Raw genomic sequence first — 121,896 nt, 5'->3', positions numbered from 1 at the left:
TTAATTCTAACATTTTTAAAACATTGATAATCCAAGTATTCTTTTTTAATTTTTTTTCATTTCACATACCAATGACAGTTCCCTCTTCCTCCCCTCCTCCCACTTACCCTCTACCTTCCCCCCACCCCACTCCCTATCCACTCCTCAGAGAGGGTAAGGCCTCCCATGGGGAGTCAACGAAGTCTGGCATATCAAGTTGAGGTAGGACCAAGCCCCTCTCCCCTGTATCAAGGCTGAGCAATGTATCCCTCCATAGGGAATGGGTTCCAAAAATCCAGTTCATGAACTAGGGATAAATTCTGGTTCCACTACCAGTGGCCCCACAAATTGCCCAAGCCACACAACTGTCACTCACATTCAGAGGGTCTATTTTGGTCCCATGCAGGTTCCCCAGCTGTCATCCAGAGTCAGTGAGCTCCCATTAGCTCGGGCCAGCTGTCTCTGTGGGTTTCCCCATCATGATCATGACCCCTTTGCTCATATAATCCCTCCTCCCTCTCTTCTCACTCATAAGTGGATATTAGACATAAAGCAAAGGATAACCAGGCTATAATCCACAACCCAAGTATTCTTAATAATTTGGATGAATGGGGGCACTGAAATTAATTATCTAGATAGAACATTAAGCTTCTTCAGTACTGAGGCCAGGCATAGCTCTTCACATCCACCCACCAACCTACCCTTATCCACCAGAAAGATTCTTCAGTTCAGTCTGTTGCTCTACTGAAAAAAGGTACATGTTCAAGAATGTTTTTGTGTGTGTGTGTGTGTGTGTGTGTGTGTGTGTGTGTGTGTGCATGTGTGAGAAATTATAGCAAGCTATAAGCCCATTAAAAAAGGATTAATAAATCATAGTACATGCTTATAATGTTTTTACATGTTAAATGAATGTCATAAAGCTATAATATTGCAATGGACACTTAATAATTTCAAAACTCCTCTAGTTAGAGTGACCATGTCACATGTTTTGAGCAATAAAATGTGAAAGAAATCTTATGGGTGACTTTGTAGCCAAAAATGACTAAATATCTAGCATAAACCCCCCTTCTTTAAGTTTTTCTTCTCCTTCTATAAGGCACAAAGGAAGGGCAGAGGAACCATAGGATGAGAGAAGCTTAGATTTGTATGTCACTACCAGCATAAAAGCTATTCAGACTTCTGTTTGGGTACATAACCTTAATTAGAAAGAACAAATTCTTCTTTCATTTACCTGTATTGTTAGTTATAGAAACTAGAATTACCATGAAAATTAACAAAACAAATGGGCTCAAAATGTAGTATTAATAAAAAAGCAAATTTCCAATAACAATATATATTCAATATGAAAAAAATGAAACAACTTTATATGTTATTTATTTTTGTAAACATATGTAAAAATGACATAAATGTCCATGGAGTGATGTATAACAAATCAACATGATAGTTACTTTCAAAGAGGAAATCACAGGTGTGGTGCAATTCTTGGAAGCCCCTCTTTATGCTTGTACTGTTTTTTTTTTAATTCAGAGTAAATTTTGACAAAATGGTAGAATTTATAGTGTCTCTAGATGGTTGTTATCTCATTCTATGCTGTGAGAATAGCTTTTCATCTAAAAATAGTTTAGGGACGTCAGAGATAACTCAAGTGCTTAAGACTGTTGTTCAACCATGAGGGTGAGAGTTTGGGTTCCCGCATCCATATTACAAGATGGAATCTAGCAGAGACAGCCGAGTGGTGATGGCACATGCCTTTCATCTCAGCACTCAGGAGGTAGAGGCAGACAGATCTCTGTGAGGCCAGCCTGGGCTACAGAGTGAGTTCCAGAACAGGCTCTAAAGCTACACAGAGAAACCCTGTCTTGAAAAAAAACAAGAAAGAAAGGAAAAGAAGACAGAGACAAGACCATCTGTGTCTGCTTGCTTCTAGCCTTGCAGAGAACATGTGAGCCTCAGTTTAGACAGTGACCCTAACTCAAAGGAATGGGTATAAAGTGACAGAGGACATCCAACACCCCCTTCTGGCTTCCACATTATGTCTACAGCCATACACACATGTGCACATACATAAAAACAAGGACCCTTTGAAGAGGTAATATGGAAAGCTATTAAAGTAGAAACTTCTAAACACACATATATGTGCACACACAGTCACATACACATGTGCGTGTGTGTGTTTGTTTATGTAAAATGGAGATACCCTACAACAGGATGACAAACCTGTTAGATACCATAGGGTAATACATAGAAAAAGAACAATACAGTGCCAAGAATAGGCTACTTCTATTGGAGCTGTTGGCCAGCAAGTTCCCACAGACCCTCAAACACTGTAGGCTATTGCCAATGATTTTGGTTACATCCTAGAATTTGTCAGTAAGACGTCACTGTTGAAGACACCGTATGTTTGATTATAGAACATAAGCAAACCAATCCAATACTTATTTGGGAGTTTCATCCCTTCTGGATAGCTTCCATAATGTTGGAAATATGATCATCAACCTTGCCCAGGTGTGAACAATGAGAGCTAAAATGATGCCTGGCATGGCAAAATACGGCCACTAGTTTAGTGGGGGCATGAATATTATGGGAGTAACCAACTACTTCCTGATTAGATATAAGACCTGTTCCTCGCTTCATTTCTAAGGCCAAGAACCTGTGGTTAAACAGTTCATAGTCCCTAGAGGAGAATCTATTAAAATTATTCTGCTAAAATGACAGTATTAAATTTACTCTTATTGACTTCTCATTATACTCATAGATTAGTGTATCTTTCAACTCTTGTCTAGAAACCTCTTTCTTCAATAGATGGTGATTAACCCAGAAATCCACAATTGGGCAAGGTGCAGAAAATATGAGACTGGGGAATGCTCAGTTCTAATTGGGACATCTCTATAACATTACCTCCTTCAAAGACTCAGGGATTATTGCAGAAGAGGAAGGAGAAAGAGTGTAAGTGCCAGAGGCAGTGAGTGACTACCAATAAGCAATATTTTTGGGACACAAAGGGACATTTAGACATATAAACTTATAGAACAGTTGTTTTCAACCTTCCTAATGCCGAGACCCTTTAATATAGTTTGTCATGCTGTGGTGATGCCCAACCATAAAATTATTTTCATTGCTACTTCATAACTGCAATTTTGCTGTTGTTACGAATTGTAATCTAAATTATCTGAGCTTTTCAACAGTCTTAGGCAACCCCTGTCAAAGAGTTGTTCAACCCCCAAGGGGTCATCACTCACAAGTTGAGTACCACTGTTTTAGACACTGTAACAGCATGCACCAGACCTGTACAAGCTCGAGCTACATGAATTTCCAAGAGGTCTGGAGAGGTTGGCAGGATATCCCACTCCTATTTGAGATGCTATGGGCAATTGATAGAGGCTGGGAGAGGGAGAGTCTGTTTTCTTTAAAGGTGTAGTCTTTGGTAAGTCAATCATACTCCAGTGGAAGTTCACACATACAAGAACATATGGGAAACATAAATGGGACTTGATAGGCTTTTGTTGTTGCTGTTATTGTTTTGAATTTTTTTAAAAAGATACAAAGTTGGGTGGATAAAGAAGAGGCTTTGAATGTGGGAGAAGTTGGTGGGGGGAGTGAATGTTGTCAAAATACTCAAAGAACAGCTTTTTAATTGCAAAAGTTAAAACAACTAAACCTAAAAATATGTTTAAAGATCATCTACAAATAACTAGAAGTTTTTATTGATGTCTACACACTGCAAATACTTGGTGGAAGATTTAAGAACTATTCATTCAACAAGTATATAAAATTTGACCTAAGGTTCAATCTTCAAGTTTAGAAAAAGCCACCTTTCTCCCTGTCACTGAGAAAATGTATCCTGCTAACAGAGTATGAACACATGAGCTGCTTTGATATTGGAATCCCCTGAAAAATGCAATTAAATACAAAGTTTAGATAAATCATTCACAAGTCCCCCAACCCCTGGAAGGAGTTTTGAGACATACCCACCACAAAGAGCAGGTGTGTCTACGTCCAAACCATTTACCTGGGAACACCATGATCCTAAGGTCTGGTGGTTCTCAGTTTCCTAGTCAAGCATGGCCATTTTGCCTCACCTTGGACCTTACCCTCGTGATTTCCTGTCTAGTTTTTAGCTCCAGGCAAGCAGTATATGAGTACAAAGTTCTTGGATCAGGCCCATGAGCTTCTTGCTGCCAGTTTTTCACAGTAACTGCTATCCAGACAGTTCACAGCTGGGCTAGGTGCCTACTGGAGGCCATGCATCCTGAAGCAGGATCACAGATCGAGGGCCAGCTAGACTGCTGGGCTCATTTCTGCAGCAGCAATAATTGGAGGCCTCAAGCAAAATCAGAGTCTTTGAAGTTTGTCTCCAGGCTTCTACCTCCCTTGTGGTTAATTTTTCTCATTCGGGTACATTAATGCCCATCTTTTAGGTACCGTGACCTCTCAACTATCTACCATAGAAATGACATGCTTTTATGCTCTCATTTTCACTTTAACTAAAACTTATTTACACCACTGTGTTAATTTCCTAATGTTTTAACATACTTAAGAATTTTACCTCTAACTGATGAAAGACATTCTCTCCAACAGTGGCAATGAGTTAAAAAAAAAAGTGTTAGGTTTAACAAAACAACAATCCAATGTGTTAGTTATTAATATGACTAACACTGTTAGTATTTGATATATTATGGATACTCATCAAACTGTCTTAACATGCATTAGCACATCTCATCCTTGTTAATAATCTTAAAAAATAGGTGCTTATCATTGTCCTTATTTTGCCAATGATGACACTGAGTCCCACAGTGACAAAGCATCACACTCCTAGGGTTCCTAAGATTGTAAGTAGGTTAGAATATGTGAAAGGCATCAATTTCCCTGCTTTAGGAGAGATTTTGTGGGGAAATTGGCTGCATAAATGCAATATAGAGTGATGACCTGATTCCCTAACAATAAATGGTAGCAAGGAAATGTGACAAGATTTCAATTGATCCTATTTATTTGCACTAATGGAATAAGGAAATCTCTGCTTCTCTTACCAAATTTCCTTCATTAGCATGTAACAGAATAATCATTGTGTAGTCATCCCTCAAACAACCTTGGAGCAGGAGTTAGGAACTCTCTCTGCTGCTGTTCACTGGCTACAGGTATGATTTTCCACCTTTCTATTTAACCACTTGGCTTTGTTTTGTTTTCCTTGTGTGTAAATCAAGGCAGAAAATTCATATCATCCTTTGTGATAAGCTTACTATATCAGAAACACACACCACCATGTTTGAGATTTTTCACAATGTCAGAATTTATTAAATAACAAATTCACAACAGGTACAACAGGCTTCAGCTTTCCAGATAGTCATGCTTTCCTTGATAACCCTAGCAAGGCAAATAAAGATCTTAATTGCTAATACTAACTCTCAGATCATCCATTACATATCATGGATTAAATCTATTTTTATCTATCATCTTTCTATATCTATCTATCTATCTATCTATCTATCTATCTATCTATCTATCTATCTATCTATCATCTATCTATCTATATCTATCTATCTATCTATCTATCTATCTAATCTATCTATCTATCTATCTATCTATCTATATCTATCCAGCTATCTGTCCATCATCTATCTATCGTGTGTGTGTGTGTGTGTGTGTGTGTGTGTGTGTGTGTGTGTGTGAATGGCCTTAAGGGAGCTTAAGAAGTAAGGAGTTTCAGAGAGGCCTGAATGGTCAAAACTGTTAAAATGGTGATGATACAAGGTCCTAATGCAATGTTGCACTGATGGCAAACAGCTGAACAGGAAGTCAGACCGTATCTGATGTGGCTGTTGGCCTTAGAGTCAGGCTGCTGCAGCATGGGTTGGCGCAGAGCTGCTGGGTAGAGTCTAATTGCAAAGGAGAAAGGACAGAAATGATTGGGTCAAGAAAAACAAATAAGCAAAGGACAAATGACAGGTCCAGATGGATGTGTAGAAAATGGGAAGACTACAACTCATGTAGAAAGCAAGGAGACACATGAGAATTGGTATAGGGAACTGCAACCTAAGATGTTATGTTTGGAGGGATGACACTTTCTGGGCATCCAGAACTAGGGCAAGATTCAGGTTCAAATCTTGGTCATAAGTGAGATTCTGAATCATAGTGTATAAAGTTGAACTGGAGACCAAGGTCTTTCTGAGTGTTCTATTGGAGCAAGGTCATTGATTCTTCCTTCAGATAGTCTTACGTGTGAAATTTTTGACCTTGCCAACATTTACAGACCCAAACTCTTCATTTTATTCTGGTTAATCATAAGAGAGAACAGCAAAATTTGATTGTGAAGGATACAGGTGCTCATTTCATGATTGTGAGATTTCATGGGGCAGGGGGTTGATCATTACAGTTCCTGCCACACTGCTTCCTTCCTTATTAAAGGGAGGTCACGACAGTGTGGGCCACTAATTATAAGCTTGTCCTTGAATATTCACCAAAGCTAATACTGGGTCAGTGTTTGTAGTTCAACAGCCAAATTCACTTAGAGGCCAGCAGGAACCAGATGAAAATGCCAGCTGTTGTAGGTGAAGAATTCATTTACCTGCAGGAATGTGCACAGCCCATCCAAATGTCTTGTGTGAACTGCTTGGCAATGCTATTGGAGCTTCCAAAGCATAAACATACATTTGTTTTCAAAATCTACTAAATTTAATGAAACTTAAAATTACTTATCAAATAGTGACCATTCCACTATTCTTTCCGCCATTTTTTCCCCTGTCTAGCCCATTCATAGTACTGCTCACCACGCTCTGTAGATCTGTCTGGACAATACACATGTTCTTTGTTCTATTTTTCTCATTGAATGAAATTTGAAATCCTCCAACTGAAATTACAACCTCTCTGCTTTTATGGTGAAGATCTAAAACATGTAATCTCATGAGTTAACCTCTAGACACAATCTGAACTCTAAGGGCCCTTTGGCAGCTGCCTCAACCATGCTGCCTGTAATTAGGCTCACTATCAAGATCATGTGCTTTTCGCCGGGCGGTGGTGGCACACGCCTTTAATCCCAGCACTCGGGAGGCAGAGCCAGGAGGATCTCTGTGAGTTTGAGGCCAGCCTGGACTACCAAGTGAGTTCCAGGAAAGGCACAAAGCTACACAAAGAAACCCTGTCTCAAAAAAAACAAAAAACAAAACAAAACAAAGATCATGTGCTTTTCGACTTGCTTTTGAGACAAGATCATACCATGTAGATTAGACTGGTCTTTAACTGGTGGAAATTCTCTTGCCTCAGTCTCCCAAGTGCTGGGATGATAGGTATACCTGAGTTTTTCTTTTCCAAAAAATATTAAAATTGATTCTGTTTTGAGCATAGACATGCTAAATTTAGTAGATGCTATTTGCTATTAATATTGGAGGCATTAATACTGTATTCATTTAAATTGTATGAATTAAATTGTGGAATAAATATGTCATAATGGTGGTATTTTTAAAAATATGAGTCATATTATATAGGCTGAGCAGGTTATAGTTAGGAAAATATCTGTATATATATATATATATATATATATATATATATATATATATATATGCATGTGTAATAATTAGTGAAAAGAAGAGGCCAAGCATTTGAAAGATAACAAGTAAGGGTATATGGGAAAAAAATTTGAGGGAAGAAAGGAAGGGGTAAATTATGAAATTATATTTTAATCTCAAAGAGATAAGAAAAAACACCTCTTCAAAAAAATCCCTCTGTATCTAGTGGGGCAGTCACCATGCACCAAAACTACTATGTGCAGCACTTTAATGAATAAAACATTTAGACAATTGGGAAAAGTTCAATTATAAAGTAATAAGGGAAAACATTTATTTTTTCTCAAGTGATAAGGCTTATAACTTGGCATTCATTTTATTCTCTCTCTGTGTGTATCTGTGTCTTTGTGTGTGTGCATGTGCACACACGTGCATGCACTATGGGCACTGGGCTAGGAGCCTACATATGCCAGACAAGCACTGTATCACGGAGCTACATCCTCAGGCCCCTTTTAATTTTTCTTTGTTGTTCATTTGTTTTTTGAGACAGAGCTTCATGTATCTCAGGCTGACTTAAAATTGGTTATGCACCCAAGAGGAGTATGATCCTGTGTCTACTTCCCAAGTTCTGAGATTATAAATGAGTACCAACACCCCTCCCTGTTACTAGCATTCAGCTAATGCAAAAAACAACCAACCAAACAAACCAGGTAGTCGTTTTGTTGTACCGAGTTCTAGCCTTTCCTGTCATGTTGCATGAATACTCTTCTAAGGTTTCCACTGACGTCTGCTCCTACTGTCATCTTTGTAGTGTAGGCAGCCATTACTATCAACGAGAACTAACTGGGCTCCTGGTTGCCATGGTTTCTTCACTTAAATAAAAATGCATTCTTTATCTAGTTTCAGCATTCTTGCCTTCATCATCACAACTGCAACAGCTTAAATTTGTACATCTTATTTATATGATATATATTATATATGAGTATATAACATATATTACACACATATAAGCAACATATAGTTATATAGGATATATGTGATATATATTCTACATCATACACACCCACCCCCTCACACACAAATACACCCATATATATTTATATATATATGATACCTAGTTTTATTAGGACATAAATTTCTTCAGTTTTAAGCCTCCTGAAACTTGGATCACACCTCTCTTACGCCTGGCTTCTTGCTCCAAATTTTCTCCTGAGAAAATTTCTCCAAGAAATTTTGTTCTAATTTATTTACTATTGACTTCAAGCTTGATTTCATAGTGGTAAAAGAACAGGGTTAGTATGATCTCAAGCTCTTGATGCTGGTTTGGTTTGCTTTGTATCCTAGCTTGCGATCGGCTTGGTCGTGTTTCATGTTAGTTGAGAACATTATGTGCCATGCAGTTATGAGATCCAGCATCCCTCTGTGTCAGTAACCTCCAGTTTGTTACCGGGGCTGTTGATTATTTTCTATATGTTCACAACAGCTTTGATCTATTTGTTCATTAGATACTGACCGAGGTGTATTAAGACCTCCCATCGCTATGATTAAGGGTCTTAATTTTGTCCATGCTGTGACGTGATTATGGCTGTCATACCCAGAGGTTCATGTGCTAGGAAGTCTGTTCTCCATTTGGCATTGTAGAAACTGCACAGACATTTTAAAGGTGACATCTTATGGGAGGTCCTTAGTACAAAGGGGAACTGGTGGGCATTGAAGAAGTGGAGAAGAACGGAGGTAATGATGCAATTATTTTTTAATTAAGTAAAAAGTCTAATACTGTCATGTCCTTCTGTGGTTATTCTTCTTGATTGTCACCTGGAGATATTAAGTATACATCTCAATACGTGGGTGAGCATACTCTCAGAGACAGTGGAGACTGAACTATGTAGCAGTTTCTTCCAAATTGAAACATTACTTATTGAAGGGACAGAGGCAGTTCATTAAGCTCAGGCAATAAATGAAATCCACAAGTCTCTGCATAGGTAACTTGAAAGATTCACAAGAGCTATTCTCAGGTTTCACAATCAGCAAACAGCTACTGAGTAGAGGAAAATCTCCCACCAGACAGCCTCCTGAGAGTCTTGCATGGAGCTCTGGATTAACCATCCAGGCTGAGTTGAACTTTATGGTGTTGTTGCAACCCTTTGCATATGCTACAGTCTTATAAATGCCTGTCAATAACACCTGTGTAAGTAACCCTAAAAAAGTGATCGGTTCTCCAAACTGCAGTATTGTGGGATCATTACTTTGGTCTGCCACTGGTTCCCTATCTGGAGGGAGTAGACATTTGTTCTACATGTCCACTAAGGAAATGTCACTCAAAAATTACCACACTAAATATGGGTAGTGCCATCCAATACACTGGGGCCCAAATTAAATAAAAAGGGAAAAGGAGACCATCTACTCAAATGGACATTCTCTCCTTTTGCTTCCTGACCTCATCAGCTGACAGGCTCTGCCGTTCCCTTCCAGCCATGATGGATTGAAACCCCTGAAACTGTGAACTGAAGTATATCTTTCGCCATTCTCACTTGTTCTGCCAGGAAATTTGTACAAGAACAAGTCCAACTAACACATGTTAGCTTAAAAACCCTAAATACAAATTTTTTTTAACAATTTAAAGGTGAATATGCTCAAATTTATAATTATATTCTCTGGTGAGTGTATATCTTTATCAGTATGAAACATTCTCTATCTCTATTTCTTACAGCTAAAGTACTACCTAATGCTAATACAAGGATAATATGGGAGATGCTCTACTTTAAAGTGCTCTGTCTTTATATTTAAAGTAGATCTCTTGTTAGTGACATATACTTGGACTTTGTTTTGTTACTCAATGCAGCCACGTTTTGCTTTCAATTGCACTATTTATATCTATATGCAATGCAAGAGTTGATGTATTTGGGTTAAACCTGCCATCTTGTTAAACTTTTTAGTTATCCCACTTATTCTATGTTCTTATTTGGGTTTGTGAATTGTAGAATTCTGATTTTTCAAGCTGAACCAAAAAGTGCAAGCAACGTGTTTTTGTAGAACCTTTTGCTAACTTATATTTAATGCTTTGTGATAGATATAATTCTAAATTTAAAAAGTAAGACTATTGGACAATCACCTTTCATAGCTCAAATCAATGCATTAAAAATGAGTGAAGCAATCTGATTTTGTAGTGGTCTTATATTCATGACACGAGACATATTACTGGGCTCACAAAAGAGTTCTATCTTTATAATTCTATATAGAAAATTTAACACATTTTCAATATTTATTGCTGTGGTTTTGTGTGGTTATGCAGTCTAGCAAAATTAAATGGCAATATAACATGTCAAATACCTTCCTCAAGAACCGGAACAACAGCTTTACAAAACCTCTCCAGAATGATCCCAACTGAAAATCAATATCTATACTCTTAATTTGGTATGCCAGAAAAAAAAGAAAAACACTCTTCATTGTAAGTGTCTTGTAAACAATCCAACTGAAGGAATTCCATTCTCAAAAGATGTTGAAATGAGTTGGAAAAATGACATCTCATTTCAGCAGTCTAGGCAAAACTAAAAGATGTTATTTTTTTTATTGGTAAATTTGAAAACACATGATAACACTCCAAATCAGAAATGTGCAGTTTTGCAATACATTATTTAAATAGAAGGATTAAAAGAGAGCTTCTACATTCTAGGAAAGAGTGAAAGTACTGGAAGTCATCTGTCAACAAATCAGAGTAGATGGGAATTCAAATTATAGGATGATGTGGTTAGGACTCCATAACTTGCAGCTCACCTACTTGGAGATTTAGTTACAGAGTTTTGGGAGTGATTGCAGAAGTAATGGTTCCTAACTGAGACCTAGCAGAGGGAAACATAGGCATTCTGTGTTCTGTGATTGATTATGAGTTCCCCAGCCACGGGCTCCTGACTATGTGGTGGGACACAATTCTAATTAAAAAGCTGTTGATACTTTCATGTTGCACTAGTGGGCACCTCTTCCCTGGTAGGTCATTATTATAGCTCAAACGATTTGCACTGGGTAAAATTGTTGCTGACATTTCTACCCAGCACCCTACACAGAATCTCTGGTACTATAGGTTAGCCATTACTGAGGAGGCTTCCAGTACTTTTCCAACTTGAATATTTGTGTTGTGTGGCCAAAGTGTACAGCAGTAGGATCTAGAACTTGAAAGGAAGACGTTATTGCTGAATTAAAATCTTTTCATGGGCAAATAATTTTAAGGACAAACATCCTCAGAACTGAGTTCATTTTTAAATCAGAGATCAAAACAGTAGAATAAAACCTTTAAAATTAATTTTACATTTATTTTGGTGGTTGTGTGTCTATGTTTATGTGTGCGGGGTCACACCACTGTGCATATATAGAGGCCAAAAGACAACTTGTGGGATTCGATTCTCTACTTCCACTGTGTGAGATCCAGGCATGAAACTCAGGTCTCCTCAGGCTTGGTAGCAAGCACCTTTTCCTGCTAAGCCATTTCTCCAGCTTTAAAACAAAAAATCTTAAAGTTAGTTAGAGTGGCATATACCTGTAATCCCAGCACCTGAGTGGCTGAAACAGGAGAATTGCTGTAAGTGTGAGGCAAGACCCTCTCTGAAAAAAAAGAATATTGTGTAAAGAGTTTAAAACTGAAATTCAAAGCTTCAAATTGTTTATTAATTACAGAAACTGGGGGAAGTTGGGTCTTCCATCACAGCTTCAGTCTCCCCCTTTAAAAATGTGGTACAACGGGTGGTTTCTATGGTTACATTTGGCTTTGAAGTTGTAAGATATCAGTGAATCTGATATATGCAAGATCAATATGGATTTTTTAAAAATATTTTTCCTCTCCCAAATCAAATTGTATAGTTGCTTTAGTATTTGTGGGGCCAGCAACATGTTTCCTGTAGTTTAAATTCTCCAAGTAATAGTGCGCTTCCTCCTGGATTCATTCTTTACATAAACAGATGTTAGATGTTTAGGACTCAAGTCCTGTGAGAATAAATAAAACACCATCCCCACTGCTGGAAATCTCAATTATGATAGGAAATTATTATGTAAATGATTGACAGATGTTCAACAACTGTCAATAGCCACTGAAAACAGAACCCTTACCTGGTGGTCATAGATTCTCAAGAGAAGTGCTATTTAAAGTAAATTTTAAAAATAGATGATATTTTACAGATAGATAAAACAGGAGGACAGCTAGGTGGTGGTGGTGCACGCCTTTAATTCCAGCACTTGGGAGGCAGAGGCAGGTGGATCTCTGTGAGTTTGAGGCCAGACTGGTCTACAGAGCGAGATCCAGGACAGGCACCAAAACTACACAGAGAAACTCTGTCTTGAAAAACCAAAACAAACAAGAAAATAGAAGGACATTTCTGGGGCAAATGACACATGAGACTGTGTGATGACTGAAAGATTTAGGATTCTGAACATTGTCACTAAGGAAAAATTCGGTCTTATCTTTTTTCTGTTATAAAACAAATAAAAGTGATTTCATACAGTTTCATGCTCTTCATGCATCCTATTTATCAGACATGAAACTTTTACCCATTGTGTATTGCTTCCAGTGACTTAGATTTTCCAACACTGAATTTTTATGGTAAGGGAAGCCTCTCAATCCTTGTATGCCCATCCTACCATATTTTTAATATTGTCAATTGTGTTGATGTTACTTCTCTTCCCAGGCATAACAGTCAATCCCTTTAACTCTGTTTTAAAATTATGGTAATGCCACTCCATGCAGTAGCCACCAGATGGTAATGAAGAGCAGTCTGGCTGCACGCATTACCACTGAGTTGTGTTCAGGCTTTATGGGTTTGTGTAGAGAATTAGTTTTTGATAACTCTGTCCAATTGATGCCAGCTGAGGTACACCTGTGACAATACCCAGATTGTTTAGTTTATGTGCCTCTGACTTGTGTGGCATGTTCTGTATTCCCTGCCCCCCCATCAAAAAAGTGAAAATAGAGGAAAAAGGCATAAAAGTACCTACAGTTATGCTTTTTCTTGTTACTTAAACATTTGAAAAGCCAAAAACGTTTGTGTATAGAATGGTGAGTGAAAATACATGCACACTTCAGAATGATTTGCTATGTTACTCTAATTATGAATATTTCTGAAGTATTGCTCCTTTCATGCCACTCTTAAGCCAATAGAATAAGCATATTCTATGCAAATGCTTATAGTATAATTGCAGAACATACAGAGCAAGTTCTATGATTTTGCTTTTTGGACCTATTTAATTGCCAAATATATTCCATCACTGTTGATTTCCTAAAGATTTTAAGGTGGGGTTCTGAGATTTATATGGATATCTCCATGCTAGAATGTGTATGTGTGAATTTGGGTGTTCACCAATGTCCTTGATTTGGAGTCACACATTTGGCTGTGAGCCACCTGCGTAGGTGGTGGGCACCAAGCTCAGGTCCTCTGCAAGAGCAGCAAGCACTCTTAGCCAGTGAGCCATCTCCCCAGTCCCTAAGGTAGTATTTTCTTTTTTTTGCAAAAGCTTAAACCATTGGTTATACTTAAAATGTACATTTTAAAATTTGCATTAAGTAATTATGTTAAAATAATTTGCTTCCATTTCCTAGTAGTTTTTATTTCCCAAGATTTTATAATGCAGGTACAGTATCAGACAAAAATATTAAAGGGACCAAATTAAAATATGGTGACTAATTTAGAATCTAAACTGTAGTTCATGTACGTTTAATATTTATATTTGCTCCCATATCATGAGAGCTTGTCTATTTCACAAAATTCATCATTGTAAGACAAATAAGAGGATAATCTTTTATAAGTTTCAAGTTTCTATAGAAATTTAGCATCATCTTTGGAGCAAATCATTGGAATTCAAAAACAGGAAAAATATAATTTAATTAAAACATCAAATTTTAGCAAAACCTAAAAGGTTAGATGAATATTTAATCTATTAATCCTGTATTATTTATGGCACTGAAATAGAAACAGTAAGATATAATCTCTCTATTATCTGTCGACTTCCGTTTTTCCACCCACATTTAAAAATGCTTATTTATTTATTTATTTATTTATTTACTTATTTATTTACTTATTTACTTATTTATTTATGTGTGGGTTCCTGAGCATGCAGATGCCTAAACAGTTCAGAAGACAGTGTTGGAACCTTAGAATTGGAGTTTCAAGGAGTTGTGAGCCACCCAATGTGGGTACTGGGAACAGATTCCAGGTTCTCTGCAGGAGCAATAAGTGCTCCTAACTATTGAGCCATCTACCCAGCCCCATGTATCCACACTTTAAAAACCTGGAGCTAGGGAAATTCCCAGGAATCCACAAGGATGACCCCAGCTTAGACTACTAGTAGTAGTGGAGAGGGTGCCTGCACTGGCCTTCCCTGGTTATCAGATTGGTGAATACATTAACTGCCATCATAGAACCTTCATCCAGTAACTGATGGAAGCAGATGCAGAAATCCACAACCAAGCACCAGGCTGAGCTCCAGGAGTCCAGTTGAAGAGAGGGAAGAGGAATTAAATGAGCAAAGGGGTGGGGGTCAAGATCACGATGAATCATGATAGTGAAATCTACAGAGACAACTGAACCAAGCTCTTAGGAACTCAGGAACTTTAGACCAAGAGCTGTGGAACCTGCATGGGACCAGATCCTCTGCGTATGGGAGAGAGTTGTGTAGCTGGGTCTGTTTGAGGGGCCCCTGGCAGTGTGCTCAGGATCTATCCCTGGTGCATGAACTGACTTTCTGGATCCCACTACTTATGGTGACACCTTGCTCACCCTTGATGCAGGGGGGAGGGGCTAGGTCCTGCCTCAACTGCATGTACCAGGCTTTGCTGTCTCCCGCATAGGAGAACTTACCCTTCTGGAGGAGGGAATGAGGCATCAGAATGGGGTGGAGGTTAGGCCTGGGTGGAAGGAACAGAAGGAGGGATGAGAGGAGGATCTGTGGTTGGTATGTAAAATGAAGAAAATTTTTTTAATTAAAAAAAAAAGACTCACGTCAGACATGGTGCTACACATCTTTTATTTCAGCACTAAGGAGACAGAAGCATGTGGGTCTCTAAGAATCCAAGGTCAGCTGGTTTGTACATTGAGTTCTAGTCCAGCAAAGGCTACACAGGGAGATCCTGTCTCAACAATAACATAACTAACTCATGAGCTGGAAAATCGAAACCTAAGCTGGATATATTGCCTGTTTGGGCATCCCTCCCCCTCAACAAACATAATACTGCAACTCAAGACCACAGTGGGATCCCTCTTCCAGGGCAGTTGGTCACTGTCTGCCAAGGTCTCCAATCCATTGGATGAGGAAGAGCCTCAGCATGGACAGCCATCTGCTTTATTCAGTGACTTTAGTTTTAGTATTATCAGATGAGATTGGGCTCTTTCAAAGTGGATGGCTGTAGAGTAATTTTAATTTTGCCCATAAAAACAACTTTTGTAGAGACATCTAGAGTATTTTACCAAACATATGTGTACTGTGATTTTTCCCAGCTCACCCAAAATTAACCATCACAATACTCACTAAATGGTATTTAGTTTTTGTTTTTTACTTTCCTGTGGAATGAGGCATCTAAAAATTGTATAGAGTCATAGCTACTCTTCAATATCCTCAGTATCCTTCAATATATTCAGTATCCTTCAGTATTTATATCTTTGTGAATCGTCTTTGCACAAACCTATTAGACCCTATAATCTGCTTTGACCAATACAAAGATGCTCTGTATTTTGAAGGTTTTGTTCAGAAGTGGTCAGCTTCATATTGACTGTTGGGGAGGACACACAGTATTTAAGGAGTTTCATCATCTTTATACCATCACCTTGTGAGGAAGCCTAATCTAACTAAGACAGGAGAGAACGATGGGGGAGGAAGTGCAACTAGTAACCTATGCCTCCCCAGGTGTTCCAGGTTGCCCAGCTAGGTGTCCATCGTGCAAAATTCTAAAGCAGTGTCTAATACCTTGAATGGGCACAGATAAATGTGCCACTGTTTAACTATGGTAGTATTATGGACCTCTATGAATAATTGCCATAGCCACATGATAAATGCTCTGAGAAACCACCATAAATCATTGTTTTAACACAGCAAGTTTTATATTGCTTTGTTGCACACCAACAGTTGTTCAAAAACAACAACAATAATAAAAAAAAACAGGAAATAGTGAACATTCAAGTCCTTACTACTGCATTTGAAAAAAGTTAACATTTTCCACATTTCCTTCAGACATTTTTTTCCATTGAAACAAGGCATTACACAGTTGAAGCAGGCATTGATCCTCACCTTTACTATATTTATTCTTCCTTTTCCCAGATATTTACTATATAAAGTTTTGTGGTTTTTCTTTCCACTCATATTTGCTCAAGTGGCTATATTTATGCCCATGAACAATTTACAATGTCATTTTTCACTTTATTCATTTTTTTATTTTTAAAATTTTATTCAGTTTATATACCAACCACAGATCCCCCTCTCATCCCTCCTCCTGCTCTCTCCACCCATGCCTAACCTCCACCTCCTTCCAACTCCTCATTCCCTCCTCCAGAAGGGTAAGTTCTCCCATGGGGGAGACAGCAAAGCCTGGTACATGCAGTTGAGGCAGGACACAGCTCCTAACCCTGCATCAAGGGTGAGCTAGGTGTCACCATAGGTAATGGGATTCAGAAAGCCAGCTCATGCACCAGGGATAGATCCTGAGCACACTGCCAGGGGCCCCTCAAACAGACCCAGCTACACAACTGTCTCCCATATGCAGAGGGTCTAGTCTGGTTCCATGCAGGTTCCACAGCTGTTGGTCTAAAGTTCCTGAGTTTCTACAAGCTTGGTTCAGTTATCTTTGTAGATTTCCCCATCATGATCTTGACACCCCCCCCCCCTCATTTAATTCCTCTTACCTCTCTTTGCCTGGACTCGTGGAGCTCAGTCTGGTGCATGGCTGTGTATCTCTGCATCTGCTTCCATCAGTTATTGGATGAAGGTTCTATGATAACAATTAGGATATTGACCAATCTGATTACCAGGGAAGGCCAGTGCAGGCACCCTCTCCACTACTACTAGTAGTCTAAGCTGGGGTCATCCTTGTGGATTCCTGGGAATTTCCCTAGCACCAGGTTTCTCCCTTACCCCACATTGTCTCCCTCTATTAAGATATCTCTTTCACTGCTCTCCCACCCCGTCCCTCCCCTAGCTTGACCATCTTTATTAAATTTAATTGAATATTTTGCTGAAAATATTTTTCTGCCTTTTATTTTGTGTATCTCTAAGTAGATGGATGGATAGGTAGATGGATCTTATTTTCTTCATTTTAAATGCTACAGAAACATAATCTTTGTGTGTTCAAAATGTGGTCCCCAGTGTTGTGAGAGTGGCAGGACCTTTAAAGGTGAGTGCCTACCCCAAGACACAGGTTATTTGAGGCATCATCTTTCAAAGAGATTAAAGTAGTTCTTGTGGGAACCTGGTTAGTTCCTATGATAGGGTGGTGAAAAAAAAAGAGCAAGTCTGACTTGTCCTCAGTTTGTTTTGGCTTCCTGTCTCAACAGCTGACTGCCCCCCTCATAAGATCCTACCAGGATACCATTCACCATGTTGTGATGTAGCTAGCAGGATCCTTACAAGAGCCAAGACTATGCTACCTGAATTTTAAGCCTCCAAAACTATGAGCTGCATTACTCAGCCTCAGTTATTTTGGTATAGCTAGATTATAACTGAAACAATGTGTTATGTCATAGCTCTCCGTGTCTCCTACAATCTCTGTTCCTCATTCCCATCTCCATTAAATACTGATTTGTTTACAATTTTCTACTATTAGCTATTAAAAACACTCTGCATGCTTCTTTATGAATACACTGGGGTATGTTAATAGTCTGTAAAATAGACATGAGATTTCATAATACAAGACACAGCACTGTATTTATTATATGGCCACTTGAGAACAACTTAATTTTTTTTCCAGTACCTGTGGATGATGCTTAAATTTTTTCCTAGTAGCTACTGCCACTTTACACTGAGTTATACACAACTTAATTATTGGTTTCTTCAGAAACTTGGACATACACATCTATACCACATGAATTCACTAACACAATTAAGAGAATATTTATTCTAACAGTACTTTCTGTGAACTGTATAGAACACACAAAAAAATTATGACTTTGGGGGTTACTTCTGTGGTGGTTTCAATTAGTATGTCCTCCATATCCTCTAGCATTTGAGCACTTGGCTCACAGTTGGTGGTGTTTGGGATGTTTAGAAGGAAGTATATCACTAGAGGTAGGTTTAAGAGTCCAGAGACATGCCATTTTCATTTTTTTTAATCTCTCTCTGCTTCCTACTTGAGGTTCAATAGGTGAGCTCTCAACTTCTGGCTCCATCTGCCCTGCCAAGTCTCTACTTTGCCCTCATGGACTCTAAGCCCCTGGAATCATAGTGCAGATAAACTCAATCTTCTGTAAGTGGCCCTGGTTTTAGAAAAGTGACCAATACAACTTCTAAACTTACTATGAACCCATTTAATTACTCAAGATGTAATATAATAATTGTTTCCTGTTATTAACGATTTACTAACTGTAGCAGACTATCTGGTGACTCTGCTCCTAAGTACACTGGTCTTGAAAGGGTATTCTTCCTATTCCCCAGAAAACACTGGATTTTCAAATACACCAAAAGTTTGTATTGGAAGTAGAGCATTTCTTACTAAGTTATTGTGGGATTTTAGAGGCCACTCAGTATAAAAGCAATGTGTCAGTGCCAAACTCAATTACAGATAAATATACAATATATTTCGTAATTTAAAATCCCTAAAAATGTTGACTTTGTGAATTCATGTACAGATGTTATTCAGGTAAAATGCAAACATTGCTCAAATTTTGTTTTTTTTTTCAAATATTTACACTAAAACAATTAAGTTTGTGACAAATACAGCACAAAAATAGTGCCTTAGACAATAGTATCCACTGATAACCATGAAATTCTTATGGGTGTAGTCTCTGTCAAAGTCCACGGATTAGGGGAAAGTTATATGTTGTAGCGGAGACTGTATGTTGATACAACCATATGGAAATCACTAGGAATTGGACCACCATGTGATATAGCAGTCCCACTGCTGGTCAATAGATAATATAGTACTAACACAGTCTTCTATGAGCATTGTATTTGTTATATACAATGTATGTGTGTGTGTGTGTGTGTGTGTGTGTGTGTGTGTGTGTGTGTGTGTGTATAATGCCTTCACCGCATGCTTGCAGGATACAGGCATTCTTCTATTGTTGTCCTAAAAGAAAGAGGTTACATTTCACCACAATCAGTAAGATAGATCTCCGACTAAGGAAGTAACTGATTTATTTGTCCAATCATATTACTGATAGGCTACATGCCCTGCGCTGTAACAAGAGATAAACACAGAGGGATGTCAAACACCCAGCATGAGATTACAGTCCACAGGAGGAGAATGTCAGAGATGGAACGATGGGAGTCTAACAAATTCCACAAGGCAGCAATTCAGAATGCACACCCCCATGGGAGCTCATAACTCTTCACGCTACACTATTTGCTTTCCTTTGGAAAGAAAAAATATATTATTAGGAGATTGAATTAATTAAGAAAAACAAAAACAAAACCCAAAACTCTTTTCTAATTTTTCCGTATGCTAGCAGCCCACCAGTCATAAACATTTGAACAAGTCAGTAACTCTCTAAACAGAACCCAGCGGTGTCTGGTTCCAAGGACCCAATATTATGGAAATTGCTTATGCCATTGACACCAATTGTATGGAATAGTCGTGTGCATCATATTAATGTAAAAGACATCCCCCTCAACTAATAATTAGTGGGCTTTTTATAGGCCTGTTTGAAATATTTATCTTTATTTCATAAAGCATTAAAGGTATCCTGCTTAAGGTTCTCTCTCAAGTTGTGAAGGAAACAACCCCTTCCCTCCCTGGTCCATCTCTCTCCCTCCCACCCTCTTTTCCTCCATCTTTCCACCCATCCTCCCTTTCCTCTCTCTCTCTCTCTCTCTCTCTCTCTCTCTCTCTCTCTCTCTCTCTCTCTCTCTCTCTCTCTCCCCTGCCTAGCCACCTTTGCCTCCTTCACAAAGCTAAAGCTGTCAACTTCTGGAATCCAATCAATTCCATTCTGAAAGAGAAGGTTTCACAAAGTCGCAGGTCTCTATCCCCATGGCTCCTGGGTGGAGTGGCAAGCGGGGAGGGCATGAGTGTGTGTAGAGTGGGATGGGGCAAAGTAAGAAAACCTGTTCTCTTTAGAGCAATATCTTGACAGATGCCTTGGCTGTGTTCTCCAATAACTTCCCAACAGTTTGGCAGAAGTCCACCCAGGTTACTAGGAAGAATCTCTTCCTTCCCTTACTCACTAGGCAGCCCGGTGTCCTGGCCCTTGAAGGCGAGGTCCCAAAGGCTGTGGTACCCGACACAGGTTCGCCTCTCTCCCTCACTACCTCCCACCGCCACGCCCCGCAAACCCTGTCATCCCGCCCTTTCTCTCCACCTACATCCTCCACAGTGGGCACAGACAAGTCCTCATACAACCTATGAGAAAGGAGCTTTTTGTTTCCAGCCAAAACGCTGGTGAAGGGAATGGGATTAGGGAGAGAAGTTCGCCCGGTCCTGTGGCAAGGGACCCACTTGGGGTTGTGGGATCGCTGACCCGGAGCAGGGACCTACGACCGTGGGTCGTGTCCCCCGAGTTACAGGTTGGAACAAACTTGCCTAGCTTCGCGTGGCAGGAGCTCCCAAGTTCACGGGTGAGCAGGGCTTGCAGGAGCGACAAGGTGCGGCGCTGAGCCCAGGCTCGGCTCGAACTGGGCGAGGGAGGGGGGCGGGCGCGCAGGTCCCGCCTCCCCTGGCCGCGTGCACACACACGCCCACCGCGGCTGGGCTGGCGGAGCGCGGGCGAGTGTGAGCGCGAGTGTGCGCACGCCGCGGGAGCCTCTCTGCCCTCTCCTCGCACCCTGCACAGGGCATCTCGAGAGCCTGGAAACGTGAACAGGCTTAAAGTATGGCATGTTGCGAAGATGATTTCTGTCCAGAAGGTACCCGCGATCGCGCTGTGCTCCGGGGTCAGCCTTGCCCTCCTGCACTTCCTGTGCCTGGCGGCTTGGTGAGTTCGGGGGGTGGGTGGGTGGGAGGGTGTTGTAGGGTAAGGGTGCATGGGAAAGGTGGACAAGTGCCCAGATCCACAGCACCGCTCTGGCCACTCATCCTTCCCTTAGCGAAGCAGATCTTCCCGTCTTCAGTGTCATATGGGCTGAAGCCAAGCTTTGACGAGTGGACTCAGAAAGCACTTGGGCAGTCGGGTGCAGGAAGCGCGGGTGCTGGGGTTCATGCTACCTGAGGGTACTTGCAGTCTGGGGGTGCGTGCTGCCTACGGGTGCGCTTTTCCTGACCATTTTGGATGTGGTTCTCCACATCCCAACCCCCAACCCTCCTTTAGCTTAAGGCCAGCGACTCTTTCCCTAGAAGGCAACCCTTTTTCCACCTGTTCTCAGATTCATTCTTAAAATAGTCTTTTCCACCCCCGTTATTTTTGCACTTGCAGTTTAAACGAATCCCCAGGACAGAACTCAAAGGACGAGAAAATGTGCCCGGAAAATTTTACCCGTATCCTGGACAGTTTGCTGGATGGTTATGACAACAGGCTGCGTCCTGGATTTGGGGGTACGGAATGTTTCAAAACACGCAAGTGTGCTCTGTGTGTCCGTCTCTGGTCTGCTTGTCTATTTGTGGAAATATCATTAGGTACGCCTCACGTGCAAAAATGAAAACCAGTCATTCTCTCGAGCGCCTCCCCCCTCCCCTTTCTCTCTTCCTCTCCTCAGTGAGACCTATGACAAGAAGACCGCCTCCACCCGTACTTTCCCATCTCCCCGCCCCCTCAGGAGCTTGGCCTCCCCCACACTAATTACCTCCTGAGACCTGACTGCAGGGTGGGGGAGACTGGGAATTCAAAAATGAACTCAGAGCTGCTGCACTGTGGCTGCCTGGCTTCCCTGAGCCTGAGCATGGAGTTTGTTTCCTTGGATCTGTCGCTCTGCAAAGCAGGTACATTGTTGCACCAAAGGCAGCTGGCCTCAGGTCTTCTGTCCTCCCACGTGTCCCTCCCTCTGCCAAAGGTTCACCCTGTGTTCCACCTGGGACAGGAATCTAGGGCACAAAGCTGAAGTTGGCTGCTCTGCAGGGGAACCCAGTCCTTTTCCTACTCTGTTCTTACTTTCTTGGGGTGCTGGTCTTTCACATATCTCCTGGAATGCTTGAGAAGTGTTTGGCTTAATTTCCTCCTTCAATCAGTATCTGCAAAGTGCTTAATAGAGAGACATATTCACAGCACTTTGTTCTCTTAACATATTTCCTTTGTATTTTCAATAGGCATCTATGGCAAGCATGGTTCTAAGCACTGGGTGCACCGAAATCTGATAGAATTCACCTCAGACAGCCCAGCAGTCCAGTTCATCAGGGAAAAGGGACTTGCTAAGATCCTGCTTGGCTTGGCTCACCTTTCTGAATGCAAAGTCCCTCTCTTTCTACTGTAAATGAGTTAAACAAGATGGCCTCAGATGTAAAGTAGCCAACATTCTTGCAATGATAGGAATGGTAACAACATTTCAACTACAACTGCATTTTATATACATTATTCTTAACTCTCACAGCAACTCCAAGAAGCTGTGGATATCCCCATCAGACAGATTTGGAAAGTTAGACTGACTCAAGTTGAGTTTATGGATTTGAATCCAGGTGGCATTTTGTCTTTACAGGACAAAGCCAGTAGATTGGGGTGATGTCCTACACTGAGTGGTGTGATGAGTAAAAGGTGAACTTAAAGCATGGAGGGGAGGCGGTGCTCTCTGCCTTCCATTGAGGCTGTGGAGGAGGGAAAGAGTGGGAGAAGAGATAAAATAGATCCTGGAGTGGAGAACACATGGGATATGAGGTAGAAGGACTGTGGACCGAGTGAGCAAGAATTCTGGGATAAAGAGGACTTGGATAGACTAGGGAGATGAGTCTCTGGAGGACAAGGAAAACCAGGGCACTAAAGACAAGGAGGATTTGATGGAGCACATAGCACATTAGTGATGAGCTGTGATCTGGTCTCCTACATTCCAATCCATTTCTTTTCTGGATTTAATGGCATACATTCGGTCAAGGAGTGAGAGGATTCCTTTGGTGTCTGCATATTGACAGTGATAAAGGTAGGCGGCTACGATGGAAGTTTCTCCTGCTTTTTTTCCCACCTGGTCTCTCCAGGTATAGGGTGTTGTGCCAACACTACCTTCACCTTCATGCAAATCTGAAAAGAGGTTTCATTAGAGAAGTGAATCATTTGTCAACATATGAGCTCTCATAAGTGATGAGGACATTATCATTTTAGGTCAAAAAATAGTTTTGTGGAGAATGTTCTAGATGATGTGATACCACTTGAAACTGTATTATGTCAATAAAAGAGGCTTCATCTTCCCAGAAGGGTTTTAAACTTCACATTTCAAATATAAAAGCAAGGAAAATATAACTCACATGTAGTTTAAATATTCATAAATGAAAGCACAATTTATAGCTGGATTTATATGACTTTATTAGTAAGTGTTGAAAGTAAAAATATGTTCTCTTGGCTGTAAGACAACTTAAAAGAAGAAGAAAGGAACCTGCTGTTATAGGAGCATTTTTACCATGTACTGTCTCCCATAACACTCTGTAGACCATAACAAGAGTGCTAGATTTGGGTCAACTAAAATGCTGCCAAGCGTCTTAAGGCACCTCACTTGCATTGCTGAGTGATCTGTATCACTCACCTGGCTCTTTTTTTTAAAACTTTGTGGGGCAGGGTTGTAGTTATCCTACATTGAGTGTTAGCAGGTAATTAATTAACAATGAAATTACCACAAAGCTCTATATTAGTGATGTTTTTCACTCTGCTCATGCGTACTTGTGGTCAGATGACTGACTTTTCAGAACTGGGCCATTCTCTGTAAACATGTAGCATTCCAAATGTGACAGAAGGCTGATCATTATCACTTGCAGTATGTGGATTATCTGTTTACATGAAATTTTAATTGTGAACTAATTAAAATAAATAAAAACATTACTGTTATCACATAGCTCTATATGCCACAACTTTCACCTCTTCTATGACATGACACTTTATACTTTGGGGAAAGTTTGGCATTTTAAAAATAAGATGAAAACCCATTCATATTTTGACCAAGGTACACTGTAAATATGGATTGACTTCCTGCTTCCTTTAATCCCATTTCTGCTCTTTGTGGGACACTTACTTTTTATCTGTTTATACAACTTAGCTCTGTTCCATTTAAAATAAAGCTAAAAGCAAAGATGTGAATTGAAATTGGATGGTTTGTGACTACTCAGTAGGCCAGGCAGAGGTTGAAATAGATTTGGAAACCAAATTATGTATTTTTAACTCAGCAGCACAGCTTGCCGTGGGGAGATAAAGGGAACTGAAATGGTTCTCTTCTCTTCATCCCTCCAGGAACTCCTCTCTCTTGTCTCCACATTCTCCCATTGGGGAAGGAAAGGGGAAAGGTAAGAAGAGCAGGGCAGTTGAGAGAAGCTGGAATGGACTTCTGAAGGGCAGGAGTCTTTCATCTTCTCATGAGTCAGTTCCTAGCATGCTGACGCAGTTGCTCCTACTTCGAAGTGGCACCACATTGACTTTGTCACAAAGGAAGTAGAAAGTCATTCCTTCTATCTCTTGTCCACTTTGAACACAGATGTATGGCTTTAAAAGACTAAATAGCTGGCCATGGGAAGACAGTTTAGGAATCCTGTCCCTCCCCATTTTTCACTGTTCTAAGGGACACATACCAGTCTGGGGGCACATGATCTCAAATAATCAATACTTTAATATAGGTGGCTGCTTTACATCCTCTTCCATAACCTTTCTGATATGGAAACAGAAGCCTGTCATCCGTTTTGCAAGCTTGCTCACTAGTGTAGTAGGACTTCATATTACTGGTATTCTTTGTGGTCTTAAAAATATTTTAATGTATAAAACTTAATAAGATTATTATAGAAACAGAGATGTTCAGGGCAGGTGTCATCCCTCTGCTAGAGAAGAGGCTGAGAGAAGTTCTATTGAATTGTCCAAAATAACTAAAACTAATAAGTGACAAAGTCACTCATACCACATCTTCAAATCTTTAGTCAGACAGCTAATGGGTATGTCCATTTCTGAGGCTTCCTTGCATAATACTGTGCATTAAGAGTCAGGTTGTCCTGAACATGTCTTGTTACTTGATTAAGGATAAATAAGAGGTTATAACACCCAAAAGAGAAAAAATAAGAACTTTTTGTCAATATTTTTTAATAATATTTAAAATGAAGAGGAAAACATGAAAACTCATATTTATTTAGGTGAACATGGTGTATTTCCTGGACAGTGATGTTTTCAGATGCTCTATATCTTAGTCTGAAAGTTTCTGTGTCATGTGCTAGCATTATTAATTGAATGGCAAATTGTAATTAACAATCATAGATCAAATGGATATTTCAAATAGAGGAACAGAGAGATAAAACTTCATTTCCAGCATCATTCATTTATTCGTTTGTTATACCAGTGTGCAAATACAGTGTTGTGTAGAAGGAGTAATGTGGTGTTGTGTAAGAGGAGTAATATGTAGTCCTTAAGACAGGATTTGGAAACAAAATTATCCCCTCATTGACCTTATCTCTAAGCAATATAAAGAGATAAGAGGAGCAAAGATAAAATAAGTAAATGATAATACTGGAGGACAATTTAGTAGCATCAAGAGAGAAAATAAAATGGGAGAGGAGTCTAGTCTGCATAGACATAATGGCCAAGAAAGTCAAGTTGACAGCAAAGGGTGCCTGGAGGGAAGGGGTAAGAGAAAAGTTATTGTTGGGCAAGCAAACCACCAAGAAAACCAAACCAACTCAATAAACAAAGGAAGTAAAAGGTGAAAAAGTGGACACTAGATTGGTATGATTTTAAGAATGAAAAGATTTCTGGTATACTTCTTGTTCGAAAGTAGGGCCAGGAATATTAGAGTATTGGGTTAGGATGGTAAGCAGAAGCCAGGTTATGAAAGGTCTTTCTATAAAGGGGCCTGAATGAATCTCTTAGTGAACTTGGATGTGACTGGAGTTCTTTAGTAAGGCATTGACTTACCATGACCTAGGCTGTGAAAGGACCTGTCTGTTTGATAGGTAAAGAATGGTTTAGAAACAGAGCAAAACATGAGGCGTATGATGAAACTTTTTGTGTTTTGAGGTTTTATTGTTATTGTCGTCATTATGAAGATGGCTGCGTGGAATGAAGTAGATATAGGAAGGATGGACATAAATGGACAAAGAAGATATTTTGGGGGATTTTAATCCAACAAAAATGATGATCTGTTTAATATGAATGATCAAGGAAAGTAAAAATAGCTTCATGGTTTCTATTCGGAGAAACTGAACAAGTATTACTTCAAGTAATGGGGGAGTGTCCAAGTTTTCCTCCCATGCTCACTTGCTAGTAGAAGAGGCAGGAAATGAAGCCACAAAACAAGTGAACTGTTCAGTGTGCAGTGTGTCTGGTGTCAGTGAACATAAAGCATGGGGTCATGGCTTTAACTAAACAGTTGGGAAGGTTTGTTGATAAAGTGATACCTGAATATTGATCATAGAGGGATAAGAGCATAAAGCACAGTTTTCTGGGGAGCAAGAAATCTAGGTGCAATTCTGTGAAGGTTGGAAATTGGGTCCGGCGCAGCACAGATGAAACTGCTGAGGACAAAGGGGCAATAACAAAAAAGAGGTTGTATAAAGCTTTATAAGCATGCTTGTAGACTTTGCTATTATTCTAAGTTAGACCAGACAAGACTAGAGGGGATAGTATCAGGGGCATATGCTGGATTAATGAACTTTTAAAAGGCTCACTAGGAATGTTGTGTTAAGAATAGAAAGAAGCAGAAATGGTTTGGAGTTTTTCCACATTCAATCAGGCAAGAGATGATTAACACTTTGTCCAAGCAAGTGGCAGAAGAATCTGTCAATTTCTTAGATTTGGTTGTCTTTTGCCTATATATTTTTTTTTAAGATGAAGGATGACAGGTATAATGCAAGGTTTGTGAGAAATAGAAGAAAGGAGGCTGAGTAAAGTTTTGACTTAAATGTCTAAAAGTAACACAATCATCAGGGTAATAGTAGAAGCCATGTAGAGGCATGGGTGAATGATTTGCATGTGTATATAATAAATTCGCAGTTTCTAGACATTAAGTAGAGAGGAGCCCGGAATTGATGGGTAGTGGCATGTCAACACAAATGGTATTTGAAGTCTTCAGGCCAAAGAGATTCCAGGCAGAGAAAAGGTGCAAATAGTCATGGAAAGGGGAAGAGCCAATTATCCCCAGGAAGTCTGAGCAAGAGTGTTCTATGATATCTTAGCAGGAGAATAAGAGGGCTAATGTGCATTAGGAAAAATGATAGTTTCCAACAAATAGATCAATACGGACATGGGCTTAAATTGACCACAACGTTTAGTGGTATGCATGGCTTAGATAACTTTGACAAAAACAGTTTTTTGGCAAGGTGGGCATGGGGGGAGGAAGAGAGAAAGAGAGAGGGGGAGGTTTATGTGGAGGCATTTGTACAAATGGGTAGAGAAATGGAAGAGGTAGAATCAAGTAACCATTTTTTGAAATAATTCTATTTATAGTTATTGTTGGCAAAAGACATACTCACTTTGAGAATGCAGGCTAAATATTTAACATAAGATATTAGTGTGTCTCATGAAATAGAACTTTGTTTTAAAAATGGGGGACAAAACAGTTTTAAAAGTTAGTGAGAACAATAGAATTGCTAGTGGGGAAGCTCATGGTACAAACAAAAATTTCAGTGAATCAAAATACAGCAGAGGATGGAGGGGACAGGAAGGAAGATTTGGAGCAGTGTGTACTGATTTTTCTAGAAATTTAAATATGGAAAGGATATTTTTAAGTAATGTGGAAATACACATTTGGAATATATGAAAATAAATATTTTTAAGATTAGAAATGTCATAAATTGTTTGTGTACTATTGGTAATGACTGAGTGCAATATAGATACATATTGGAATGGAGAGAAGGAGTGTATAGAAGAAAGATCACTTTACTCAAGTTTATAAGAAAACAAACATCTTGTGCTTTCAGATATTTAAATTTTCTTAGGAATAAGGACATACAAGTGCATTTGGTATGTCCTGAAACAGACCATGTTAAATATAGATAAAAGGATATTAGTAAATTGTTGTGGTTTTGGGTAAAGCTTCAGCTGGGCTTCAGATTTTATATAAAAGCATTTTAACTTATATTTGTATATCATTAACTATTACTGTTTTATATTTCATGCCTTTTTGAATATATTTGTTTTAAGGCTCCTTGAGTGCATGTGATGATGTTTGGTTAGTAATACATTTCCACTATAACCACATATAACCTTCCTTTCATCTATCCATTCATTTATTTATTAAAATATAATAACCATAGAATTAACCCACATCCAGCCCAAAGAGCAGACCCTAATATGAACTTGCAGTGTGTTATACATTTCTTCAGTCTTATCCTCCTGTTTATTCTCTCCTCTCCCTATCAGTCCATTGTTTTATTCCACAGATAGTCTCTAATGGGTATTTTAGGTGATCCCCATTTTTAAAGAATTTAAAACATTTAATTGTCTTTAACTGCTGTACATCAACTTTTGCTATGCTTTCAACTTAATGATACATTGTTAAGAGGCATTCTTTTTGTTGCATAGTGCTATTGATCCTTCATTTGCTTGTTATGCGATGTTCCCATTGCATAAGAACCGACTCGTTCGTCTGCTCTGTTGGCAGTAGGGTTTTTTTTGCTTGTTTCCCAGATTGTATTGCTGTGAATATTCTGGCCCAAATTTCCTGCTGTAAATGTGCAAGAGTTTCTTTTGCATATATATCAAGGAGTGGATTTTTCTGGATCTTAGTGTAAGTAGGAGTTCAGCTTGAAGAGATAATGCCAAACTGTTTTTCCATGGTGAGTTTACAAAATTAAACTCCCTTTTACAATGAGCATAAATTCTGGATCTGCATATACTTTAGCAGCAGGAAAGTGTGTGTGTGTGTGTGTGTGTGTGTGTGTGTGTGTGTGTGTGTGTGTGTGTGTGTTTATGGTAATGTTTGAAATGGCATTTTATTTTAAAAGCATTTTAATATTTATTGTTTCCATCATGTTCTAATATCACTGAACGTCTTTTAAAATCTTTATTGACTGCAGGAATTTTTATTTGATACATTCCTTGTTTTCATGTTTTATTCATACTGCATTGAGATTTTTGCTTCTGTTATTGAAGACTTTTACTGTTTATGAAGTAAGAGAATATTGATAGAAGAATCATGAAATGTAGAAGGCAGCAATTTTCAATGTCTTCTAAGACAAGCTTCTAGAACTCTGAGCTATTTCCTGCTTTGTTGATGAAATCAGAGGGTATTTGTTGTCTTTGTTTAATATCCAGTAAGTGTAGTAGTTCTATATCTTGCTGATGTCAAGCAAAATTAGAAATTTCTTTATAAATTTTCCTGAGAATTATGTGTTATTGCTGTTGTTTTATGACTATGTTCTTGAAGTCTCTTTAGTTCTGCATTCTACTGGCACTTTGTAAGATGTAGGTTTGTGTTTAATGTGAGTGGCTGGAGAGCAGGAATGTTTCCTAAGAAGAGTATCTGGGAGACAAATTGGAGAGCTATGATTGACTAGTCTTCAGATCAGTCAAATGGGTTTTTATTTTATGATATGACAGCAAATCATATACCATCATTGGAGATGAAATTAGGAATTGATGTCCTGTAACCAGGTCTTTGACTGTTGAATAAACAGTGGAGGATTATCTGATACTTTCTTAATTGCCTTTCCAGCAAGTTAATTAGATAGGACCATTTCCTTGAACTTAATATTAACAGTCCTGTGTGGCTGATTCTTGATGGAGATCATTCTCTTTGCCTAACAGACTCTCAGGGTCAAAAATGTCACCTCACAGAAAGATTTTAAAATAACATTTTAAAAATTCCCCATTACCGAAGAAGTAGAATTTTTTGTTTTTAAAAAAAGTGTCATTGATGCACCCCAAATATATCTACAGTTATGGGAAGAAATCTTTCCAAGCTCAAATTGTCTAGTTTCTACGCAATTATGCACTTTGCAAGGTTGATTTGAACATCCTAAACAGTAGCATTAGAGGAAGTATCTCTAAGAATTATTCTTAATTGCATAGCTACCATTATTCATTGACAAATGATTTATCAGGGACCTATTGCATTTCTGGTGGCAGATTAGTTCTATGGGAGAATACAAATATAAATCATACAGTTTCTGCTTTAATTGGGAAATATTTTTAGCTTAACTCATGTAGCACTTAAGTCTCACATTTGAAAAATTGTGAGAAGCATTGAAAAAATCATGATTGATGATATTAGAAACACAGGGAAACAATTTTTAGCACCTCATATTTACAAAGCACTGTGCTAGTTTGGGACTTGAAAGGGACTGAAATTTCATCTCACAGATTCTAGTAGTCTGAAGGAAGACACAAAGGGCCACAAGAACAGAATTTAGAACCCATTGTTGAGCAAAGAGAATGTAGGCATAGCTGGATGCATAATCAAGACAGTGTCATAAAGTTCCATGTTTAGCTAAATGGCAACTGGTTAATTATTTTATGACATAATGTAATGCAGTGCAACTAGAACACATCTTGGAGTCCCAGAGGAAGAGTTAGAATCCTGCGTTAGCCTCTGTGAACCCAGTTTCCAGATATATAAAATTCTCATCATAGTGATAACAGCACCTTCTAAGGGTGTGATGGAGATGAAATGTCACATGGAATGAATGTAGCATCTTGTCTGGCATAAAACTAGAACTTAAATATATAATAATTATTTTTTTGCTCATGGTACCTTGGTTCAAAAAGCCATTCCCTGTAAGCTACTGTACACAATACTTGCCACTTGGTATGTCCACTTTCTTTTCCCATTCCCTACTCTGGTCTCGTCAGCTTGAGTAGGTTAATGAACTCTTATTAGACCTTTTCTGTTCTTTGCCTCTTATAACTTATTCCCACACACCAAAAGGATGTATGATCTTTTTTAAAAATGTATAATTCAATTGTATATCTCCTTATTTCAAGTCTTTGATGGTCTGTCAGTATTTATGGGGTACAAGTCAAACTCCTCACTGCAGCCTACATTCATGTCAGAGCTAAACTTAATATCAAAAAGGGGGGCAGAATATAAGGAAAATGCTCTCTTATAAGCTCATTTTTAAAGGGCTATCTTAAAGTACTATGGATTAGTAGCTTAAACAGCAGAGATGATTTTTTTTCACAATTCTGGAGGCATCAAAGCATCAGTAAGCTTGGTTTGTTGGCCTAGAGAAGGCATCTCTTCTGTGTCTGCATATAGTTCTCTCTCAGTGGGTGTCTGTGTTCTGATCTCTTTTTGTAAAGCCATCAATCACTCATATTGGATTAAGTACTATTAAAAAAATCTCATTTTAATGCAATTACATTTTTAGAGCACTCTCTCTAAAAATAATCATTAGGACTTCAACATGTGAATGTGAGGGGAGTATAACTTAGTCCAAGGAAATCTTTTCCATTTCTGGGCCATCCCTTGTCATTCTGCAAGTCCTATTGGTTGTAGTTTAAACTGTATTCATGGCAGCATGTGTTATAAATCTGTTACTTAAAAGATGCTGTTGGAATAAAAAAATGGGCTGAGGAGTAGGTAGATGCTCTGTCCATGGTACCTTGGTTTTATTTCTCTTTGTGGCTTCAATTTCTTCTCAGTATCCTCCTTTGCTTTGTCCCACTGGTCTCTTTTCTTGTCCTTGAAAACAGACCTATTCCCACTGTCACCCTTGTCACTTGCTGTGTTCCAGCATTTCCAGTTCATGTATATGCTCAGGACTAGTTTGAAAGTCTACACTTTGAAGAAGTGGTTCTGAACACAACCCCGAAATGGCTCTCACAGCCTCTTCTTTTCCCACCTGCCTCCATCCTGAAATAACAGCAGTCTGTCATTTCATTTGTTTCTTTTCTGCTTATTCTCTGATTCTCCCAGTATCATGGTGACTTTTTAGGCAGGGAACTCCTCTAGAACCTGGCATGCAGCTGGTGCACATGCAAATATTTATTGAATGGATGTCCTAAAAAAAAAATCCCTCTACTAGTCAGGTGCATTTAGATTCTCACTCAATCTTAAAGTACAGTTTAATCTTATAAGCAAATGCCAGATAATGTCACACACGGAGACTGAGATTATAATTCTGAACATAGAACAGTATTTTAGAACTACTGCAAAGGTAGTAGACTTTTATTATCATGGGGTGATTACAGCCACAGAATAAGCATAAATTCACACAGTTTACAATGTGTTAATAAGGAAAAAAAAACATTGTTCCCAATCTTTTCCTGAATCCCCCCTCCATGCTCACTCTCTTGGCCCACCTATGGTGTCAGTATTTCATAGGAACCTATTGTAAATACAGTATAGAAAACAGCTTGAGTGGATGTTTGTAAACAACAGTGAACTGGACAGTCTCTTTTTGGAACTTTCTAGAGAATTTCAAATCATCAGGTCCAACCTTGTTCCTACTAAGTCTGCAGATCTGAAGGTTTGTCCAACACAATCTGTGCATCACCAGCCTGTCCAGCTGATTCTCCTATAACATTTAAGCAACACTACCTTACACCTATCTTCAAAACAATATTTGCTTTGCCAAGAATCTGGCAACGTAGCTCATTTGTCAGGACACTGTCAGCCTTCATTGTTTATATGAGCTCATCTTCCCTAGTGCTCACTTGTAAAGACAGCGTTTCTGCTTTCTGATACCTTTGCAATTGTTGCTAAGGAAATAACAGTGGTTCCAAGCCAATTTGAGTAAAAGTGCTGTCTCCTAGGGTTCAAAAAGTTAGCAATTACTTGCTTCCTAGATTACCTATTTCTGTACTAATTTGGTTTTAATGAGCTTATTATTACCATTTGTTGTTGTTGATTCTAGTTTCTCATTCAAACCAAAACTTAATTAACTTGTACCCTTTCAAAGAGGCACATTTTAAGTGGTGTAAAAATAAAAGCATGTGCTATAATGTTGTTCTTATTATACTTCCAAAACTTATGTTTCTTAGGATACTTATTCCATAAATAATTTCTCATTCTTTCCCTCATTTTCTCTGTCTTTGTGTGGCCTTGTCTTCAGCCTGTAGAGGGAGAAATGTTTAGATTCATTTTCTTGAGACTGAATTCAGACGTACAGTCTTAAGTGATACCAATTGCACTTTGCCATTTTTGTCATAAATCTAATTTCCCAACCTGTATCCAAGTGATATTCTATTTTAATATTAGATGCCATAGTATTCAGTTGTCGAGTATGTAGCCTCTGGCCATGCAGCATTATAAAGCATCTTTTGAGGAAACAGTGTTCAGGAGGATAACAACTTTTATATTTTTATGGATGGTAAAATGCTGACTTATCTATAAAATCTACTGTTGCAACTGAACACATTATGAACACGTTATGTCCTTGGAAAGTGATTTACAGTTAACGGATTTAATACTTGTTAAAATTGTTGCATTTGAAGATATATTACTGGACTAAAGTTTGTACAACTAGAAAGGATTATGAGTTAAATCTGAACTACAAAAATTCCCAGGTTTAAAGCATATTGCTAAACCTCGAGAGTGGTGGTATTTTTTTTTTGTCTGTTTTCTGTGTCAGCAATATTTGTCTCATGCCCCTCACTTTTCTTGTGGGTGAAACATGCACATACTTACTCGTGATCAAGACTTATTTAGATGGCGGAGAATCTCAGTAGCAACTGAGGGAAACTAATATGGAATGAGCTTTTGCATGAGGGAGCCTCTGTGCTCAGCATGCCATTTGATTGCTATAAAAATTCTGTGAGACAGGTGTGGGTGCTGCAATCAAGTGGTTAAGTAACTTGCTGAAGATCTCACCGCCAAGAGGTGGTGCGGGATGAATGGTTGTAGCTGACAGAAGACCTTGTCTTGGATCCCAGTCACCAGTGGATGGTGTGCCTATTGCTAAAGGTGACAGTAGTCATTTTGGAAGTTATTTACAAGCATCCTCAACTCCACAAAGAGTCACTCCTTACCGCTTTGGTCCTCTTCACTCCTGCATCCTCTCGTTTCTTCCACTGAACAGCTTCACTTCTTTCCAGAGGCCAATCAGAGAATGGACTCTTAAAAAAAAAAAAAATCACTAAGGCTAAAAGCTTGTGTGTGTCCGCACTGCCTGTTATCACAGTGCCCAGGGATGATGTATCTTCGTAGAAGTAACTGGGGTGTCTATTTGCCTGTTGAGCAAACACCACTTTTCTTTCTCTAGTTTTTACTTTCAGCTTGATTTGGATGCACTTGAAACTGAACTTTACACTTTTTTTTTTTTGAGAGCTTCATTATGTCACTGAAACGTTAAGATGCATGTAGAAACATGACATTTCATATCTGTATTTGTTTATGAATTCTCTAATCCTCCAAGGCTGTAATGTTGGTAATTATTTTTTCACACCTATCTACTTCATACTTGCTAGGTCCTGTTACAGAAGTGAAAACTGACATATATGTCACCAGCTTTGGACCCGTTTCTGATGTCGAAATGGTAGGTATCTGGGAAACATTGGAGGTTTGGAGAAAATAAGCCAGAAAAGAGTCGATCAGCATTTATTATATTGTCAATCACACAAAGCCAATGCTTAATTAAACTTAAACGTCTCCAAGAGCAAGATCTTTCATCTGCATCCCAGAACTATCATTTTTAGTATTTATTGACTTCTTGTACTGCTTCCACAGCATGGCCTTCTATGGAAACTGCCGAGGAGAAGGAAATGAGAGATCGTCAGTAGTTTTGAAATGAATTAATTGTGTGCCCGATATTCCATTTCTAACAGTCTTTTGTTCCCTCACTGGCTCAGTTGCTTGCTTCCCGTCCTCTGATTCTATCCTTCCTTCCTATGCTTAAAGAGACCAAGAGGGCCAACATTTGTCAGGAAGTCTACATCCCTTCAGCTATGCTCTCGTATATTAAATATACTTAGTAAACATAATGACCAGTCTACTTTACTTTTTTTCTTGACCCAAGGCTCCTCATGGTTTGAAGCCCTGGATTCTTTAGGTAATTTTTAATACACTTTTGAAAGCAAAATTTGTCTCTTTTTTTTTTTTTTTAAATTAGCGTCATCTTAAAGAAATGCCTGGAATTTTATGATCAATTATGTAGTGATACCTGTTACACATTAACTGATTTTTGCTCTCTTCAATAAAGTAATGTACAGCCCAAATTACCTGATGTTGGCAAGCTTTTGTTTAATTACAGTAATTAGTCCTCGGTGACTAACATATGTGGTTATTTACTTCTTATGGATGCAGAAGCTGAAGGGACCAAGATGGACATTACAGTGCATATTCACTCTGAATCTTTTTGTCCTGGTGGTTTACGATCATCTCTGCTGCTATCAATTTCCACTGGGGTAGTCTTTTATGATTGGGAGAGGTTAGAATTTATTACTTTCTGCATATATATGTATGTCGTCACCTGTGACTTGACTATGTCACAAACCACCTTCCCTAGGAATATACAATGGATGTGTTCTTCAGACAGACGTGGATTGACCAAAGACTAAAATATGACGGCCCCATTGAAATTTTGAGGTTGAACAATATGATGGTCACCAAAGTTTGGACCCCTGATACTTTCTTCAGGAATGGAAAGAAATCTGTCTCACATAACATGACAGCTCCCAATAAGCTCTTTAGAATTATGAGAAATGGCACTATTTTATACACAATGAGGTAATGGATTTTTCTTTCATTTTTTAAAATTCCTTATCCACTTTTCTCTCCCACACTATCCTCTTCTTTCCCCTCCTTCTTGCTTTCTATCTCTCCATTTTAGGAATTTGTAATACTAATCTAAAAAGAGGTTAATTTTACCTACTTGCATTTTTTTCCATGATAGACTCACCATAAGTGCGGAGTGTCCCATGAGACTGGTGGATTTTCCTATGGATGGTCATGCCTGCCCTTTGAAATTTGGGAGTTGTAAGTTACATTAAAAGTATTGTTCAAATTTCTGATTATCTTCTTCAAGCTCATAGTTACGTATTTGTGAAATTTTAATTATCCAGTATTCAAACCCTTAATCTGTGAGGGAAAAAATGTGCAAGTTTTAGGAAACTATTAATTTCTGAAATATAAGTGATACCTCAAACAAAATCCTATTTTTACAGATGGTTATAGAAGACTGAGTCATAACTAATAAGTTCATGGATGCTTATGAAACTACGGGATTCAGGAAGAGTTTGTGTCAGAGATGTAGCATAGAAAGTGCATTGTGAAGGGGGAGTGATTTAATAGTTTCAGCTGCAAATAAAATCCTTTAAAGGTGGCTTGGGGAAAGGTAAGGGAAAGTTTTATACTTTCCTGGAATAAACTGAGTTAAAATTTCATGGGTAGCTGTTAGTGATCACAGCTCAACTTCCACAAAGTTCTAGCTGAGGTGGCATGTGAGAAAATTTAGTGGCCGATATACTGTTGACTACATTAAGAAGTGCGATTCCGCCTGAAAGCTAGGGAAGGTTTTGGAAGTTTTCACAAAGGGACATGGCCTCCTTTGACATCTTTTTCTGTGGCGATGGGCTGAAGAGAGGCTGGAGGGGAAGCGCAGGAGAGATGGGGTCTGCTGTTTTTGTACAAAGATGGCAGTTGGTTAGAATGGCATGGGCACAAAAGGAACAAATGCGAAGTGGACGTGTTTGGAAAATTTAGTAGAGACGGAGGCAAGAGGAACACATGAGTGGGTAGTAAAGAGGACGAGGCTTCTTTCCTCAAGCTCCTTCCTCTGAGATGGCAACAAAATGTGATTGCTCTCGTAAGGTCTGCTTCCAACATTCGATTCAATCAGAACCTACCAAAAATAGATGCTGGCTTTTACTATTGCCTCAGCCTCTTCGTTTCACTGATTGTGAAACTGGTGCCTGCTGTTCCCCTTGCTCATTGCTTGACTTAATGAGAATCGGCAGTCACCACTCTTTTTATAACCCTAGTAATCACAATACTCAGTGGGCTGACTTGAGACTAGAGAAAGTCATTTGCTCCCTGACCAATGATTTAATAAAGACAAGATAAAAACAGAAGAACACACAGAGAGGGTGGTCTTACTGGGCCAGAATTAAAATTACATATTTTTCCTGTAATAATTTGAATTTTTTAAAAGATAATTCCCATCTGAAAAAGTCTTCTGCTCCCAAGACCTCTCTAGTTCTCCCTTGAAATATTCTTCCAGTGACTAGAGCCAACTTGCTGCTATCTCAGGCTTCATATGTGAATAAGGACTCATATTTTAGAAAGAATTTTGGTTTACCTATACCATACCAGCAAGCAGTTTCTGCTGAGTAAATGAAAGCACAGGGACAAATAGCCAAACGAATGGAAACACATGAACTATGAACCAATGGCTGAGGGGCCCCAAACTGGATCAGGCCCTCTGAATGGGTGAGACAGTTGATTGGCTTGATCTGTTTGGGAGGCATCCAGGCAGTGGGACCAGGTCCTGTGCTCACTACATGAGTTGGCTATTTGAAACCTGGGGCTTATATAGGGTCCCTTGGCTCAGCCTGGGAGGAGGGGATTAGACCTGCCTGGACTGAGTCTACCAGGTTGATCTCAGTCCTCCGGGGAGGCTTTGCCCTGGAGGAGGTGGGAATGGGGGGTGGGCTGGTGGGAAGGTGAGGGGGCGGGAGGGGGGAAAACAAGGGAATCCGTGGCTGCTATGTAGAACTGAATTGTATTGTAAAATAAAATTAAATTAAATTTAAAAAAAAATAAAAAGGAAACCACTGTTTAATTATGCTTACAATAAGAGGAACGTGAAAGATAATGCAAGAAAAAGATTGATCTATTAATGGAGGGTATCCAAGAGATGATTCCTGAAGTAAAAAAAAAAAAATCATAGATAAGAATATATTATGCAAGTGTTTAAATATATAACACTGTGAATACACTTCCAGAGATAAATGCTGATGTGAAGCTGTGTCATGTTGGATAATAACTCAAGCCTCATAGTGTGTTTTCCAAGGTCATCTGTAAGGAAAACCTCTCTGGATATGGACTCCTTTAGTAGGATTAAACAAGTTCACCGGGGACCTCCTGCATTCCAGCCATTTTAGGGATGTTTGTAGGGGAGGATGACACATAATTCATTCCGGTTCCTTTGAACTTATTTGTGCATGAGCCAAGCTATCTGTTCTGGGTAGAGTGGTAAGCAAGCAGCTGGTCTCCATTTGCACTGAACAAGGAATAACCGAAAATGTACTCCAATTGCCACTGGGGAGGATTCTTTGAAGATAGAAGGGCAAGTGTCCTAATTGCAAGATTCTAAAGGCACTGGGACTGGCTGTGTAATTCCCTTGAGAGCTTTGCAGCCAGCCTAGTCAGAACCCCACAGAATGGTTTCCAAAAGGCATGGGCATTAGCCAGAGGCAAAGGCTAGGGCAGGTGACCCCTGGAGAGCTCCATCACAAGGAGAATTTGTTTCAGTTTGTTTGTGTTACTAGAGGCAGCATCTGGTACATGGCTAGATGGCAAAGCTGTATGGGATTGTTCAAATAAGGATAGACAAAAAGTGAAAGAATTAGGAGTCTCACAACTATTTAGGAGGTTTGTACTATCTGCTTCTCAAGCTACCCACCTTGTTGGAATGGCAATGTGACCACCTGCACTGATACGAATGGAGCGTTGTTGTCTGTCGTTACAGCTTTATTCTTCACTGCATTCCATCTTTCAACATAAAATAATAAAACCTATCATTTGTTTAGTACCTTAATTTTTCTAAATTACAAACATGTTTGAAAACGACATAATGAGTATTGTTTTCCCCTTTTTCTGTGGTTGTTGAACATTCATCACATTAAGTGTTGATTTTTAAGATTGGCAAAGGAGGAGACCTGACTGTAAGCCCACTCTGCTCTTATCCAGATGCGTATCCCAAGAGTGAGATGATCTATACCTGGACCAAAGGCCCCGAGAAGTCAGTGGAGGTGCCAAAGGAGTCTTCTAGCTTAGTTCAGTATGACCTAATTGGGCAGACTGTATCAAGTGAAACTATCAAATCTATTACAGGTGAGAGTGCATACACACAAATTCTCTCTCTCTCTCTCTCTCCCTCCCTCCCTCTCTCTCTCTCTCTCTCTCTCTCTCTCTCTCTCTCTCCCTCTCTCTCTCTCTCTCCTTCTCTCTCTGTATATTATTTTTGTTCATATATGTGTGTGTATGCATGGGTGTATGTAGGCATATGTGTGAGGATATTGGAGTGTATATGTGACCAGTCAAAGGGGGTCATTCCTCAGGGTCCATCCACCTTATTTTTTGGTCTCTTAATGTCCTGGAGCTTGATGAGAAACCTAGGCAGTCAGGTCCCTTAGCCTCAGGACCCCCCAATCTCTGCTTCCCCACTGTCCTGAGATTACAAGCCTAGGCTATCTCATCATGCTTTTTTATGCGACTTTAACTTAGGTCTTTATGCTTTTATGGCAAGAACCTTGCCAACTGAGATATCTCCCTGGCTCCCTCTTGGTCAGAGTTTTAACCTCAAAAGTCAATGTGCTACTTGGCATCAGTAATGGAGTTTTGTCCTATCCCTTTCATTGAAATCTTCAGTGTTTTCAGGGGAAATATTTTTTTCCCATAAGTAGAGCTGATATGTTTATAATCTTATTTCAGTTTAAAATAAATTCTGAGGCCAGGGGGTGGTGGCACAGGTCTTCAATCCCAGCACTCAGGAGGCAGAGCCAGGCGGATCTTGGTGAGTTCGAGACCCATCTGGTCTACAGAGCGAAATTCAGGACAGGCACCAAAACTACACAGAGAAACCCTGTCTCGAAAAACCAAAAATAAATAAATAAGTAAATAAATAAATAAATAAATAGATTCTGAGTTGGTGAAATAAGAGAAATGAATAGACTTTTCTTACATAGAAACAAAAGCTAATCCTTGAATATATTAAAACCATTTTCAACAAAATATTAGGAAAAAGTCTGGCTCTGATTTTGTGGTACTTTTCAAATTTTTTTAAATATTTCTCAATTTTATGGTGTCATTTCCACTCTTTGTTCCAAAATAAAAGCAAAATCAAAAGCATGCTTGCAAAGTATATTTAGAGTACACGTAAAATTGTCATACAAGCAGATGGATGGCTATCACTAGTGATTCTTGGATTTTCAAATATGAAGAGAAATAATCTTAAGCTTTAGCTTCTATCACATCTAATGTGAAAACTGGCTACTTATGGGTTGATCCAAAATAGTGTTTTTCCATACACGTTTTTACCAGGAGTAATTAATGATAGTTACCTTAATGTGCTTATACTGCTATACCAAAATATCACAAACTTGGTATTAATATAAAGATCAGACCTGCTTTTCAGGCCTAGCATCTGGAAATATCAAAGTTAGGGTTCCAGCAGACTTAATGTTTGCTGAGAGCTTATTTCCTGGTCCAGGGAATAGTCCTGTCTCCAAGAGGCCTCACACTGGGCGGGGGGGTGGGGGGGGGGTGGGGGGTGGGGTGGGGTGGGGTGGGGGGGGTGGTGTACAGAGAAGGATTACCAAGTTAGAGTGTGCGATGCAAATGCTAATGCTGCCTTGAGTACTCCTTCCTCATATGCTAATCACCTATCAAAAACTAGTTAGTGATACTACCACATTGGAGGGTAGGTTTCAATATGTGATTTCCCACCCCTCTTTTTGATGCAGGATCTCACACAGCCTAGGATGGCATGAAACTTACTGTGTAGCCCAGGATAGCCATACAATGGAGTTTCTTCAGCCTCAGCCTCTGGAGTGCTGGAATTCATGGTGTGCCATTGTTCCAGGCACGGTGTGTGATTTTTTTTTAAAGACCAGTATTTAGACAATAGTGATAGTTAAAATGTAGTCAGCAGTTATCATCTTACAGGGATCATTCCCAAGTCCTTCCTTGTATTGAATTCTCATAAACAACCTCGGGGATAAGGATACTATTACCATGTATAATTTTCTAATGAGAACTATGTAAGTATAATGTACTTAAGTGACTTGCCTGGCTCATACAGCTGTTAAATGTCAAGGCCCCAAATTCATAGACATTCTGTGTTCCGTAAACTTTCTTAACAGGCCTTGGGATGTCACGGTGTGGTGGTATTTTAAATAAAGTTGCCTGGGGGTCAGAGCTATTAGAGCCATAGCAAGTGCGTGGCAGTGGTGGTGTACGCCTTTAAGGACCTGGAGGGCGGTACATACAGGCAGTGATGAGGCAGTCACATGATTGGGTTTACAACCAATCAGAAGCCAGAACAAGGAGATATAGAGACAGAGACACAGGAAGGAGGGCTCCTCTTTCGGAGAGCTCTCTTGGCTGAGGAGGATCCCTGAATCAGAAAGGGTGAGGCTCTTGGCTCTGACCTCTTGACTTTCTTCTCTGAATCGGCTTTGTGTTTCTTGTCTGATAAAACCGTTGGCTACATCTACACTGAATTACATCTACATCACGGTATTAGTAAAACAAAACAAAAGCAGAGTAGTTATTGCAAGATCTTGAACAATGGTATGAAATGAGAAAGAATACTTTTTGCTGTTTTAAGAAATATATTGATAAAGCACTGATCTGATGGGGAAGGAGTCTAAAAAAGGCAAGCTCATGGGAGCAGAGTAGAATGATGCTTTCCAGACTTCAGAAGGGTCTAAGGAGAAATAAGAATTCCTAGGCACACAACTCACAATTTCAGCTGTGCAAAATAAGTAATCCCAGGGAGTTACTGACCACCTAGTGCATATTGTTAACAATTTGTAAAGAGGAAGAATATTAGATGTTTCTATCACAAAAAGACAGTAAGCAAGATGTTGGGAAGAAACTTCTGGAGATGATGGATCCTTTAGGACAGGCTGTGGTCTGTCATTTTTACTGGTGAATACATACCTCCAAACTAATCAAGAAGCATATATATTAAATATGGGCAGTATTTTAACATACATTATACCTCAAAAAGTGGCTTAAGAATTAGAAGCAAGTGACAAGAAATTATGAGAATTTAATTCTTTTTTTTTTTTTGGTTTTTCGAGACAGGGTTTCTCTGTGTAGCTTTGCGCCTTTCCTGGTACTCGCTTAGGAGACCAAGCTGGCCTCGAACTCACAGAGATCCGCCTGCCTCTGCCTCCCGAGTGCTGGGATTAAAGGCGTGCGCCACCACCGCCCGGCGAGAATTTAATTCTTAAAAGTTGAAATTAGTTCATGAGACTGCTAATTGTGAAATATTTTAGCTTACTGCATCTTCACTTAAAACTGCTTTGTATGAATCCAAACATCCTGTTATGAAATTGCTGGCACTGTTTCTATCCCCAATCCCATGAATTTTTTTAAAAATTTTTCAATTTTGAGATCATAACTACAACATTTTCCCTGTGTCTTTTCCCCCTCCAAAATCCTCCCATATACCCGTCCACATTTTCCTTCAAATTTAGGACCTCTTCTTTCACTAATTGGTATTGTGTGTATTTATGAATACATTACTGTTAATTCCTAAATATGACATTTTCAGTTCATATAATGTTGTGTGTGTGTGTGTGTGTGTGTGTGTATGTGTGTTTGTGTGTGTTTTCAGGACTATTTGGCACTGGACAACCAATTGGTGTAGCACGAATCTTAAAAGGTCTTACTTATAAAATCAAACCTCGTGCCAGTTATTGGGGTGAATGCTGGAAGATCAGAGAAGCAGAACAATCCACAGCCACTTCACCTTGCCAGTTCCTCAGCTGATCCTGTTTCCTCAGACTGGAAGCCTCTGAGTCCTTATCCAAAATGGATCTCAGCTGAACTGTGCTGCTCAAAAGCCTAAAACCTTAACTAGCTCCAGTTCCTGGTCCTCACACCTTATCTACCTTTCTGCTTTCTGCCATCACTTCCTGGGATTAAAGGCGTGAGTCGTCATGCCTGGCTGTTTCCAGTGTGGCTTTGAACTCACAGAGATCCAGATGGATCTCTGTCTCTGGAATGCTAGGATTAAAGGCATGTGCTACCACTGCCTAACCTCTATGTTTAATATTGTGGCTGTTCTGTTCTCTGACCCCAGATAAGTTTATTAGGGTGCACAATATTTTTGGCAACACAATGTCACCACAAATTGGTGTGCTCTTTCATGAGGAAGACCACCTCTCCCACTCTTAGCTTTCCTCGGATATATAGATCTCCGTGTGTGGTTGAGGCCCTGTGGGGTTTCCCGTTTCCAGTGTGACATGTCCGTTGGTACCGTTAGGCAGTCATGGTGGTGAGACATTATGGGTGTAGCTTTGGTTATTACAGGAGACACAAACTAGGACACATACAGTCTTGAAGCAAACCTCCTGATCCTCTGGGTCTTAAAGTCGTTCTGCTGCCTCAGTCACGTGTTTGCAAATTCCAGTGTCTTGTGCCTTTCCGATGCTGTCATGCGCATCATCATTTTGGGCGTATCCTCTTTACATTAATTATAAAACAATGCAATGGCCTCCTAACAGGATACCTCTGCTGCTCATGATATTCTGAATTATGTTGATTTTCCCATATGTGTGTTTGAAAAAACATCTAGAAGTAGAGATTTATAAATCTTTGGCTTAATTTGTGAATGTTCACTGGATCTTAAATAACATTCTCCATATATGCCTTCTTGTAAGACTGGTTATCAACAGCTACCAGAAAGTTTATTGTTTATTTACTTACTGGATTTTTAAAGTTCTATCTCTATTTATTTGTACCTTTGCTTATGTATGCTGTACTTAGAAATACAATTAATCAGCTTCTTGTGTACATGTACAGGTATGAAATATGTTTGAGTAAAATATATCCATATTTACATAATTTTATAGAAATTCCTGTATTTCATGTCTTTCCAAAATTAAGCTTTTCATTTTGCATGTGTGTATGCTTATGTGTTTACATTTTTTTCATTTGCTTTTCTATAAATCATAAGCATAAATTCTGCTTTTGAAAATGCTGGTGAGCCGGGCGGTGGTGGCGCACGCCTTTAATCCCAGCACTCGGGAGGCAGAGCCAGGCAGATCGCTGTGAGTTCGAGGCCAGCCTGGGCTACCAAGTGAGTCCCAGGAAAGGCGCAAAGCTACACAGAGAAACCCTGTCTCGAAAAAAACCAAAAAAAAAAAAAAAAAAGAAAATGCTGGTGATTGTGATTGGATAGATTGCTCAGTGGGTAATGTGCTCACTGTGAAAGCATAAGAACCCGAGTTCAGATACCTGGGACTCATGTTGAAAGCCAGTTGGGATGGCATGTGTCTGCAATCTTAGCACTGTGTAGGCAGACACAGAAAGATCCCGAGGGTGTGTTGGCCAACAGTCTTAAGAATTATTTATCTCGCCGGGCGGTGGTGGCGCACGCCTTTAATCCCAGCACTCGGGAGGCAGAGCCAGGCGGATCTCTGTGAGTTCGAGGCCAGCCTGGGCTACAGAGTGAGTTCCAGGAGAGGCGCAAAGCTACACAGAGAAACCCTGTCTCGAAAAACCAAAAAAAAAAAAAAAAAAAAAAAAAAGAATTATTTATCGCAGTATTCATTGGCAGACTGGGTCACAAATAAATAAATAAATAAATAAACAGATAGATAAATAGATAAGTAAATAAATAAGACAGCTACAGAATAAGTCATATAATGTCCAGCATTGACCTCTGGCTTCCACATGAAAGTGAACATACAGTGTGTACACACATACATCCAAATATTGAAAATTAAAGCTAATTACTTTAGCATATTAGACCTTTAAAACAAAAAACACTGTCATATTTTGAAGTCACAGCCCATTATTACATTGCTTAAGCTATAAGCAGAAAATATCACTTTTCTGAATAAAAATGATGTTCGGTGTCACCCTCTCTTTCGCTCTCCTACCCACAGTAGGGAACTATGCATTTCTCATTGAAATATGCAGAGAAAAGAATTTATTTGCTATGAATGCTTATGTTAGTCTAACATACAATCATGAAGTGATTGTCTAATTTCCTACAGGATCAATAATGCATTTTCTTCATTTTCCTGGCAGGTGAATACATTGTTATGACAGTTTACTTCCACCTCAGACGGAAGATGGGCTATTTTATGATTCAGACATATATCCCATGCATTATGACAGTGATCCTTTCTCAAGTTTCCTTCTGGATAAATAAGGAGTCTGTTCCAGCTAGAACTGTATTTGGTAATTTCAATTTATTTCTTGGGTACTTTTGTTCACATTACATTTTTGATGGTGACTCACGGGAAGAACCGTTTGATATTTCTTAGAAAATATTACACACAAGTACACCAAACCACATTGAAAAAGGAACTATTTAAGCTTTCACTTCTAACTGGTCACTATAACGTACTGCTGCTTGGGGAGATGAGGATGGCATGTCCCTTCTGAGGTCCTGTCAGATTTCCTTTTTTGAGAACCAGTCAGGTGAAAACCAAATGGAAATGTGGATACAATTTCACTGTCAGTGACAGTCTTGAGCTGCTAGCCTAATGCCATGTAATTGAATTAAAATTATGTCTAGGTGTTAAAATGAAATGCATAGACAGCCTAAAATAAAACAAATAAAAGTCATGGCTGACTGCACATGAAAGCCTTAGAATAATCTGGTTTTTAGTGAAAAGGAACAAAATGCAAACACTTAAATGCATTGAATGGGAAGGTATTCTGTGCCTAGTCTCTCAGTTCATTATTGTGTTCTATGAGCATAACTTCCTTTTTTTTCTAAACTAGTATTTTTTCTTTGTATTCTTGTTATGGTTTCTCTATATTATTCTAAATGGTAAGCCTCTGGGGACATATAGGTTTAACATTTTTTGTGTGTTAAATAAATCTTTTCTACATCTGGGAAGCTTTTATATTATAACATTACTTATAATTAAATCTATTTATTGTAGCATAGTTATTTATTCTTTATTCTTTTCAACTTTATCATTCAGTGTTGGGAAAAGAAAGAAAATGATTAGACTTCTTGCAAAATGGAGTCAGAGGTCTCCAAAGATATGCCAATTTCTCCTTTTTGCCTTTCAGTTTGTTTGGATTTAACTGTGGGTATAACATTTTATATCACACAACAGCTGCAGGAAGGCTGGTGAGGAATTCATGGAGCCTTCCATCTTACTTTGCTCTAGCTGCAGTCCCTAACAAAAACAGCTCAGGGAGTAGAGGTTTATTTTGGCTCATGATTTCAGACAGATTACAAAGCAGACCTTGGTAGCACTGACCCTGGCAGGAGCACCAGACACCTGCTGTCACAGTGGTGGAGAGGAAGTAGCAAGTACAAGCTGTTACCAGGACCGGAGTAACCTCCAGAGGCCATCTAATGACATACATCTGTCAGTCAGGCCCTGCCTCTGAATGGTTCTACAACCTTCAACATAGTGTTACGAGCCGGGGATAGAGAATTCAAAACACGACCCTCTGAGAACACTGTGGGTTCAAACTCTAGCACTCCCCATCTTCAGAGACAAGAGTGTCTTGTTGTCCTCAACAAACTTGAAATACTCCTACCAAGGTATTTCTTCCACATATAACCAGTGTCTCTGTAATGCTGATGGTATTTGAATCATTGTCGAAACTCGTACAGGGAGCCAGTGACAGACAAGGTTTGATCTAAGGCAGAGAGTGAGCAGGAAGGATGGTTCAAGCTACTTCATAAAGTTATGAAAGTTTAATTAAATAACTGCAACATTGCAGCTGTAGAACAAATGCTAGCTGCTAAACATACATGTGAAAATGAAATATAGAAAATATATCTAGGGTTTAGATACTAACATTGAAAGGTTAGGGTTTAAAACTCAATTATATCACTTACTTTCTCCATCCACTAATTGAGTTATATGTGGGCATCTTGATCACCTTCTCACTAGAATGTTTTGTGCCTTGATCTTGTACTGGTCTCATGCAAGCAACCACAATTGCTCTGAGTTCTTAGTGTATCAGTCCTGTCATGTCCCGAAGATACTATTTTGGACCAGTACTCAACCACTCAACCTACTATTTTATGTTTCCTTCCTATCTATTATCTATCTATCTATCATCTATCTATCTATCTATCTATCTATCTATCTATCTATCTTCTATCTTCTATCTACCCATCATCTATTCTCTATCTATCTATCTATCTATCTATCTATCTATCTATCTATCTATCTATCTATCTTCTATCTTCTATCTTCTATCTACCCATCATCTATTCTCTATCTATCAATCTATCTATCTATCTATCTATCCATCCATCCATCCATCTATCTTATCTATTATCTATCTTCATATAATAATATTTAATAGGCATTAACCCACATGGGGACAATACTCTTCCAAGAAGTCGAAGCCATAGATTATCAAATAAAAAGTCCTGTGCCAGATGTGGGATACCACCACTTAAGTTGTTGGTTAGGTATGTTTCAGAGACCCCCCCTAAATAATACAGGGTATTGATCCTACTCTTAGTTGCCAATGAGAACATGGTAGTAAGACCCTATTGCTAAAGACAAAGCACATTTTAATCATGGAACATGGAGAAATCAAGGACTGACCAGGAAGTTTTCTCCCTGCTGTCTAACTTTCATAGTACTGGAGGGCTAGCTGTGAAGTGTGTGAATTACAACAGTGACCAAAATGACAATAGATGTCCATGGGTATGATATTGGCATGAATATTGTGGGAGCAACAAACTATTTTCTGGTTGCATTTAAGGACTGTTCCACAGTTGAAAATCCTAAGAGTGACTCTACTACTACTACTGTTATTACACTAACTGAATGCAGTATTAAACTGCCTCTAAATTTGTATTTCTGTGTCCATAGATTAGTGCAGCTCTCAGAGCTTAGCAGAGTGATTTCTTTGTGCAGTGGACAGTGTAGAAACTCACAATTGATCAAAGTGCAGACAATAAATACAGGTGAAGTTCTCATTCAGGGACCATCACAGAAGTAGAGGTTGAAATATTTTAAGAACTTGTGAAGGTTAAAGAGTGCTTAATACAGGAAACAGATTGTATATTCTACACTTTCTCCCATACATACCTAGCAAAAAGACTAATTCTATTCTCAGTTTTCTTGGTTTTTGAAGAAAATGTTTTTCTGGTGTGTACTCCAGTAGAGTTAAGTTCTTGGCATTCTTTGTCCTATTTAGCACTCATAATGATTTTAAAGTCAACCTATCATGTTCAGGACTTTTTATTTGACAGGGCAAGAGGGAGCTGCTGAGGCTGAGAGTGAAATTCACATCATTAAGCTTGTCCTAGCATAGAGTAATCAAGGATAAGGGGAAATCGTTGTGTTGGTAAAGTGCTTGCTGTATAAGCATGGGTAACTGAGCTTGGACTCTTAGCATCCATGTAAAAGCTATGGGCAGTGGAAATTGTCTGTAACTATATATATAGAGAGATACATGAATATACAGTGTTCAGTGAGATACTTTTGTTTGTTAACTCACATGTTAAAAGAAGCTGAATTACTTACCTCTTTGGATTGTTAGGAGGATTTAATGCATTAATCTCAGTAAAACATTTGAAGAAAATCCTTAGCACACATTGTATATAATTTTATTATTGTTGGTTGATGAACTTACTTGTCCATGGATAAGAGAAATATTCAATAGTGAGGAAAGAGGTAGCATCCATTACAGCTGATCTCAGCTGATGTTTCCTATACAAACAAAACAGTGCAAAGAAATTAAGCAGTGTAGCAAAATGCTAGTATTACTACTTCCAATAGTGAGTAAATGAACACTGTGGGGTCCTATTACTTAACATTCACAGTAGTTCAGCAAGATAGACATTCTCAATTTTTATAGTAAGGAAAACAGCACAAAGATATTAAAAACATTTATCAAGTCATTTAATTATAAGTGATACACCCGAGACAATATATATAACATTGAGAACTCAGTCATGTAATCCTCACAGCAGGTATGGGGATGTAGAAGCAGGGAAGGGGCTTGTGAAGAATTCCAGAGCTTCTGATTGAGAATATGTTGCCAGTAGGATGTTTTCATTGAGAATATGAAATTTGCCTGCCTGTGTCTATGCCTAGATCAATATTAGTTTTGATCAACCAGGAAAATCACAGCTATAATTAAGTCTTCAAAAATGTAAGCTATTTCAGAATTGTAATTATTAGACTATTCATCAAGGGTCTAGAATAATATTTTCTTTAGGGCAGTAAAGCCCTATGTGGTTGGGGTCATTGGCTATTTACTCCATATGAGATTTAGGTGAATGTGAACTCGAGACTAGTACGGCTCTTGCTCAGCTCTCACCTCCCCTTTCACTTGCAAAGCCACAGTGTGCTGGGTCACAGATAACACCAGGGTGAGCAAAACCCTGCAGCAGCACAAGTCTGAGAAACAGGATATGTGGAATTCTTTCCAAAGGCCTTCTATCTTGAAATTTGTCTGACTCTAAGGGTTTTTTTTTTAATTATTCCAATATGGTTAAACATTAAACGCAAGTAGATGCCAGCTGGCATATTGAAATCATTGCTATTTCATTTTCTAGGAATGGCCAGCCAAAAATTCACTCTTGTGTACAGTCTTAGCCTATTCCTTAATTTCCTCTCTCGGCTCCTGGGCCAGCCAATATGATGCATATTCAGCAGTCTAAAGGCACGGGCTGGCATCAATACTTGAACATACAAAAAAAAAATATGTCTTTGAAATGTTTTCAGGGTGAGATTATTATTGAAAGACTTGACTTCTGTTTTCTGTTACATCAGTGCTTATTCTTTCAAGTGCTATACCTGAAATTAAAAGGAACAAGTATATGCCTACCTTCCTACCACTTTCTCCAAATTTGAACACAAGACAGAGAACTTTTAATGTCTAAAGATAGGGCAAATTTTAAACCAACTTTGAGCCAATCATTCTTGTCCGCCAACAGCTACAACATAGCAATCATACTGTCTAGAGGGTCATTCCATAAATAGAATAACAAAGAAAGAGAAATGGGAGACAGCCATGTGCTTTTGTGTTGGTATAAGTAGTGTGATTTAAGGCAAGCCATCAGCCTGATTCTGAACAATTGGATGTCATTACTCAATTTATAACTCAGTAATGACCTTAGTTTTTGTTTGTCGAATATCATCTAAGAATTTTTTTCACATAACAGTAGGCAAGATAAAAACACTTCTGTTTATTGGCAGAAAAAAATCACTGAACCACCCGCAACAAGAACCAAGTTTACAGTAGCAAGGGGACTATTAAGCTCCTTGTATTCAAATTTGATTTTCCCTTTCTTGGTTAGCACAGAAGGGTCTCTGGAGGCTTTTCTGAACACTGACTAGTCTTCTCATTTAGAACACACTCTTAGGTTTTTTACTTGCAAGTACTTTCAGCGTCATATCTTTGGCATTACCAGAAATGCACCGCTTACACATCGCAGAACTTGTGCAACACTTTTGAATTCTTAATAGTCCATTACAGAGAAATTGCTGTGAGCAAGAGGAAATGTAATTTACCTCCAAACTTTATAGCTAAAGTTTCTGAAGTTACTTTAGTATTTATTTATTTATTTATTTAATTTATTTTACAGTCTTTGAGAGAATTGTGCCTTCTCTCTGACATTTAAAATGCTTGAAGCTCTCTTTCAGGAAAAAGCTGGACAAATTCACTGTGTTCCAATGAGCCATTGGTGTAGATATGCATCGACCTATTTAATGGAATAAGGTTTTTTTTTTTTTTTAAGATTTATTTATTTATTATGTGTAATGTTTACAGAGTTCTGCCTGCCTGCATGCCTGCCCGCCAGAAGAGGGCACCATATCTATTGTGAGCCACCAGGTGGTTGCTGGGAATTGAACTCAGGACCTCTGGAAGAGCAGTCAGTGCTCTTAACCGCTGAGCCATCTCTCCAGCAGAATAAGGTTTTTAAAAATCTACTTCAGGGGGCTGAAGAGATGTCTTAGGGGTTAAGAATACTTCAAAGACCCATATGGCTTCCAGTGTCCACATCAATAGGCTTATAATGGCTTGTTCCTCCAGTTCCAGGGGATCCAATGAGTTTTCTGGCATCTGGCCAGCTGCACTCATGGCCAGAGACATATCATACATACATATTCATATACATATGCATACACACATATAAACATATATATATGTATGTATATATATATACATACATATATATATATAATCTCAAAACTTTAGGCTAAGAAAATGCTTAAGATTATTATTAAACAACTTATGTAATACATATTGATGCATAGTTTTAGAATGTTCTCTAAAAATTTGTAGCTCATGTGATACACAGATGCTCCAAATTTCCATCTTCTAGGAACTAATAGCTTAGGGAGGGATTGGAATTGGAGAAAAAAAAACTGAGTACGACCAAACAATGACTTGTTGTTTACTGGACATTTATGATGCATCTGGGACCACATGACTGGTGATCCCTAAAGCAATGTTCAACACGGTGGCTCTTAAGGAAACTCTGCTCAATCAAACTGGAAGCAGGGTATGCTGATTTTTTTTCCCCAAAGACCTTCTATCTTGAAATTTCTCTCATTCTAAGCTATCTAATTATTCCATTATGGCTAAACTTTACACATGAATAGATGTCAGTTGGCATATTGAAATATTGCTTTTGTTTTTTTTAGGAATGATCTTAGGCTACTCTTGCATTCCTCTCTAGGCTCACATATGTGGAACAATAAAGGAATAGTACCAGGTAGAATATAATCAGAGTCTAAGTTGAAGATAACAGTATTGTTTCTTCAAGACAAAGTATGACTATTCCTTTATGGTTGTGAAATTTTCCTTTATTTTCAGTTGAACATGGATTAAATGCCTTTAAGCTGGAAGTTGGCATGGATTGACATATACAGTTAGGATATTTTCATTACTGTCATCATCACCATAATTTATGCCACCACCATCACCATTATCTACAGATACCTGAGTGTACCTGCTTCAGGACCTATCCTAGCAGTTATGTAGAATGAGTACAAATGGGTATAGTAAGTCCCCCAGGAATTTCCCAGATAATCTAGATAATATTGACTCAATAAATATATATAAATGGAAACAGGGGAAATTATGCAAATATTAGCACCTTCAAATAATGCGTTGTTCTGTAGTTCTAGGGACAAGCAGAATTTCTCTAAGAATGGAGGCCAACCTTTTCTCTGGATTATGAAGCCACTCTTCCTGGAAGTGTTATTTCAGAAAATGATTGATGGAGAAAGGGCTCTATTCTTGTTGCAAGTGTTCTGCTTCAACTTGTACACTTATGTGTAGTAAACATCCATATTTCAAAGGCCAAATTGTTGCAGAAGTACATTTAGCCAGAACATATTCATAGTTTTGGTAAACAATGAGTGCATTAATTTTATTCAGTGTATTATAGTAATTTAATTATAAGAACTTATATATGACGGTGGCTTTGCTGACAATAATTATCAGTGGTAACAGCCCTTGCTTACCTAGTATATTCATGCTCCCACTTAGATGGCTAAAGTGCCCGGCTTCCCATTAATGTCTGAGAGTCACTGTTTCAATGAATCATCTTTTTTTTTTGGGAGGTCTATATATTAAATCTGCAGGGGTCTTGTTTCACTTCCGATATAAATTCAATATATTCTATGTGTTTTACATATTTTTATTTTTATCGTAAACTTAGAATGTACAAGAAAATCCCAATGAACTTCACAATCACTGAGCTGATGATTACAGGGGCCAGGGAACTGAGCCTATCTATTTCTTACTCCAAAACCTTTGCTGGTTTCAGTGAAGCAGAAGGATCCCATCCTCTATCAAAGGTGGTGGGTTTTACCTAGCAGTAACTTCACCAACCTCATCCCACCTCCTCCTTTTGGGTTAGCTTGTCTTCTTGTAGAAATAGTAGTAGAATGTTTTATCTCTTTGCTCTTTTGCATTGAAGGAATAACCACAGTCCTCACGATGACCACCCTAAGCATCAGTGCCCGACATTCGTTGCCCAAAGTATCCTATGCGACTGCCATGGATTGGTTCATAGCTGTCTGCTTTGCTTTTGTATTTTCGGCTCTTATTGAGTTTGCTGCTGTCAACTATTTCACCAACATTCAAATGCAGAAAGCCAAAAAGAAGGTATCGAAGCCTCCTCCAGAAATTCCAGCTGCTCCAGTGCAGAGAGAAAATCATCCAGAAGCCTCTCTCCAGGTATTTGACTTCATCTCCTTCTTTCTAAGGTTTTAGCTGTTTGGTCAAATTTTTATTGTAGGTAGAAAACAGAGACTATGAAAATATCAATGACAATTTGTGAGAATGGCAGAAGTCTAGGAGAATGTAAAATGATAACATGTGTATTGATATTTTGGTTTTGCAATTTTTTTAGTTATTTGATAATATCATATACTATGCTTTGATATTTACCCCCATTGTAACTTCTCCCAAGTCCAACCTACTTTCCCCACCCACCCAACTTTGTATCATTTTCTATTTCTTTTCTCAAAGCTATCATGTACAATATGGGTTGCTTATGTGTTCTTTGATGTGTGGCTTTTATTGGAACTTGTTGTACTTAGCAGGGTATACATTTTAAAAAGAAAACCAACTCTTCCTCTCCCAGAGACTATGACTTACCAATACCCTTTCCCATGCTGGAGTTTGGTCTAATTTGAGCTTGTACAGGTCTTGGGAGTTCGTTCATATGTGCTGCCTGTACTGCTGCATCCAGGAGACAGTGTTACCTGGTAGTCATTCATCACCTCGGGCTTTTAAACTCTTTTCATTCCCTTAACCAGAATGACTCCTTGGTCTTGGGAAGAAGGGGTTGTTGATAATAAATGTTCCATTTAGGGCTGAGCATTCCACAGTCTCTTATTCTCTGCAGCTTGGCCGGTTGTGTGTCTTGGTGTTAATGACCATGTGCTAAAGAAAACTGTCAGATGAAGTTTGAGGGATATACTGTGGATTTAACAAGTCATAAGGAGTCAGTTTAAGACTGTGCACATTTAGCAGAACATAGGGATTATGACCTATCTTGTTACAGGTTCTTGGTCCCAATAATAGTGCCAAGTATGACTTTAAAGCATTGCATATTGACTTAAAGCTAAACAATCCATACATGATCTTGATACATGACATAAGGCTATGTTTGTCTGAAAGTTCCTTTCAATAGTAAAGGTCTTTTTTCACAAAAATGGATAAATTGTAACATATACTGGTGAGAGGAACCTGTTAATGGTGTTGAGAGAGCTGCAAAGGCCATTTTTATAGAATTCGTTGACCAAAGTAAAATGATAGGTCTTAACATGGCCCTGTGTTTCCTATGGGACCGCTGCCTTGTATTAAAGAAGAAAATAATCCTAGCAACAAAATGATCCATAATTATAGCTGATGTACATCCAAATGAACAGTTCATTCTCTAAAGGACATATCTAAGAGAAAGTTGAAAACATAATAAAAACAACTGTGATTTTTTTCGTATAACTTATCAAAGGTTCTTTTTTTAATATTAAGCTTCTTTTCCACACATATTCTTATTGTATAAAAAGCAGCAAGAGGTACAAGGACACGGATAATTAAGCAGGCAGACTTTTTCTTAATCTTCTTCTTCCTCTTCCACTGTTCTGCTATGTCCCTAGGACTCTCTTTCATTTTGTTCATCTTCTTTTTTGTAGACATAGACAGATTTCTGTGGTTTTGTAACCTAGCCAACTGTAATTTCCATGAATGACATGATAAAACTGCTTGGTCTGCATTTACCCAAACCAAAATGTATAGACATCATCAACTGGTTTTCCCTCTACTAAGTGGTATCTCAGTCCTTCGTTTATTCATTTATTCATTTAACAAATATATATTTAATGCTAACTATGGGTCAGACATTGCACAGAAGCTAAGAATCAATAATGTACATTTTTAAAAGCCAGTAAATATCCTACACTATATAAATTGCATTTATTTCCACATGGCAAGGGAGTGGAGGCAGACAGTTTCTTTTAATGTAAGTAATGAAACACCTAGAGCATAAAATGGGGATGCTATCAAGGGTCTGGAAGCTATTAGAGATTAGAAGTCTACCTTTACAGGGTTAACCCATTCTGTGCCATCAGTCTTGGTTCTGCTCCCACAGTCTCCAGATGCTACCAGGGTAGCTAAGTAATGAATACTTGTCATCAAGAAGTTTAAATAGCTTATATTTTCTTCTAAGTGAATTCATCAAGATTTTCAAATTGGTTAGAATGCATTTTGCATACTGTTTTCAGTTTATAAAATTACTGTTCAAGCTTTACTCTTTTTCCCACTTTCCATAGGTAAACTTACATCTTCTGTCTTTTGTTGTTGTCCTATTATGTTTTGTTTTGACATATTGAAACTATATAATCTATTTCTTGATTCTTTTAAGACACCGAATCTTGGGTTTATTTTACTGTTTATTGTTTTCTGGTGATTGATACATGAGTTAATTTAATTATATATTTCTACAGGTTAAATTTGTTACATTTTTCAAGATACTTGAGTATACTTTATATTTTTTTATTTTCATGCTTTCTTATTTAAGAATAAAGCTTCTCTTACTGAACTCAGATCTCTTCTGTATAGAGTTCTATGATGCATAATTTTGAGATTAATATTATCAGAATTATTTGCTATGTGTTCTGGAGTAATAGTTTCCCTTTTGAGATGAGAATATAGAGATAATATTATAATTTCTACGTGTGTTTTTTTATTTAACTCTGATAATTATTTTATTCCCTCCTTCCCTTCCTCCCTCCCTCCTTTTCTTCCTTCCTTCCTTCCTTCCTTCCTTCCTTCCTTCCTTCCTTCCTTCCTTCCTTCCTTCCTGTGATCTGAGTATCAAATCCAGGCCTTCTGCGTGCTAGGCAAGTGCTACTACTGAGCTATACTCCTCGACCTTATTTTAACATTAGTAATAGTATTTTCTTTCTCGATATTAACTTTCCTAAAGTTTTCTGGTGTTAAAAATCATCCTTGTCTTCTTTTTCTTACGCACTCTGGAAGCTTTATATCATGCTTTTAAGGCTTCAAAAACTTGTCTCAACATATTTTTCTAATAACATTGATAAATGTCCGAGTAAACATTAACTCACCCTAACTCCAAAAATGGCTTTATTCTAAAGTTTCTAGCTTTGAAATCGATTTTATGCAAGTCAGGTTTAGTGCTATATACCTATAATTCATGCAACTTGGAAGGCTGAGGGCAAATCTCAAGTTTGAGGTGAACACAGGCTATATAGTAAAATTCTCAAAAATCCATTTATAATGAATTTATTCTGTTCTCTTGTGATGTATTGCATGGATATAATGATGAAATATTATAAATACATTAAAGTATCACAAACTCAGAATAAAATTTTCATGTCCGGTTTCCAAAGATGGGGAGATAGCTGATAATCTTCCATTTGCTCTCTGAAATATTCCCTTGACTACAGCAGCTGTAAAGGTTGGCTGAACTCATCTGCTTGGCTAAGTGATTCAGAAGCTTCTCTGCAGCACTGTACACATGTCCTGTGCTTATGACATATCTAGGGAGCGAGAAGAAGAAACATATTTGCAAAATGATGAAGAGTCATACCATATCAGCCTTGTGGATGATTTTAAAATAAAACTGGTCAAAGTATTCATCACATGCTTTATGTCTACTATCACGAGTGCCTGTGCAAGGACCTTGATCTTTCTGGCAATTTATATCAAAGTACCCGTGTTCTAAAAACAGCGACACAGGACTCCAGCAAACTGGAGTTCAGCTCCCTGCTTGGCCTCAGTGACAAGTACAACTTCATAGGCAGAGAAGAAATCAAATGGGAAGTAAATTGGGAGACAGATGAAGAGGGAGGAGAGGGTACAGAAATGGAGAGAATGTGTTAAGAACAAACAATTGTAACTTATCCCTGAAATGAAATGTTCTTAGAATCCACAGTTTGGAGTGTCAGTAGAGGATCTAACCAGACAGCCAAGGTTTATTCAAAGGTGTGTTCTAAAATATGCCATCAATTACTATTTTGAGTAATACTGGCTTGGCTTAAAACGTGTTTGAGCACCTCATTTGTAAAAGACCTTTGAGCTTAATGATATTTAGTTCAAAGGTCCTTTGGGAGTTCATTAGCAGTTTGATTTGTTTGACCCATGGACTGTTAGTGACTAGGGGGAGGCTTATGGTGACTATTTCTGTTCTTGGGAAATTGAAAAGATTATAGCTTAATGGAATATTCATGGAAAAGCCAATTGCTGGAATGTAAGAGTGGCTATAAGTAGTTTAAGTATACCTTTGGATATTTTAAGAGGCACAAAACTTCTGTTCTGCTTCTGCTCATCATTACCTTAATTCTGCCCTTGACTCTATCCTAATATGTGAGTTGGACACCGTCCTTGTGATTTTGTTCTCCCATATTCTTACTGCTTCTTTTGAACATACCCACTTTCTCATGGATGCAGACAATTTTGTTTGAAAGATAAGTAACTATAGAATCAAATCCAAGAATGCTTTTAAACAATGTCATATATACGTTTTAAAAGTCAGGGTGGAGACATAGCCTATAGGTTAAAAGCATGTACTGCTCCTATGGAGCATCTCAGGTCAGTTCCTAGCATCCACACCAGGCGGTTTACAATTGTCTGTAACTCCAGATCCAGGGGATCTATCCCCTCATCTGGCTTCTTTGGGCATCTGCACTCACGTGCACATACATATACTCATACACACATGTATGCATGTATTTTCTTAAATGTTATTTGATTATAAACTTTAGTCATTTTCATCCAAAAACAATGCATTAATGTAGACATGCTATGTCTTCTGAAAAACTAACCAGTGATGTAATAACAGTGGCTGATACAAACTAAGCTTGTAAGTCAGGTCTTACATGATGTCCTTTACATATGCTACAGAGTTGCAAGCTCACAAGAGCTATTTTACAAAAGAAGAAATAGGTTTTCAGCAACTAAGTTATACGGTCATGATAATGCAGATCCAACATGGTAAACCCAATAATAAAATTGTTTCAAATGTGCTTTAGTGAAGACCTTGCTTTTTTAAAGTCTCTGTGTAGCATTTATTAAATATAGGCATTAGAATGTGGGCATGTGCATATATACATATATGGATACAAATGTTTTTATAGAGAGAGAACATGTACACACAGGAAAAGACCCTGATAGCCCATGTTAGTCTTTCGTTTATAATTGTAAAATGCTTATCATTATTTGACACTTTTATAATATATATAATGTATTTTGATATTTTTTTTTACCTCCTTTTACCATCTCTCATCACCTTCCTACTCACATAGAACCTGTTCTTCTTTCCAACAAATTACTCTCCATTTCATGACTATTTAAAATTGTTTTGTCTTCAGGTATTTGTGATCCACTGAAGTAAATGAGAGTTGCCTGCAGAGGCATGGGTGGGGTTTTATTTATTACAGCATGGCTAACTTATCAGCACTGAGGAAACGAGAGCCCACCCTAACAACGGAGTGTTGAGGACATCAACTTGTGTGGGCCTTATACAAGTAATTACACAGCAGTGACTCCATGCATGCAACAACCCTGTTTGGTTTGCAGTTTTTTATGCAGACTTGATTAATTGCATAGTATTACAAATTCTTTCTTGTGATAATAAAAGAAACTTTTATAGATATCCTATCAGATTATTGCTTCCAATAATTTATAAAATGTTTGCTAATTTTATCCATGTTTCATTAAAAAGGAAGTGATTTCTAAGACTCAGTTACTCTGCCACAGTCTTCTATCTGGTAGGTGGCAAGGTTGAGATCATGAGCTTTAGTCATCGGCTGGATGTGTTGGATAAGGGACACTGAGGATGAGAGGGACAGTGTTGGCACTTACTAGGAAACTGAAGCACATTTGATGAACAAACTAATTAGCTCAGATTTCCACAGCAGAACATCACTTTACCACAACAGTGATGAGATTTTTCTCAATTCATTAATCCATACCTCTCCCCTACCTACATATGCTTTTCATCTACCTAATTTATTTTTCTCTTTATTTTCATTTCACTTTTCTGGTATACTGTATGTGTTTTTCAGTTTTAAAGTATGCATAGATTCTAGCAAAGCTGTTTGGAAAACCAAAGAATTATTTTCTCTGCTTAGAGTCTTAAATAGAAAGGTGGCATAAAAAAAGATATATAAATGATCCAAGACATACTTTGCATGCCCTTATGACAATCTCCACTTACTACTCATTCTTCAGAATCAAGCTCTAATCTTATTTCCCATATGGAATTCATTCCGAGTCAGCAGCTGAATCTCAAAGATAAGGTCTCAAATGTCTTTATCTATGAAATGGGGGCAATAAAGGGGCCTACTAGAAAGGCAAATACTGAGGATCACATTACATTATGCAGGTAAAATATACAACATGGTGCTCAGCCTAGCAGACCACACCAAGTTAAGGAGGATCAGTTCCTCCTTAAATTCCTCAAGCACTTACAAGTTTGAAGCATGAATGACCTCATTTATCACTTTATAATGTTCTGGGAAAGTTTACTTCAGTTGATTCCTATGTGATTGTTGTTTACATTGGTAGATGTAAACTTATTTATAAAATAGAGTATGGTTTCATTGTATTTTCCAGAGTAGTTGATAGATTTATTTTTAATTTTTTTATTATTTTATTTTATTTTACAATATAATTTAGTTCTACATATCAGCCACGGATTCTCTTGTTCTCCCCCCTCCCACCCCCCCATTCCCACTTCCTCCAGGGCAAAGCCTCCCCCGAGGATTGAGATCAACCTCGTAGACTCAGTCCAGGCAGGTCCAGTCCCCTCCTCCCAGGCTGAGCCAAGCCTCCCTGCATAAGCCCCAGGTTTCAAACAGCCAACTCATGCACTGAGCACAGGACCCGGTCCCACTGACTGGATGCCTCCCAAACAGATCAAGCCAATCAACTGTCTCACCCATTCAGAGGGTCTGATCCAGTTGGGGGCCCCTCAGCCATTGGTTCATAGTTCATGTGTTTCCATTCATTTGGCTATTTGTCCCTGTGCTTTATCCAACCTTGGTCTCAACAATTCTCTCTCATATAAAGCCCCCTCTTTCTCGCTAATTGGACTCCTATCCATGAGCATGGGAGATCTTTCCATTTTCTGACATCTTCTTCAATTTCTTTTTTCAGGGACTTCAAGTTCTTGTCATATAGGTCCTTCACTTGCTTGGTTAGTGTTACCCTGAGGTATTTTATGTCATTTGTGGCTATTGTAAAGGATGATGTATCTCTGATTTCCTTCTCAGCCTGTTTGTCAATTGTATATAGGAGGGCTACTGATTTTTTTGAGTTGATCTTGTATCCTGCTATGTTGCTGAAGGTGTTTATAAGCTGTATCAGTTCCTTGGTTGAATCCTTGGGGTCACTCAAGTATACTATCATGTCATCTGCAAATAGGGAAAGCTTGACTTCTTCCTTTCCAATTTGTACCCCCTTAATCTCCTTATGTTGTCTTATTGCTCTGGCTAGAACTTCAAGTATTATATTGAATAAGTATGGGGAGAGTGGGCAGCCTTGCCTCGTTCCTGATTTTAGTGGAATTGCTTTGAGTTTCTCTGCATTTAATTTGATGTTGGCTGTTGGCTTGCTGTAAATTGCCTTTATTATGTTTAGGTATGTTCCCTGTATTCCTGATCGCTCCAAGACCTTTATCATGAAGGGGTTGGACTTTGTCAAATGCCTTTTCTGCATCTAGTGAGATGATCATGTGGTTTTTTTCTTTGAGTTTGTTTATATGGTGTATTACATTGATGGACTTTCATATATTGAACCACCTTTGCATCCCTGGGATGAAGCCTACTTGATCATGGTGGATAATTGTTTTGATGTGTTCTTGGAGTTTGTTTGCCAGTATCTTATTGAGTATTTTTGCATCAATGTTCATGAGGGAGATCGGTCTGTAGTTCTCTTTCTTTGTTGTATCCTTGTTTGGTTTAGGAATCAGGGTAATTGTAGCCTCATAGAAGGAGTTTGGTAATGTTCCTTCTGTTTCTATTGTGTGGAACAATTTAGAGAGAATTGGTATTAACTCTTCTTTGAAGATCTGGTAGAATTCTACGCTGAAACCATCTGGTCCTGGGCTTTTTTTGGTTGGGAGACTTTTAATGACTGTTTCTAAAGTTGATAGATTTTAAAAGTTGTCGTTGTCTATTGATTGAACTATATGAATTGGTGTTTCTATGAAGAAAAACCATTGTATTCATCACTGATTTTGAACCTGTGTCTTTTATATGAAATTCATTTTGTTATGAATAAATGTGAACAAAAGGCAGTAGTGAGTTTCAGCATTGTTTTTGTAAGCTTCTAAGACAATAGAAACATATTCTTCATCTTCCTTTTGTCCTTCTTTGTTTTTTAAACATGTAATTTTTTTAAGATTTACTTTCTTATTATTTTTAAAATTGTGTGTATTTGTGTGTGAAAATATGCACGTAACTGAAGGTGATGGCAGAGATTGGAGGTGGCTGGTTCTACTGGACCTGTAGTTATGGATGATTGTGAGCTGCCTGTCCTTGGTGCTGGGATCCGAACTTGTGTACTCTACAAGAGCAGTACGTATCTAAAGTTATGAGTTATCTCTTTATTCCTTTCCTTATGACCACCCATAATGATTGTACATATTTGTGTACCACACCACGACACTCTAGTTCATGTTTATACTGTGTAATGATCAAATCTGAGGCACATTTGTCAGCACTTGGGGTTAGCCAATGAATGGCAATGTAGTCCTGAAAAGGACACTTAGAAAAGAAACCAAAGAAATAACATTCACACACAGCCATTCAGGACAAGAAAAGGAATAGGCAAGTGACTTTTGATCATTTTAGTCATTTCACTTTCACAGATATCAGAGTCTGTGATGTGCTAAATGCAGTGATTTTCTGGTGGTTGGTAATATGCAAGCTTCATTCCATTCCTAAATGGTGCAGAAATGGGTCAGTTTCAAATTTTAACTTCAATCATCTTCAAAGAAAAGCTGTTTAAAAGCCCCTCTTAGAAATGATGTTCTTTAAATAGTTTAGACTTAATGCCACAAAATAGTGCACCTATTTTTTCTTTTTTTTCTTACTCCTTTCATATTTTAACTTCTTTTAAAATCTCCTACCTTGGCAGCTTGAAAAAGGACCTAGATTAGTGCTGTCATTTCATCTGACATTTCGGCATGTTTGAGACAAGAGTTTAATGACATTCTTTAAGTCTTATTTAGTTAAGTACTTTCCCAAACTCATAGCATCTTAAGTACAAAATGTTCTGTAATTGGCAATATTCTTCAGGTCATGAGTGATTGTTCAATTGTATATGTATTAAACTCGGTGATTGATATAGCAAGAAAACCAGAATTATGTTTCATGTTTTGCCCTATTTTCTGTGTTAATTTTGTTATTTTTTCATATGCAGACATGGCTCCCTAAAGTATGAATGAGAATCTTAGTTAATGAGTTACAAGCATATATCAGGCACCTATTACAGTCAGTCACTGAGGACTCAAAGACTAAAATCCACAGTGTTAGCCCAGTAAGAGTCATGCTGTTCATCTTGAGAATGACTTATAATTAATTTACAATAAATCAAGAACACTGATAGTAGTGTAAATTTACTCTCAGATTTTTACTATTACCCTAGAACTGCAGAAAAACTGGATAAATACTGCAGAAACTCTATATTCAATTACATAATGGGGACCGGTTATAATTGTGTATGTATGCTTATAGAACAGATATTCAGCAAGGCTATGTTGGGAATGTGTTTCTTTACCCTCCATAAGTATGAAGATACTGAGGAGGCTAGATATTGGATAGGTAATTTAGAATGAAAATTGCCAAAATACTGTGGAGAGGCAGAAAAGCTAATGAAGAATATCAGAGAAAGTTAAACTGAGACATCAACTTAATCCTTGAACAGCGAAATGTCGTGAAGTAAGGGATAGCATCCAGATGATGATGGGAAGAAAGTAGTCAGTCTTTGCAGCTAATTGAAACAATATTATGCATATTTTGGCAATTGTTGGTAAAGTCACATAAAAAGAAAAGTACCAACATTAGCATGCTAACTGAAAATAGGCTATTTCCTTCTTCAGAGATGAATATACCATAAATGTAACAGTGCAGGAGGAAGTTGAATATTGTAGCTAGTGTTTAATGAAGAAGTAAGGGAATGGGCCATTGTAGCACAGTAAGTAGTGTGTGTGTGTGTGTGTGTGTGTGTGTGTGTGTGTGTGTGTGTGTGTGTGTATGTGTGTATGATATAGGTATAAATATAGATGATTTAGTTTAATAGCAAATTTGTCTATTTCTTTCATATACTCTTTTTTACAGATAACATGATAAACAAAGTAGTGAAGTGTGTTAACTATACAATTTGAGAAAGCATCATTAGCACCATGATGGTGGTAAATATCAATGTCTTTTTTTAAAAAAAAAAAAAAGATTGATTTTATGTGTATGAATCTTTTGCCTACATTTATATTTGTGTACCACATGTGTGCCTGGTGCCTGAGGAGGTCAGAAGAAGGTATTAGATCCCCTGGAACTAGAGTTACGTATAGGTTGTGCACCACTGTGTGAGCGATGGCACTAAACCTGGGTCCTCTGCAATAGAAGCAAGTATTTTTACCATGGGGTTATCTCTCTAGCCCATGATCAATTTCTTAGTTTGCTTGCTATATGTAACATATTTTGTGAGTGGCCATACATATGATATGTCTCATCTTTTTTTTGTAGTTTCATATTTTTTTATTTTTTATTTTATTTTATTTTTCTTTATTAAGAAATTTTCTTCTCACTCCACATACTATCCACAGATCCCCGCTCCTCCCTTCTCCCACCCACCCCCCAGCCCTCTTTCCCAAGCCACCCCACATCCCCACATGTCCCAAATCGAAGTCTTCCATGGGGAGTCAGCAGAGCCCAGCTCACTGAGCCTAGGCAGGTCCAAGCCCCTTCCCACTGCACCAAGGCTGTGCAAGATGTCACACCACAGGCACCAGATTCCCAGAAGCCTGCCCATGCACCAGGGACAGATTCTGATCCCCCTGCCTGGGTGCCCCCCAAACAGTTCGAGCCAAACAACCATCTTCCATGTCCAGAGGGCCTAGTCCAGTCCGATGGGGGCTCCACAGCCACCAGTCCACAGTTCATGGGCTTCCACTAGTGTGGTCCGTCATTGTTGCACATCCTCCCATCATGATCTCGACGTCCCTCACCTGCAGTATCTCTCCTCTCTCTCATCAATTGGATTCCTGGAACTCAGCCTGGTGCATGGCCATGGATCTCTGTATCTGCCTCCATCTGTCACTGGACAAAGGCTCTGTGATGACAGCTAGGTTATTTGCTAGGCTGGTCACCAGGGTAGACCAGTCCGGGCACCCTCTGGACCACTGCCAGCAGACCAAGGTGGGGTCAAGCTTGTGGATTCCTGAGAGCCTCCCCAGCACCCTGCCTCTTCCTATTCCCATGATGTCCTCATCTATCATGGTATCTTCCTCCCTGCCCTCCCACTCTGTCCCTGTTCCAGCTTGACCCTCCCATTTCCCTATGTTCTCATCCCCCACTCCTTGCCCTCTGCCCCCCCCCCAACACCCAGTCCACTCATGTAGATCTCATCCACTTCTCCTTCACAGGATCATCCATGTGTCCCTTCTAGGGTCTTTTCCTGTTAGCTAGCCTCTCTGGAGTTGTGGGTTGCAGTCTGGCCATCCCTTCCCTCCCATTTAGTATCCACTTATGAGTGAATAAATTCTATGTTTGTCCTTCTGAGTCTGGGTTACCTCACTCAAGATGACATTTTCTAGGTCCATCCATTTGCCTTCAAATTTCATGATATCATTGTTTTTTATTGCTGAGTAGTACTCCATTGTGTATATGTGCCACATTTTCTTTATCCATTCTTCAGTTGAGGGGTATCTAGGTTGTTTCCAGGTTCTTGCTATTACAAATAATGCTGATACGAACATAGTTGAGCATGTGTCCTTGTGGTAAGATTGAGCATTCCTTGGGTATATGCCCAAGAGTGGTATAACTGGGTCTTGAGGAAGAATTATTCCCAACTTTCTGAGAAACCACCATACTGATTTCCAGAGTGGCTGTACAAGTTTGCATTCCTACCAGCAGTGGAGGAGTGTTCCCCTTGCTCCAAATCCTCTCCAACATAAGCTGTCTTCAGTGTGTTTGATCTTAGACATTCTGACAGGTGTAAGATGGCATCTCAGAGTTGTTTTGATTTGCATTTCCCTGATGACTAAGGATGTTGAGCAATTCCTTAAATGTCTTTCAGCCATTTGAGATTCTTCTGTTGAGAACTCTCTGTTAAGCTCTGTAGCCCATTTTTAAATTAGATTGTTCAGTATTTTGATGTCTATCTTTTTGAGTTCTTTATATATTTTGGAGATCAGCCCTCTGTAAGATGTGGGGTTGTTGAAGATCTTTTCCCATCTGTAGGCTGTCGTTTGGTCTTATTGACCGTGTCCGATATGTCTCATCTTGACAAAAACTGTAAGATGAGTTGTGTGATTATACACATAACTTGGTGGCTGACAAAGGTAGTCCTTCATAAGCCATTTTGGTAACTGTGTAGAATATATATGTAGTAAATGGTTGGCTTGGATTTGAGCCCTGTCTTTTTGCATCAGAAAGCTAGATGCATTTTGCTGCCTCTACCTAAGAATAATCAAAGAAGATGGCACTTTGTCTCTGTTTCAAGTCCTCCAGTGTTGGTTTGAGCACATAACCTAGTACTCAGATTCCTATTTCTCTGTTATTTGTGAAGATAAGCTAGAATATATCTCAATCTGTTATAATTAAGATGTCTGGGTCACTGCATGCTCATCCAATCTCTGAATCAATGCACTACCTTTTCTGTTCTTTAACATAGATGTAGTTTATTTCATACAACATGCCAAGACCTGATAAAGCAGAGGTTAGTTTTTCTGGGATCACTGAGTCAGGTTTAATTAAATATTCAGGTTATTTTATATTCACCCATACGTAAAGAATTCATGTTGTTCCACCAGCAATAAAAACATCATTTATATTGTACTTTCCATGTGCCACAGAGTATTTTAAACATTATATGTATTCTCATATAATCTTCACAAAAATCCTTTTTATAGATGAGGAAATTGAAGCACCAACAGGTCTAAGTGATTTGCCCAAAGTCACACAGCTGCTATGTAACAGAGCCAAGATTTAAAGCCAGATACACTGCATCCAAATATATGTTCAGAAACTAGTACAGATTTCTGCCCTTCAGTTATAACCCCAAATGAAGGCCTCCATCCTGCCTTCTTCTCTCACATACCCCAGCCCACCTCATTTCTGATTTTATGTGACAGTTATCTCAATGTTCACATAATTAAAAATATAAATCTTCTGTTGAAATTCTGTCCCACTTATAAACAAAATATTGCTTAACCTCAAGTTTAGCAAAATCACTTTCCAAAAAATGCACTTTCCAAAACTCTAGCATGGCATGAACTACGTTTGTCAAGCCCAAAGTCCTCACTTAGTCAGAGAGTAGATTAAGTAACCCACAATTTGCTGTCGTTTTTGAAATTTAAAACATTAAAAAACAAACTCAAGCAAGTATTCTTCTGAACTTTGACTTGAAATAAACTATTTTATATGCATCTATGTATCCAATAAGTAATATTTATTTCTAACATCTGATGAAGGGAATGTTGGGGAAAATATTTAAAGAACTACTTTGCCCTTACAGAATATATGCTATATTGGGCAAGAGAATATAGGAATATACAGATAATGGGGAAGTATTTATTATATAGGGAGCAAAGAACACCGTGAGATGTACACTGAACTTTAGGGCATGGTGGTTGTCATGAGAATTTAGGTGGTGAGTCTTGCATTATGCTGATACTCAGTAGATCAAAAAAAGAACAGCACAGAAGCAAGCCAGCTCATGACTGTATATATCATTAGTTGGCTTATGATATTCACCAAGTAGAGGGAGGATTGTTTTAGAATTGTGATATAATTTATAAACTATTAGCATGTTGCTAGGGTTTTCTCAATTTGCTCTATTACCTTTTGAATAATTGTAGCACAGTTACTGACTGTAGCATTGTACTGAGTTACTGAGTTATATCAGGAGCTCAAGAAATACCTCCTGATTGAATTCATTACTTACGTAATGAAAGTATAGACCCCATGAATGTCAGTGTATGAAAGAACCACACTCTCTCCTTGGAAAATCTGTATTATTAACATAAATTAATTTTTATTTGACCTTTCCCCATCTATGTCAACAATATGAGTGGACCAACCCATTTTTATAGGATAGAAAAAGAAACAGCTTCAAAGTACACAATGCTTGAAACAAACTTTTCTCAGTGTTTTGGTCTATTTTGCAGCAAGTTCCAGTCTGTAAGCTACTGAGTAAAATTATTCATTCCTTCTGGTTTATTTGACCAAGCTGCCAATTTTCTCCTTGCTATTTTGAGGAGATAATTTTCCCACAACATAATATACATCTCTAAATTTCCAGCTTTTTGCTCAGCCTCAGATGATTTAGCAGTTTCAAGAAGCATCAGTTTGGGTATGACTTATTTCATTTCACTTAAATGAATTAGAGCATATTATGTAAGAAAAATATCTATTGTAAAAGATAATTATTATGTATTTTTGGTCAATTTTCCAATAGTTTTAAGAAGGCAGAACTTTCCATTTAACTTGTGTATGAGATGCTTACTTAATATTTTCTTGTAGCTGATTTCATAAGATATTTGCCCCACCCTGGTTTCTTTCTGGGCTAGTATATGATATACTTCCTCAAAGTGCCATTTATCATCCTTTTTAGTGATCTTGAATGCCCACTTCTCACATTTGTCCACATTTACAATTTCTTTTTGTCCAGTTCTTTGATGCTTGAGAATTAACATTTACAAATTGTCAAAGGATTGTTGGGACTCTGTGTGTACAAAGAGCAGAAAGCCAACGTTTGTTTTATATACAAAATAGGTATGTTATTATCTTTAGTTTAAAAACTGTGAGTCCATGTGAATAAATGTGGTTAGTCAATTAAATATATATATTTTTTTTGGTTTTAAAAGACTATTACCATTAAGACTAATATGTGGCATAGAGCTTGACACTTCAATATTTGTTACTAAGTCAATGAATGAAAAATATGAATGAATCAACTCTATTATCTTCAAAATACTAACAGTAACAGAAATCTTAGGTCAAAACAGTATCACAGAAGATTCCAATTAAGCCTATTCAAATATTGTTGTTTTGTTTTGTTATTTTTTTTTCTTTTTTTTTAGACCTATCTAAAGATTTGTAATAACTGAAGGAAACTTAGATGACTTTTTTTTAACATTAGTCTACCTGGTTTCTTTGAACTCTCTCACATGAGGCAAGTGCTATCCTTGCCCTCCTGTTGCATATAACTTTGAGCTTTAATTTAATTGCGTGGGTTATCTCTAACCAGAATGGTTCTGGCTAGGAAGACAGTGAGAGTCACTCTGAATTATTCCAGTCAAGTTATCCCTAGAACACACAGACATGCTCTCTGGTGTGTATGAAGAAAGGACTTGGTCATCTTCTAAGAACTGATTTAGAGTGTCTCTGATATGGCCATCCTACTTGGAAGGTGGCCAATGGAGGCCTTTGTGGACCTTGAATGCTCTTTTCTGGAATAGTCAGCAGGGACCTGGCAACCACTGAGTAACCTGAAAATTACTTTCTTTAAGGAGGTCTTTAACCAAAAAGTGGGGAGGGCAGTGGGGGGTGAGTGTACAGGATCAGTTGTGCAATTGACCTTCGGTAATTGATTCTGCCATGAAAACCTGAGTTCATGGGATTTTTTTCTGAGAAAATCTGAGCTTATAGGTGGAAACTATATTGAAATGTCATTCTTTGCTGGTCAAATGGTTAAAAAAAAACACAATAGGTCAGAAATAGTCATTTGTAGTAAAGAAGCAGACATGACTGACAATTATTTTTTCCAGATGCCTAATTGTGACAGCAAACTAATTATTTAATAAAAAAAGTCTTTGTGATTATTATTATTAACACTTATAAGTTTGCTGCTTTGTTTTTATTTTTGTTATTTGCTTTTACAATCGAAAATGTTATAAATTTGGAGCTCCACTCAGTGTGCCCTGAGCTGAGGAAAGCAAATCCTTTGTGGGAATCTTACTGTTCTCCACAGGACCATTTAGGGGTTGCTTTATTTTAGTTTGACTTGAAGCAGCAGCAGAGGTTTGTATAAATTTCGAGCTTCAATAAGCACTCTCCCATGTGCTCTGCTCACTATTGCTGCTTCTGCAAGAAACCTACTTTGCTCCAGCCGATCCTGAAAAATGTTCACGTGCTGTCTGCCTAATGTTTGCTAATGGGGCTGTTCTAAAAATGGCACCAAGGAGGTTACCTATTATCCACAGAACAAGAATATATTTTGGGACTGAAATAGATTATAGTCAATGGGGCCTTGATCTGCTGACAGAGTTATTTTAGTATCCTCCAGCAATTCATAAAAAATAGAATCAGACTTTTATATAGGGATTCCTATTTGTTTTCAGTTCATTAAAAAACAAATCCTTTAGTAAATTTTAATATTTCAGTTGTATTATTAATACTTATTTTTCCCACTATTTCTTTCTGAATTACACTCATCGTTCAAAATTCCATAAATCATTCAATATTTTACATCTGAAATGAATCATATCAATTGTAGCACAGCTGATTTTTTTAATCTAATACATTACTATAAATATGTGTAAAGAAGTTTATCAATGCATCAATGAGATTGAATATGAATAAGCATATTTTATCCTTATTTATATTGATCAGAATAGTTTTTCTACATGATTCTGAGGAATCACAGCAAATTAGGAAAAAAGTTTTGAATTAACATCTAATGAATATACCAACCTTTTTCATGTGTGCCAGCAAGTGTTCATATTTATGACTTTTGTCTTATAGTCAACCCAGTTTAACATCTGTTCTGGCAGAAGTACACTGTCTTGACCACTGAAATTTGTAAAAATATTTGACACCAAATAGTAATATAGATATATGTGACTATGACTATTATGCTATAATAGAGTTAATGGCAAAAAATTGCAATTAATAGAGGATTCCAAAACCCATGAGACAGTTTAGAATAATTATGTTCCGTGTTCCACAACTAATTTTCTGATGCCTGTCCAGTCATTTTGTAGCCAAAAGTTTGCATAGTCAGTCATAATTTTAGAAACCATAGCAGTTTTTAAGTACCAGAGAAGGAAAAAGAGAGGCACAGACAGACAGACAGACAGACAGACACACACACACACACACACACAGAGGGGTGGGGAGAGAGAGAAAAAGAGCTCTCAACAGCTTTATTGTGATTATTTAAGGTGCCAGCAAATTGTTTTATAGTGTAAGATAGGAAATATGTTTTTATTTTCAGAAATTTTGTTAGATTGTTTTCCTCATTTAGGACAAATGTACAGAATGGATTGTTTCCCAGTTTTTGAGGCAAGACAAGTACAGTGAAATAAAAAGCTACAAATTTGAGGAGAGGAATCCTGAGACACAAATCTGGTCTGTCCTGCTGAGAGATGCCTTGCTTACTTTCTAAATGCTTCTCCTTTTAGGAATGTTTTGTGGAGCAAGGAGGAGATTCTGAAAGGGTTAATCCTATTTGTTGGCCTGAATAAAAATATAGGTTGGACTCCCATTAGCGAAGAGCAGTGGGAGCCCAAGTGTTCCGCTCTGGGATGAACACTCTTGTTTGGATTGTGACTTTACTTGATAGACCTGATTTAGCACCGTGTTGTGCAGCCGAATTTATTGTGCAGCTTCATCTCAGAAATTGCTGCATGAAATAAAGCTTTATGGATGTTTATTTTGGGCCAATCTGCCAGCACAGTAGAGTGATCACAATCACATACTCCCAGCAATGCAAGCAATGAGACGTAATTCTTTGCTTCTTTTTCACTAGCTCACCATGGTGTTCTTCCCTAGTTTGAATGCTCTCCAGTCTGATGGTTGTGTTTACTCCTCAGTGTTCTCTCTTCATGTCATTAATATCCTATTTTTCTAGCTGAGGATCTCTGTGTTTATGATAATTTGATAGATTTCTAAAGGATAAAAGCTGTGATTATTTTAGTGGTTAAAGTACTTATTGGATGCTCAATGCAAGCCTTATGGCTGGATGGGTTCATGGTTCAGGCCTATGCAGGTTCAAAGGTAGACTATTTTAGAGTTCTGAGAATTTTTTTAAAGGCAGAGTTCTCTGGAAATACTGAGCAAAGGTAATGGAATATGATAAGAATACAGCTTCAAATGGCTACATAAATCACCAGTTTTTTTGTTTTTTGTTTTTTTTTTTTTATTTTGCAATACAATTCAGTTCTACATATCAGCCACGGATTCCCTTGTTCTCCCCCCTCCCGTCCCCCTCACCTTCCCCCCAGCCCCCCCCCCCCCCCCCATTCCCATCTCCTCCAGGGCAAAGCCTTCCCCACAGACTGAGATCAACCTGGTAGACTCAGTCCAGGTAGGTCCAGTCCCCTCCTCCCAGGCCGAGTCAAGCAATCCTGCATAGGCCCCAGGTTTCAAACAGCCAACTCATGCAATGAGCACAGGACCCGGTCCCACTGCCTGGATGCCTCCCAAACAGATCAAGCCAATCAACTGTCTCACCCATACAGAGGGCCTGATCCAGTGGGGACCCCTCAGCCATTGGTTCATAGTTCATGTGTTTCCATTCATTTGGCTACCCACACAACAGACTGCTGGCAATGGTCGAGAGACAGCCCGAACTGACCTACTCTGGTGATGGGATGGCCAAACACCCTAATTGTCGTGCTAGAAACCTCATCCAACTACTGAGGGATCTGGATGCAGAGATCCATGACTAGGCCCTGGGTGGATCTCTGGGAGTCCAATTAGCGAGAATGAGGAGGGTTTATATGAGCGAGAATTGTTGAGATAGGTTTATCCAAGGTTGGATAAAGCACAGGGACAAATAGCTAAATCACCAGTTTTAAGAATCATTCACTTGGTGCTACTATTTCCAGTATTCTGTAGGATGGTCTAGATCACAAACCAAGAAAAAGTTGTGAGGCATGGGAATGAAGATGTCTTTGGGATGACTTTGACCCTAGCGTCTTTACTGCAACTATGTGAAACACCTCAAGAGCATTATAGTATCAGGGAGCTGCTGCTGCTTCTGCCCACTATTCTGGGGTGATTGGGTATGCTGCACTAGAGCATGAGGAAACACCTCCTTTCACTCCACTTATACCCAGGTTGAAATACTGGTTCTGCTTTTTGCTAATTAGCATGTCATCCAGTATCTTAAATTTTCCTAATTCTTTTTAATCACTGAGATGTTCAGTCTGTACCACAGTAGCTGCTCCACAAGCATTCCTTTATTGTCCTTCCTTTTGTCCTGACTTTTCATCCTTCTCTCCTTTTACATTCTTCTCCCTTTCTGTCCTCTCTGCTTGCTTCCCTTTTTCCCCCACTGACATTCAACTGAGTACAGCTGCTTTGGTGGTAGGCCATTTCCAACTAGAATATGTTAGTGCCAGGTGTGGATTTAATTGGACCTTTACTTAGAACACAGGCAGACAGTATTCAGGATGCCCACTCCCCGTGAAAACTGCTGAATCACTGGTTCCAAAATTGGTACAAAATATGTTCAGACCTTCCAGAAGTTGAGTATGTAATGTGATCACGTGCCTTGGGGATATGGGGTAAACAAGATTTTCAAAAAGGAGTGTTTCCACCAGTTCACTTTGAATGCTCTCTGCATTCAGCTCAGGGGAAAAATATCTTAAAAAGCCAGATAAAGGAAATGAAGGCGTGAGCAACATGTTATTTGGAGGAATGACATACATTATCTCCTTGGCAACTGCAGGGTGGCATGCAATTTGGCAATCTGGGTTCTGTCATCTTGGATCCCTGGAAGTCACTGTTTCCTACGGAAACAAAGGAGAGAACAACATGAGAGAGAGAGAGAGTCCTGATTTCAGTCTGCTAGAAAGGTATTTTTAAACCCAGGGACCAGCGGGCTGTCACAGTACACCAAGAGCTCCAAATGGCATTGAGTTTTCATTTATTAATTTCACAGTGCTTTGTAATGTGGTTAAATTTGTTTTAGTCTGTGGAGGTTTTTTTTTTTTTTAATCATGCTTTGTGATGAAATGATGAGTTAAGACATTTGTGTGGACTTTTCAGTGCTTTGCTCTCAAAAGCACCAGGATCTCAAGCTTGTGCACATTTATTTATCCATTCGTCCAAGATGTGTTTGTTGAATGCTTCACTTGTGCCAGGTGCCAGGCATGGTACCAGGCTGTGTGGACCGCTTGTTTATATATTACAGTCATCTTGTCATACCCAAGGGATTTTGTGCCATTTCTTTATTTGAAGTGAATCAACACTTTACCAAGCATCCACGTAGTCTCAGCTTTGAGGCCCTATTATATAAGAAGTTAAAATTTAGCAAAAATGAGCTGTGGGGCCCCATAACACTCAGTGGAATACAAAACAGTACTGCTACTGCTTTTCCTTTGGTTAGTGATTTCTGAGGTCTTCCAAAGGTGTAATCAGCTAGTGTTCTTCATCAATAGCTTCAAACTAAATAGCTTCAAAATACAAAATAATAGTGACGGGGATCTAATATAATTCCATTTGTCGGGTCATTTGTCAGGACTGAAATAGAATATTTTAAACTAGGGGAATGCGGACTGGAATGCAGATGGCCACACTCTTAAAGTTCTCACTTTCATGAGATTCAAGGAAGTATACAAGGCAGCAAAGGGATCTTAAAGGGCTACAGTGGGATGGCTTGATCACAGCAGGAACATGATACCACTGCTTACATGAAATTAAAGCATCCCATAATTGTCACTAGAATCACCAGTGGGTTGCTGGGATTCTCCCACACCCTGACATTTTCATAGGAAATGAGAGTTTGAGGTTGACTAGCATAGCCATTAGGGTTCAATCTTTAGCTCCTCCCAATGACGATGCTGTGCCTTTCCATCTGCCTAGTGTCTAGAGAATTGCTTTTAGTGCTTATTCTTCATCCATTTTCAATTTTATCACAGCAGAAAGTCAGGCATTTGTTCACATTTCTGTAGCCTATTAAGAAGTACCTTCAAGACAGTCTGCAAATGTCTACCAGAGTCCTAAGAAATTGCCTGAAGGTTGTCTTTCCTAATAATAATTCCAGGTGTTCTTCTGCAGAGAAAAGTCCTATGTCTGCTTTTCTGATTTCCGCCTTAAATTAACGACTAGATTTCATTTCCTAATTTTTTTCTCCCACAGGGTCATATTTTACTATGTCCTTCCTAAGAGCAGGATTTCAGCTTAAATTTTTCTTGGTTTTGTGCAGATATTCATGGAAGTTTTAAATAGCATTGCAGCTGTACAGCAAAGCTGTTCTAGTGTGTGCTTTGAAAGTCAGCTTTTCAATAAACGATAGCTTCAGATGATTGAGAGGAGGGGGGAGGAAAGGAGTCTTGTTAAACAAGCTATTACAGTCACTGGCTACATGTTTCAAAGCATCCTGGAAAAGACGCTCACGTATCTCTCCATGTTGCTACTGGAGAGGCAGGTTAGTGCCCACACCTTTCTGGAATGACATCAAATGGTAAGAGCATGGGGAGGTCGATCCAGATTCTCATTCTCGGTGGTAATCACTGAGTCATAGTTTCTATAGACAGATGAACAAAACAAGAGAGCAAATGCATTTCATTCCGGTTATCAGTTAATATCCAGGATTGACTCATTAAACAGTTCATTTACTACTATAGTGGCCCAGGAAGTGTAATCTGTATAGAATAAATGACTGTCATCTGGGTTGCAAGTAGACTTAAATGCACTGCTTTTGGCTATGTGCATTGCTAACTATGCATCTCCTGAGACTTGTTGTGTGAAACTAATTTTTGCTATTTTGTGTGTACAGAAGTTGATTTTATTGCTGAATTATTTTAGTACAATTTACTCATCATTTATTTAATATCCACTCAACAAATTTTTTTATAGAGGAATTTATAGTGTATCCTACTGCTGGTTGATGATGGAAGAAAAATAGTAAGGCACCAAGAAACTAATCCCTAAGAAACTCACAGTGGGGACAGATGTTCACACAAACATGCTAAATACTAGTTTAGAAAAAGCATTTGATTCTCTGTAAAGGTACCGTAGTCTTGGTTGAAATTTCTGTGGTGAAGGATTCCAATGAAGCTGGTCAAAATGTCACATTAAACTTGCCAGGGAAATCAATGTTTAGATTCTATCTTGCGGGCAAAGCAAAGAGGATGCAAGCAAGAAGATAGAAGAGGGTGTGCGAAGACCCAGAGTCAAGGGACAGTGGCCCATGCTGCTAGAAGTAAACTAAGGCAGAGTGCTTAGACTTCAGATGTCTTCATTTGGGTTTCTCCATAAGGTAACTCTCTTCTAAAGTGATCCTGCCCTAGCTTGCTTCTCTGTTTCTATGATAAAACACTGGCCAAAAACAACTCAGGGAAGAAGGGTTGTTTGGTTTACAGGCTGAAGTCCATCATCAAGGGATGCCAGGACAGGAGCCCAAGGCAGGCAGTGAAGCAGAGACTACAGGTTCTATGGTATAGAGGAATGCTGCTTTCTGGCTTGCTTCCCCAGACTTGCTCAAGTACTTTTCTTAGGTACCTCAGCCCCACCAGCCTAGGGATGGTACCACCTGTGGTGGCCTGGGCCCTGCTACATCAGTTAGTAGTTAAGAAAATGTATCACCGACATGAACAAAGGCTAATCTGATCAAGGTAGTTCTTCAATGGAGGTCTCTTTCCCATGTGACTCTAGGTTTAAATCAAGTTGTCACCCGAAGTAAACTATGACAGATCCCAAGATTGCTATGGCACAAGACCGAAGCAGGAGAGACGCAACCTGGTTGCATTAATAGGCTGAGTCACCCACATGTCTTACCATGCTGGAAATGGTTATAGAGTGTGTATGTTGAACAAGCCTGAGCAAGGTCCCACTTGGTGATAAAGAAGTTGGGCTACTTACTTCCTAACTCTTAACTCTTGTTAGGCTCACTCAGATTTAGTTTGTTCATTAAAACATTATATTTAAGGTGTATGACATAACATGATGTTCATAGTCAGCTTTGTACTAATCGACCAGTTTTATCCATTTGTCCCTAAAATATCCTATTTTATTATTTTTTTCATCTTTCAAGACGGGTTTCTCTGTATAACAGCTCTGGCTGTCCTGGAACTCACTTTATAGACCAGGTTGGCCTCAGACTCACAGAGATCTGCCTGCCTCTGCCAGCCCTCCCGAGTGCTGGGGTTAATGCACCACCATCACCTAGTTAAATTTCCTATTCTTTATATGACAGGAACAACAAAGGTCCACTCTCTTAGGAATGTTCAAATATACATTATAGAATTAGAAAGTGGAGTTTGGTCGATGTGCATTTTATCTTTAGAATTTATTTAGCTTGCATAATTGAAACCTTTACTCTCTGAGAAGACCCTCTTCACTTCTTCACACTCTGTGTTTCTGCCCTGGTAATCATGACTCTGCTCTCTCCCTCCATGAATTCAACTTTTTAAGAGTTCACATAAGAAACTAGAGAGATGATTCAGCAGTTAAGAGCACTTACTTTTCTTCTAGAAGACCTGGGTTCATTTCCCAGAACTGAAACTAGAAGACCTAGGTTCAGTTCCCAGAACTGACACTGGGTGGCTCACAACCACCCGTCACTCTGATACCCTTTTCTAGACTCCATGGTCACATGCACAGATGTGGTACTCATACAGATAAGCACACACATACATTTTGAAAAAAATGACTCCACATGTGAGAGATCACACATTGTTTTTCTTCTTCACATTTCTTGACAAAGCAGTACTCTCAGTCTCAGAGTACCCTTCAGCAAGAAAGACAGCAAGCTGTCAATTTATCTGTGATAACCTCCAGGGTAGGCCAAGTAAAGATGTCCAAGGCACTGACAGAATATTTTACATCAGAGTACCTGGGGCAGCTGAGAGAGGGTTGGGGGAAAAAAGAGATGTGTCTGGACTGGATCATGTTGAGCATTTTGCCATATAAGTTTATGAAAACAAAATGGTGTCACTAAAAAAAGATGTTAGGAAGTGAAATGGCCATATTTTTATGGTATCATTTCAGTGGAGAGTGAAGAGAAGGAAGGTACATGAAGATGTTGGCTCTGGGAATGTTCATTGCCCATGTAACAGCCAGGTGAGAAATGATGAACCTTTGTAATGGCTGTAGATGGACAGTTTGAAAAGATATTGAGGAGGTTGGATGGAATTCAGAGACGAATATCAGTTTTGTCACTTGGAAAAATGGCAGATAATAGTTATAGCAGTGGGAATGCATTCACCTGAAGAAATATTTTGTTCATTTGATATCAATAAACCTCTACATTGATTACACTTTAGAAATGAACAAGAATGCAAATTCCATAGGAGCAGGTATTAGAAGATGAATTATACAAAACCCATAAGTAATTATTGTGTAATTGAATCAAATGGGTATATAGACGAATAAGCTAAAAGTTTACATTGCATTTAAGATATATAGGTGGCATATTTCTTTAAATATAGGTCTATAAGCTGGAGGAAATTTGAGGTAGTAGATAGTAATTTTATGATATTGATATAAATATGTAACCAAAGCCCTTGAACAGACTCATTCACTGAATTTTGGGCAAACTAAAATATCTAAGAGTTGAAAGCAGAGAAATGAAATTTTAGAATTAGATGAAGAGAATCCTATACTGGAGACCAAGAATTTTCTACTTGACTGAATATGGAGTTACAGGAAAAAATTAAAGAAACAAAGGGAGATCAATAGTGTTACATATAATTGAGACATTGTGTGTGATGCAGAAAATTTCAAAGGAATATGAGAGAAGAGTCAAATAATGATGGGGTTCAGAGTAAAAACAGATGGGTCAGTAAAAGTAGTAATTGCAGATAATTGTCTCCACACTGGCAGTCACAAATAATAGTTGGTAGAAATGGCCAAAAAAAATTGAGAAGTCTTAGAAGCTGACATTTGTCTTTGCTTATTTGTGGTAAGGATGAAATTTTAGCGTACTATAGCTTGAAAAGAGTATTTTTAAAATGCTAACCCTATTGAGCAGAACGAGGTCCACAGAATTCTTAATTTTATGCCTGTCTTGCAGCATCTACCAGCCCAATGGAGACTTTTAAGTGGGAATCCTTCATTTCTTATTCTGTCAACTGTCAAACTGGGGCTAGTTTGGTTTTAACTAGGTCTTAGCATTACCCTAAGGAGTGCAGCTGAATGCATCCACATAGAAATACTAGCTAAGATGAATTCTGAACAGGGGACAACATATCAAAATTTTCAGAGATGGGAAAGTTACAATATGTTTACTGCTCTAATTGGCAGCATGAACCAGGGTGAGTGGGGCCTAAAAATGAGGCCGATTAAAGTCTGATGCAATAGCCAACTTTTTTCAGAGAATCAAACAATTTAAATTCTGAGGGTTAAAAAGAATCACTTGAGTTGACAATTTGTGTCCAATCACAAGGACAATGCACATGTGGCAAAAACATGATTTTCCTTAGAGGCATTTCACTAACAACAGCTGAAGTAAACTCACTCCTATCCACTACACCTGGGTGGAGCACAAAAACACATTCCAAGGACAATTTTGTGTTTTTGAAGAAACTAAGGTCATGATACTCTTCTTGGAGTTTTCTCAAAAGCACTCAGAATTCGTACATGACTCTATTCTCGGACTGCGTTCTAACATCTCTCCATATTTTATTTTTTTTAATAGCAGGAAATCCAGAGTAGTTTCGATTTGAGATGTTGTAGAAAAATCTAATTGTCATTTGGTGCATAAGTATCCTTAGCAAGAAAATTATAAAGTTAGAACAGTGAAAGAATTGTGTGTAAATCTCTGCCTTCAAAAACAGAGATCTAAACTATTTAAATCCCAAGGAAAAATTAAATGCATTCCTTCTTTAGATGGATGAATGAGTCTATTATGGTCCCAAGTTCCAACCATAAACGCAGTGTCAATAATGAAGTAACTTCTCCCTTGGTGCATAGGGCCTTAACTTGGCTCTAATTGGGCAGACTTGACTTCTGATGATATGGCTTATATCTTTTTTTATCCTTTAGCTGGAGGTTTGCTATCTTTCTGGTGACTTCCACTGTCTCCTTACCCTTGACCAGTGTCCTTAATGCCCTGGGGCTGGAGGAACCAAAAAAGAATCCATAATGTTTTAGTGGATCCATCTGCAATGACAGATGCATACCCCTTCCCAAAATTCCTCTGGAGAAGTAAAAATAGGGCAAGTTAATGTATCATCTTGCTTATTTCCTTCTGCAAGAAAACTAGGGAGGTTAGAATGTGTGTAAGTATGAATCTATTGCTGGAAATAATAAGCAGAATCTGAAACAACATTTAAGGGTTTATGAAGTATCCATATAGATGAATCAAAACAGTTTGACTTGTTGGGCTGAGAAAAAAGAAGTATTAATAGATCAATGAATATCTGGACCATAAATCCTCCCATACCATTAGATGAGCCATCAATAAAATAAGTATCTGCCTGTGGAATGGGAGAAGGTTGGACAATTTTGTGATCACAAATTCAGTTTGTGTGAGAAAATCCCACAGCCCACCATCTGGATAATGATTTCCTATCCTTCCATAGTAATCTGCAAATGAAATTTGAAAATCCATAGAATTTTAAAATGCTCCTAAAATCTGATTTTTTTGGTTAAGGGTAAAGAAATGAAGCCAAGATCAAACCCGCATAATTGTTGGCATCTAGTCCTCCCTGATTTACTAATTGAGCAAGAAGAGTAAGGTAAATAGTTAGCATTTTACGGTCCTTATGTTGTAAATAAATCCACTTCAAAGACTTCCTCTTGTGATATAATACCTGTAGGAGACAATTTAATGGGGAAAATAAGTAAGTTTAAAGGCAGTGAAGGAGTCACACGATATGCAAATGTTTCTTTTAATCTAGATTCAAATAGCTGTAGTTCTCTTCTTGCCTCTTCAGATAATATGTGAGGACTGCCCAATGCCATCTCTCCTAGAGTTTTAAACAGATTAGTTAGTGTACATACACATTTTGATTTTGCTGAAATTGCACGGGAATTACCAAGCACACCTCATGATGTCAGGGGAGGAATTGCTAAACGAATTCTGTTTCCCTGCTGTGCCCTAGCTTGCCTAGGTTGTAAATTTATTTTTTCATAGGCTTTCCTAATTCCTCATCAAAAATTCAAGATTAGCTTGATTATCAAATCTTTGCCCCATGCTTCAGGATCATTTCAATGGAAGACACGTATCTAAAGGAGGCTTCAGGAAGGGAGCTGAGGGAGCCGTCCGTGGCTCAGAATTCCAACATGACTCCTTTCTTAGATTGTGTTTCCACAATGGTATTCACTTAACATCTAGTTCTGTTGAGAAAAATAGAATGAATAAGCACAGAAAAAAAAATGGAAAACTTCATTAGCAATATTTTATCCCATAGGAATGATCTATGTTTGGTAATATGAAATGTTAACAATATAATAATAACATTTGAGACTTTATCATTAACTAAGGGCTTGAACACTTCACTAATGTTGTTCCACTAATAACTGTAAGAGCCATACTTATTACTTTCTTTAGTATATGCAGGAGATGTGTCGAGCACAGATAGGCTAAGTTCTCCCAAAGTATAGAACAGATATCAAGTAGGTCAAAGTGTGTCTACCTGGTTTTAAAAATCTGTGACTCTAAAATTAATTTTTATCACTAACAGATAGCCATGTAAAAATGGCAATGACACTTGATAGCTTTGTGCTTTAGGATTTGATTTGTAGATGTTGGTAGAGAGTATACTTCCCTTGCTGCCTACCAAATGTTTGTGCCTTCTGCTTTCCTGCTTGCCTGACTGAAGTGGTTATCTTGGTGGTATACATTAATGTGCTGATGAGCCATTTGCCAGAAACTGCAACTCAGCTACTGGTTCAATTCATTCTAAATTTACAATCTGCCTTTACTGAAGTGCAAAATTGGCTTTCTTGTCACAAAGTGGTAGAACATGCAAAATAGTCTAATACCTTATTTTCTAGCTCAGGCAAGATTAGCTTAGGATCATAGAAAGTTTTAAAAAAAAATTCCTTTCAGATGAACAGCTGTTCCAGCATGAGAGGCTTGTTAAGTTCTGAATGATTTTGATAATGCCCAATGCAAATGATAACTGATACCATGGGGCTTACCCCTTAGGACAAATAAAATTATTTCCTGGAAGAGACCCAAATGATTTAAGCTATTTGAAGGGTTATGTACTTGATACTGTAAAGCACTATGAGGTGTCATGGAGCCATGTGAATTTGTTCTGCCTATTTAATATGCTATTCAACTGTGGATAGAGTCAATGTGGACCACATTTTGGTAGCATGATAATTCAACCTATGCTTCCTGACCAACTTCCTGTGCTGACTCATTCTCAGGTTTGAAACTAAAGATATTACTGATTGAAACTTTCTGTGGTTTACAGAGTTGAATCATAACTGACATGTTTTGAGACTCATTCTCAAGTTTGAAACTAAAGATATCACTGCTTGAAACTTTCTGTGGGTTACAAACAGAGTTGAATTTGCAGTGTCTTCTACACCAGCTTCATCAGGATTTGAATAGTAAATTTCTAAACAGTGTTTGAAAGTGCTGTGTTCAAACTTAAAGAAGAATTCACGAAAGCAAATTTAGGGAAAGGTTCTCTTTGGAATGCCATGAAAGTGTTTCTATCTGATATAGAAAAATGTAGATTCTGAGTGAAGATATTGATTCATCTATTGAAGAAACAGAAAATTTATTCAATTAAGCAAAAAATTCCTAGCTGTTTATGGTGACTCTTGCTTTTAATCCCAACATTTAGGAGAAAAAGATTTTGAGTTTGAGGTCAGCTGGAGCTATACAGCAAAATCTGTCTCAAGGGAAAAAAAAGAGGAACAGGAAAAAGGAAAGAAGAACTTTACTTAATTAAGTTGCATTTGTTGCGAAGATAAACTTTCTGCAGAATAAATTATCTGAATTTATTTATAAATTTATAAATATTTAGGCAAGAGTATACGGAGTATTGTTATACAGAATCTACAAACATTTCATGACAATCAAATAGCCAAAACAAAGCCAAACAAGCAAACAAAAAACCAAAAAACTCAAAGAACAAAACAAAAACAAAAAAACCCTAGTGTATTTTGAGTGGGAATAAGACCAGGAAGTAGGGGTTAACAAAATATTTCCCTACATATTGGAGAGATATGTGGTGATATTTTATTTGTGCTGAAATGTGATGATATTTTATTTGTTTGTTAATAAATAAAGTTTGCCTGGAGATCAGAGGTCATAGCAAGCCATAAACAGAAGTCAGGCGGTGGTAGCACATGTCCTTAATCTGATCACATGGCAGGCAGAGTCTCTGTGTGTTCAAGACACAGCCAAGCATGGTGACACACACCTTTAATCCCAGTACCAACCATAGAGACCTGGAGGTCTGTATACACAGGCAGTGATGAAGAAGTGAGGTGGCTGGGCTAAGAGTCAATGAGATGGCAGAACAGCAGGGCAATAAAGGCACAGGTTAGACAGGAAGAAGCTGGATCTCTTGGGAAATGACGGCAGTGTGGTGAGCTAAGGTTAGTTGGTGGCTATCAGTATTTCTCTGATCTCTATGGCTTTCACCCCTGTATTTGGCTCTGTGTTTCTTATTTAATAAGACTGTTTAGAAATTCATCTACCGAGATGTATTATCAACTTAAGGAGGTGCTTATCTGGGAAATAAAGACTTTGGATCAGTGTTTAGTGCATAGTCAAAACTATATACAGTTGCATTTAGATCTGAAAAACCATGCTGTTTACTAACATCACTGATTTAGCTGGATTGTTGTAGATGTACTTCAGAAAAATGCTCTTGTGCTTAAAAAAAAAAAAAGTCTCCTGAGCATATGTATTTACAGTTTCTAGCAGATTCCCAAAGTGGTTAAGAGTATCATTTGGAATTCAAATTACGACTCTGAAATATTTTAACTGAGTGACTTTGGAAGATATTCTCAACTTCTCTAGACTCCATTATCCTCACTTGGAGAACGAGAGCTTTAATACAATTTCGTGAGTTGCAGCAACAAGCTGATATTACTTGTAAAATTCATTTAGTGCATCTTGTCCCATAGTACATGTTAAATACATCATAGAGATAGATGTTGATAATAATTCAATATTTCTGTCTGGAAAGTGCTGTTAGTAGGTATTAATATGAGTAGAATGTACACTATTGCATGAACTGTTTATTTCAAGAGAAAAATAAGACTAAAAGAGAAAGAGGAGATTTTAGAAATTCATCAATAGAGTTGAACTTTTAGTCTCAAGAGAAAGATTCATTCTTCTCCATATTACTGAGAAAAGTCTTCAAAAATTGCTCCTATTATGTCCAGGTGCCTTCTTCCACTGTCTTTGAACCTCTTTTCAACTTTTATCTTTAATATCTTAGCATAAGTGTGACTTTGATCAAGATGCCTTTTTAGCTCAAAGATGAAGTACATTGGTATTGATTTATGGTACTTATTTACTATCATAATGATTAATAATTCCTAGAAGAAATTCAAGGACTGAAATATTTCTGCCCATTGTTTCTCCAATGGCTTTAGCTCAGCCATGTCCCACTAGCTCTTTTAACTTAATTTAACCTGTTTTCTAATTACCTACATTTGCCTTGGGGTTTTTTACCTTTCTTTCATTCAGTATGTCCTACTTTCCTGCTTCCTTTGTGTCTGTCTGTCTGGCCCCTGCCTTCTACCTGGTGTCTCTTTATCTTTCTTCCCCCAAGCCTAAATTCTTTCACCTACCTACTCTCCCTGCCAAAAAGTCCCACTTATACCTCCCCCCTTGCTATTGGATGCTCAGCTTTTTATCAGACCAATCAGGTGCCTTAGGCAGGCACGATAAAACAGCAATATATCTTTACATAATTAAAGAAATGCAACACATCCTTACATTGTTAAAAAATGCAACACATCTTTACATAGTTAAACAAAAACTCCCCAATACCCAGTGAAATAGTTTGAAGAAAAATTATACTTTCAGTGAAAACCTGTTGAATTAATGAATAAATGGGTTGAATAAATGCCTTCAATGAGGATTTTATTATTTATTATATTAATTATAGATCTTTTATAACTTTTTCCTGGACAGTAATCTTGGGAGTCCATGAAACATGAAGTTTGTGATCTTTTTCCATTAAAAATAAATTTTGTTGAAATTATGTAAATGTTTAGAATCACTAAGCAAAAATACAGGAATTCCAAAGAAACTCAATATGATGCTTGCTTGACTCATCAAAGATATCTTTATGTCACATAACCATTCTGTTGTAAAGGGATATGCCAGGCTACTGCCTGCACCATGACATTTTTGTTGTTGGTGTGTTTTTTTTTTTCCTGAATGTGTGATCTGGTCTTGATGAATGGATGTTTTATATGTTTTATATACGATGCCCTGGTGTCTGCTGATGCAGATAAAATTGTGATTCAGACTATCGCAATGACAGCTTCCCATATGGTTGCCATAGCACTGAATCTTTCTGGATAACTATTTATTATAGCAAAATTTCATTATGATCAAATTATATCAACTGTACAATAATAATAAAACTTAGGCAAATACTGCCTGGCTTTGAATGTAATTTTGCAAATACTCTGAGGCTGCAACGAATCATTCTCATAAGGTGATATTTGGTTGAAAGAGTGAGTTTACTTTATTTTGCAAGTTTGTTTGAAAACTTAAATTTCATTTCTTCAGTTAAATACTTAATTGATGTATAAATGTACACATATTTATAGGGATGAGTTGAGATGTCTGAGGGTAAGAGCACTTAGCATTCAAACAAGAGGACCAAGTTGGGAATTTTTAGTACCCACATAAAAACTGGACATGGTCATACGTGTCTGTAACCCCAAGGTTGTAGTGTGGAGAAAGACAGATCCTGGAAACTCACTGGCTAGCCTACTCCAAATGGCAAGCTTCAGGTTCAGTGAGAGACCCTGCCCCACACCCCAACAAGGTTGAGAACTATAGAAGATGCCAAACCATTCTCTGGCCTCCAAAGGCACACACATGTGCATGCACCCCAACCCCCACCCACAGAGTTATACATATTTCAAGGCTATTATTTGTTGTGTACATTGTTTAATTCCCAAATCATGGAAGGATGTATCTGTCATTTAAATCTGTCATTTCAAACATTAATCACTTCCTTCTGACGAAAATATTCAGCATTTTAGTTTTTTTTAAATATACGGTCTATTTCCCTACTACATCCATAGTAGTCATGTTCATTTTTGCAATTTTTCATCTATTATCTATATGTTAGCTCAAATTTAAGGATTAAAAACATAAACTGTAAAAGAGAAAAATTGCAAATCATTTTGTCAAACATTATTTTAATATCTAGATAAACACATGTTCTAAAACTCAACACACATGCTTAGCAATACACAAGCCATAATTGAAGAGAGGTGAAAAAGTTTAGGGAAATTTTTTGGGTGACTGAAGAAAGAGCTGGAATTAAGTCCGAAGTAGAAGTTTAAATAAACGTGGTGGTTAGCTATACCCCTCTGACACAGAGGAGAACTAGCTAAAAACCACAAAGAGATACTTGAAGTAATAGTATCTAGACAATATTAACCTCTTAGAAAGAACTTGCGTACATTCCACAATATATTTGAAAGTATGTTCTTTCTTCCAGCACAAGTAACAGTATGTGAAGAAAATTAATGCTTAACTCTTGACAAACACCTTTCAGTTTCTCAGGATTTCTTTTATGTTGACTCTACCTTGGATATTTTGAGTTCCCACAAACCCTACCTCCAAAACGAAGAATTGAGAGAGAACTGCAAGGTTGTTTAGATGTTGCTTATGTTTCCTCAGGAAATGATTGATTCAGCATTAAAAAAAAAATCTGTGTTATGGATTTCATTTTTGACATTAGATGATCCCCTTAGTCTGCTCAGGCAGACATAATAAAATAAATAATAAAAAGAGTCTGGATGGACTCAACAACAGACATTAATTCCTTCCAATTTTAGAGGCTGGAAAATTTAAGACCATGGGCCGGTAGGTTTCAGGTTCCCATGATGTCTCTCATCCCCCTTGCCATGATGTCTTCACACCACAGGAGAGAGCTGTCTCCTATTTCTCCTCATCTTCTATGAGAATGTCCTTTCAGGAGATTCCTCTGTCTAATATATTCAGCCATAGGAATTTGAGGAGGGCAGAGTTTGATTCAAATAGCCATGGTTAAACTATTAATGTTTGCATTTATGAATTACTTTGATGCTTATCTGGTGACCATATCACCTCATTATTTTGACTACTATAATTGAAATAAGATAAGAAATAAAGAAAAAAGTTGACCATAGAATACCAGGACACTATGTTTACAGATTCAATTCTTTTTAATATTCACTTATATTTAGAGAGTGGGCTAGCTAGTCTGGAATGGTGAGTTAATACTGTGCCTTATCATTGCATTATGAAGTGTACTTTTCTTAGGGACAGAGGGTTACAGCTCTTTCCCAGCCATTGTTGTTTTCCTGATGACTAGAATTAGGTTTTATCAATAACTGATAAAACACTGAAGAGACAAAGATATGGTGTAATAATTCAACCATATATAGTTTAGACATTGAAATATTTGTTGATATAGTTTTTCCTGTATGGAGCATGATATTGATAGTGGTGCCTGATGTAGTCAAAGCCTGTGAACATGGTGTCAGTTGGGAAAGAATTACTCTACTGAAGTCAGTCTAATTGTAGTAGCGTGCTTCTAGTTTTCCCCAAATTGCATTTTGTATTTGGTTTGTGCATATGTTAATTTCCATCTTTACTATCAATACAATTTTGTATATATTTGCATTTATTTCTTATTCAACCAGCAACATACTTCATCTGACTTCACCAGAGCCTGTTTCTTGTTTTAGTGACCAGCTACTTAACTACTTTTCTGATTATTAGGAACTTTGGTTCATAATTCATAGATACATAAAAATGTCTTCTAAAATTTTATTTCCTATAATTATTCATTTATGATTGATTTTTTCTTTTGCACACACTCTTTTTTATCAGCTAGATTAAATTCCTATACACTATTTAGTTGATGCCTACTGCATGCTGGGCATTCATTTATCCATTATGAGGAAGACATATTAATAATCTAATTGCCTGAAGGAGTCTGAGATTTTTAGAGTTTAAATAAGTTACTGTATGTCCCATCACTACAAATAAGAGATTCAGTATTGGAATTCAGCTCTGTCTAGTTTGGGAATCTGATATCCAAATCAATTAGCCAGGGAAAGGGAAAAAAAAAACCTAGATCACTTTACTAACACATGAACTTTAAACAAATGCAGCCTAAGGGTTTGAACATTTTACTGCTTTTGAGAGTATTCTTATCAACACTTTAGATGACTACAATACTACATTACCTCATTGAATAGCAAAGGACTAATCCACCAGTGTCTGGTTTTTGAGAAAACTAACTTTGCCCTTGTCTTTCTCTGGCATAAGTTTTTAGAATTGATAAAAGTAACTCCAGACAGCATTCTAGAGACATCCACTTGACTTAGCTGAGGACTTTGGCTCTGACTGCTTAAGTTGCCAACGAAGTAGCTTCTTTCACTGAGGACAGATGCAATATATAAAAGGCTTAGGAATAAAAAGAAACACCAGGAATTGCTCTGAAACAAAATTGACCACAAAACCACTTATCTCAAAGAAATCCTAATGAGTCAAACCCTCAAATATGAAAGAGACAAAATGAATTTTTAAAAATCTCATGAAGGGGTTAGGTAATCCAAATAGAAGACAGACGTTTGTTCCAGTCCTTGGCACTGAAAGTAATATTTCTATAGCTTATGGAAATGTGAATATTGGATTAAATGTTAACACTAGGGGGAAATGAAATATAATAAATTGGGAACTCTGTGTTTTCATTTCTACATTCTGGAGCTCAGTATAAGATAGAATCCCTTGGAAACTATTTATGAAATATTTAGCATGCTTATTTGGAGGTAACGTTTTTCATTTCTATATGAGAGAACTTTCTAAAACCACTATTGATAGTTCTCAGTAAACCATTACCTCTGGGCATATTTGTAGCTGCTCTAACACATTTATTTCCTTCTAAAAAAAAAAAAAAAGATGTGTGACTGCCCCTGAAACCTGCTCAAGTAGCCTTGAATCAATGTCTTTACATTATTTGACTCTTATTTTGTATCTGACTCATTGATATTCTGGAAGATAAACCTGCTCATTATTAGCCTTGTTAGTTTTTAATTTAGGAGTGCTAAATTACATTTTATTAAACTTCATTAGCTTCTTGGGCAAAGAATATAAACGTAGCTGCTTGCATTCTGCAAGCCTAATCTAAGTTACTTTATCTCTTCACTGCTAGAGTAATAAGTTGAGATGAATTTTAATTTTTTTCAGTTAGAGTACTTCTTTAGAGATTGTGCCAGATGACAGTCATGATTGATGAATTGCTTGGATCTGACCCTGTTTGCTGGTTGCTGGTTTAAATTGTTGGTTGTTTTTTAATCTGCCAACTCCTCTCTCTATGCCACTATGTTTTCCCCCCTTTTAGGCCATTGTGACCAGCAACAAAATTATTTCAAATTGATTCATTTTTAAAAATTCAGATGATGCTTAGGTCCTGTTGGAAACTACTATATGTTTATGAAATACTAATAGAAGACTCAGAACTCTAAGCGAATCAACATCATACTGACTGACACTTCATTTGCTCCAAAACTTGACATTCATGCCAGTATTTTTCCTAGCGAGTCCTGTGCTAGCTAGGAATAGATTCCTCACTTCTTTGATGGTTTGTCATCATGAGAAATAAGGAATACTCTTTACACAGTCTACCTTCAGACATAAATAGAAGATAATTTAAATAGCATGTGGTTGCTTGGCAAGGAGAAATAATTTAAGTCTCAAATTAGTCAAATTCCTTTTTCGTTTGTGTAGGAATGATAGATACTCGTGAGACTTCTTAGGCCTTCTCAGGTAGATTTAGAATAAAATCCAGATAATTTATTTGCTTTTGTATTACCTACAATAGCCCAAAAGCTAGATCCACAAACAAAGAAAGAGTAATGGATGTAATTTTTTCTTAAATGAAAACACTTGGAAGGATCTTGACTTTCCATAATATTCTCATCTTGGTGCAAAGATCAGTTGTGAAGTTGGTTCCTACGGAGTAATTTAAACTACAGTGATTAATAAGACACTCATTATGCTCTATGCCTGAGAAGCTCATCAACACATTTCAACTAGACATACACAGATTTCATTCTTGTTTCCATACAGCCATCCTAATGACACCATTTATTCTGTTTTCTTCCTTCCATGCAAATGACACATACTTCTAAATACTGTGAACTATATATAAAATACATATCAGAACATAGTTTTCACACAATCAAAAATTTACCTCTACAAATGTCAGATGTACATATGTCAGGATTTGTTCAACTCATTCATCAATTACGTAGGTGGAAAACTTGCTCAAAATCTTTTGGAGAAAGGGCAATCTGTATGCCTGTGTGTTTGTGTGTGGAGAGGGAAGTACATGTGATGTGTAACGCATGTGGGGATCAGAGGAAAACTTCAGGCTTTGGTCTCTGCTTTCCACCTTGTCTTGAGACAGACTCTATGTAGTTTGGTACTGTGTGCACCAGGCTGCCTGGCTCACAAGCTTCTAGCCATCCCCCTGCCTGTAGCTCAGAGCTTGCTATTGCTGCACTGGGGTTATAGATGTATTCAATGGCTCCTTGGGTTTATGATGTTTTAGGAATTCAAACTTGGGCCCTCACACTTGTATCATGAGCACGATTACTCACAGAACCATTGCCCCAGCCCTTCAAGGCAGGGGCTTCAACCCTGACCATGACCCCAGCCCCTCTTAAGCATTTTTATAAGGAATGAATTCTAGAATGTGATGGCTAGTTTTGATAAAGAACTGTTTCACGCCATGTAGAGAAAGAAAATCATAAGCACTGCTGATATTTTCTGCGAAGCATGAAGCTATAACTTAATATGGAAATTTTATAGTATCTGGTCACAAATCAAATAATAAATAGCAGAATCACACTCAGGTCAATAAGGCTAAAAGATTCACATTCCTTGGATAACCTGCTGATCCATGCACGTTCATGACATTAAAAGAATATACTATACTTCTGATTTCCTAGTCTTGAATAAGCTTCTCAACAGTAAGTTTTGGATTTTCTGTCTCATTTCTAAGTTGAAAGGCTATTCAGTACATTTAATGATAAGTGGTGTGACTTCCAACCAGTCAGAACTTATTTTCTTCCTCAACACAACAAAATGACACTGAAATTTCTCCCAGCTTAAAAATATTGTAATGGCTGACAAATAGAATTCTGAAAAATGACACACCTTGGTCATTTAGCTATTGTGTGACACTAGGCAGCAGCACCCCCTGAAGGTCCTCTATGAGTTCTAGGAAAAGCAGCCTTTTCATTTGCACAAATGGTTGCAGGATCTTCTCTCACAAGAGAGGTTTAGAAAGCCCTCCTGCCTGAATGCTTGATTTTATTGGTCTATAGATATTAAAATGTTGAAGGAACAATGCTGCCTAATAAGTCATGACAATACTTATGTACACACAATAAATACTTTTCAATTCCACAGATCAGTATGAAATTTCTGCTTGTGTTGATTTGCTTGCCTAGGCTGTTTATATTCTCCTAGCTGGAACAGACCCTTCAGCTTGCTCTTTGGTCTCATTGGGATAAATGATTACGTTCCAACATTCTCTTACCCTACAAGTTAACTTGGGTTATCATTTTGGTTACAACACTTTAAGCAAGATGAAATCAAATCAGAACTCTTGAAGGAGATTTAGAAACGGCATACTATCATTGCCACAGTACATTATTAGTCAAAGAAAATAACAAGGCAGATTATGGGCAAATGGACTCTATCTCTTGATGGAGGTGGAGGGAGTGTGCACATTACATGGGACATGAATATAAAGATATATGATGGCTTAGAATCAGTTTTGTAACCAACCCACTACACAGAGTATGATTCACAGGATTTCATGAAGTTCTAGAAGAATACTAGTCCAGAGGAAATCCTGAAAAGGCTCTTAAATATTCTTGCACTTTGTTCTAGAGAACAAGTAAGTTGTTGGAGTCAGCTTCATCTTCCGATCTTGCTATTAAAATTCATGAATCAGCAGTAGAGCTATTAGAGCTACTGTCATCATTTAGAACTCTTCATTCCATACTTCTGAAGTATAGCCTTTCTGAGTTGATAATGACACTTTCAGATAGGGCTAATGGGACCACTCATTCATTATGCTTGTCTTTGGGAGGATATCAAGTACTGTTTTCTTCCATGCTTTCTGGTGGTACTGTTTTTCAGTCTTAGGTGTGTACTTCTCATTCAGAAACTGCTATTGACTAAACATAACTTGGTTTAGGCTTTTGGAGATGGTTGTTCAACATTCTCCTCTTTAGTTCTTTGTCCTGCATATGTTAGCCACCTTGCTGCCCACATATTCTCAAACCATCTCTTCAGTTCAGGAGGGTGGCTAGCTTTTTCCTGGGCTCCTTTTTTTTTCTACACCACAGTATGGGAACTCTCAGATTTGTTTCTTCTCTCTCGGTGATTTTCTTTTTTTTTTTTTTAATTTTTTAATTTTTATTTTGCAATACAATTCAGTTCTACATATCAGCCACGGATTCCCTTGTTCTCCCCCCTCCTGTCCCCCTCACCTTCCCCCCAGCCCATCCCCCATTCCCACCTCCTCCAGGGCAAAGCCTCCCCCGAGGACTGAGATCTCTCGGTGATTTTCACCCTGTGTTGTTTGATATCCAGTGTCTTCAGATAACATATTGTTTTACATATTTTATATGGGTCTTTCTGTTCATTCCAAACAGGGAAGAAAATTCAGTCTCCGTTATTCGACCATGGTTGGAGATAGAAGTCATCCATCATTAGGTTTAGCATCAGTGAAACTGTAATCAAAAAGTAAGCAGAAGCACACACACACACACACACACACACACACACACACACACACGGTGAAAATTGAAACAGCTACCCGCCACACACACTTACTGTGTACGCAAGTAATAATTCTTCACTCCCTTCCCTTCTCTATGTACTTTGAGTTATTTTAGCTTTACATTTACTTATTTTGTGTGTATGTATAGGTTTGCGTGTGCATGTGTACATGCGTGCACACACACAAGAATGTAAGAGTGACAGCATGAGTGTGGAGGTCAGGGAACAACTAGCTGGAGTCGGTTCTTTCCTTCCACAATGTGGGTCCTGGTGATGGAAGCCCAGTCACCAAGGTTGCCAGCAAATGCCTTCACTAGTGGAGACTTCTCTGCTCCTGCTTAGCATTTTGTCTCAGTTTTACTTTCAGTATATCTACTTTTCTTATATTCTTTTTATTTCATGATGTGTAGGCAAACATAATTTCTTTCCAGCAATAGTATACACCCTTTAATCACTTTTATATTCTTTACTGTGTGTATCATAGACTAGAATAGATTAAAATTGATTGTTCTTTTCTATAAAATGGGATTTAAAAATTGTAGAGGAAAAGTGCAAGGTACATACTGGAGTCTTCAGCTTTTGTGTTGATGTTGGTTTTGATTCCAGTTGTCCCCACTGAAATTAGCTGCCATATGTCAGGACACGGTTCTCATTAGTTCAGCTGCAATCTGCTTAGAAGCATGCTCCAAGCTGACATGAGGAATGCATTCTAAGCTTCTCGGAGTCTGCTTTGGCTCTGTTATGTGCAACTGCTTTCTTCTGTTTCCAAACTCTCCTCATTGACCTTGAAATCATAATTCCCAAGTACATGATGTATGGAGTGAACCTTAAAAAAATGTCTGAGTGGAGTATTAAGATACAATAGTAAAAAAAAAAAATGCCCGTCTCTCCAAATTGAGCTCTCAATTATATTTTTTTCCTTGATGGCCTCTGAGGCTTGCTTATTCCAGTCACCCATTGGTAAGCTTCCTCTCAATCCTCTTGATTGCTCCATCTCTTTACTTCCTATTAATGTGGCTAGAAATAAACAAGTATTTACTAGTTAAATGGTTGCAATGGATTTTAAAATGGCTATTTTATAGACCCCGAGTAATCATACTTTCTTATCTTTGAATTATGTACAGATCTACATAAAATTACACAATCAATGTAATTTTTGATGTATTTTCTCAGAATACACACGCCAATTTGAACATGAGGAAGAGAACAAATGCCTTGGTCCACTCAGAATCTGACATCAACAGCAGAACTGAGGTGGGAAACCACTCCAGCAAGAGCACCACAGCCCAAGAGTCTTCTGAAGCTGCACCTAAGGAATACTTAGCTTCCAGCCCAAATCCCTTCAGCAGGGCGAATGCTGCTGAGACAATATCCGCCGCAAGAGGTCTTTCATCTGTACCGTCTCCTACGCCTTGTGGCACACCGAGACCAGCTTCTTTGGGGTCGACTTCTACTCGCCCTGCCTTTGGGTCTAGACTTGGGCGTATTAAGACCACGGTTAATACCACAGGGGCACCCGGGACTACGTCAGCCGCGCCCCCTCCCTCTGCTCCACCACCTTCCGGATCTGGCACGAGTAAAATAGACAAATACGCTCGTATTCTCTTTCCAGTCACATTCGGGGCATTTAACATGGTCTACTGGGTTGTTTATTTATCTAAGGACACCATGGAGAAATCCGAAAGTCTAATGTGATTTTGTTGCTATAGTAATTTCATAAAAGATGACGGAAATACAGACTGACTTTTTAAATGTTTTTAAAGATAAGTATTCTTTACTAAAATAAAAAGTCTATGTAATTTTTGAATTTAAAAATACAAGCCAGAGAGATAGAGAGGGAGTTAATTAATTCCTCAGTGGCCAGAAAGTGAACCATCTTTCCTTATAGGAAGATAATTTTAAAGGAATCTATTCAGTGTTCAAATTGGATGGAATACAGACCATTATGGAAAGTTGGAACAAGAGAAATAGGGCCAGAAGAGATATGTGATGCATATTTTTGCATTGAAATTTGAAAAAAACAAAGACTGTGATATTTTTAAATACACCCCATGAAATCAACCAGTCACCGAAAATTTCCCATTGGCACTGCCCTTAACCAGAATTGTGTACTGGAAGTTATGAGCAGTGACCTTTGCAGTCCCTCTTAGTACCTTCAAGAAAAGAGTTTCTCTGTTAAACAAAACACCGGGAAGAGGAAAATGGAACCAAACAAACACTGATCAATACAGTGAAGCCTCTGCTGCATCAATAATAGACACCGACCAGGGCAAATGTGTTTTCTGGCACATATTGGTCAAAAAAATGCTTAACAGTTCACTTGAAATGTTGTGCTCTGAGCCAAAGTTAAATTCATTGTATAAATTCTTTTTTCATAGTATCTCATTCAGTTATGTACTGTATGCATTTACCACATAGTTCCTCAGAGCCTGGAGCCTACTGTGTTCTAGGTACTGTTTAGAGACAGTTTTCTAGGGAAGTCCTTTCACCTTTACAACGATCCTTCAGTAGTAGGACAATCAGTGCATGTTAAAGAACCATAATTTAACCGAGGACATTCTGTTCTTTAATGAAGGCAATTTAGTTAGGGTCTGCCAATGCAGCCAATTTATTTGTTTCTCCTGCACTGACAGAGGAAAACAAATACATTTGTTCCTATAGCCACTTTGAGATAAGTACGTGTTAGTACAATCTTGATGATTGGTCCTCAAACTATAATGAAATAATGATAGAGATTGTTCTATAGGTGAAATGCATCATATACCTGAAACATAACCATCTGGGCACTAGAAAACCTAACAGATGACCTGTGTCAACTTTGATGCAGGTCACATTACACAGTTTTCCCGCCTGACCAGAATAGTCCAAATCAAAGTCCGCACAGGCCTTTTGTATGCTTACTCCAGTAGAGAGCTGCCGAAATGCTAATGCTCTTGCAAGCTTTTGTGCTCATAATGTCTGTATGTCTGGCATGTTTTGTATTTGTTTTCTGAGAGTTTGATAAGGTTTTATAATTAAGTTACTTTAACAATTAAAGGAGCAGTTAGAAAAAGAAAGGAATACAAATATTATAGCCTTGGATAGATGTCAGTGACCGTTAGGCAATGTATTTGGATTTTCAAGTACTGACTTTGCCTTTTCATTATGTAGGCCTAACAGCCTAATTGAATCTCTTGCAGCTTTCTGAATTGCTCAATCCTGGTTGATCTTTTTGTTGTTTCACTTCCTGATTTTTTTTCTTGTATTTCTACCTGTTTTTGGTATGTGTAAATGAATATGTTTTGAGTTGGGGGGAACATTTGATAGAAATGGACATCTTATAGACAGAATCTCTTATTTTCTGGGGAAAAATTATACTGATTAATATGAACTTTTGAGTTAGTACATTGCTTTGTAATGGTTGCCCATGAAACTTATAAAATTTGAAAATGTCAAATTTTAATTGACCTCCATCTGAGAATTCCTTCTTTTTTTATTTCTAAATATTTTATAGAATTAAAACACTTTAAAGTTAAAAGATGTTGAAGAAATCCTCACTTATAAATTGATTCTAGCAAAATGAGGCCCAGGAACATCTGTAAATATGTTTATACATTTAATAAAGAGTAATTGTACATAAAAGCTTATACTAAAATTATTTCATGAGTATGAAAATGCTTTTGGCTTTTAGGCCAATGCTTAGAGCTCAGATGGGAAAACATCATCACTTTTTATACCAATGCAATGATGGTATTGCTTGGGAGATGAACACTTACTCTTCTTGGTTTTGGTTTTGTTTGTTTGTTTGTTTTGTTTTTTCTCTATTGTCTTTCTTTTTAAAATAGTGTTCATTCTAATAAACTTTAAATGTTCTATTGGCCTCTTTTAAAATATACTCTTTTTTAAATTTTGTGGGTTTTAAATGGGTTGAAAAATAACTGACTCACCCTGACTTGATAGTTCAAACCTGTGGTCCAAGTTTTGGGGAGGCTGATACAGAGAAATGCCGTAAGTTTTGAGGCTACAGAGTAAGTTACAGGCCATTCTGGGATAGAGTGCAACATGTTCTTCAAACAAAAACAAAACCCCAGGTGAGTAAACAATAATATTTTTAAAAAAGAAATCAAAGTGAATACCCCTGCTCTGAGGGCAGGGAATTAAGCAGAGTCTTTAAGCAGAGTCTTTGTGTGTTATCAAGGACAGCCTTCAAGTTGCTATGTAGACCAGGCTGATCTCAAACCTGAGTTTCTCCTTTCTGTTTCCTAAGCAATTGGATTGCATATGTGTAGCCCCATGACTAGAAAGGACTAAACTATCCAAGAAGTCTCCATTGTTCATTTGAAGACTAAATTGACCAAAACATATTTTTGTTAGCATAAAGAATCTATCTCAACTGCACATGACATTCTTAATAATAATAACACATGCTTTGTTTCATTGAAACTCTTTTTTATCTTTTCTTTTGCTCACCATTTATGTCTTCCTCATAACTCGGAGGCATATTGGATATTCTTGTGTGAAGATCTAGTCACTTTTCACCATTATTCATAAGAATGACCATGGGATCCCAAAGTACTGGCCAATAGTAGAAAAAACAAACAAACAAACAAACAAACCTTCTGTCTGAGAATGGTACCTTTTGTATAACTCCATCTTTAAAGTTTAAATCAGAATTCTTTTATGGTTTACTGGTGAATATGTTAATTCCGGCTTTTCATTTCCAAGTTGGCTGGTTATAGCTGTGTAATCTCTAATTTCCCCAAGGCAAGACTGGTTATAAAATATATTGTCATGACTAATCCATGGTGAAAAAAAATTTATCTTTGTGCATAGACCTAGTACTTTCAACTGAGCCTCACAAATCTTAAAGGACAGTGCGACATCACTCTCTTTCATATTAGATGTGAGTCACAGATCAGTTAATGATGAAGATAAATGCAGTAGGCTGGAATGAACTTCTAAAAGGTCATTTTTCAGTCACTCACCTTACCAGGGACCTCATTTCAAGTAATATATAAAAAAGTGTGTATTTTGTTTTATCTATAAACCAGACAATTGTTTCTGGTTCAGGAGAGAGGATAGAAAAATTTTCCATTCACCAGTCCCTAATTCAACTGGTCTGCTCTTCTAGACTTGAGAATAATTTGCAGTGGAAAAGAAAGAGAAAAGAGGATGCATTTGATTTTATGTTCTGACCACACTGTTGTTTAAAATGAGTCCTGTAACTACCCTAGCACTAAAGACAGGGAGGTAAACAACATAATCTCTATGGTTTATTTAAATTTCAATATTATATGAATATCATTGTAAATATAAGCATATACATACAATATATACATGCTATACTTTGAGTCCCAAATGCATTTTTTTTTTTTTGGTTTTTCGAGACAGAATTTCTCTGTGTACTTTTGGTGCCTGTCCTAGATCTCGCTCTATAGACCAGGCTGGCCTCAAACTCACAGAGATCCACTTGGCTCTGCCTCCTGAGTGCTGGGATTAAAGGTGTGCACCACCACTACCCAGCTACAAATACATTATTATTATGGAGAAAGTATACATTATTATTGTATAATCTCAAGCTGTGGTTTATTTCCAAGTAAGATGTCCTTACCATTAGAACAAGCTGTGGTTTATTTCCAAGTAAGATGTCCTTACCATTAAACAAAAAGGGAAAACAAAAATCCCTTTCTCATGTATTAGGTATTTGCTCCCCCTGAAGGATTATACCATTTAAAGATGAAAGAGTATTGATATTTTTTCTTGTCTTTGTTTTCTTCATCATCACTCAATGAGCTCCTACTCACTGGCCTTTCCTTGAAAGTGGTCATAGTCTACCACTGCTGACACAGGTAGATTAGGAGCTATTGAGTGCAATAAATGTATTGACTATGGAGCAGGACCAAGATCAGGACTCTAAAAGCTGCAATCATCAAGGTAAGTATTAGAAATTAGTATTTTAAAACTAAAAGTCAATGCAGAAATTGATGGTGAAGCAAATACGTAAAGTATGAATAAATGGACTCGTGTTAGTAATGCTTGCATTTGCCCCAAGCTCTAGTGTTTCTTGCCATGGTGCTAATGTTGATGGTGGATGAAGGACCCTTGTAACTGAGACTTTGGCAATGAAAGTTTTGACAGATCAAACTTCACGGTGGTGGCCAGGAACTGAGATTCATGATCTGCAGGTCTTCTAGTCCAACCCACCCAACTCCCAGGATTAAAAGTACATTTGCTTTTTATCATTACCTGGAACATAAAGGATTTAAAATGTCAAGTTAAGTTGTACCTAGGGAAGTGTAAGTTGTAGGTAGTTGCAAAAAGTATTAGAGATAGGTAAAGGATAATTTTGTGGAAATTGCAGAAAAGACTGAATTTTACTCAGATTAGTTGTGATAGGTTGGAAATCTTACAGGATAGTCTGGAAAGGCTAACACACTTCTACTTCTGTTTGGAGGAAACCCACTGACAGCTGTTGGAACTATGGGCTGGAGAAGAACCTAGAGGCACTGAGACAATTGAGCCTTCATCTATACTTTTCCAATTAATCATTGACTTCCACTTCTTTTTTAATTCTGATGATTCCACTTTATTTAGTATGAAATCCTACCAAGGTGGGATTTATGTTTCATGGACATGATCAGTAAGACGTAAGTTTTGTAAAGAGGAATAGATTGATTAAAAGACAACATTTACACATGGGGAGTCAAGTATGCAATTATCAAATCATAAAAAGAGAAGTTGATTTTTTTCTCCTATAGCACCGCTGAAGGAACCTGAAGTTTCACCATATGGTAGGCAAGCATGCTATCATTTCATTATTCAGGCTGCCCTTGACCTCTGTCTGAGGTATTAGGCAGGCTTCACACTTCAATTCTCCTGCCTCAGCTCCCTTAGTAGCTATGATCGATTTTTTTTCCTGTTTATATGTGGAAGAATATTCTTCTTTTGAGATATAGTATCATTTTATACAGATTTTTTTTGAAATTGAAATCCTCCTGATTTATCCTTTTAAGGACTTGGATTATTATATTTAGCTTCTGAAGTTAATTTCTGTTTCAGTTTAAGAACAGGTAAAACAAGTGTTGATATTTAGATAGTTTTCTTCAAATCATGAAGTTTTATCGATGCTGTTCCTTTTATCAAAGATTTCAATTTCACGAAACTTTTTTGTATGTTTAAATAAGCTTTTCTTTAAGATTATTACTAACACGAAATCTCTTCCTGTAATAGTTTCTAAATTAATTTTGTATCTTTTCACATTTCAGACTTTTTCAACTATACTTGAATGGGCTTTCAGTTGTATTCATTCAGTTTTGTAATTTGTAATTTTTAACTCGATAATGGTTTAACTGCTTTCATTGTGTTTTCCCCACAATTTATCTTTTAATCTTTATGATTTTTTCTTTATTGAAGCATAATGTGTCATCTGAGCATTTCAATCTATTGTATTAATGAGATATTTTTTATTTTTTGAACTGCAGAGAGTTATTCATATTATCTTTCTCTTTTTTGAAAAACATTTTTTTCATCTGATTTTTCATTGTACTTTTTACTGCTTTTGTATCTTCTCTGGGCTAGTTTTGTTCTATTAATCACTGAATTAAGCTAGCTGTTTATTGAACTACAGTGTGGGAAGTGGTGGGTGTGTGAGTCAGATCAGCCCACAGACGCTATTTAAAACAAAGGCTAGCCCACCTCCCCAAATCTGTTTTAATTTTCTGCTTGGAAACCATATTTTTTCCTTTATTTGTCATGTCCACGTAGTCTGTGTTGTTCATAGCTCAAGCTTCTCAATTTACTTGCCCTGTTATTACTAGTGAGTATTGTTCCAACTCTCTCCCACTCTCCTCCCTTTCTTCTAGTATTTTGAGCATTACCCAGCATACAGTTTCAAAAATCTCAGATGTAAATTATCATCATTTCCTCCTGTGGCTGCATCTCCTGCCATTTTAGAATATGTAAATGAAAGTTGTTTGAAAAGATGTTTTATTTTACTTTTGTCTGTATATGTTACATTGTGGCAGCTTCAAACAAAGAAACAATTAGGACATCTCAGCACACCATGATACTCAGTAGAATCTGTACCATGCCCAAAATAGATGGCAGCCAGCTTCCTTTGTCTTGTTAGAATCAATTTCTCCCTATTGGAAGGACACTTGTCATAGTGTGTTTTCAATTATTTACTAATTAATTAAGGAGATGGTTTGAGTTTTCCTCTAATTTTCAATATCTATGTTTTTTAGAGTTTGCTATGGGGGAGATGGATTCAAACATGTTTATTGCATCATCTTTAATAGACTTACCTTCTATGGTGTAGCTTTCCACTAGACCAGGGACTGAACTCGGTACAGTTCATTGCTATGGTAACCAGAGCCTGATGATTCCTGCCTTCCAATTATCAGGTACCACTGCAGCTGGATGTTAAACTTAAATTGCATCTGTGTTAAATCATATAGCTCCCACAAATACTGGACAGGACTAGGAACTGACAGAAAGAACAGGGATCATAGAAACCATGTTTTCCTGGGAAGAACTTCAGCAGGCATCTTTAGCTTCCTTTGGAGAATCCCATTCCCGTGAGATCTCTTCTCTCTCATTTCTTTTTAAATCTTTCACTCCTAGGCTTCACTTTTCAATGTTCTGATTGTATTTGTGCTAGTTTCAGTTCACTGATTATATTTTACTGTTCTCCAATTCATCAAATGATTAGTGGAATGACAATTCTCTTAGCCAATAGGACAAACAACTTTTCATGTTTTCTTAAAAATTACCAATTTAATGGAGATTTAGAAATACTTGCACTTTCTTTATAGTATACTTTTTCTATCACCAGATTCTTCTTTTAAAATATAGAGCAGGAACTGAGAAGATGACTCAGTGGGTAAGAGAATTTGCATGGAATGATGATGAACAGAATTCAGATCCCAACATTCACATAAAAAGCCAGACTTGCCGGGCGGTGGTGGCACATGCCTTTAATCCCAGCACTCGGGAGGCAGAGCCAGGAGGATCTCTGTGAGTTCAAGGCCAGCCTGGGCTACCAAGTGAGTTCCAGGAAAGGCGCAAGCTACACAGAGAAACCCTGTCTTGAAAAACCAAAAAAAAAAAAAAAAAAAAAAAAAAAAAGCCAGACTTGATCTCATGTGTGCTCATAATACAATCACTGGTAGTAGTGGAGCCAGGAGGACCATTGGAGCTTGATGGCCCCAGCCTCATTCCAGTTTCATTGGGAGATCCTGTCTCCAAAGAAGAAGGCAGACAGTGATAAAACAGAGCACCAGACATCCTGCAAACAATAAATATATGTCAGCAAAATTCTAGGTAGCATCAAGAAATGATGTAAATTTTTACTCATAAAATTTTCACTTTTGTGCATTACATGTTTTTATATATGAATATTAGAATGTGAAATACAGTTAGAAAGTTTTCAATGCATGTCCTTGTAATCTGTTTGATGGTAGTAATTTTCTGAATTGATGGGTTTTTCCCCCCCATTTTTCCATAGATGTATACTAATGCACTTAATCTTTGGTCAACATAATCTTTTTCAGGTGTTGTTTGATAACTGTAGTCTGTATTCTATCTTTGCCAATATTGCTGATAAAGTGTTAGATTGTCACTTTCAGTGAACATTTATATTGTTTTCCTTGTGCAGTATGCAGTACACAGTACTATGCAGTAGGCGGAGCTCTCATTTATCAAAAGACAGAAACATTGTTATTGATTGATAAGGTAAGGCATTGTTATTTTTATGATGCTTTGCATTGTATAATGAATAAGAATTCAGTTTCCAGGGAAAGCCATATTTGTGCAATATGACATGGAGTGGATAGAATATGAAACAGGGTGCCACGGTCCTGCTGCAGCTGGGTTTAGGTCCTGAGACTGGGAAGGGGCATCTGCACGAACAAGGAAGAATCCAACCACCAAATGAGGTTCACACAAGTGGCCAGCCCCAAACAGCTCAAGCTATCTTTATTATACTTCAAAAACAAGCATGTTTTCCCCACCCTCCAGGATTCATCTGTGGAAATAAAACCAAATGTTTTGGGTTTTTTCCCCCAGCTTTTACATCAAAACAACTTTTAAACCAAAAACAATGCTCAGCATTTTGTTAACTTGGCTAAATATTGAGCCAGGCACATCCTGTCCTTCCAATGCTAAAAGGTGATAGACATAGGCACACATTTTCAAGAACAGCAATATCATTCAAAACTTAATAAAGCATATTTACAGAAACAGGGGTGATTTGCCGTAAAGTGCATGCATACAGTTAGTTTGGATTTCTCCAACTGTTCCCTTGGCCTACAAAAGGGTCTTGCAGTCTAAGCCTCTCCATAAAGGGTAAACTTTGAGAAGGCACTCTTTTTCCATCTAAATTTTTTTTTCCCCAGAATTAGGAGTTGTAGTTAATGTTCGCTGAGTTGCTTCCTTATATGTGCCCATTAACTTTTATTCCCTCTGATCCTGTCAGCATTGAATCAGAAAAGTTCCCAGGGTCTGAGGTTACAGCTGGTATTTCCAGATAAGAAACCTGAGAAGCATCAGTTCTCAAAGAATTTTAGGGTAAAATATTGGTGGAAAAAATTGGGGTTTCTGGGAATGATTACATCTGTCCCATGTGTGACTGACAAAGTGAAAAGAAAATACAGCTAAGAGAATTATCAATATAATGAGAGAGAAGAGAGCATGCAGGCTGTGCGGTCTCAGCAGTATTCATCACTGTCCAGAAGTCCACTGGTTCTTGCCGAGTGAGAGACCATCTAAAAGGGTCTTGCCTCATGGAGACCTGTTGGACAAGCATCATATGTTGATCCAAAACTTGGCCATATGGCTCCCAACACCAGGGAATGAATTTCCCACTGTATTACTCCAATTATCAAGATGCACTAATAATGTAGAGAACATGGAAAAGTAAAGTCTTTTTTTTCTGTTGTTTTTTAATTGCTCTGTGGCAAAAATCAAGGAATGAAATGTAATTCTCTTTCACCTCTGTCAGTATAATTTTTTAATTGTTTAATTTTACAGTTGAGAGTATTTTTATATTGAAGAAAGATAATAGTGTATATGATAGTATATCATAAGAATGAAGTTTATTATTTTTCAAGTTTTATTATTGTTTTGTTATGAAAATAAAAAGGGTAAACTGTGATCTTTGTAACAGTTCAATTTGTGATTCTAGGTGTTTGGATTTTACAGAGAATGCCACTTCCCTATAAACATGCAATTGAACTTTGAGCCATCTTATGTTACCCTTCAAAACAGTGGTGTTCTTGGTACAAGTGTTGCTGTGGTTTTCTGTAGTGCAATGCAGTACAACTATTTTGTTTGTGCAAGTTTCTTATGAGAGAAGGGATATCATCATGTGTTAATTAATGTTTTGAATGTTTGATTTAGAAATGACTTTTTCTATGTCATATCTTTAAGCAAACATGTTTCTCAAAGATAAACTTATTTATTGTGAAAATCTCTTTTGCATTTTAAAACAAAATTTAGACTTACTGATATGCTCCGAATGGCAGAGATGTCCTGATAATGAGTTTGATGACAAAATCATAGGGAACATGGAAAGTAAAGGCTTCTTTCTGTACAAATAACTCAGGGCTCCATAGCTCACTGAAAATGTGTTTCTAAAGTAATACTAAGGATATAAATTCAATAAAATGTAATCACAGATACTTATATTTTAAGATAAATATGTGGAAATAAAACTCCAAAATCATTAAAATATAAAACATTATATTCTAAATCATTTTTCTTTTTAATTTAAAGTATTAAATATATGCCTTGGGGTTCTTTTTTATCTTCATAGTGTATTATGGATAAGAATTTCCTTCTACTAAATTGGTCACATATAAATTGGCCTGATATAATATTTCACATTTGAATCTCTGCTCTCCTTACAGCTCTGATTTTCACTGGCCTATAATTGACTGCATGACCAATAATATCTAGTAGATTTCAACTCTGGCAAGTTTTGTTGTTTTTTTTGTTTTGGTTTTTTTTTGGTTTTTCGAGACAGGGTTTCTCTGTGTAGCTTTGCTCCTCTCCTGGAACTCACTTGGTAGCCCAGGCTGGCCTCGAACTCACAGAGATCCGCCTGCCTCTGCCTCCCGAGTGCTGGGATTAAAGGTGTGCGCCACCACCGCCCGGCCAACTCTGGCAAGTTTTAATTGTTGGAAAATGTGACAAGAGGGAAAAATTAAAGCATTTATTATATCTACAATGAAATAAAGAAGTCAACAATTTCTCATTTTGTGGTTTTGATTAATATTGTGATGTACTCTTTCTCTCTCTCTCCCTCTCTTTCTCTCTTTCTCTCCCCCTTTGTGTGTGTGTGTGTGTGTGTGTGTGTGTGTGTGTGTGTGTGTGTGTTTATTGTCGACTGGCTTAAACCAAGGGAAAGATTCAAAATGACTAAAGTAAACTGATCAATCTATGGTTTAAACTTAACTCTGAAGAACACAGTTAACTTTGATACTTGAATAATATTAATTTTATAATTGCATGAGATTATGATTTTTAATATTTATCAATAATTATTTGGATAAAGTGAAGCACTTTGAGCAACATGTCTTTGTTTTTTTTTTTTACATCTCATAATGGTATATAAATGTTTTGGATGCAATGTGTTCACACAATTATTTCCTGGAGAAAAAAAACTCAGGTTTTTTTTTTTTATTTTACATTTTAAACAAGAGAATGTGACTGACAGGAAGAATATTTACCATAGGCTGTCTATAATACATCCATCCATACATACATACATACATTTCTCTATGTATGAATAGAAATTAATAAAGCATATGCTCACATAATCATCATAATCATCCTTATTTTGTTCATCTGCATGACAATATATAAATCTTTCCATATTCATTGTATTAAGTAGTTATGTATGGTATTCTATTCTGGTAAGATAATTTCAATTAAAGCTTTAATACTTAAAATGTACCTCCATTTTATTATATGATTAATACTTTTAAAAGTATCTAATTTCTGAAGGAATATTGATTATAAATCACTATTTCCGAAGGACTTAAATACTCCTTAGAAAATGCCTGCTTCTTATTCTTGGTGTTTATAGTAGAAATGTATAGGTAATCACTGGAGAGATGGCTTCTTGTTTAGGAGAGTTCGTTGGTCTTGCAGAGGACCAGAGTCCAGTTTTGTTTTTTGATCATTTGTTTTGTTTTTTTGAGATAGGGTTTCTCTATTTTTAGACCAGGCTGGCCTCGAACTCACAGAGATATACCTGCCTCTGCCTCCTGAGTACTGGGATTAAAGGTGTGCGCCACTCCCACCCAGCCAGAGTTCAGTTTTTAGCAACGGTATGGTTTGGGGCAGCTCACAACATCCTGTATCTCTATTTCTATGGCAGTGGCTCTCAACTTGTGGGTCACGAACCCTTTGGGGGTCACATATCTGACATCTTGCACACCAGATACTTATATTACAATTCATAACAGTAGCAAATTACAATTATGAAGTAGCAATGAAATAATTTTATGATAGGGATCACTACAACATGAGGAACTGTATTAAAGGGTAACAGCATTAAGAAGGTTGAGAATGAGAACTACTTCTCTAGGGTATCTGATGCCTTCTTATGGCTTTTGTGGTCATCTACGTGGACAAGTGCATACTCACACTTAAACATACACCCACACAAATGGATATAAATAAGTAAGTAAGTAAATAAATGATAACACAGAATTTGGAAACCAAAAATTTACAATCCACCCCATCCATACGTTCAAGCATAAATAGAAATGTGAGAAAAAAATTTCATAGAAGACATGATGGGATAATGGCCTTTCCATTGCTTAAACTACACTACCTGCATTTGTTTCAATCTTCCATAGTTTCATAGCTGTGTAGAATAGTTTCTGCACAACTCATGCTTAGAGCAATATAACTGTCAAAGGCCAATCTTCTTATGAACTAATTGGATGCTGAAGCTCATTGCTGTCTCTTGGTTATGAACATAAGCCCTGGGTGGTTTGGTAATTATTAATGTATTTACAATGTTATGTAATCCTCATTGTTTTCCTTTAAATTCCTTAACATCAATCTATCTCAGAAGAAAAATTACACTCACTGCTTGATATTAAATTCTGGCATAATTTGCTGATGTCAAATAGACATCCCACCTTGTGAATTCTTAGATGCTATACCTTTCATTTTATTCTATTGAATGTAAAATAATATCATCCGTTTAATAATGGGATAAATTGCATTCACTTTGGCATCTAGGCAAACCTATTTATGAATTTGTATCATTAGTGTTAAGATAAAAGCTAATCAGATGTACCCTTTACTAAGCAAGTCTTGTGGGAGTTTTAAACCTAATAGTAATATTGTCGAAAGTACCACAAGCATGTTTCAGTTGAAAACCAAACAGACTGAAACATGCATAATCTTAAAAAAAGAATGTATTGGTTGGCATGTTACATCAATATTTTGAAAACATTTCTTCTTTAAGTTCTCTGTTTTTGCCTACTGCCCCCTTAGTGTAAACAAAGATTTATGGCATTAAAATTGTTTTTGTCATAGTCTGCGGTTTTACTGTCACAGAGAAAAAAAACCAAAAACCAAAAATCTATGTTTTTGCTTGCAAAATAGAAAAGGTGAATACATTCTTTTTTTGTTTATTTTCAAGTGTGTACTTTTTAAACCACTCACTACATTGTATAATAGATAATGCTTCTCCATAAACGAGAACAATGTATTCTTCACTCATAAGTAAAAATAGGCCTAATATTTCTTCCAACCCCCCCAAAGCAAATGTGAGGGGGAAAAGCTATTGCTCTTTATTTTGGAAAAGATTGAATTGTGAATAGAATTATGCCTCCTGGCCACTCTAAGAATAAACTATACATAGAATTGAAAATGCCCTTTAGGGACTGTGCTAACTGAATTATTCAAATACCTCCTTCAAAGAACAGACCTAAAATGCTAGCGTTCATCATAAAGGTTGAGTGATATGTAATCCGTTTTCCATTACACAATTGCTTCTTGCATTTCTGCTCAAGAGTTGACCTTCTTACAGGCTTCTTGATCTCATCGTTCTCAACTTACCCATTCTACAGAATGATGTCAGACTATATTTAAAGAACATTTCTTTTCATTTCACACTTGCCTGAGAATTGCTGGCAGCTCCCCCATCAAATGAGATAAAATATGAATCACTCACTGACATTCAGGGACAACATAATCCATCCTGAGATCATCTTTGAGCTTTCACTTCATCTGTTCAATGATTTACCCATTTAGGCTACATGGAATTTCCCTAAATATAACCTGTGTGATCTTACCTTAGTGACTTGTCAAGCAAAATCCTTTGCCTAGATTGCCTTTCTCCTGCTCTAGTGTGGCTGGAAGCTTCTTAGATATCTGTAGCATCTCCATCTGCTGAAAATATGTGTGATTATATCTAGGGGAATTAATTTTGACATTTTCTTCCTGTCATATATTTTGTGTGACCTTTCATGATTATTCATTACTATACTTTAATATTCATAAAGTTCTATATTTCGCCAGGCGATGGTGGCGCACGCCTTTAATCCCAGCACTCGGGAGGCAGAGGCAGGCGGATCTCTGTGAGTTCGAGGCCAGCCTGGTTTACAAAGTGAGTTCCAGGAAAGGCGCAAAACTACAGAGAAACCCTGTCTCAAAAAACCAACAACAACAACAACAACAAAAAAAATAAAGTTCTATATTTCAATGAATGATGAGTAGACATTTTCTTCAATCACAAGTTCACATCTTTATCTCATAGATTTATCAAGATTAATGTCAATATAACAATGTGTCTGATGACAAGCAAGATTCCGGTATAGTAACAATTTGAACTGAATAATTTGAATTCAGGGTGAGTTAATTGATAAAGGGGACAAATGACTTCAACAAAATCAAATCACAAACATTTAATTTATTTGTCAGAGTCTGTAACCAAAGTATTTTAATTAAAAACATTTAAATTAATGGACTCATCAATATCATCCAGCATATTTTGTCAGTAAAATTTTGATGAAATTTCTGATAAATTCTAAAACTGACCTATGTTATGTGAACATTATCATTCATTTCATAGATACACTTTAATGATTATACTTGATTATATAAAAGAAACAAAAAGCTAATTAATAGTTTCAATTTGAAACTGTATACTATGACTAATCAATAATTTGTATGGTTTGCTCTAAAAGTTTTATAATGTATCTATAATCCTAGTTATAGCATTTATTGGAAATTTGGCAGATAGTGAAATGTGTGTAAATAAAAACTGATCTAAGCATTTATAGTTTTGAGAAGAGAAATAATATACATTAGTCCTTTTTAACTGTTTCATTCACCTGTCACTCAGTGAGGATACACAAAATAAAATGATTCATTGCATACTAGCATCTTGAAGAAGTCATTGGTCCTTAATACCATGAAAGAATTTACATTTGTCAGGTAAGGGTGCTGATAAATTTGTAAACCTGTAAGAATAATCACGCATTGACTTATAAGCATTCTGCACTTGGATCATATAAATCAATTTTGAAATAAATTTTGAGGTAGTTACATGTATAGATATTTATTATGGTGCTCCTGGGGACACTATTAAATTATTGTTGATTGAGATACTTTTATTTGGTGTTAGATTCATAAGCATAAATGCAAGACGCAATCATCCACTTAACCTACTTGATCTCTGATTGGTAAGAAGTGCCTTCCTGAGACTACAAATGGAGCTATTTACTACTGTATAAGAAGAACTTAAAAGACAAAAATGAAATGTGTGTAAAATAATAAAGGTACAATCACTCTGAGGTTATAAGGCATATAAAAGCAAAGTGAACATTTCCATTTTAAATAATGACATTGTGCTCCTTGTATTAGCATGCCTTCCTTTGGATGATTTCCTCCCACCTCTTGATCATGAGCATTTCAAGAACAGACTAAATGTAAATTTTGTATTTTATTTTAATTTCAGTCCCACAACATTGTGGTTTCAGACACTATCATCTATGTTTATAGTATTGTATGGAGATGCAGTAATAGACATGTGACTCGTTTCAATCAGATTTTGAGTTTTTCTTTTGACGGAAATGGCAAGTCTGAGCTGTGTAAACAACTGATCGTATACATTCGATGTCAATATTGCGTATTACTACTTGCACTTAATTGCATTTGAATATTTTTGATATATAGTCATATAATTTCATATCAGGTGGTTTTTATATAAATAATATCAGTTTTACTTTCAGATATTTATGGTGTATTAATATTATATTCATACATATATATATTTTATCTGATATGATAAAGATGAAAATATATATGATGATTTAACTCAATACTAGCAGAAATTATTAGAAAAACATTTTCAGAAAGAAACAAAATGCTACGAGTATTATCACTTGACTTTGGAAGATAGCAATATAGTGCCTTAGTTACAATAAAGAGGTAGGTTGTTGCAGTGCTAATCCACAGCTTGAGATTCATAATACTAGTCATTATGTGGCTTTCAGTGTATCCTTTAATCTTTCCCATGCTTGATCTTTTCATAAATGAAAATAATGATCATCACTCATCTCACGTGATTTTGATGTTTACTGTGAAACCCTCTAGGAGTTTGCTTTTAAAAGGATGTGCACAAAGGTGTGCTCAGCAAATGTTGACCATGATTCTGGGTATCTTTTTGCAGTTTAATAAACTTCCCTGCAATTAACATTTTGAACAATTTGATGACGTTTTCATCATTGGTCTATGGGTTCATCTAGAAGGTTCTTACTTAGAGTCTACTTTTCTCATGGCATGGCATGGCAGTCTCAGAAATCAGTCTTCTTCCTTGGTAGCTGCTCCCCATCCCCCATCCTGGTCAGGGTAATCTTTTTTTTTTTTTTTAGATGGAGAGAGAGAGAGAGAGAGAGAGAGAGAGAGAGAGAGAGAGAGAGAGAGAGAGAGAGAGACAATAGAAATAACAAGAATTCAGTGACTAGCACATAAATGGGCACTAACTTCTGCTATTTTCTTGGTGAAAGTCATTCAAAGAAAGCTACAGATCTCACCTCAGTGGAATGAAAATCAAAGGATTATGGACATTTTTCATCATCATATACTGCAACAATTCAGCAGTCGATTTAGTGAATGCTGTATTTTCACATCTTTTGGGCAGTTGAAATATTTCTATTGAGTTTAGATTCTATTACCCTATATTTTACTTTGAGGTATTAAAAGTGGTCTTTGAATAATTAACATCAGTACAGAATTAAAGCCTCAGAAACATATCCTAGGTTATTGCTTCTTTTTGTTTGGTGTATACATTGTGGACTGGCAATACGTATTCAAAATTCCAATCCAAATGAATAGATATAGAAGATCCACTCTAGTTTCAACAAACTGGAAGGAGATACATGTCTCCACAGTTGTAACATGAGAAGCAAAACTGCAAGAGATTCATTCTACAGATATCTCTGTAAGTAAGCTGTTAAAACTCAGTTATTCTGGTTCCAGTAAAAACCTGAGCATAGCAGGGCCATGGTGGCACACATGTTTAATCCCAGCACCTGGGAGGCAAAGGCAGGCAGATATCTGTGAGTTCAAGGCCTGCCTGGTCTACAGAGTGAGTTCCAGGACAGCGAGGGTTGTTATGCAAAGAAACCCTGTCTGGAGAAATAAAAACAAACGAACATACAAACCGAAAACCTGAATGGAGGGCCTTCTTCCCCGAACCTTCATCAATCAACAGCAATAGCACAGGGAAGATCAACTGGCTCCTGAGCTGTAGGGGCAGCAACATTCGGGTATGACACCTTTTCGGCTGATAGGAAAGTTTCCTTTCATGTCCTTTGCTTAGCTAAATAACTCTAGACTTTGAGGTAGGTGGGCAAGTGAGGAGGTTTACAGTGAGATTTGAAACATGAGAAATATTTTCGGTTGTAAGCCTAGCCTTTAACAGCTGAGCCATGAAATGATTCCTAATAATGTTCTGCTATTACTCATTGATCAGTGCCTTTTGCAGTCATCATCAGAGAGGCTTCCTCTGGCAGCAGATGGGAACCTGAACAGAGAGATCCACAGCCAGACTTCATGCAGAGAAAGAGTCTCAATGAGAGGTGCCCATCAGGTCCCTCCCCTCAGAAAATGAGGAACCCCGTGGAAGAAGGGGAGGACTGTAGGCGTCAGAGGGGATGGAGGACACCTGGAGAACATGGCCCACTGAATCAACTAAGCAAGGCTCACATGGGCTCACAAAGGCTGGAGCTGCAAGCATGGGGCCTGCATGGGTCTGGACCGGGTCCTCTGTGTCTATGTTATGGCTGTTAGCTTGGTGTTTTTTTTTTTTTTTTTTTTTTTTTTTTTTTTTTTTTTTTTTTGGTTTTTCGAGACAGGGTTTCTCTGTGTAGCTTTGCGCCTCTCCTGGAACTCACTTGGTAGCCCAGACTGGCCTCGAACTCACAGAGATCCACCTGGCTCTGCCTCCCGAGTGCTGGGATTAAAGGCGTGCGCCACCACCGCCCGGCTAGCTTGGTGTTTTTATGGGACTCCCAGCAGTGGGAGCTGGTGTATCGCCCACTCTTGTACCTGCTTTGGGGTTGTCTTATCTGGTTGCATCCTGGTTTGTCCTTCTCAGTTGTTGTCCCCTGGAGGCCCGTCCCAAGGGGGAGTGGATCTGGGGGAGAGGGGAAGTGGGGGAGATCTAGGAGGAGTGGAGGGAGGGGGAACTGTGTGAGAGAAGGATCTAGTTTCAATAAGAACAAGAAACAAAAGCAAAGTTTAAAAGAATTATGTAGACAGGATCTCACAGATTTAGTTTATAATATAGGATGTTCTGAATAAAAGGGATTCATACACTTAAAAAAATTGTGAATCATTTGTTTTAAAAGGGAACACTTAACAAGAAACAAAAGTAGTGTCTTACAAAGTGCAGGGATGGTCAAGCTCGAAGAGAGAGTAGTGTCCTGGGCAAATGAATTTTACAAATGTTAGACTACCTACATAATGGTTTTATATTTTAACTTCTTCTTGGCCAAGATATTATGTTATCAAAATATTCCCCAAATGACATTTATTGTTCTTTTTGTGTGTCTAGTTATAATTATAGAGCTACAGTGTGGTCAAAATATCACAGCACGTACCCTTCCACCTAGGGTAACATTTAATCCTGGACAGGTCAATGTACAGACCATTGAAATACATGGTCCCTTGAGGCCCAGGATGGCAATAGGTGGGTTTGGTGGAACACAATAAATTTAAATCACATGAAATCTTTCTGGGAAGTTGAGGCTGACTGAAGCTGCTCTCACAACCATGCACTGTAGTATGAATGTCCTTGATACAGTGAAGCTGTCACTAGCTGCATAACTGCAAATAGTTTAGTAAAACTTCTTTTAATTTTTCAGTGAATCTTTCCAGTAGCAATGAGCTCTCAAAAGTTAAACAAATGATCTTAATACTAAGGCTCATTTGTTGTGGAATTTGTTTTGTACCCTGTGAAGATATGTTGCTCTCATTGCTTTAATAACAAACTAAATGGTGACTATCTGGGCAGAAAGAGGTTAGGTGGGATTGTAGACAGAGAGAGCTCTCTAGGATAAAGGAGGGTGGAGTTTCAAGGAGAAGCAAGATGAACTTACCTTGCTGAAAAAAGATACCAAGCCATGTGGTAGTACATTGAAAAAATATGGGTTAATTTAAGTTGTAAGAGTTGAGTTTCTTGATTTTGGTTTTTTTTTGGTTTTTGGTTTTTGTTGTTGTTGTTTTGGAAGATATACTAGAAGACAAAAAAAGAAACTAGCAGAATGGAAGATACTTTCAATTCGAGACTTTTTTTTTCCTTCAGACTAGAGTCGACATATATTTTCTTTTTCTTCATTTCCTTTGTGTTTTTGAGACAGAGCATCACCATGCAGCTCTGGCTAGACTGTTGGTATGTGGACCCAGGGAGTAGTAAAAGTCGCTGCAATATTTTCCATGTCCCTTTTGAGTGTTGTTATTATAGGTGTATGCCACCATCCCTGGAAGACCATATAGATTTCTCAATGCCATTTTCTTCTAGGTGTTTCATGAGTTCATTTATTTTTCTTTTCCCTCCCTTGCAACCCCAGACAGAGTCTCATTCTGTATTCTAGCTCAGGCTCATCTGAATCTCACTACATAGCTCAGGCTTGTGAGAACTTGGGGGTAACCCTTCTGCCTCAGCCTCCTGAGTACTGGGATTACAGTTATGAGCCACTACATCCTCAGAACTGTATGTGATTATGTTGTACGGGGAATTAAACCCAGTGAGTTACAACAGTAGGCAAGCAGTCTAGTCTCCACCTATGTCCTAACCTTCATCATCTGGATAGACGTTATAAGACTTCAATCTTGCTTTTTGTGTTGCTAGCAACTGTGAGTGTCCTCCTTCTCCCTCTTTTCTTGCTGAACTAATACACACAAAAACTATGAATCTATGAATATTAATGGTTTACCATGGGATTTTGTTCAATTTATAGGAAGAGAACTGAATAATATCTTCAAATGCATTGTAAATAATAGAAACTTTATAAGTATGTCTGAAGATAAGTACTCTGAATAGAGATAAAATTATGAGGATAAAATGGGCTAAAAATTACATATTTTAAAGAGTAAAATGTCATTTATAATGAAAATGAATTGATAGTGTATATAAGTTCATATATATCAACCATAAAATACACATTTTGTGATGGTTAATATTATACTTATTAGACTTACTATGCTTGAGAGACCATACAGCAAAAAAAAAAAAAAAAGTCTCCAGTATGTGAGCCACTAACTAGTACAGGCTGAACCCTAGCAGCACACTTTCCTTTGTTCCAGACTTTGAAGACTGTTCTTAAATTGATTAATCTTGTAAAAATTTGCTATTCTAGCAAGGTAATAATTGGTCATAAGACTAAGTGCTATTTCTGATTTTGTAATCAAACTTGCTTACTCTGCTTCAAAAGCTGACTAGGACAACTACAAGACATGAACAATAAAATTAGACCTTGCCTACACATACACAAAATCCATGTAATCTTCTTGGTTTTGCATTTAAAATTCTTGGACTAACAATAGTTGAGACCTTACCTAGAAAACTCTCTGGTTTGGTCCTTGTCATTTTTAAAAAATAAATAGCCTCTATTTTACTAAAATTAAAATTTGAATAAGTTACATGTTATAATGACTTAGACCCATAACAATTTAAGAAGATTGAAGGTGTCTCAGTTATTTTTCTATTACTGTGATGAAACACCATGACCACTGCAACTTATAAAAGAAAACCTTTAATTTGGGGCTTACAGTTTCAGAGGGTTAGAGTTCATGACTATCATGGCAGGGACCACAGCAGCAGACAGGATGGTGCTGGAGCAGTAGCTGAGAGCTTACGTCTTGATCTTCAAGTAGGAGGCAGGGAATGGACAGAATTAGGTGGGATTTGAAACCTTAAAACTCCTCTGGTCACACCTCCTCCAACCAGGCCTCACCTCCTCCAACCAGGCCTCACCTACTAAGGCTTTACAAAAGTTCTACCAAGGACCAAATCTTCAAATCTATTAGCCTATGGGGAACATTCTCATCCAAACCATCACAAGAGGTAATTTTAAGAATTTAAAAACCATAATACAGTATCAAAATATGCTCTCCAGAAAGTACTAGTGACAATATTAAAGACCTTTCTTTCTTTCTCTCTTTCTTTTTTTTTTTTTTTCAGACAGCGTTTCTCTGTAGCTTTTGGATCCTGTCCTGGAACTCCCTCTGTAAACCAAGCTGACCTCGAACTCAGAGATCCATCTATCTTTGCCTCCCAAGTGTGCCACCACCGCCTGGCTCAATATTTAAAACTTTAAAGCTATATATTCGTTAAAATTCATCAATACATGCCAATAATTGTTAATGTTATTTTAAATTTATATTATGAACATAGAAATTTAAAGATTTTTTCTTTAATACAAATAATATACCATTATAGTATTTTAGTCTTTAGAAAAAATTTGTTTGCAAAATCACCTTTGAGTTAGTTATACTCTTAATTGGTTCATCAAAGTCACAAGCTTAAATCTTAAACTCCTAGAATTTTAAATAATGATATTGCCACTTTGCCTTTCTAACGTCCCATCTTGGTGATAAGATTATTTTGTCACTATTATAAAAATCTTGAAATAGGTGAGGCTAGAAAGCTATAAGGAACTTTGACCTCCATTTGGGGTTTTGAGAAAATCTCAAAGTTCCCTCATAACTCATTGAAATAAAAATATAAATGAAAGAGAGTTCCTGGATTTGCTATAGAGAATCATGGCTTGGAAGGGAAGAGTGCCAACAAGAGATGCAATGTGCTAGGATGTTGGGATGCATATCTGTAAGTCTGGGGTTTTGTTTCCTTCATCAGATGATACAACACTCCCCAAGGTCAGCCTCCTTGCCGCTTCCAGTGGAGGTAATAAAGTCATTTGGTTGGTCAGTTTGGAAGGCCCCATCTTCAGGTGGCCCGCCCCTTCCTTTTCTCTAGGGCGGAGCTGCCACAGGAAGTGCCTCGTTCTGGGAGGCAAGATTGACAGGTACCGGATTCGCCTCGGCGCCATTTTCCTGGGGCTTGTTTTTGTGGCGTAGTTGGTAAGTCCGGTTTGGGGATTCATTTTTATCTGTAGTTCGCAGAAGTCCTCACTAATTGTTAATAACTGACTGCAGACCATTTCTGGGGCCTTTCTTGGTGAACTGCTTGTTTTTTTTTTTTTTTTCCCCATAGGGAAAAGGCCCCTGGAGTTAGATTTCTTTCATGGTCCAGCGTCCTAAGGACGTCGAGTGAGAATGGGAGGAAAATTCTCTGTTGCAGAGTCGTGACGGCCGTTTCCTTTTGTGGGTGGAGATGGTCTGTCTGTCCTTTTTATTGATAGCCCAGGCTAGCCTGGACCTCGAAGAGTGGCTTCTGAACATTGTGGTGGAGGCTGGCCCTGCCGCGCCCGGCCGGCCGCAGTTTGAGCGGGAAGTGGTGGGGTAGCCAAACCCGGTGGTTAGGGATTGTGTTCTGCACTGAGTGATTCGTCCACCGGAGAGCGACTGTTTCATCGAAGTTACTGTTGTCTGTAAAGACAAGTTTGGGCGCCTTGGTCAGTAAAAAGGTCCTCCTGAGCTTTGAGAGGCGCATCAAGCACAGCCTGCTTAGGAGCGGAGGACAACAGTTATTAAATGGGTCTTAAACTTGTTCCGTACCTGGAGGGACCTGGAAATCTGTAGTGATTATTTTTTAAAGTAACTTTGTGTGAGACAAAGGCATGATGTTAGATGTATTTATTTATTTATTTTATGGAAGCATTTTGGAACGCTAAGTTTTATTGGTTTTGTTTTGTTTTGTTTTGTTGTTTGCTACATCAGGAGTATAGCATAAGCGTAAGCAAGTGGCAGAGAGAGTAGACTCATTGGTGGTGATATTTTGTTTGTGCTCTAAAAAAGTTTGCCGGAAGCTCAGGGGGTGGAGCTAGCCATTAGCGAACCATGGAGGTCTGGAGGTCAGCTCTGTGTAGACAACAGACAGGAAGTGATATGGCTGGGCGAGAAAAGAAATGGTAAGGTGGGGTGGACGCAGGAGCTCGGTCTCTTTCCGTCTGAAGATTTGGTAGAGAGGTAAGAAGTCTCTCTCTAGTGGCCGGCTGCTTTAGTTCTCTGATCCTTCAGCATTTATCCGGTATCTGACTCTGGGTTTTTATTAAGACCAGTTAGGATTCACGCTGCACAAACTCTGCTTTACGTTTCCATTCTTTTGTCTATTATTCAGCCAAGAGAGAGAATTGCAGTAGGACAAACCATGGACGTATAGGACTTGTATGTAGGTTTTCAAGTTGCCCCAAGCTCTTAACCTTAAATTAGTTTTGTAGTGGATAATTCTGTGCACTCTGACATTAATTTTGATTACTGAAATCCAAACTTACTCTACCACAGGAGCGGCATAAGGATATCAGATTAAGCTGATGTCAGTTTTATAAGGGATAAGGACCATTCATGTAAAAAGAATATAATATACCTTAACAAATTGATGATGAGAAACAGCTCGTTAAAATTATTTTAAAATCTGTGACTATGCAAGCAAGTAAAAAGTGATTTGAAGCTGGGGTGGTCGGGGTGGTGGTGGCGGCGGCGGCGCATGCCGGTGGTGTGCTGGTGGTGCACCCCTTTAATCCCAGCACTCAGGAGGCAGAGCCGGGCAGATCTCTGTGAGTTCAAGGCCAGCCTGGTCTACAAAGGGAGATCCAGGACAGGCACCAAAACGACACGGAGAAACCTTGTCTCGAAAAACCAAAATGATTTGAATGGTTCTAATACTGACTTTTTCATTGGAATTGGGTATACTAAAATAGTTTAAAATGTGTTCTTTGGTATTAATATGCAGCAATGGAAGAACATATGCAAGAAAGTCAAAGTTTTAATAGAAATGACCTAAAAATGAGATCTGTAGGTATCATGAACTGGAAAATGGCCTCAAGAGGGACCCAAAGGCTGCACAGCAGAGTTTGGAAAGGGTGGTGCTCAGTGGCTATTCGGTTGAAACAGAAGACTGATCCCAAATCGTCCCTATTGGAAGTATTTAATGTAAAAGAAATTTCAGAAAGCCTTCTAAGGAAACATTAATAATGCTTCCATACACTTTATGAATATTTTTGATTTTAAAAGCAAAAGTCTTCATTGTAAAATGAAAAAAAATATTCATTGTAAAATGATTGGTATATGCTTGTGAAATTAAAAAAAAAACCAATTTCTGTAAAAATCAGAAAGGCCATAAGAGGTCACAGGTAAGAGCTGAAGTTAGAAGCAATTAGAGTTACCTCTTGAAAGAGTACATAATAAAAGTTCCTCTGGTCCCCACCCTTCCCAGGTTCTGTTGTCATTTAGTTGGATGGAATCTCAATGCAGTTCATAGTTTTCTGAGGAATCCTAGTCACTATTCTGAGACTATAAGCGAGTACAGCCACTATCTAAATTAGTGTGGAAGCTCCTCAAAAAAGTCAAAATGAAACTCCATGTGACCCAGCTAACTTCTTTTTGGCATATACCTAAACAAACATAAAAAATACTTTGATATCCATGTGTATTGCTGCTCTTTTTATAATACAATGGAAGTATAATCAGCCTTGATGTCTATTAAGAGATGAATGGGTAATGAAAACCATGGGACATACAAACAATAGACCTTTATTCAACCATAACAGAAAATAAAATTGTGGCATTTGCAGGAAAATAGATTGAACTGTAAGACATTATATTAAATGAGAGAACCCAGGCTCAGAAAGACAAATACTGCATGTTCTCTCTCACAGGAAGCAGATCCTACCTCCTAATTGTTAAGTATGTGTATCTAGGTGGGCATTGTCTTAGTCACTGTTCTATTGTTGTGAAGAGATACCATGATCATATAAGAGAAAGCATTTAATTGGGGGCTTACTTAACAGTTTTAGAGGTTTAGTCCATTGTCATCCTGGCAGGGAACATGGCAACACGCAGGCAAGGCATCATGCTGGAAAAGCAGTTGAGAGTTGCATCTTGATCCACAGGCAGAAGAATGAGAGACTGGGCCTAGCATGGGATTTTGAAGCCTCAAAGCCCGCGCCCCTTAACACACTTCTTCCAAAAAGGCCACACCTACTCCAACATGGCCATTCTTTCTAATCTTTCTCAAGTGGTGCCACTCCCTGGTGACTTAAGCATTCAAATATATGAGCCTATGGGGGCCATTCTTATTCAGCCAACCACAGGAGTAAATGTGGCAAAGAACTGGAAGAGGCCCATGAGATTATTATTTAAAAAAGGCTTTAAGAGAGGGGGCAAGAGGAGTAAGAAAACATGAGAAGTGAAAGTGGAAGGGGGACTGGGATACGGGTGGTGGGGGGTGGTGGTGGTGGTGGTGGTGAAGGGTACACAAGTGGGAAGGGGACAGAAATGGGGGATGGAGTGAGTAACATCAACTGAAACTCAAGTTTGTATTAAAAAGTCATAAAGAAACCTTATCTTTGTAAGCTAATAGAAAGCTAAAAATACAAAAGGAAAGACCAGGTAGAATTGTGAGTACACAAAGTATTAGGTGATTTTCAAGATACGTTGTTACTGTGGAGTTTGAATATAAATGTATTTGTTTTAATAAAATGTTTTCGTAGGAGTCCAGATGAGACTTAGCTAGATGAGCTGGTTTTATAAGAGGCCAGGCTGAAGTACAAGTTAAATGTTGAATAGGCTAGTCATGTAGCATGAGAAGATATCTTGTAATTATCCATTCCAGTAGGGGATATTTGAATATTACTTGTAGTAAACTCAAATGTAAGCTGTTTTATTGTTAATAGTGGAGCAAACTAGATTTTAATAATATAGATAGGAGTATGTTACTAAAAAAAGGTCTAGTTTTAAAAAAAGGCACAGAAAGCAAGTATTCACTTCCAACAAAGCAGCATTAATTGGTTGTGTGGTGGGGAAGAGAGGAAATTAATAAGCTAAGCAGTTGAAAACGGCAACAATACATAACAAACCCAGGGCCTCGGGCTTGCTAGGCAAGAGCTCTGCTACTGAGTACCACATTAATAGTACTCAGCTTCTTAAATATTAAGCGGTTACAAAAACCAAGAAGGGTAGGTGAAGGATAGAACAAAATGAAAATTACACAGTCCTGGCTTGTTAAAAAAAAATGTAGTAGTAAAGAATGGTGTTCCAAGTGTAGCAATTCAGTGATGAATGGCAGTGCCTGAGGGAAGGAGCGAAAGAGGAGGAGTTCATTCTCATTGGAAACCTAGGGGAACAAGCTTCAGCAGCATCAATTGCTGCTTGAGTTGAGTTCAGGAATCTGTTCACAGGATTTGCAAGAAACTAAGGCCTTCCCTAAAAGGCAGACTTCACCAGTGTAGGGATTCTCTAATCAGAGGAAAACGTCACTACTGTACAGGGTAGAAAGGCCTGTCTACTGGAGATTGGCTGTTTTGTCTAAGGGAATGTCTACTGCCAGTAGCACCCAAACATACCAGAAACTGGGAGGAAATGAAAATTTAAAATGAATTTTTAAGGACAAAAAATGTACTTTTACTTAAATCTGGTGATTGTTGATAAACTTTTAAACTTTTCTGAAAGACAAGCATAGCTCAGATTTTATCCATACTGATCACAGTACGCTGATTCCATTTCTTCTTAGATGTCATGAAAACATAACAGGAAAATTAGCACATGGTTAGGCATGCCCTGGATTGGATGATGCACGTATAAACGGACTTGCATCCTGGTGCACTCAGAAGAAAAGTACTTCCATGTCCTTTCTCTATAGTCACCATTTATCTTTGTTTTCTAATGTTTATGGAATACTGTTTTAGGATTGAGGAGTATGTCATATAATTCCATTGGTAGAGAGTTCTAATTTTATGTATTCTTTATTGGTCTTGAAATACGAATCCAAGTGTTTCAAACTCTAAAGTGATCTAAAAATGTCCTTCTTGGTAAGTCTTCTCTTGGTGTCTCTACCAGCCCCTGTAGCCTTCACTTAGCATCCCCCCCCATAAGAAATTGTTATAAGGAAACCTATAACAATTGAATGCCAAATGCTACTATATATACATTCCATTTGGTCAGTGTTAAGCCATTATAACACTTCAACCTTCTGCAGTAAGAATTCTTACAGTTATTTTAAGTACAGGCTTAAAGTTTAATTTGCGAGTGACAGAAACAGACCAAAGCAGTCTGGCCTCCTGAGTCAGAACTATATAGGTCAAGTGCCCAGGAGGTTTTTCTTTCTCTCTTGGTCATGTTTTTAAACATAAACATATACAAATATGGGCATATATTCCTAGTTCTTTTTTTCTTTTTGCATAAGGAATTATCTGTGCCCTTTTTTAAAAAGTCAACTCCATATTGTGAAAATATATTCATGTTTTTATAGAGATTGTCCCATGCTTTTTTATAGTTATATAATAATATTTTGTTATGTGAGTATGTCTTGGTATATTTGAATAGTCCCCTTTTGATAAATACCTGATTTGATGCTCCATTTCTTGAACATGGGCTAGTTAACTTTTCCCATCTGTAGATGTACATGGGGTAATACAATGAAAAGCATCTGAGTTTGAGTAGCCTAAGTGTATGATACACTGGTTCAATGATTAAATTTATAAGCAGGGAACATAGGATGTATAAGCTGGAGGAATGAATGTATCAGATTAGACCAAAAATTTAAACTTGTTGCTGTTGGCAATGTGAGATTAGCACAGTTTTTAAACAGAAAAGTAAAAGGATTAAAAAAAATACTTTAGGAAAATAAGTCAATGGTAAATTGAATATGGAGAGATAGGAG

At 37.8% G+C, this 121,896-nt stretch overlaps 1 protein-coding gene and 1 long non-coding RNA gene across 7 annotated transcripts; one reads left to right on the top strand and one right to left on the bottom strand.

The window, feature by feature from the left end:
- Positions 1-8,570: 8,570 nt before the first annotated feature.
- LOC128108501 (uncharacterized) lies at positions 8,571-17,436 on the bottom strand. The gene is made up of 3 exons (XR_008217491.1): positions 17,348-17,436; positions 15,314-15,360; positions 8,571-11,963 (listed from the first exon to the last, which is right to left on the bottom strand). It is a non-coding gene; the product is annotated as an uncharacterized LOC128108501 (long non-coding RNA).
- A 3,557-nt stretch (positions 17,437-20,993) lies between these two features.
- Positions 20,994-96,458, top strand: Gabra4 (gamma-aminobutyric acid type A receptor subunit alpha4). Of its 6 annotated transcripts, none has more exons than XM_052735090.1 (10): positions 21,005-21,568; positions 22,007-22,125; positions 35,042-35,109; positions 36,079-36,299; positions 36,466-36,548; positions 39,483-39,626; positions 45,564-45,716; positions 53,413-53,672; positions 73,368-73,494; positions 93,780-93,891. In XM_052735090.1, exons 1-9 carry the CDS (start codon positions 21,483-21,485, stop codon positions 73,455-73,457), a joined length of 1,224 nt encoding a protein of 407 aa, XP_052591050.1. In that variant the 5' UTR covers positions 21,005-21,482; the 3' UTR covers positions 73,458-73,494; positions 93,780-93,891. The 6 variants fall into 6 exon arrangements, with proteins under 6 accessions (XP_052591052.1, XP_052591050.1, XP_052591051.1 ...); XM_052735091.1 differs by lacking the exon at positions 73,368-73,494 and adding an exon at positions 92,480-92,570 and having other exon boundaries at positions 21,006-21,568; positions 93,780-93,884; XM_052735087.1 differs by lacking the exon at positions 73,368-73,494 and having other exon boundaries at positions 21,017-21,568; positions 93,780-96,458.
- Positions 96,459-121,896: the final 25,438 nt, after the last annotated feature.

Source organism: Peromyscus californicus, unplaced genomic scaffold (genome assembly GCF_007827085.1).
Source record: "Peromyscus californicus insignis strain IS unplaced genomic scaffold, ASM782708v3 Scaffold_13__1_contigs__length_99412109, whole genome shotgun sequence".
NCBI lineage: Eukaryota > Metazoa > Chordata > Mammalia > Rodentia > Cricetidae > Peromyscus > Peromyscus californicus.
Note: the sequence above shows the minus strand (reverse complement) of the source record. Positions and strands in the feature narration are given on the sequence as shown.

Bases quoted from the DNA above. Each gene is read 5' to 3' on its own strand.
- Gabra4 (XM_052735087.1), top strand. From the start codon at position 21,483: ATGATTTCTGTCCAGAAGGTACCCGCGATCGCGCTGTGCTCCGGGGTC. The intron at 35,110-36,078 runs GTAGGTATCTGG...CACCTTCCCTAG, and splicing joins CCGTTTCTGATGTCGAAATG to GAATATACAATGGATGTGTT. The intron at 36,300-36,465 runs GTAATGGATTTT...TTTCCATGATAG, and splicing joins ACTATTTTATACACAATGAG to ACTCACCATAAGTGCGGAGT.